Source organism: Pholis gunnellus (genome assembly GCF_910591455.1).
Source record: "Pholis gunnellus genome assembly, chromosome: 6".
Taxonomy (NCBI): Eukaryota; Metazoa; Chordata; class Actinopteri; order Perciformes; family Pholidae; genus Pholis; species Pholis gunnellus.
Genome location: NC_136532.1, coordinates 5252970 through 5397148, shown reverse-complemented (window position 1 = coordinate 5397148; position 144179 = coordinate 5252970). Strand labels below are relative to the sequence as shown.

General features: G+C 43.7%; 7 protein-coding genes across 9 annotated transcripts in view; 2 read left to right on the top strand and 5 right to left on the bottom strand.

Annotated features, from left to right (window-relative positions):
• LOC306697201 (ADP-ribosylation factor-like protein 15) overlaps positions 1-16778 on the bottom strand; it is a 98828-nt gene extending 82050 nt beyond the window's left edge. Inside the window, exon 1 of one of the 2 annotated variants that reach the window (XM_079160973.1) lies at positions 16409-16778. In XM_079160973.1, the coding sequence (XP_079017099.1) occupies positions 16409-16420 (12 nt within the window). In that variant the 5' untranslated portion in view covers positions 16421-16778. Of the gene's footprint in view, positions 1-10083; positions 10153-16408 lie in introns of those variants that run through there. The other variant, XM_079160974.1, reaches the window with a different exon arrangement.
• Positions 16779-23431: 6653 nt separating this feature from the next.
• On the top strand, positions 23432-34648 carry snx18a (sorting nexin 18a; the record flags this gene model as incomplete). The annotated part of the gene is made up of 2 exons (XM_079160947.1): positions 23432-24956; positions 33267-34648. The coding sequence occupies 2 exons, from the start codon at positions 23432-23434 to the stop codon at positions 33518-33520; spliced, it is 1779 nt and encodes a 592-aa protein (XP_079017073.1). The 3' UTR covers positions 33521-34648.
• Positions 34649-48278: 13630 nt separating this feature from the next.
• Positions 48279-75126, bottom strand: cspg4ba (chondroitin sulfate proteoglycan 4ba; the record flags this gene model as incomplete). The annotated part of the gene is made up of 10 exons (XM_079162155.1): positions 48279-51816; positions 52582-52765; positions 53278-53450; positions 56219-56350; positions 57300-57498; positions 62647-62823; positions 63506-63979; positions 64556-68128; positions 70718-70881; positions 75039-75126. 10 exons carry the CDS (start codon positions 75124-75126, stop codon positions 49757-49759), a joined length of 7224 nt encoding a protein of 2407 aa, XP_079018281.1. The 3' UTR covers positions 48279-49756.
• Positions 75127-77329: 2203 nt separating this feature from the next.
• LOC306697146 (uncharacterized protein) lies at positions 77330-81116 on the bottom strand. Its single transcript, XM_079160906.1, has 8 exons — positions 81093-81116; positions 80831-80980; positions 80616-80736; positions 80202-80414; positions 79946-80029; positions 78947-79088; positions 78568-78730; positions 77330-78450 (listed from the first exon to the last, which is right to left on the bottom strand). Coding segments are annotated over exons 1-8 (1110 nt in total). The 5' UTR covers positions 81095-81116; the 3' UTR covers positions 77330-78215.
• Positions 81117-112977: 31861 nt separating this feature from the next.
• Positions 112978-118628, bottom strand: lipg (lipase, endothelial). Its single transcript, XM_079160549.1, has 10 exons — positions 118375-118628; positions 117078-117268; positions 116686-116865; positions 115846-115957; positions 115524-115742; positions 115082-115324; positions 114772-114892; positions 114152-114379; positions 113940-114044; positions 112978-113798 (listed from the first exon to the last, which is right to left on the bottom strand). The coding sequence occupies exons 1-10, from the start codon at positions 118463-118465 to the stop codon at positions 113786-113788; spliced, it is 1503 nt and encodes a 500-aa protein (XP_079016675.1). The 5' UTR covers positions 118466-118628; the 3' UTR covers positions 112978-113785.
• A 3060-nt stretch (positions 118629-121688) lies between these two features.
• LOC306696770 (E3 ubiquitin-protein ligase KCMF1-like) lies at positions 121689-131745 on the top strand. Its single transcript, XM_079160468.1, has 7 exons — positions 121689-121820; positions 123690-123857; positions 125854-125993; positions 126459-126560; positions 128508-128688; positions 129524-129842; positions 129986-131745. Exons 1-7 carry the CDS (start codon positions 121805-121807, stop codon positions 130311-130313), a joined length of 1254 nt encoding a protein of 417 aa, XP_079016594.1. The 5' UTR covers positions 121689-121804; the 3' UTR covers positions 130314-131745.
• A 7346-nt stretch (positions 131746-139091) lies between these two features.
• The window catches only part of slc20a2 (solute carrier family 20 member 2), a 38594-nt gene continuing 33506 nt past the window's right edge, over positions 139092-144179 (bottom strand). For both annotated transcript variants that reach the window (XM_079160914.1, XM_079160915.1), the window contains exons 10-11: positions 143587-143671; positions 139092-139919 (exon numbers count right to left, since the gene is read on the bottom strand). In XM_079160914.1, the coding sequence (XP_079017040.1) occupies positions 139755-139919; positions 143587-143671 (250 nt within the window). In that variant the 3' untranslated portion in view covers positions 139092-139754. The remainder of the gene's footprint in view (positions 139920-143586; positions 143672-144179) is intronic.

Sequence of the window (144179 nt, the reverse complement as noted above, 5' to 3'; positions counted from 1 at the left end):
TCTTAATTATTATTATGACAGTAAAGTGACGACCATTTCCTGAACTTACCAGAATGTCCTATAATATTATATTATTTAGTCATTATGTCAACATTACTGCTGATTATTTATCAGAAATCTTGTCAAAGCACCAATGGTTAAAACTACAATCTCGTTGCAATATCAATATGGAGTTATTTGGTCAAACATATTGAGATGTTTGATTTCCTGCATATTAGCTGGAACCGATTTATTTATTTATTATCCGTCAGTCAACTAATTGATTACATAATTATGATTTCTAATTATGATAACCAAACTCAAGGACTAGACCATATTTAGTATCACATATCACAATATCATTTGTTTAATATTCATCACTGATTCTGCATGACGGTGAAATCGACCAATGCAGGGAGCTGTAGTGCAACATTGTACAATCACCGGCACCAAAAGACACTAAATAAATAACCTAAAGTTAAACCTAACTGCTCCAAAGAACTTGAACAAAACTTGAATTCAACATTAGAATGATTATGACAAATATCATGAAGAGGAACAAGGATAAAAAGACCAATTACTTCTGCGTTTATAGATGTAGTCACAGTATACATCAGAAAACTGAATTCACAATGAGTGGTGGTGAAAAGAAGGAGGCCCTGTGGCTTGGACTGCTTAAAAGGAACAGCTCATGTATTACAATGTGTTGTGGATAAGCATATTACGGGACGAGCTCGGGGCCCTGGGCTGAGTGTGAGGACGGGTCCTCGTCGTGTCGGTGGGGGACAAAGACTATTGTGTAACAGAGAGACGCTTCACGGCGTCTCACATTAAAAGGCTACGGGGCATTGTGAGGGAGGCCCTGAACATACACACAATGTATGAACAGATACACGTCTATGTGCCATAAAGGGGAGTTTTGTATTGAAACTGCACTTGAATAATTGTTTAATATTTATATACTGAAGGGGAAAAGTTTGGTTTATGACGCATTCATTGAAGCGGGGGACGTCTGTTATCCAGTAGTAAAAACTTTTGAAATGAAAAATATTTGCAGATTCTAAATTTTTCGTGGAACATTTGGAAATTATTACTCAAAGCATTTTAGAAGTCTATCTAATGGGGATCTTTAAACTACTGCTTCTCTGAAGCAGAGATACAAAAGGTATTATATTGTTCCTATTTTTAAAAATATAAAAAATATGTATGTACATTCTTCATGTTTTGTATATTTGCACCGTCCAACTACAAACTCATCACAACCCGTGAAAGGTCAATTGTATATATAAGTAGTTCATGTGTTGGACAGAATTTGGGCAAGATTTTAGTAGCCATAGATGGTGGGTCAAAACAAAGCGGATTTATTTATTTTTTAATCTCCATAACTTTGCCACCCTCAACCAAATGAGGCGTATCTATAATTCTACCATCACATGTTTGTTTTGAATGCACTGTAATCGTCCTCCATGTCTCTGCCTCCATGAGTAGCTCCGCTAGTCGCACGTCGATGTGTCCTTGAGCAAGACACTTGACCCCAAAATTGCTCCCGTAGCTGTGCCTACGATGTAGAAATGTGATAGAATCTGAATTGTAAGTCGCTTTGGATAAAAGCATCTGCTAAATGACTGTAATGTAATGTAATGTAGCTGGTACTGTTACGCTTGCTCATCAAAATGGCTGTACCTATTTATGGTAATATAAGGTGATGCTGAAATGGCAGTAAAGATGGAAAGTCCATTGATGCAAAAGTTTTGCTCTTCTTACTTGATTCATAGATCAGGCCTGTTGTGAACTGGGTCCCCAAATAAGAAGTCTGGAGAACACGGTTCTAAAACGCTCACTTTACCCTCCAAACACTTGCTCTCCCTTAAACCTGCTCTGCTTTTGTGTCCAATGAAGACTCCTTCCCATCGTCTGGCTGCTAAGATGCCTCTGAAAAAAATCACTCAGAGTCCAGAAAATTTACTCAACTTGATCGACATAAGACGTGCAATAGAGAGGATGTGATCGTGAAAAAAGTCCCCAGTATACACTGTACACCAAGGCCCCGCTCTGTCAGCCAATACATCTCCAACAGGAAGTCATTCTTTGTTGTTTTCCGCAAACAACCAAGAGTCAAATTACGTCCCAAAATGTCCTTGACGCGACAAAAACAAAACCTGCCAGCCAGGTTTTAGGAAACGGCTCTCGATAGTCGGCCCTCGCTGATCTCGTCGTCCCACCAAGGCCGGTGGTTATTTTGAAGTGTGGGACATTCATGGCCCGGGATAGGGCACCGGCTGCTCCCATCCTGCTTTTCAAAAAAAGGACGGAAGCGGGCCGGAAATGCATGCTGCTCACACGCTTGGAGAAAGACGGCTTTATTTACTGCGCGAGAACTTTTCTATGACATAACAGGCGTCGCCAAAATAACAATAAGTCTTTTGAGATTTATGGGTCCTATGGGCTTAAAAAGAATAACCGTTACTGCGTTGAATTGTGAAGGTCTAATCTGAGCTCAAGGAAGCTTTGTGAGTCACTGCACACAGTTCAGAGAAATTCCAAAGAAATAAGAAAAGGCAACTGTTGCGGGTGAGTATTTTCAGCAGAAGTGTTACTGTACTAGGGTTCCACAACTGTAGCAGAACAACCTCACAAGGAACATTTGAGTAGTTCTAGGTTCTTGTTGCGTTATGATCGGTGAGATGAAGTCTTAACAAGATGAGTGGATTACACCCAACACCCGAGGCATCTATACAGGAGCTAAAAATAACCTCTTCCTGAAAACAGGAGGACTTGTTTTTGTCTAACAATAACCCAGTTTTCTAAAGGTAGGTGTTGGGATTTCCTCTAAAAAGGACAGTTTCTTTCTCATCCCAACATTGAAAATGAAGAGCCTCTAAAGACAAATTTGAGTCACCGCTTAGAAAACTACAAATGTACACCGAGAGCAAGGCACCACTGCAGACTGTGTCTACCTGGAATTATATATAAAGCAAGAGGTTGCTTATTTTGTTCCCATAAATCACAACTTTGTCTTCTCACTAAAGGTTAATCACATTCTCAGTCCTTGCGGCTGCTAAAGAGAGATATGCCGCATTTTTTCCACTGCATGGTACGGCTCTACTCCACCCGGCTCGCTCGTTTTTGGTTTTCCATTCGCACTAGCACGACAAGGAACATCCGGCATTTCGAAATAGCCAAAGCTACCGCCAAAAGCGTCCAAAACGTTTTAATTTACCTGACCCGGATTATTAAAAAAAATGGCAGCCTGCACCGTACGCTGCCCCTCATAATGAACAAGGTGCAGACGTTCCTTCATTTGGTTGCAGATGAAACAATCAGGCGAGTGTCGCGAAGATGATGTCACTGCAGCTTCCATGCGGCGATCAGCTGAGAACCGCCGACTACACTGAGGGTTAAATGCAACAGAGAAAAGGACCTGGTACCAGCGAGTTGAGCCGGGTCAAGGCGATCCTTGCAGTGGAATGGAGGCAATAGTGGAATTGTTTTAGTCTTTGTCACGGGGACATCGACAGGACACCCAGGAAGAACGCCGGGCGTAGTGGCCAAACAGTGGAATGTCAATTTCCGGGTCGGTCACATGATGCCATGGGGCCCAAAAATATTTTCTCTCATAGACCGACATTGGAAAGAAAGACATAGCAGTTCTTTGTTTACTTTGGTGAACCAACTTCCTAGTACACTCGCTTCATCGGGTCCAGAAATTGGCGCCGATAGCCGATCCAGAGTTATGTTCATTCCTCCGTTCATGTGAATAAGAACCAGGCTGGACCGAGGGCTGGGAGGCGGGGCTAAAGGAAACGCTAATGCGTTTGCTCTATGGGCCCCATGATGTGGTAGATCGCCGGAAAATACGGGTACATTTATCTGAATTTTATACTCTGAAATCAAACTTAATTTATTTGCTTGAAGCGCCACTGAGCAGCTTTCCCAGTAATGAACGGGGTGGTGCCTCTGAAGCTGCACCCGGCTCTCTTTATACATCCATGACACACTTCAAGATGAAGTGCCATCTCCGCAATCAATGTGTCAAGCAGCCATCTTGTCCTTTCTCCAGGAAGTGAGAATGGAATGGCTGTCAGACAGTGGAGCAACTTGTCAAGCGTATATCGAAGTTGTGCTTATATGTAAATTAAGTTGAAAAGTGTGACATCTGTTTATACATAAATGTATAACGCGTTCTACAATAATGAGCCACTTGCCGTACATCACCCCGTGCTGAAAACGGTTTTCAAATGATGTCGCACAAACAAAGTGCACAAAACTGGCATCTGCTCTGGAAATGCTACTGAATCATTTAAATAAAAAAGGAGAAATGTAACGCCGCAGCTCAAAGAGCACCACGGTCAATCATTTGTGTGAGCCCAATTCATACACCCGCCGTGGGGTCTTCTTGAACTTTGAAGCCATTTGGTCGACGTCGGTTATCTATTCAAAGCCACGCAGGCATGACCACAGTGGTAACTGAGTTGTGCCGTTATTTAGTTACAAGCTGGGCCGAACCCTTCTTACTCTCAACACAAATGAAATAAGTCCGAATGTGGGATTTAAAAACAAATGCTCTGAGGGTCAGGACAGGTAACAGGAAACATGTATGAACAATGTATCCTTGTTGTGATACTTCTGCATGAAATCAGAACAAAACACACGCAACGCCATCTGCTACTGTGCTGCAGCTGAGAAGAGAAAAAGAATATTATGGCTGTCCCAAATGACACTTTTTGGAGAGTTTCGGTTGCAATCAAAAGCGAATGTTCGGAGCTTCCATGTTATAAAAAAAACACAACAATGAATATGTGAATCCCATAATTGAAATGCAAAGATCTACCCAACGAATAGTCAAAAGCAGCAACGGTTAGCTATACACCACAGTGGTCTCGGCTCAACTCCGAAGGCAACCGTTCAAAAAGAAGAAACCGAGAGGAGGCAAAGATAGCCATCACGACTCTCAACCAATATCATTTCATATGATATGCACACAAACATTTATCAGCCGTCTGCGGTGGCGGCACGGAAAACCCGGGAGACAGCGGATCAACCCTCCTCGCAGCGCTCTGCCTACTCAGGTTTCAGACACAGCCTTCAGCGGGAGACCGGTGAGTCACAGAGACTCTGGTCATCTGCACTGGTTATGACAGACAAAGCAGCTATACATCAGAAACTACATATATTGTACCAATATTGTTCATTTCATTTTTCATATGGTGAACAGAAAGCAGGAGTTACCAAAGTGGTGGCAGCGGTACAAAAAACAATACTTTAAAATACAGACTGTTCTTTATTTTTCTGTACACATAACCTCGTCCATTACACAAGTCGATATATATATAAATAAATAAAACTTTTAGAGATCCCTGATCACGTTTTTTTTGCTGCCGGTACTGATCGCCGATCATTGATGATCTATATTGTTGTTTTATTACAGCAGCTGGTCAACAAGGTTACACACTATTTATTTTTTTTGCCACCGTCCCAAAAATCCATTGGATAAAAAGCATCAAACGTTCTAAATGTCCTCCTTTACTTTGTTATAGTTATCTATCATGTTGTTTTACCTCATAAAAACTCAATTCAAATGATAAGGAAATAAAAGATTCTATTTTCATTGATTAAAACAGATTGTTATGAATAGTTTTGATGATGTATTATTATCTGCTTATAGCTAGTGTAAACATGTCATAATTCATCTCAAATTTTATTTAAGTTTCTCACAAACACTATTTTACAGATTACATGTGAACACATCATGATAGCGTGATAATCGTCAGTAAAACTTTATTTCACACTGTGATGGTTGACGTCAACTGTGTAATTAATCTGGGAATCTGTACGGATCAACAACGGTCCGTTACACCACTAGAATGTACAATCTAATAATATTTGCACAACCTCAGTATTTTTTCTTTCAATTATTTCAGAAATGGAATGTAGGCCAGGTTTCTGAGATAAAACCTGAGAACAAAAACCTACAGCCTTCAGGTCTCACATTCTCCACACTGACAAGTCAATCTAGTTCCTCTTTGTTCCACCAGTCCTGCATGGAGGTGCTGCTGTAGCATCCATGTACTTTCAGGTTTTAGGTCGTGTGTGACCGGGGTTTCTTTCCAAATTAAGCGTGAACCGGCCTCGAGGCCCTCGGCCTGAATGATGTGGGCGTCGGGACCAGCCAGTCATTGGAGGAGCCATTTTCCACTCCATTAATAACATAATGAGGTGACCGAGTGCCCGATACGATCACTTAGTACCCTTAATGGCTAAAGCAGAGACAGGGTGCACAGAGCAGTAGCTATGGTACCCACAGCACATATGCACTCATACTAATGTCCCATAGGCACCTGCTGTTACAGAGAAGTGAACAGAAATATAACTGTAGTCTTGCACTGAAAAAAATATATTCACATGGTCTGATTTATGCTGCATTAAGTGTTAGATATGTACACAAAGGAGATCATCTAGGGCGATATTTGTTTAAAGGGACAGTTCACCGCAAAATCAATCTATGCTATTCATCTATCTAGCTTGACAACTCTCCCAAACTACACCGAAACAATCTAGAGTGATAAACATCGGGGTGAAACTGTACGAGGGGTGGAAGTATCGACTGCTAAAATGAAAGTGACGAAAATGGATGTAAAATGAAAGATGGAGTGATAAAGTATCAAGTGATTTGATTCATTTGGAGCAGTGTTTCATCTTTTTCCCAGTCTAACATTCATCATTCAGAACACAAAATTGCCATTTAATGTTTAAGAAAATGCTTACGAATATATAATGAGGGCGGGAAAATGGTCAATTGATTTGATAAACTTGATTGATATTAAATTGTAAACATTGTTGCTTTATTGCTCTAATAATCACCAATTCATCATTCACAACACCCCAACTGACATTTATTGTTTACAGCATGCAGTTTTTCTTATTTCAGTCGTGGGGTGCGAGCGAGCTCGATCAGCCAGTCAGTGGGCGGGGTTTGTGATTGACATTTTGTGCAAAAATGACAAAAAACTGAGTGCTGTAAACACAGACTGTGTGTAGTGGACATAGTCATCGTGACGTCACGGCCGAGTCGAGTCGCATACATCACTTCCCTTCTCTTCAATACATTTGTTGTTCTTCCTACCGTTGAGGCACCTTTTCTTCAAAACAATAAATGGCAAATTTGTGTTGTGAATGATGAACGTAAGACGTGGAAAGATTATGAAACATGGCTTTGCTTTCATCATATCACAAACTGTTTTAATTCAAGTCGGCTTTAAATTAACCATATCACTTGATTTGAATTTATTTGTATTTATTTTATTCCCCCCCCTTGTAGAACTGTCCCTTTAAACTTAAGTGTGACATATAGTGAAAACCTACAGAGGCAGCAGGGCCTAGTCCTCAGCTCTTACCGGCTGAATGATGAGAGTGAGATTTTAAGGTTACACGCCTGTTTGGTACAGAAAGGTCTCAGCTGACGGGCCGGGTATGGTATTGGATAGGACTGGACAAGCGTCTTGGCACCGTCTTCTGCCAGTCTGATAAGCATTACAGACATCACCATTATACAGACTGATGAAAAGGAGTGTACGATATTGGCAAAAGCTCAACGTGCTGTCGCTTCTGCTATTCTTAGCAGTGCACAGTGTGAGTGGGCGACTCCACAGAGAGCAGCTCGCGGGAACACGGGAGAGTCCAAAGCGTCAAAAGCAGAGAGGCTACATCCAGCCATGAGAAACGTGCTTTACTGTCAATACGGAGACGGTCCGCTTCAACTGCAGAGCGTACTGCCAGTCTGCTGGGAAACGACTGATGGGGTAAACTATCAGGCCAGTGTGTAAGGGACAAGACAAGCTTTACAGAATTAGCGACTGTGGCTAAGTGGATAGCAGGGCTTCAATCAGAGGATCGATGGTTCGATTCCGGCTCCGCTAATCGCATGTCGATGTGTCCTTGAGCAAGACACTTAACCCCAAATATTGCTCCCGTAGCTGTGCCTACGGTGTAGAAATGGGATAGAATCTGAATTGTAAGTTGCTTTGGATAAAAGCGTCTGCTAAATGACAGTAATGTAATGTAATTCTCAGCATCACCCCCACTGTTGAGATGAAATCACCAAATGCTGAAGGTTTTTTTTCTTACTAGGGACTCGGGAGTTGCTGTGTAAATTTGCATTGCAGACATAGAACAGCTCTGGGAATGGATCCCACCATTGCTCTCCCACAGCGCCACACATGTTGGGGTCCGATTTTGCACACAGGACTCAGCAGGAGTCACACCCACTCTTTTGAACTTCCCCGTGGCAGCCTTGTACTCGTATTGATCCCAATCTAAAGCACTCAGCAATCGCACAGTGTATCTTAGTGAGGGGCTGAAAACTCACAAAAAGAGGGTCAAAGGGGATTAGATCTTAATTTCACATGGAGTCAAAGTTTCAAATGAGTGTGAATCACTTTTCGTCTCATGATGTTGTGATGGAAGTCTGTTGTTGTTTTCGGGGACATCTCAATGCTGTGTCCCTGGATGTTATTTACAAAAAAAAATGTATTGGAATTTTCTTTTTCAATCCAGTAGGCTAAGCTAACGTATTTACACTCAAAGTGTAAGTAAATTACCGTACTTAAAATACAAGTTTATAAATGATTCATGTTACCAGGCTATTTAGAGCCACAACTAGCAATTTTGTTTTTATATTACCAGTATATATATATATATATATATATATATATATATATATATATATATATATATTTTTGCCATGCTAGCAGCATGGCTCTAGGCAATAGCAGTATCTGTTGGTTTTATGGACATTCATGGTCCCCAGAAGATGAAGCCTTGTTTTCCAAAGTTAAGAAAGCAATGCCTTACACCTAAAAGAAGGATCCCAGTCACTTCCACACAGCGGGGCGTACAGCTTGTTAATTAAACACTGGTATCAGATCGGGGCTCGGTATCGGCCGTTACTCCAAAGCTCAAAGTATCGGTGTCGGGACTGAAGAAGTCGCATCGGTGCGTCCCCAACTTGAGCCTCTAGCGAGATGGTCCACGGCTGGAATGCAGTGTTACCCTGTTGAGGGGATGTTGACTGTCCTGTTAGTACAACGTGTCCACTAAGCTTGTCAAGCTGCCACTGGAATACAATAGCAGTGGACAATAGTGGTTATTATTATCAGCCTTCAACTATCTTCAACATCTTGAGAATTGTCTTTCCACAATGGCCTCAAACTATCTTGGGCTTTTTCAACATACTCAAGTCAGTTTCCGCTACCTTCAATTGCAGTGAACATAACACTCGATGAGTCGTGGAGGAGATGCAGCATTAAATGTGCATCACGCGCATAAAGAAATAGCTTACTATTAAAACGGTCCTATTTAAAACATAAGCCTCCCTGTTGATGTTCAGTGAGAAAAGCTTCACCAGCTGGTCAGGGAATAACAGGGGACCTGACAATACACAACATGAGTCATCAGCTGTGGTTAATGTACAACTATTTTAAATCATGCTGCAAAAAAAAAAAAAAAAAAAAAAGATCAGAAAGGACACAATTCGCATTAAAGTGAATTTGTTCTTTCTCACAATTATTACAGCACAGTAACACAGACGCTGATCAATGTTGACTGTACATTTAACGTAACTGGCCTAATAAACATGGCTTCGTGTATAACTGCTCTGTACTTTAGACTATCTGAACTACAACCATTGACCAGGCCAGTTGCTAGGAGCTGCATGGGGGGGACAGAAGCTAATCTATCTTTGAGTAAAAGGCTGTTTTCTCTGAGAGGAGACACAAAGGCGGCTGGATCTCCGTAGGTTTCATCTACTTCTGGCAGTACTGACGTCCACCTGTTCCACCTCCGGTATCACGCGACACCCACTCGAATGAAACGGAGCGCGCACTCCATTCAGAGAGCCGCGCGACAGCGGAGCGGCAGCCCCCGTTGCTCGGTCTGCGTGTCTGAATGAATACACGAGTAAAGATTAAACCCACGGGTGAAACTAGCAGAGTTCAATCTAGCGCGCGCGCACACACACGCACGCACACACGCGCACACACACACAAAACCGCCACATCCCGGCCGTTCTCTCACGAACAAGGCAGCAGTGTGTGTCCCGTGTCTTACCGTGTAAAGCCCGATCCTGCACAGCGCGAGGGAGAGCTGCATGTGCTCCGACATTGTGCTCCGTGGCGAGCGTAACCCCCAGCAACAAACAAGCCGAGCCTCTGGAGTGAATGGATGGACGGATGGAGGAGGAGGAGGATCGGGAGGAGCCGAGCACAACATCGTCAGGTCAACAACACGAGTCCAGCCCCCTCTCCGCGTCTCGCTGTCAGCAGCCAATATCCACAAGCCGTCTCTTTTCCTTTTTTAAAAAGCAGAGGTTATGCAAGCTGCGGGTGAGCGTGTTTGAAGGCTGCCTTGTGTTTACTCATCGTAGTCATTCATGGAAAGATAAAAGAAACAACACTATAGCCGCGAGGATCAGCGGACAAACACGAGCTTGAGATTAGTTTGTGGGGATCTTTCTCTCCGCAGAGATTAAGGGCTCAGTGACAACTAGGGATCCAGAAAGAGACTACAAATTGGATTAGTCACTATTACCCACACACACACAAACACACACACTATGCCTGTGCGGTTGCGAGCTTCATGAAGTATTGACACGCGTTGCTTCCTGTGTGTGGAGGGTGGATGAAGGGAACCGACCGCGGGAGATCACGGCGGTCGTTGGGGATCCCGGTGACTGTTGTGGGACGCTTTGTCGGAGGTCCCGTCTGCTCGGGGAGAACTGTGAGTCACGTTCAGACAGCTTGTGATGGGTCAGCTCGGCTGTCTGGTGGTGACCTGTAATGTAATAACGCTCTGTGTGTACTAATTACAGCAGCAACAGGGAGCCTGCAATTCAAATTGATGACATTGTTTGCAAACATCGACAAAACTGCAGAAAACATTGAATGACATTGACTGTGCCTATGAGCAATCTAATTCAGGTTTCTAATCCACCTAATATGACATTGCAAAAATAAGTTTGAAAGCAACATCAACTGCTGAAGAATTACAGATCTATTTTAAATTATAAAGATTCAAAAAACTACCTCAAAACACGTCCTTGTTTTCCCATCTGGTTTTAAAGCCTGAGCACTGGGGCCACTTTATGTCTCATTTCCTGGGTTAAAGATAGGGCCGGTAATCTTGAGAAACTACCAAGAGTTTTTCCCAGTGTTGCCAACTCTTTTCCAAGGAAAGTCGCTAAATCTAGCAAGAAAGTCGCTGAGTTGGCAACACTGACAGCCCGCCCCTCCAGGTCTCCCTTCAAAGCCACGCCCCCAAAATGATCAGCTTGAAGGTAAGAAAACAACATGGCTATTGTTAGCACTCAGCTAGCCCAATGGGGTGACGAGCAATGAGCGCAGGCAGAACACGCAAAGGCAGACAGCTTATTACAGCCACAGCCGCAGATACCGGATTGTTCTCTTTTGTTGGGGGTCAGAGCATTTTACTCATTAATTGATGTCGCGATGTAAAGAGAATTTCTGCAAAAATATCAACATTGTTTTTGAAAAAAAGATTACCAACCCTGCCTTTAAAATCCAGTTGTTGTCACCTTTCTCTCTCTCCCCCTGCCTCTCAAACAAAATAAACTTGACTCAGCGATAAAGCTCTGATTACCAAACTGAGCCATCCCACGACTCTTCAAATACAATCAGAGCAGAATAAGAAACCAAAGACAACAAAGCCCTCCACCTATCCATGTCCCTCATATTTGTTTTTCTACTGAGGGAGAGCAGTGAGGGTGGTTTAAGGCCTGAGAGAAAGTAAAGGGAATGAAATGCAATAAAACAAATATATACACACACACACACACACACACACACACACACACACACACACACACACACACACACACACACACACACACACACACACACACACACACACACACACACACACACACACACACACACGAAAACAGTTCACTAGTGCCTCTTTAGAGCAATGGTCCATCAGTTTATGTGAAAGCCAATAGAAAGGGAACTTAGGAGGCCTGTGCTCGATCATGATCACATCATTAGGAAACAGCCATAAACATTCCCTCATCTCACAGATGCTGCTCCAGTCCTACATCACCAGCACTCTCCTCAGGGGGGAGGGAAGTCACTGCAGCACAAAAAGCTGGCCGACACGCTGCCGGCAGGGTAACACCGGTGGGGGGGGGTTCGGGCTTCGGGAATGCCGTTGAGCTCGCAAAAGCTATTACATAACACACCTGGAGGCTATGCACTTTAAATTAAAAGGGGCAGATTTAAGGAACGGTGTGCAAACATCAATTCAGACAGAGTAAACCTGCTCTCACCGCTGGATTAAGTAAATTATTGGCCAAATATTATCCACCCGCATATTAAAAAAAAAAAAAGTGTCACACATTGTTGAAATGGTGCTCTTATCTGCACACAATAGGGTCGTTTTTTTTGTGTTTGCCTTTGAGGAAAAAGCCTGGCGTGGTGTGCAGAGCGGTCAGACAGGAGTGTGTGTGTGTGTGTGTGTGTGTGTGTGTGTGTGTGTGTGTGGGGGGGGGGGGGGGGGGTCAAAACTGAGCGGAAAAGTAACACTGGCCTTGCGTCCCATAGCAGACTAACAAGCTGTAGTCACATGCTGTAGCCCCCCCTCCCCTCTGTGTTACGGGGGTGAGACGTCAGAGCGGCCCATAGCCCGCTGTGTGCCCTTGGACGGGAGATCTGCTCTGATACATGGCGCCAAAAACACATGCCGGCTTCTGCTAAGACAATTTATTTTCACGGGGAGGTGTGATCTCGGTGCCGACCGGATAAACCCAAAACCACATAGCTGCCCCGGGGTCAGTGCCGTCGTTGCTTCTCATGCCTCTCTCTTAGGAACAGTCGGCCTCTGTTCAGCCATCAAATAAAGACAAAAACAAAGAAACTGTAAGCTGCTAATTTTCTGTGGAACACAAACATCCTGTTAACTCTGTTAAGCTCCTGGCATCCAGAGCTGCAATGCTTTCAACAGAATGATCGCAATCATCAGAGGTCTAAATTAAGGTTCTTCAACGAAACGCATCATTCGCAGGTTATTTACTTCCCTGTTCCTGTTGGGAATGTGTCTTCGTACCTGCAAAGCTGCAGATTTGAGGCTTGGAAGCTGAACTTTACCGATTTTTTTTTTTTAAACGATAAAGAGTACAAACTGTAATTTGATGTTCTGAATACTTCAGCTCCCAAAATGACAAATAATTCTAATATTCATCCACCAAAACAGAGATAAGGGACAGAGCAAACCGGGTCAAAACAACTAAAGAACAGGTGTTTGGTCGTCTTGGCCTGACAACACTATTAATAGTAATGACAGCTGAATAACTGCCGACTCGGTTGATGCCTGTGGTAAATCTCACGTACCAGATGTTTTCCCTTTTCAGAAATAGGGAAGCAGTGCATATAAAGTTCACCATCACTCATCACTACAAAAAAATGGAGCCACCTGATAATGCGCACGTCAAATCTGCTTTTTCTAAAAGGGAAGTCGAACTGCAGTGTCTAGTCTTAGCATAATGTTACCATAAATACAATTAAACATCATCTCCTTAGAAAAGAGAAAGCTTTATCAGCCTACATTCAGTCATGTGTTCACAACAGAAAACCAAACGGGTGACATCATTCTGAAGTATCAGGCCAACAAAGGTCCACTACTACTTGGGGAAATATGTCAAACATTTAGCAACAAAAATGCATCCAAGTCAATCAAAAGAAATTGCTGACTTGAAATCAAGAGACAATGATATTTACTTTCTCTTTAGCTCTTTTCCCCTAAAGTCCCCTCCTGTTTATTCTGAACACAGGCCGGGTGAGTGGAGGTGTGGGCCAGCCTATCAGTGAACGAGACTCTGCTCAGTTATCTGTCACACCCATCATTACCATATGGTTTGAGGTCAATGCCTGCTGGTGGCTGTCACTGAATCTCTGGCATAATATAAATTCCACATAAAAAGAAGAAGAACATCCTGGTTGCCTCCAAACCAGACGTAATAAAAGCTTTCACAGTTTGTTTTTGCCGATCTGTCTTCCTTAAGGCCGGCGCTCCAAAAATGAGCTGGATGTCAGTCCACCCGAGGGTTTAGTCCCTCATGTGTAGCGGAAATAAATAGCTGGTAATCTCTAAATGTTGTGTAAGATTGAAGACATGACCCACAGGGTGCTGAAGAGAGCGCTGCAGGAATGGTGAGGGTATTCTGAACGGTTCTTTTGGTTAGATGTCTGAAATAAGGTCTGTGGTTAACACAAGCTAAAGAGATTTTAGCATTTTGTACTACAGTATAAAATATGGTCACCTCACCGATTGCATTTACACTTCGAAAAAACATAAAAGGGGTGTTTTGCCTTTGTGAAGATTATCTAGCTGAACAAACACCATAACCTTGTGTTTGCCACAGAGCTTATTTACTGCTATTATCCAAAATCCCATTGGTTTTCATGTGGAGGGAACTGGTGCTATGCTAACTTCTGGAGGCTGTCTAGTAGACGCCCGTCGTCATCCCTGCAGCACTCTGTTTGCCTCCAGCTAATGCTGAGCACATTCAATGCAATCGCCTTTAGCATGAATATGAGCATGCGTAACAGTGTAATAAGCATTAATAGCACTAGGCAAAGTAAAGCCTCAGGAGAATAAGGCAGCACGTTTCTTGGGTTTTGTAGAAATCGACAACACAGCCAATCGTTTGGTTTCCTCACACACACACACACACACAACACATTCGACGTGTCCCGTCTGGTGAAGTAAGGATCCAAGTGTTGGCCACGGCGTGCACTTCTAAGGCCGTGTCATAGCAACGGCTAGCACCGAATTCCTCAGTCTGTGCTGCCGTTTCGTGTGGTGCTGTTTAACACCGTGCTGACTGTGCAGAAGTACGGCCCTGTGGTCCACCACAGCCACAATTCAAACCAGTTATCACCCAGCAAAGTGCAATAAATGTTTTCTTATTTTTCTGTTCATCTAAAATACCCTTTGTTGGTCTAACCGGATCTAACCTAAGAATGACAAAACGTGACATAAGCCCGGTATCCCTTATCAAGGGTTTAGTGACACGTTTCAATTGATTCATAGGAAGAGAGGGACATAGTTTTTTGGCCTCTGGGTTTTTGTGCCAGGTCTCCAGTGATGCACAGCAGGAAAGGAGGCCCTGCGCCTGACCTCAGAAGACAGCCAAGCACTCGGTTCCAGCGGTCCAGAGTTACAGCTGTGCTTTCCACAGAAAACTTTGTTTGTCACCGAACATATTTGATCCTCAAAGCGAGTAAAGCTTGAAAATGCAATGTTGACGGCCGTAGCTTATTGTATTTTGCCAAGAGAAAAAGAAGAGAGCGGATAATTTCATGTCACGAGTGTGAACCCTTTGTACCACAATGCCTGTTTGTTTGCTTTTGTTGCCAACAACTTCCTATGAGCATGTAACCGAGATTACAGAATAACTCATGTGAGATGTGAATGAGCCACTTTTGGTGCCCAACGAGATTTGTTACCCTAAGACGAGAAGACGAGCGAGACGCGAGTCCATTTATATTAACTACAACATAGCTGTGCTGGTGGGACTTTGTAATTTAGACTCAAGAAGTGGCTCGGCAGAGTTCAAAGTTCCTTTCAGGTCCCACGTCTTGGGAGGCCCGGTTTATAAACAAGCTGATAACACTGAGTGGGCGAGTTCATTTCACACCGTCCCCCCTTGTCAGACGACAGGACAATCAATGTCTGTGTACTCGTTGCTTTATAAATTCCCAGGGAAAGCCTTCAGTTACAGCTTCCTCTCCATTGTTGCACTTTTTTTTTGTAGCCTCCATCCTACCCCTACAATGTGGGCAAAGCCCCCACCCCCCACAAAATAAAACCATAATCTCCAGGCTGGCACAGTGGTCTGGACTGTAATCATTATTTAGTCACAGGTATTACAAATATGCAGGGGGGGGGGGGGGTACGGACTGGCTGTCTCACTTCCTCTGACCTCTTGACTCACAAGTAGCCAAACCCAACAACCAGCAGCAGCTTTTGTCCTCGTGAGTTTGGTGGAAAGTAGCGGCTTGGTGCCACAACAGCAACGTAAACGTTACGTAATTTAAGCTCAACTGCACTTTCAGTGTGCAGCTAGCTGGTCGGCTAGTTTACGTGTTTCATATGTAAACAGAGCGGAGCTGCGGGTCGACCTGTTAGACCTCGTCTACACAGCACCGACAAGCTACAGGCTAGACCTGAAACATTAGCATAACACAACCACCGGTACCGCTACTACCCCCCCCCCCCTCCACACACACACACACTGTGGAGGGGTCACACACACCACCTGAGTGACGTCACCCCCTTCATTAGGGGAGCCCAACTGGCCATGAAACAAAAACAGCCGGTGTTGGATTGAAATACGCGATACCACACGGGATTTACTTACCAAATAATCCATGTACTATCGCTGACCAGTCACAGCAGCACGAACTGAAGTTGTAGTTAATCCCGTTTTTGTGCTTGAGTGAGTCCAAAATGTATTGGGTTTTGACCACACGTCGCTTTGTATTCCCCGCCTTTCGACAGACAGACAAAACCGAAAAACCCAGCCTTGGGTGGGTTTCAAAGCGAGGATTCTCGCCGTCCTCTTCGCTAAAAAAAACCCCCCAAAAGACACGTTTTCAGCACAAAGGACCGAGTCTGCTTCTGGCGACGAGGGTCCCTTGGTCCGTGTGCCTTTCTCCTCACTAAACAGCCCCCTCGTCAGCCGGTCGACTTCCAGTGTTTCTTTTATCACACAATATCAGTAGAGTGGTTTGGTTGAGGAAACCAGCGAAGCCCCACGCCGCGACGTCACGCACGTCGTTTCGTTTTCGCACGTAGCGTGGTCACGTGACCGAACACATGGTGGCTATTTTCATTCTGAGCAGGAACCGCTGCTAAAAAACATTACACGGTCTCTGTTGGAGTCTACTTTTCTGCATTTTGAGTAGGGATCAGCGGGCTTCTATTTGGATTTCAGTAGCACGTGGTGGGTCTAATATGTTTATTGTGATTACTATTTACATAGTTACGAGGACTTTTTTTTAAGTCCCTTTATCAGTGAAGGATAGATCTACAGGGTAAAACCATAACACATTATACAGGTGAATTAGACAGACTCTGATAAACTGGTAACATCTTCAATATGTTTATATATTTATTTGAATATATACGTTAATTCGCATATGTAACTTGGGCACCTTATACGTGTATAATACATGGCATAGAAATACACTTTATTTGTATAGCACTTACAGCACACATACAATGACATTCAATGTGCTTTACATCAAATTGGACAAACAAATTAAAATGCAGAAAAGCACAGATAATGCAATAAAACAGGGCAGTAATAAAAGATATTGTAATAATCTAACAAAAGAAATAAACTTGAATAAAAGCAAGGCTACTTGAAATAAATATGTAAAAGGTTGTTACCTAAAAGAATTTACAGAAGGTACTAAAAAATATCACCTAATTTCCACCAAAAAAATCACATTTCCAGCATTTGGGATATCTAGTTATCCCACAATGTATTTCACCACCAGGTGGCTCTGTATGCAATCACATTTTTTTTAATTTTCTATTTTGATCGACTCCATCCATGCGCCTGCACATCCATGCGGTTGCAATTTCCCAAGAGTATTGTCAAGCTTGAAGCTGCACAAAAAGCATCAGCCTGTGACATAATACATTACACAATACATAATGAATGAAAGGGGGGGACACAGTACGTACAATCACAGTTCAAAGTCAAAGGCTGGTCCCTCTGGAGGCACGTAGGCCTGAGCACAGACGTTACAGACAGAAGACAGTGGATAGAGGGAGGATGAATACAAAACCTTGTGATGTGTCAGAGCGGCATTTGTGTCACCCTAGATTTGCTTTCTCTATACAAACAGTAAGTGTTGTGCTCTTTTCTTTCTCTTAAAAGAGCCACATAAAAGAACTTACACTAAAAAAAAGAAGAGAAAAAAAGGTATAACCTCATTAACAGTCTGCACCAACCCCTCTTTGGACACACTAGATAGAGCCAAATTACCAGGATACAAATGATCAAGGTGGGAAACAGACGCGCAGCCCAGACACACAAAAAAACACAATTATGTCGTATCAACCTGATTAGAGGGACAGTATGAATCTCAAGTCTGCTAATGTGATGCGAGCTGCATACTGAAGTAATTCCTGTTCCTCGGAGACCGCCGCACTCGTCTTCAATATTTCATGAGCTGAAGTGGAAGGGTAACTGGATGTCCTCTGCACAGGTGTGGAGGATGTGGAGATGCAGATGCGAGAAGACGTTTGCTCTGATGTGCACAATATTCAAGTGTGATTGTGTAATAAAGCAGCGTCGTCTCCTTCAGGGTGTCAAGTCAAATGTGAGAGGAGAGACCTCTGGTGGCCTCTAGTAAAAGGCTATTGTGGTTGAGTAACACAGTGATTTCCACTGAGCGAGGAGTGGTTAAATCTGCTCTCCCTGCGCTATAGTTGCCTCCATAACGTATATGATTATAAGACCATACACTGGCATGTCATGTTAAATAAAATATCATCGCTAACTTCAGATAAAAATGTGACATCAATATGGTTGCATTTTTTAAAGCTTTGAGCACTTTCAGAAACATTAGATTGTCATTTTCAATAATTATTTGAGAGAAACAGATTTTTATTGTTACCATTCATATGTTATTTTCCTCCTCCTCCTCCTCCTCCTCCAAAAGAAAGTTCAGAAAACAACCAGAAGGGGGCAGTATCTACCAGAGTAAAGGACACAACATCATCTTCCTCGGTCATGTTGTCCAGCATACAGCTTTCCCAGAGGAGATGGTCTGTTCATGCAGCACGATGTCAACATATATAAACTATAACTGGTGGTTTAGGTTGTGCATGTCTGTCTCTGAGACAGTAAATACAAAATGACTCATAATATACAAGGGCAAACTCAGTGAATGTAACTCAGATTTGATCAGCCTTTATTAAAAGAAAACAACATTCACGTTATTTTAGTTTCAGTATAGAAATATGCTTTAATCACCTTTAAAAGGAATCCCAGCCAATTCCAGAGTCACCTTCATCACCAGCTTTTGTTAGAGGATGGGAACATATCAGTGGATGGGAACACGTTAGTGGATGCGAACACGTTAGTGGATGCGAACACATCAGTGGATGCAACACATCAGTGGATGCAACATGTCAGTGGATGGGAACACGTTAGTGGATGCGAACATGTTAGTGGATGCGAACACGTCAGTGGATGCAACACATCAGTGGATGCAACATGTCAGTGGATGGGAACATGTCAGTGGATGGGAACATGTCAGTGGATGCAACATGTCAGTGGATGGGAACACGTTAGTGGATGCGAACATGTTAGTGGATGCGAACACGTCAGTGGATGCAACACATCAGTGGATGCAACATGTCAGTGGATGGGAACATGTCAGTGGATGGGAACACGTCAGTGGATGCAACATGTTAGTGGATGCAACATGTTAGTGGATGGGAACATGTCAGTGGATGGGAACACGTCAGTGGATGCGAACACGTCAGTGGATGGGAACACGTCAGTGGATGCGAACACGTCAGTGGATGCGAACACGTCAGTGGATGCGAACACGTCAGTGGATGCAACATGTTAGTGGATGGGAACATGTCAGTGGATGGGAACATGTCAGTGGATGGGAACACGTCAGTGGATGCAACATGTTAGTGGATGCGAACACGTCAGTGGATGCGAACACGTCAGTGGATGCGAACACGTCAGTGGATGCAACATGTTAGTGGATGCGAACACGTCAGTGGATGCAACACGTCAGTGGATGCGAACACGTCAGTGGATGCAACATGTTAGTGGATGGGAACATGTCAGTGGATGCAACACGTCAGTGGATGCAACACGTCAGTGGATGCGAACACGTCCGTGGATGGGAACACGTCAGTGGAAGCGAACACGTCAGTGGATGCAACACGTCAGTGGATGCGAACACGTCAGTGGATGGGAACACGTCAGTGGATGCGAACACGTCAGTGGATGCGAACACGTCCGTGGATGGGAACACGTCAGTGGAAGCGAACACGTCAGTGGATGCGAACACGTCAGTGGATGGGAACACGTCAGTGGATGGGAACACGTCAGTGGATGGGAACATGTTAGTGGATACATTTTGGATTTTATCAGCCTTTATTAAAAGAAAACAACATTCAGTTTATTTTAGTTTCAGTATAAAAATATGCTTTAATCACCTTTAAAGGGAACCCCAGCCAATTCCAGAGTCACCTTCATCACCAGTTTTTGTTCTTTGAAGCTGTGCATTTGGGTGGCATCGCATGTTAGTTGATGGGACGGACCAATATCTTATTTAAAGAGACTGAACCGATACAACCTGAACAGCTGTCAAAAGTTTCTGTTACTTCCTGGTTGCTGGTAACTGTTAAAGATTTGATTATCAAATGGCTACCTCAGTGCATGTCATCAATAAACCATTCCTCCCAATTCTTTTTAATATTTTGTAATATTTAGACTTCTCCTGTCATTGTGTTGTTTTCTGTGTGTTCTTGTATATGTGTCTATGCTGCCTTGCTGCATAATTGATGTCCTCCAGTGTAATAAATATCTCAACAGTATTTGTGTAACAAACTCACATCCAACACACACACAAACACGGATTATCGATGTATTCTTTGCAGCTACACATATTTCTTTGTTGAGTCATTAAGGAGACTGAGAGACATTCTTGTCCCAGACAGAGTAACTGCCGGCCTCAATGGATCAATAGATGTGTATGTATATTTTCAGGTTGATGATTTATATATCATTCATTACTTAACGGTGGACTGAAATAGAGTCATTTAAGTGAGTGCCTTGGTCTAATAGTGCTGGGAGCCAGTCAGAGGGATGTCAGTGTTTTTTTTTTTTTTAGATGACATTCCTTTCAGATGAAGGAAGATGACAAAGCTTGGTGGAAGATCCCGGCTTAACCTGGCATCCAACCGACCGTCTACATCAGTTGCATTCTTATATTTAATTGCTGAACCAGATGGGGCTTCATACTGGCCTCAACTTTATAATATGGTAAAATTCCACAGAGCTTTATGTCAAGTTTTTTTCATTTATTTTTTGCATTCTTCTAGAAGGATATGTTTTCCAGAAGAAGTTAGGATTGGCTGCTCAGTTTGTGAATAACACTATATGACGCCCAGTTAAACAACAGCAGCATAGCTGACTGCCTTTTCATACTTCAGTACACATTTGAGCCACGAAAGTGGGCATGGATCAGTGGTTCCCAACCAGATTGGAGCTACCACTGAGGACACTTGGGGTCATGTCCACTCTATCTTTTGTTGGAATTTTGGTTGTTTTAGCAGCCTAATGGGCAGTTACATAAAAAATCCTGGACATGGTGGGGTTTCATATGCTGATTCCATCAGAATAAATGGAATTAATTATTTTCCTGGACAAAATTTTGTTCCAGAGAAATAGCATTTAGATATTACTGTGTGGGATGAAAATGTTTATAATTTAAAGGAAATTGAATTAAATGAATAATGAAAAATCCATACAGGGGCCTCAGTATTTTTTAAAATCTAAATATTGCTGTGGCCCTGTGTGACCACGTTAGTTTAATTCTAGTAAGTTCAGGGCTGTAGCTGACATTGAGAACACTCACAAGATGTCTTCAATATTTTGGGAAATCTGAAAGGGTTAGCGCGAACATGTTAGTGGATGCGCACATGTTGGTGGATGTGCACATGTTAGTGGATGCGCATATGTTGGTGGATGTGCACATGTTAGTGGATGGGAACATGTTAGTGGATGCGAACATGTTAGTGGATGGGAACATGTTAGTGGATGGGAACATGTTAGTGGATGCGCACATGTTGGTGGATGTGCACATGTTAGTGGATGCGAACATGTTAGTGGATGGGAACATGTTAGTGGATGCGCACATGTTGGTGGATGTGCACATGTTAGTGGATGCGAACATGTTAGTGGATGCGAACATGTTAGTGGATGGGAACATGTTAGTGGATGCGAACACGTTAGTGGATGGAAACATGCTAGTGGATGGGAACATGTATAACTGGCTAGCTCAATGCCAACGTAACCTATGGTTACAGCTGATAAAGCCATACCAACCAACAGCTGAGCGCCCACCCTCCGGTTACCCCCTCTGGTAAATACTGTTAGCTCTGCCAGCACTTTTTCCGTAGTTTGCTAGCGACATTGCCATGTTGAGAGCCGTTGGGAGACAATAGAAATGCTCCCAATCTCAAACAAAGCACCTTTAAGTACAGTTTCGAAGTACCTGAGGTGCATCTTGGAGGCAATAATGTACTTTTTTTACTGTGCTTTATTTATTTGATTGTTGATCGCTTTAGTTACTAGCAGAACTTATAGAAAATATAAATCAATTATCTATTATTATTATTATTATTATTATTATTATTATTATTATAGGTTAAACTATCCATTAGTAGACCTATATAAATACATTAAAAGTAGCTCCGCCTTCACAATCTGCAGCATTAAAGTGATGTACACATTAATGCATCAATAATTATAATCCAATTATATAATACCTATATATTATTTTAAATTGGGCCATTCTGCATGATGAGTACATCTACTTTTGTCACTTTTAGTGTATTTGGATTCTCATGCTGTTGTACTTTCACTTGTAGCAGAGGCATTCTGCACTGTGCTCCACAAGACTCATGACCACAGCATGTTTAAATCCTGGTTACAAGTTGTTAGCATTAGCAGCGTGAAATGTAATGAGCCCCCCCCCCCCCCCCCCCCCCCTCTGTTATCTCCCTGCTCACAGAACAACTCTTATTAAAATGCGGCAAACGCTCCTCGTGTGTGTGTTTGTGGGGGGGGGGGGGGGGGGGGGGGGGAGCACTCAACACGTCTGGAAAACTCGCAGCACTCACCGCCGCTTGATTTGTGTTGTCTGGGTGGATTGCAGCATCTTGTAGCTCCGCCCTCGATTACTCAGCCTGCTCGACGTACGGGTTGCTGCGCAGCGCGTGAGAGCAGAAGCGTCCGACTCGACTCGTAGGGAGAGCAGCGGAGGAGCTCAGATTAGTGTTGTTGTAGCGGAAAATAAAATACCTTCGCTGCAGTTTCACACGCTGAGACCTCTGGATTTAAAAGCCCACCGCGGTTTCCTCTCATGTTTGACCGAGAGGAAGGAGGGGTATAAACAGGGGTTGTGTGCGCGCGCGCGTGTGTGTGTGTGTGTATGTGCGCGTGTGTGTGTGTGTGTGTGTGTGTGTTCTCTCTCACTGCGAGAAGTTTTGAACGCGGAGTTGTGAAGAGTAGTTTTCGGCTGGGCTGACCGAGCTGCCCGCTGTGCTTCCCTCCTGCCCCCGGCCGTAAGCGACCCGCCGCTGTCTTGCTCTTCCTCCAGCAGCGGCCGGAATCATGGCGCTCAGAGCCCGGGCGCTGTATGACTTCAACTCGGAGAACCCCGGGGAGGTGTCGGTGAGGGAGAACGAGGTCCTGACTCTATACAGCGAGCAGGACATCGACGGCTGGTTCGAGGGGTCGAACAGCCGAGGGGAGAGGGGGCTGTTCCCCGCATCCTACGTGGAGGTCCTGCGGAACGACGTCGCCTCAGCGCTCAACAACAACAGCAGCGCCGGCGGCGGCACATCTGGGGAAACTTACCCGGACTCCCGGTACGCGAACGTCCCGCCGGGAGGTTTTGACGGCTCGAACAAGCCTCAGAATAAAGTCGAGAACTTTTCCAAACCACCTGCGCCCAGTTTCGCCACTTTCTCGGCCCCCACGCAGCAGCAGCAGCAGCCCTCTTACCAGCAGCCCAGCCAGGGGAGCGACGATGACTGGGACGATGACTGGGACGACAGCTCGACCGTTGCAGACGAACCGGGGACTGTGGGAGGAAGGTATCGTGACTTTGAGGGCAACGGGCCGTCCACTTACAGGGTGTCAATATCCTCCATGTCGAGAGGTAATGCACAGCAAGCGAAGAGCTCCGCCACGGTCAGCAGGAACCTGAACCGGTTCTCGACCTTCGTGAAGTCCGGAGGGGAGGCGTTCGTGCTCGGGGAGGCTTCGGGCTTCGTGAAGGACGGGGACAAGATCTGCGTGGTGCTGGGCCAGCATGGCCCCGAGTGGCAGGAGAACCCGTACCCGTTCGCGTGCACGATCGACGACCCCACCAAGCAGACCAAGTTCAAGGGCATGAAGAGCTACATCTCCTACAAGCTGACGCCCACGCACACGCAGACCCAGGTGAACCGGAGGTACAAGCACTTCGACTGGCTGTACGCGCGGCTGGTGGAGAAGTTCCCTGTCATCTCGGTGCCGCACATCCCGGAGAAGCAGGCCACGGGCCGCTTCGAGGAGGACTTCATCTCCAAGCGCAGGAAGGGCCTCATGTGGTGGATGAACCACATGACGAGCCACCCGGTGCTGGCGCGGTGCGACGTCTTCCAGCATTTCCTCAGCTGCAACAGCGCGGACGAGAAGGCCTGGAAGCAGGGCAAGAGGAAGGCGGAGAAGGACGAGATGGTCGGGGCCAACTTCTTCCTCACCATCAGCACCCCCGCGGCGCCGCTCGACTTCCAGGAGGTCGAGAGCAAGATCGATGGGTTCAAGAGCTTCACCAAGCGGATGGACGACGGCGCGCTGCAGCTCAGCGCCACCGCCAACGAGTTCGCCCGCAAGCAGATCACCGGCTTCAGGAAGGAGTACCAGAAGGTGGGCCTGTCGTTCAAGGTGCTCGGCCAAGCCTTCGAGATGGACCAGCAGGCGTACTCCGCCGGGCTCAACCAGGCCATCTCGTTCACCGGCGACGCGTACGAGGCCATCGGGGAGTATTTCGCCGAGCAGCCGAGCAAGGACCTCGACCCCATCATGGATTTGTTAGCTCTTTATCAAGGACACCTGGCGAACTACCCTGACATCATCCACGTGCAGAAAGGTACATCGGCAACACCGCCATACACGCGCTACACACCTCTGACTCACCGGTTTATTACTTTGTGTGTAAGGCTGCTTTCACTGACATCAGGACACTTCTATGTTTAGTACAATTCTTTCCTAGAATATAATTAAAGACTAATATTGTTGAAACATTACACTAAAGACAAGGCCATTATAAACCCTTAACATCACAAAGGTGTAAAGGATAAATACAACTCAAATCCAAAACAACACAAGGAACCCCCCCCCCCCCCCCCCCCCAGCGCACACAATGATAACAAAAATAGTACATGTGGGATCATAAATCTGGACTCCAAACCTCACTTTCCACCACAGGTTTGGCTGAGGTTCAGTGTTTTTTTAAGTGTTTGCCGGCCTGGAAAAGATAAACAAAGTGGCTTTTGAGTCCGTCTGTTTTTACTTGTTGTCAACAGCAAAGGAAGCTGTCAGGTTACAGGTGAAGCTTGCGGCACTTTGCAAAACAAATAGACCGCGTTTGCATGCTGCTGCTGCTGCCTCGGTTTGTTTCAGCAATGTGTTTGATTTTCCATTACAGGGTGTCACATACACGGCATCAGTGCCCCGGAGACGCAGAGTGTCACACTCATTTGCAGCCAAATCCCTCATATAAGTCCTCGTGTTTTGTTGTCAATATTGGACTAATGTAGGACGTCCTCCTGCATGACCCTCACCACGGCGATTGTGCTCACCGTGTGCGGCAAAATGTTGATGTTGAGTTGTGTTTGTGTTCGGAGGGAAGCTCTCGTACCACGCGTGGGAAATCTTCTGATGGGAAAAGAGAACGGGGATAATGTTTAGGGTCGATCTGCCCCACTTTGTGAACAGTTACATGGGGCTTAGTGCTCCCGTTTGGTAGATGAAATCTCTTTACAATCACATGAAACCTACATCTTTACCATCACTGCCAACTGGAAATTGAGAAGCCTTTCTGAATCTGTGCCACGTGGGACACCGTACAGGAGACAGGGCTCAATATGCACAGAGGATGATGTGATCTAATCCTTCTCATTCCATGCTTTATGTTCAGATTATGCTCTGACTTGTATTTAAAACAAACTGGGCGATTATTCAATATGATCACATCTGGAGGAAATCATATGTTGTGATACACATTTAAGGCATCTAAAATTGATAATAACAAGCACACACTAACTCCTAATTTCTCAGAAAATCTAATGTGTAATATTTATTTTGGGTGAGGGGGTATCGTTTGAAAATTGATTTGGATTTTGTTTTTACATCTCACTTTACATTATAGTAAACATATCGTCTTAATCAGAGTACTCTGTGTTTGTGTCAGTGTATCGCTGAAAATACTGGCTTTACCATGTGATTATTTTCATACAGACTATTTGTTTATTAAATACCGTCATAGATATGCAATGACCCGTATATTACCAGGTATACATGCATCCTCGCCTGTCGACATCTCAGTTTATCACTTTGGCTTTTACAAACACTGGGACCATTCAGTCCACACCATGACACGGGACCGACTGTGTTTAGGCTGCAGTTGGGACACAAATACTTCCCCAGTCAGCTCAAATCAAGTTTGCCACGTCAGCCCCCCCCCCCCCCCCCCCCTCCACACACACACACACACATAGCCCAAATAAGGCGAACACGCAAACAGTCCGGTGTGACAACCCCAGCCCCGTTGCCACAGATAAGAAGGTCTGAAGGAGCCACGTGGAGACGTTTAGTCTTGTTTTCTTTCGTGGACTGAGGATGTTTAGTTCCTCCGGTCCGGTTTCTGTTCCTTTTTTTGTGTGCATCCCTTTTCCCCCTTAATCATTAAGCGAGTGTAGACTGAATTCTTTATTAATTAATTTCTATTAAGGAAAAGTAAAGAGATAAAAAACAGATAAAAACCACAATCAGAATCTTTGTGTAACCTGCTATCTGCCATTAACAGTTAAAGTGCACATTCAATATTATTTTTTGAAGTTCCCTCGTTCTGGACAGCTGAGTGGCTGCTTGCTACTCAAACTGCCTACATGTTTCCAGGGAGCGTTGGAGAAGGTACTTGACATTCACTCTCCAGTCTCACCTGGAATCACCCGGCACTTGACAACTGTTAACACAGCATGCAAAATGACTGTAATTAGTAAGAGTAGGTGTGTTTTTTTAATTTTTTTATAATCACTGCATTTCTCTTTGGTATCATTGTGTGAAGACAATACTTCTGTCTGGCCCCTTGTCTGCTCTCCTTTCTATCTCTCGTATATTTAATAAAACACTTCCTGTCCCGCCCGTCGCTCGCACTCGAGTACGTCTTTCCTGTTGAACCGTGTGGAGGAAATGTGCACGAGTGCTAATATTCTTCTGTTATGAGGTGAGCCTCGTGATATGTTTCTCCCGGTTTGACACCTGAAGGGAGGCTAGGCCACAACCTCTGTCGTAGACCAGAGACAGAAGTGGTCGCACGGAAACTCGTTGGGGCCACGTGGGTCAGCCGGGACTCACCGGTGCCGTATTCTGGAGCGATAATCAAGATTTGAGGTCAGTGGGAAAGTCCAATGGCGACCGTAGCGGCTTTAAAAGTGGCCTCCTCCCTATTAAAGAGGTTATCTCTTGTGGTCATATCACTGTTGCTCTCTTTAGGAAGAAGCCTGTCAAAGCATGGCTCGTCAGCCTTATCAACAACCCAATTCCATTTTTAGCCCCCTGATGTCTGTCTCGTTAGGGCCGCAGACGAAGGTTTTATTTGTCCCATTGGAAATGACCAGTGAAACGGGAGCCGGACATCACCGCATCGATCGCCACCTCCTCGGGGGCCACCATTAGCCATTAGCGCGGGGCCCATGATATCGACATCATATCTGGTGTTGCTTTTTTAGAAACTTATCGAGCTTCACGTCTTTTATGTTTGTATATTTTTTTTGTATTGTTGTCCTAATGCGATGCTGAAGCTGTCAGATCGGGACAGGGTTTTGTTGTTTCTGCTCAGTTCAGGCTCTTGAGAAAGAGGAAGGGAGGACGGGGGGGTTTCGTAAAAGCTCGCTGTTTACAATCCAAAGATAGAGTTCACTTTGACCGATTACTCGAGGAGCTGTACTTTTTCTTTTAAACACGTTAGTCTTATTTAGGGTCATTGAAGCTCAGTAGGGGGCCCTGAAGATTTTAAGCATTCGAATGGATACATTGAAAAAAGGTCCTCATGTAGAGGGGAAATATATTTTGGTCTCTATTTGTCGAACAAATATTGAAATGCAACCAGTTCTTGTTCAAACATTTACTCAGAGCGATAATATTGATGTTGCCTGCAGTGTTTCTTAATAGAAAGAAAAAAACATGTTGTTGACTTTAGACAAGGGCATGTTATCAGTTTAGCTGAAATAATAGAGCGCACCCACTCGCAAACAATGGTTTAGTTCAGTAGATAAAAACGCTCTGATATCAAGTCTTCGTTGTCCTGATTCAGTAAAGTATTTTCAAGGAGGAGCACGCATCGGTGAACCTGTAAAACGTCACCGTTTCGTCTGATCTCATCACAGTTCGATCAGATAAAACAATGGCCGGAGATTCACAAAAGACGTGGTGATATCCTGCTGAGTCGGCCGCCTCAGCCCGCCTCTCCTCCTGTGCAAACGCTGCAGTCTGATGTGTTGTCACAGGCCATTTAAATGTCCTACGGGGTGGGGGGGGGGGGGTTTACCTCCGGCTGTTCAGATCAGAAGCGTCGCGGTAGCTTGGTGTTGTGTAACCGGGGATTACGTAAGAGCTGAAGCCGCTGGAGTCCAGGAGGGCCGGCTGCCACCTCCGTACACCCGGGGAGGATTTCATCTCATGTGTTTTCTTTTTCATAGAGTGACACTGCAGTATTGTTACAGTCCTCATCAATCACCATGGGTGATGCTGGGATCTGTGGTATCTCCAATATATATTAACACAGAAGCATTATGTATATGTATACTGGCGGTGTCCAGGGTTGTTCTGCTCAGTCTCTCGCGGCAGTAACCTGGGACCGCAAAGATGGCCGAAGCAGAAGCTGTGCAGGAAGACGTCAAGACGCAACACAACATTGCAGCTGTTGTGATGAAATGTGGTTTTCGCACTTCTTACTATAAAGTCCCTTCACTTCAGAACATCATACAGACAAGAGTGTTAGTTCACAAACTCTGAATTTTTTAAAATTATAATGAAAACCTGACTAAACAGTTCATTAATGTGTAACTTTACTTAAAGTGTAACATGGACACCCGCAGCCAACTGACGTCACAAGCCTCTACATCAATTACCACAGCGCCATGAAAGAATTTAAAACACAACTTTTTAAGAAAAGCCATGACATTCAAATCTGAAAATCTAATTTAAGACATTTAAATGATTTGCCGTAACCGTTTAAAAGAGACTGCAGGAGTAACAGTCGGTCTTGTAGCCTACCGTGCTCTGTCGAGCACAAATCAACTAAATGGAAATGTAGCGTTGTTACATCACGTGTCGCAACACAAATACTACATAAAGTAAAAATGTATGAAAGCTAATGCTGCTAACGTTTCACATTGTGACGGGGAGTAGAGACCCAGCTCTGCCGCCGACCACCAGTGTAACGTTAGCAAGAAAGCATGGTGGAGTTAACGTTAGCTAGCTAACTAGTCAGCAGCTAAATGAGAAAGATAAAACAACTCAGTGCTTTATCCACACACTCTTGTCATTAACAGTGATTCACCAGATGTTGTAATGAGCTCAGAGCTTCATTTCAAAACCACAGAAAGGAGAGAACAGGTTTGTGCTGTGATTGTAACGCTACACAGTGGTAACTGAAAAGGTTAAATTAATAGATGCTGTGGAGAGACACGAGGAGGAGGGTCTGATAAGAGCGCGTTAAAATATTTTTATTTCATAAATCAGATTAGTCCTAAACGGTCGACTCTATCTCAAAATTGGCCTTGAACAGATTAGGGCTGATTATTAACAGTAGACAGTTTTTTTGAGCCATTTTCAACCATGAAATGTCAATATTAACACCAGCATTGAAGTGCTTCATCGAAGTATAGTCATATCATTTAGTTTAAGGCTCAGGGCTTAAGGGTTGAAGGCTGTGTGGTTACTCTTTAATTAAGCGATTATTCAGGAAATTGTTCGATAATGAAAAAGTCATGTATAGGCCCGTTTGCAGCCCTGCTCCACAGACTCAGTGTCTTATTGGCGGTTCTGTCTTCGCAGCAGGCCCACAGAGATGACTCGCAGCAGCTGTGAAAATGATGTGGCTGTCTGTCTGCAACGGTTTGCTGACACCATGTTCTCTGACTGAACTCTTGACTTTTTCATAAAGTCTCCATGGTAACAACCATTCCTCCTTAGTCCATTAGCGAGCTTTTAAAAGGCAGGAAGCCAGAGACCTGTAAGGTAAACACCTTTGGGATTGGCATGTAAGTCTTTGGACAGCTGTGTTAGTTCCTCTCTCTCTCTTTCTCTTTCTTTCTCTTTCTCTCTCTCTCTCCCCTGTGTCTCTGCTCCCCATCTTTATCTTTGCCTCTCTTTCTGTCATGTCCAATCTGCTGTGCATTAAAGGAATTTCCAAGATTTGGGTTAAACTGCTGCTGAGGGAGCTACAGCCAGAAGGCAAACTGGGCAGACTTTGTGGGGGATGGGGCGAAAGCTGTGTCTTTTGGGGGGGTTTAACATATTTGTTTACTCTTTGTGCTGTAATATACTTACTTACTCCCTACACACACACACACACAGTGAGAGAAAGAAGGCCGTTGTGCATTTCGGTGAACTTTTAAAGGTCGACAGAAGCCAAAAGAGTGCAGGGTCAGTGAGTCCTCTGTGGTCTCAGATTTCAGGAAACAAGCGGGCTGAATCAGACTTTCAACGAAGCGCCTGTGACTAAGCTCACATAATGACGAGAAAATCCCTTGATAGGTCAATACAGGAAGTTCTGCTGAATGCTTTGAGGGCACAATTCGCACCTTCACCCGCCGCCCTGAAGCCCAGAGCGCTCGGAGACGACATTTACTCAGTGCCAAATGTTGTCAGTGGCGTTTTGAACAATTACAACAATGTCAGTGTTACCAATCTGTAACATCACACCTGCATACGGTAAATCGGAGTTAGTTCCTGTCTGTCAAAGTATCGGGTAAACCAATGTTTCTGCCACATTGACAAGGGGACAAGGACAGAACAAGTTTTGCGCAAAAGAACATCTCGGGGCGACAGCTCTCAAATGTCGAAAATCACAACTTTACTAATGCGACTTCTGGCTTTACCACCTGCTTCTGCTTAGAATATCACACTCCGGCTGCAAAGTCAACTAACCAAAAAAGGGGGCCACACGCCTTTCAAATTTAATTTTGTTGGCCTACAAATCAAGTTCAAGATCGGGAAAATCATTTTTGACAAACACAAATTCCAGGAACAACACTTGGGAACTGTAAACATACGTCGGCATTCTTGTCACAGCCCTGAGGATCGTTTCTTTCTTTGACTCCAGCCGTGACATGTAAACATTGCTAAGTAATTAGATCAGACAGAAGGTCACAACCGGTCCGTTTCTCTTGCCTTTCAGCTGAAAACTCATTACTCGTGACATGTCTTCCTTCACTCGGACAGAGACTTTCAGCAGTTTGAGTCATCCGTCATCCGCTCCTGGTGTTTTAAACCCTGCCTTCTGCTCCCGTCGAAGCTTCTGTCTGCAAATTAGTCGGCTAATGTTTAGTTTTGGCACCATTATGGCCAAAAGGCTTGTAAAAAGGTTTGTAAACCATCACGACTTCATCTTCTCATGCCACAATGTGACCACAGTGACGACAGCAAGTAGCTCTTCTTCTTGGTCGAGGTGAAACTCTCAGTATGAGTAGTGATGTACTGGATTTACTTGTCTTGCAAGTTATACTTTCTCACGATAACCTCGTCACGGTACATTTAAAATTAGCAAATAACTGCTGAATTTATCAGTAACCACGAAATGACTGTGATGGGAAATATCAAGTAGTAGACATTTAAAGAGTGTACATTTGTTAGCCGTGTTCAGATTAAGTCATTTAAGTTAGACACAAAAAGACAAAAGCCTTAATTTCTACAAATAACAAGTGTCACCTGTAGGTTTTGTCAGCCTTAGCTAATGTAGCTAGTTAAAGCTAAGCTAAGCTTAAAGAGGCATATATTACACGTACTGTCTCTAAAACTATACTTCCTAAATATAATTGCTCACAACAAGGTGAATTATCTTTAGAAACCGGGTCAATATATTTGAAAAAAAGGACATTGCGGTTGAGTTTTTCTAAAGTATTTTAAGGCGCTTTGAGCACCGCAAGCCGAGTGCCATCTAGTCCCATTATATTGCAGAGAAGGCCTTTATCTCCAAAACTAGGCAACTCACACCAAAACAATCTAGATTGATAAATAGCGCTACAGGTAAGGGGAAAAAATATGTAGTTTTCATTTTGGGGTGAACTGTCCCTTTAAGCTCCATAGAAACATCGTCTCTGACTGACTTTGTAATGTTTCCATCTGACTTGTTTTAAACCGTGTATGCTCTTGGTCGCTACGTCCATGGTATCGTGGTAAACAACTGAGGCAAGAGCTGCATGTTACAGGCAGAGTCATATAGAAGACATATAAATAAAGAAACAACATTGTTATTGTATAGCAGTATAAAACATGTAAGATCAGACTCTTATTTTATTCCTAGCCATCTATGAATTGCTTTACTGTGACATCAGTATTGGAGAAGAGCTAAATCTTAAGAATTCGACTTGCTCACATTTAGTTGGCAGTTGCCCTTATTCATATTACGGGCTCGAAATTGCCAACAATCATCGGTAGATGGTATCAAACTGCCAGCAAAATCCCCTTAAATGGTTATTTAGAAAAGGCCTATGAAGTGACATAATGCAATAGATATTTTTAAGAGTCGGGCCCCCTCACATTCCCTCACTACAGACTCAGACGTGGCTCCGGTTCTCAGGGAGTTTGGAACAAACTGTTCATCAAACTATTTTCAGCCGCCTCCCTGAAGTTATACATTCACTGTCAAGCTGTGCTCTTGCATCTTAATCGCAAATTATCTTGAGATGATTAATTTACTTTCCTGTTAAAACAAAGTCAGGCGGCCTGGTTGATGAGTTAATAAATGTTTCTTTTTAAATGTAGCCTACTTGTGGGCTGATTTCCCACACTGGTAGAAATAGTATCTATGTGATTGAACATTGATAAATAAATGGCGTGGGTGTTTCCCGTTAACGGAACATGCACTCTCATGAAGCACTCACGACAACAAAATAAATCCTGATTATAGTTTTTGCCTCTCTTGTCCCCCCCCCCCCCCAAAAAAAAACAGGAGCCCTGACGAAGGTGAAAGAGAGCCAGAAGCACGTGGAGGAGGGAAAGATGGACCGGGCGCAGGCGGACGGCATCGACGAGCGCTGCAACATCATCTCCTGCGCCACGCTGGCCGAGATCCAGCACTTCCACCAGATCCGCGTGCGCGACTTCAAGGCACAGATGCAGCACTACTTGCAGCAGCAGATCGCCTTCTTCCAGAAAATCACCGGCAAGCTCGAGGAGGCCCTGCAGAAATATGACGACGCGTAACAGGGAGCGCTTCTTTCGCCCTCCTTAGACCTCGGCGATCGATAGATGGCCGTGCACCCGCCTCTCTGGCGGCCAGTGGAGCTTTTTGGCAAACAACCGCCAGTACCGCATACTGGTGAACGCCGTTCAAACCAGCCCCAGGGAGAGACATTCAAGGGGATGACGCTCTGGTAATATTGACATTTCAACCCAAATCCAGGTTGTTCGTTGGCCACATCATTTTGGGTGGGAGGGGACTGGATGTTCTTGTTTCAGAGAAGACGTGTCATTTAATGAAGTAAGGCCAAACTTGTAACACAAACAACAGATGTAATGAGAATCAATGGTGATGATGGTGCCCCGCTTGGTCTGGCGGGTTTGGGGCATTAAATCCAGTCAACATTAAGAGCCTTGTATCTGCGTTTTTAAAACACTGTTTTGGTTGTTTTTTTTTAAAACCAACTGCCACTCCAGCACTGGCGCTTGCTCCAGTGGGCTAACACGCTGCCTTCTGGAAAAACACTCGAGCCCTTCCAGGTATCTCTCTCCGTGGACCAACAGGGACAAAATGTTTACAGTCGCCCCCGCGGAGCCGCCACCGTCACCACTGTCTCGCTGTGCCTTCTGATTACGTCACTCCGGTCGTTTGTTTTTTACTAGTTACTAAAAAGCTTTATATACTGTAAATGTAGAAATATATTCTATTTGTTTTTACAAAGCTACACATTTTGCAGGCTTAGAAGAAATAAAAAGACCACTGTGCTTTGTACGAGGTCTGTGTCTTTCACCCCCCCCCCAACCCCCCCAAGTGATTTTTAACACTCAAAGTGTGACTAAATCAGGATCAAGAGAGGATTACCTGCTTTGACAATAGGAGCCCGTCGCCTTACATGGTGCACAGCCAGCGCCGGTGCTTATTAAAGGGACGGGTACGATGGACACTCGCGGTGCCGGATACCAATTTGTGTCGACACAACGTGTTTTTTTTTCCAGGCTTAGGTTTTTGGGGTAGTGTTTCAGAGGCAGGCTGTTATAACAATGCAGTCTTTTTAATAGCACACTTCTAGACAGCACTGCTGTTTTTTTTTTTTAACCTTCATGATGTTGGTTGCATCAGGAAAAGATTAATATAGAAGCAGAGAAAATAAATTCCTCCTTCACAGAAAGCCGTTGGCTTGGTCCTGTGTGTTTTGTGATGTACTTAAAAATATGTGATACCTCATGAGCCCGAATCCAGCCAATAACTGGGGGAAATGATGATAAAACTACCTGCTGACAGGTTTGTTTGCCTTTTACCGGTCCTTCAAGGTGCCTCAGACACTCACACTACAGAATTTATGAACTGAGCGGCTCCGCAGGTTTCCTTGGCAGCGTCCCTGGAGGACCGGGGTGTGCCGTGTCAGTGTTTCATGCTAAGCTCACGCTCTGTCGGCAGATCTGCTGACAGCGCGTGAGCCCGGCCAGCCATCTGGGACATCTGGCCGCTGTTAGAAGTGCCGGAGCGTATGACAGCGAACACGTAGTCAACAGGAAAAGGTCAAAAAAATAGCTGGGTGAGTTTCTTTTTTCATTAGCCGTCATCTCCAGCACCTCTAACCGAGATAATGAAGATGCAGACCAGTGCTTATTGGAGATAACTCGCTCTCCTCGTGCAGAAAGCATCTCACTGTGCACGTCAACAGTTCTGCTCTGTCCTCCAAACCAGAATACATAAAAACAATACAGTAATACTGATAGAAAACTGCATATTCTCCTTCCAAGGTATTTAATTGATGGCAAATTGGAAAACGTAATAATGAAATAGAGTATACTTACTAGTAGTTACTAGTTTACTTACAGCAGTACTGTAATGAAATGCCGTTCTCCAAAGCATTGCAGCTTGTTTATGTGTAGTTAATGAAGCCATTTCCACAGGAAGAGCGGATGCCTTTTAATTCCAACAAGACTAAGAGCTACGTAAACTAAAGCTGGAAACCCCCGTGTCGGTGCCAAAGGGAAAGTCGTGGGATCACCAAAAGTCATGAATAACCATGAATAACGGGACAAAATTCAGGACGATTTAGAGATGTTTCACTGGGGTGGTGGATGGATGGAAAGTCATTAGGATTCATCTTCTTGGCTTCAGGAATATCAGTTGTCACGACATTTCACACAAAAAAAATGTCAACATGCTGGTAATCTCCAACAAAGTCAGAAGTTTCACACTCTGGGCATCACGAACGCCTGATCAAAATCCCATGGCAACTCATCTAATAGATGGCGAGATAAGATATTTCTGGATTTAAGCGGCGGACCGACTGTAGACGCCATCTGTAGAGCTACACTGCTAGCATAGATAACGATATCCTGTCATGTGGGAACTAGATCCGTTTGGAAACTCTCACCATCTTCATCTCCTCTATTTTTTTCAATTGTAATCTTTGGTTTTTCCACTGTCTTCATAAACTCAACAAGATGCACACAGCCTCAGGCCTTCGGTCGATACTGCCAACGCCGGGGGAAATGGGTGCTCCTGTTTTCACATTCTTCCTCTTTCCCGCCACAAGCTTTGGTTGTTTTGAATTATCAATGTTAGGCACACATAGCTCAGAAAAAGAACATTTTGTAATTAGCAATATTAGACCTACTTATGATAAGAACAATATCGCCAAAGTGGTACCTTTTAAAGTCGTGCAAAAACATGCAGAGTGCTTTGAGTGAGGTCATCGTCACCACAGTGACTCAAAGAGAAACAGAGGCAGTTACTCACCACAGTCTAGCATGCAGGAAACGACAGCTCTCGATTCAGACTTGGATTGTCCTTGAAACAAAACAGTATCATCAGTGGACCACATCCCACAGACGTCGAGTATGTGAAACCGTTTGGCCACAAGAGCAGCGTCGGACGTTCCTTCCACACGATGAACAGAGCATGACACAAGTGTAATGGCCGAGGGGTGAAAATGTAAAAGACACAAGAGATTGAGTGTGATTTTCTGGAGGATTTATTCTGGGAGAGTTTGTTATCGAGGCATTTCAGCTCCAATGACAAACATCACATGTCCAAAACAAAAGGTGCGCTTAGTGGAGTGCAGATCTCCACCAGGTGGGTCTGCATCGACCACTGCTGTATCATGTGACTGATTAAATAATAACTCCCGGATTGTCTAACCCCGTAGACACTAATGGGCTGTAAGGTGTCGTAAAACACTTAAAAACAAACCGCGATGTATGCGGACAATCAGCTCAATGTCATAGTATAATACATTTCATACATTCTCGCCAAAAACTAAATTAAACTCATCAAAGCTGTCTGCCCACCCAGCAGCGGCTGAGTGGCGGCGATGTACTCAACAGTGCATGTACTGGCAGTTCCGTTAGCGGTTAGCGGTTAGCCAAATACACCGATCGAACTGAGCTACAGAGCGATGGCCGAGAAGTACGCAGCAGTGTGTGCACTGGCAGTGACATTAACTGTTAATGAAATACACTAGCGGCTCCTGGGTGCGGTTAAGAGTAGTGAGTGAGGATGCAGCAGGCAGTCAATGGCAGAGTAAAACAGGCAATAAAGTCTGTTTTGAGAAGGAGTGAGTCACCGCGACCACGAGAGGTCCTTGAGCATGCAGCCATGACTAGACACCCAACATATTATGCAGTTTGCTGCAGCAGAATGCAAGATTAGCCGTGGACAGACACAGAGGTGCACAGTCACTAAGTGTACAAACACGCATGAACTTTGTGGCGGAGATAATAAAGTGGCCATCACTGCTTGGCTCTCATTATTTTGGACTTGCAGTGGCTCTTTGGAATTCACTGAATGTAACCCAAGAAGCACACTGTACCTTTGTTGTCAGTAAGGTGATGACCCAAAAATGAGAACGTCTGGCTGAACCCCGCCTCCCAGCTGCTCTCACACAAGTCAAAAGGTAATAATGCGACTGCATGTTTTCACCTCGATCATAGCTGAGTAGCAGTTTTCAATCCGTTTTTTCCACTTCTTCTAAGACGTGTTTACACATTACACCATCTAGAAATGGGTTTGTTTTCCCTTCGTTTCAATAGTTGGCACCGAGAGGCAGTTGAGAGCACAGGGCTTTCCCCCTCTAATGACCCGACACTGACGCCACATCCAACCACATTGCTTTCATAAGGACTGATTCAGCGTCTCGAGATTCTCGTCTAGATTACACCCAAATCCTGTTGCACTCTCCCTGTGCAACACTCACCTCCGATTCCTCAGCGAAACCAAGAAACTGGGACTAAAACCTCTTGAACTGGGAGCTGATGCTCATTTCTGTTTGTAAAAGTGAAGCTGCTCCTTCAAATCCCTCATCTCTGCTGAGATCCTACCACAACAGCACGCATCGTTTCACATCCGCTTACTAATACACCCTCAGCTCACCACCTCGGTGCTTAGAGCGCATAATTCCCATGACATAATTTCACACTTACAAAGTTTGACCCCAACTTCCTCTCATTGCTTCAGCTGATTAAAGCCTTCCAAATGTCACATCATAATGCCAGGAAATGCCCTGAGGCAAACCACAAAGATTTCACTCCTCATATTTCTTCATGTAATATGCTGCAAAAGGAAGTGCAAAAACCAAACACAGGATTTCTGTTGAAATGAAATGGTTTGTTCTAGGTTGCAGTAACTTATTTCAAGCCAAGGAGTGACAAAAAAAACAGGACATGTTGGTTTTTTTGCACGGTGTGTTGAAACAGCTGCTCCCTATGCACCGGTAGGAAAGGACTCATTAGTTGTTCAAATGTAGATTTATAGTTGTACATTTCAGTGGTAGGCTGCCTATTTGTACTTTAGCCTGTTCAAATTACACACTGAGGATTTTGGCTCATTAACATATGATTTCATGACAGCACTCAGGTTGCAAAGTAATCTACCAGCAACGTACATTGCACATATTTGATTGGCCACTGGCAGCTGTGGCTCGCCAGATATCATTGTGTTGAGCTACATAACATTTTTTGGCCCCGGGCGACCCTTCGTTTTTGCCGGGAAACCCGTGTGTTGAGGCCTTTGCTGGCCTCATTGAATTCAAAAAGAGGGCTGCATTTTTTTTTTCACGCAGGCCCAAAGTCGTTTGAGCGCTACCTTAAAGCAACAGTTTACCATTTTTGGGAAACACGCTTATTTGCTTTCTTGCCAAGAAAGAAAGAGCAGTTGATGAGACATTGTGGGCCCTCCTACCCCCCCCCCCCCCCCCTTCTCTCCACATGTAAGACAGAAGCAAACATCAAGTGCTCTTTCTGTCTCGTCTTTTTAATTTTTTTGCAGAGTTCATGCTTTTGGAATGTGTGGCGTTCGCCTGCACTCAGCATATTCCTGCCGGAGGTGGATTCTGGCTGGATCTGTTTTCAATTACAGCCGGGTCTGTACTGGCCTTTGATCAGAGTCTGGGCCGACTGAGGCAGAGGTGAGAGACCCTGTCCCGACACAGCTGACAGACCCAGGACCAGAGGGGATACTGAGCACTGAGGCTCTGGGCCAAACATATTCTCAGTCTCTGGAGAGGAAACACAGAACCACTCCCACCATGCCAGTTTCACGTTACAGTCCCAGTGGTACAATCCCTTCATGGAAAACAGAGTGTATGCATGCATGTGTGTGTGTGTGTGTGTGTGTGTGTTAAGTCCTCCTGGCCACCTCCTGAGACTTGTTTGAAGCTGGTCCCCTGTGACTTTGTCATACAAGTTTTACTTTTTCTTAATCTTCTTAACGTTAGTGGTGTGGAGCTGATAACCTGTCAGAATTACCGCCTCATGGTTGTTTGCCTCCATCCATGTCTGTTCAAAATGTCATCACTTCATCATTCTATCCTATTAGATATTTGTGTGTCATGTCATTGTCATAATTAGCAAATCAATTCTGGAGTTTTCAATCTAACCAGTGTAGCATTAAAGTATTGTGGGATTAACAAGCTAGCTAGCTAACTAGCAGACAGTTGGCTAGTTATCTAGCTTGCTAATTCCGTCACGCTTTAATGCTACACTGCCTACTAAATAAATAACCTAACAGCGGGCTGGTGCCCAACACGGCAGCTCTGGGTGTAATGATCCCTCCGCCTAACTGCCCGCCGCTTTAAAGAAGGAGAAGCTAGCAAGCTAACTAGCCAGCAATCCGAGCTGCGTCCGCTCTCTTTATGGCCCTACTGATGGGTACCAGTTAGTTGTCATTATAGCAACTAACAGCTTTTGCTCTATTCAAAGGACCACTGAAAACAGTTCAATGTCAGTTCTACTCCTATTTATTTAACTAAAACATATTGCCTCCAGCTGTGGCTGTTGCCAGCTATGGCGGTGTAGAAAAAACATATAGAACAAACAATTCACATTTGAAATTTCAACCTATTATTATTTTCTGTCACATGAGACCTGTGTGCATAGCTCTTAACTGTTAAACCTAGCTGTCTAACTGGAAGGTTTGGTCTGTGTTGTCATCGGCAGACGGCTGATGATTTGATCGTGGCTGTTTTTTTTAAACAAAGAACTGAAAGCACCTGATTGTTGTAAAAAGCATGCGTGGAAGGTACAGTGTGTGCGGTGTGTGTGTAACTCCTGAAAAGGTTACATTGCTCACCACTTAACTACACTTTACACTCTGTGAATATCAGTCAGGGGGTTTAGTCCAAAAATATTCTGTTGATTTTGATTGCTGCAATGTTCTTGTTCATGATTTGCTTGTCTTGTTGTAATATTTCTTTAATTTTTCTGTGTGAAACAACAGAAAACCTGCTGAAAACCTGCTTTTAACTGAGTCAAGTCCAGATGATATTTCTCAACTTCATTTTGAGGTTTACATCTGTTGAAAATGAACCTCCTCCTGTAAAATCTACAAGCACATCTGGTGTGTACCTAGAAAAGAGCTGAATCCTCTTTTCTATTTTCTCTGTTTCCATATGATATGATGGATCTGATTTTGCTATTACACAGTGGCCTTACATGCACTTCTTGGTTTTGCAGGAAGCGTGATACGACAAACGTTGGCCTGGTTAGCAGCTCACATGAGATCATCCACTGACCTCAGCACAGCAGCACCCTGCCCACTCACGGGGGCGAGGCCCTCAGTACGGGAAAAGGCTCAGACATGCTACACCCTGCTAATAAAACATTATTTTTAGGCTAAAATCACATTTGCACTTAAATTGTGTACTGGGCTTTATCTAACTCAGAATTAATACAGCACTGTTTTTGTTGGTGGCTATGGTTTGAAATAGCTGAAGAAGCACAGCAAAAGATGTTGCCTTTAGGTTTGTATGGTACCGGCATGATGACATCAACATCCTGCCACAGCCACACCCATTTTCAGTGCTACTGGAAACTGCAGAATAAAAGTGTTTTAAAACGCTCCACTAATCTCTTTTTTATTGCCCGCCAAAAATAGTTTTCATTGAAGACTATACGTCTGCTGCAGCTTGTCCCAATTCGTATATCCATTCCTTAATTACTTCCTTGTAAAAGTAGCAGCTATTAAAAATGTTTTCTTTCAGACAAAAATAGATTTCCAATGAATTAGCTGTTGCTATTCGTAGTCCTCAGAGGGTTAATATTAATGTTGTTGGTGACCTCCCTGACGCTTTTGCTATCGCTATAAATATCCAAATCTAATGGCCAGGTTGCTGTGGCGTTTTTGTTGGTATGTTCATGCTCCCCAGAGGATGGATCCATTCCATTTTGGACACTCCATGCTTTCCTCTTACACCCCTGAACATTCAAATTCGCAGGCATTTGTTGGAGGCATGCATGGTCTCGAGGGGATATACCTGTTTGAACCAGATTTCTTTTTTTATTGTGGGATGTAATGAACAGGACACCACCAGCAGGGCTACAAACATCTATAGTCTTAGATGGAGCTCATTACTTTAGAGACATGCATTTGTATGTTTTCTCATTTTCAATCAATGGCTGTGCATCATGGGAATTGTCGTATTTCTTTCGTTAGAGGAGGACATGCTGTGAGTCCTATACCTGGCAGTGTGTTCAGGAATGTGGGAGCACACTGCATTCTTTAGCCCCGGTTTTGTTTTTATAGCCCTCACACAGGAAGCTCACTCCGGTGGGGCCTCATTCATGTAGCCTGAAAAACGCTGACTGCCCTCCCACCCCCCCACCTCTCTGGCTGCTCTCCAAGATAGACACACACAACACCGACACATTTTGTTTTTTGTCTTTGTGGGCCAATGTGCATTCTCCCCTCTCCCTCCCCCTTCCCCAACAGAGTTTCATTTATAGCTCTAATTACAATAAACAAGCAAGAACAACTAGGGAAGAGCCCCCCCCCCCCCCCCCCCCCCCGCTCACACAGTTATTTTCTCACTCAGGAATAGAACCACTCGAATTTCTGTCAATCACATATACCAGCCAAAATGAACTGTACATTAGAGTTTTAAGGTTACTTGTCAAGGCCATGATATGAAATGCGAGGATCCCTGGAAACATCTGTGTTTCCAATCTGCATTATGCTAAAGTGATATTATAATTGTGAGATATTTAACTGTATTCTAAAAACAGAATGACTAGTTAAGTTGTCTGGAGTGGGAAGACCTCCTCAAGGCTACGCAACACTCACGCAAAAACTTTCATTAATGTTTCTTTCCAAAGACTGACCACGACCTCCGTCCACCTCGAATACTTGTTTGAATTTTAGTTTTTCAATTTGGTCGTTTTAAAAGTAACCAAAAAGCTCTTTTCAATGTGTTTATGTCACAACAACATAAATACTTTTCTACAGAATGCCTTTGTGTTCTTGGAGTATGCACATTATAACCTTAAAAATAACCTCTTAATGAAAATCAGACCAGAGAAATGATTTCAAAGGATTCCCTTCATTTTTCTCTCTGTGCTACTTACTTGTCCTCATGTGCATGGATAGATGAAAGGGCCTACAGGGCCGACATGTCTGTGCCAATAACACAGACCCACACATTGACTCTCTCGTACAACACGTAGTCTAGCACACTCACTCTCTCTTCTCAACACACAGACACACACAGCGTTTGACCATCTAACCGCCCTCTTTGTCCACTGCCACCCACAAACCGCAGTCCAGTAGTCATCAAACACACCAGCTGACATGGACGCTGGTGGTCTGACCTCTCTTACAGCGACGACACACGCCTCCTACTCTTACAGGTTCATTGTTCACAGGCTCCATGCAGGGCCACAACATGTGGATGAATCTATTGACCGCCTATGACAGGGAGTTGCCAAATCCATGGTCAGCGGGACATGTGGGAGTCGACTACACATGCGTTCGTGTATGTATGTTGTTGTTCTGTGAGAATGAGTGTGCCTGATGCTGTTAGATATTAGATTACACTGATGCACCTTTATGTTCCAGATGTCATTTATTCTGAAAAGCAACATTTTGAAGGCCTTGTTTGCAGCAGAAAAACACAATTTGGATAATGTTGTTAAATATATTTCAACACATTTTAACAATGTTCCAACCTTGTTACCTATTAGAATGGATTTGCATTCATATAGCACCTTTCTACTCTTCCAAAATACACACACACACACTCATATACTAATGGCACAGCCTCTCGGAGCAATTTGGGAGAACATTTTAGAGTGTTGGGTAATCTTAAGAGACCAAAAATAGGGTTTGTATTCAATTGTATTCAGTTCCAAATGGAAGTACAGAGACACAGTGTATGCTAGAAATTGTCATCATACACCATTTACCAAAAGCTGTCCTAAAACCTGCAGATGAGAGAAATCTATCCAGCAGAAAACCTTACACTAATTAAGGACCACTACCACACTTACATTTGCTGAATAAACATCATAGTTTTCCAGGCCTTATATTACTTTCAATTTGAGCATGATCTGTTTCTCTTGCAGATCAGCCATGTGCCAAGTAGCTGACAAAGAAACAGAGAAAAGCCCGTCTATGAATCAAGCAGCTAATCCTTTCCCCAGCAGATGCACAAGGACCCAGTTTAGCAGCAGATAAAACAGCGGCTGATACCGATGCCACTTGGGTAAAGAGCTCTGGGAAAAAAAAAAGAAAAAAAGAAAAAAGCTAGATTGCAGAGTGGCTTTCTGTTTTACTTTATCATTAGCGCCACATCGCTTTCCCCTAAAAGTCAACCGCCTCGGCTTTCAACGCCAGCGCGCTACATTCTGAAACCCTTTGCAGTATTTTACGTGCCTTGATTAGCTTTTACGAATAAACTAAATTACACTTTGTGGACGATACATTAGTGGTACTTCAAATGCACAAGAGTTGTTACTCTTGCAATGGTTTAGAAGATGAGAGAGAGTCTTTTTTTGAAGTCTTTGTAAAATACAACTGGCGGGTCGAAGTGATCTACTTAACCATCTGGGTTTGTCTCGGTGGAGCCTTATTAAACTAAATGAGCCAAGACTGCTTTGTCTCTCCTAGTCTTGTCTAGCAGGTTGCTATTGTTCTGTAACCCTCTGCCCCACAATTACCAACCCCTAAATTACAATGATCACTCTGAGATCTAATATCTGAGGGCAAGAACTCATCTCGACTAATTATCTCTCGGTTCTCGGATTCTCTCACACAACCGCATTAGGAATTTACATTCCTTGTACTTCAACTGTGTCAAAAGCTCAGCGCTAAAGCTGTGAGTGCGTAATATTGCAGACAGCTAGCGTAATGCTAATTTAAGACGTGACTAAGTGTCCAGCATGTGACCGCTTCCTGCCAGACATCCACATTTGGTAACTCCCATGATGTCAGCGTTTTTCTCGACACCAGTTTCTTCTTTCTGAGACTATAATTTGACATTTTCATGGAAGTACAAATTACTCATGCTTGCACTGTATGGGCCGAGTGCCAACTCAGTCACAATTTTGGATGAATATTATTTACAGTTTTCTTATTTATCAATGTACACGATGCAAACAATATCTTTTTTTTAATGAGCTGTAATATTACAGCTCATTAGAAATGAGATGGATTGAATTCTGTACAGACATGCATGGTTCCCAGAGGATAAAACCTGATGACTTTGGTGACCCTGATATATTTTAACGAGATGCTATTAGCATTTCAGGAGCCAACAATACTTGTTGTACCTGGACGGAATTACAAATGTGGCGATAAACAGCCGGGTAGCATGACAGAGACGAGCACCCAGGTGTCCGTTAAACAATGCTATGTGCACCCGACCCTGTCATACATTAGCTACTGTGTGTTTATGTAGCCTACTGTAGGTTGTATATAGCTAACTAGCTAACAATTTTGGCTAGCTAACAATTAAATAAATTGGGTAGCATATTTACCTTGGCTGTGTATAATTAGCCGAATAGCTGCCGTCTAACTATTCTCACCTGGGTGAAAATAAACATTCCGTTCATGGCGTTTATTTGATCTAGCGGCACTTGGTTTGGTACCTGCAAAAGTAAAGACATCCCTGACAGCCTCAGCTGCACTTTGTGGTCTGTGCTAATCAGAGGATGTTGGCACGCTAACATGGTAAACTAAGGTGGTGAACCGTTTAACGGTATGGCATCGTGAGCATGTTAGCATACTGATGTTAGCATTTATGCTACAGCCTCACAGAGCCGTGGGCATGGTTGCAAACTCTGGTTGTTTTCCAAATGAATGGGTCAACAAATTAAAAGAGAAACTGTGAATGTAAAGCCTGTTAATGTTTTACTCTACTCTACTCCAAACTGTCCAAATCAAAAGAAAAGGTTGGGCTGTTTGAGGTGAAACAGTGGTATTAAAATCATGACATTTTCAACGATAGGCCCCTTGGCTTCACTTTCTTGCGCACTGGGTAGCCTAGCACACAGTAGCAGTAAACACGAGGTCTCGTTGTGAATTCAAACAGAAACATTTGCTTTGGTTTAGGAAACAAAACCACTTAATTAGGTTTAGGACCATGGTTGGGCTTAAAATAAGTATGTAAACTAAATAAAATGTAAACAACGTGACATAAGTATGGAAAAAACTTCACAAACAACTCAACTACACTTTGGTACACGGACACCGGTCTCCTGGTTGAAAGTCCCGTGTTTGTTTGACCCACCATATGTAGTTTTTTTCGGTCTTCATACTCATTTTCACTGATGGGTTTACATAGTTACCTGAAAGCCCGGTGTGTCTCATACAGACGCTAAATGCCTTGTGCATCCGTATCAGACGCCGAGCAGCGTGACAAAGCGTTGTTATTTGACGCTTTGTGAAAACGGGCTGGGTTAGTCTCAACGCCTCTTAAATGTAGAACTCTAAAGTCACCGTGTAATATTATAGTGAAAACGTGGCCATTAAATGATGCATTTGCATCTAAACTGGTTCGCTTGTCGCTCAGTGCCGTGCCCACCTCTTTTTCTTTTACGGCCTGTTGTGCTCCACCAGACAAAAGACTGTGAATGTGACACGACTAAAACAAACCTTGCATCTCTGCAAATGATTTGAGGCGGTAAATAGAGAGTGAGCTGGCTTGTTGTAGTCTCTGGATAATCTTTCAGATCATCGGCATTCCTAAACACAAACCGGCCCAACTCACCATGTGTAACAGTCGTGCATGACTTCACCTCTACGCTTGTGACGATGAAAGAACCCAAACAAAGTTGGTTTTTGCCACAAAATGAAAAACAATGCTGGTTTGACAGTTTGGGATTGAGGTTGGAGCTCAGTTTTGGATTCAGACTGGGGAAGTACAGGGGAGTACAAAGACCGTCTGTCTGTCTTTGTATTTGTGTTTGTGTGTTTAGGAAGCGAGTGGGTGATCTTCTAAATCCTGCCTCACAGAATCCCTCTCCCTCGTGTCTGCTCCGTAACACCTCCTTCACATACGCCGACTGTAGTTCAAGTGTGTGACACAACATCAACGCAGTTTTTTATATCTCAAATGTTCTGATAAATTGGGATTGTGCGGTGGAAGAACTACTCTATATTTGACTTAAGTAAAAGTAGTAATACCATAGCGTAGAAATAATCATAATAATTTAAAGTCCTGAATTTCAAATTTTGAATAAAAATACAAAAGAATTAGCATCCAAATATACGTAATGTATCAAAGTTGAAAGTACTCATTATGTAAAATAAATTATACTATTGATTTATAATCGTTGATGCATGAATTTGTACATTACTTTAGTGTAGCAGCTGGTAAAAGTGTGGCATATGTTTTACTATATCCTTCAATAAAGTCTTATCTGAAGCAACAATAATACATCATAATTCATTTATTGATTATGTTATGTAGACGAAGTATAAAGTAAAGCTGGCGGGCTACAACTGGAGTAAAATTCTTTGCACAGAACCGTGTAAAAGTATTCACCTCCCTTGGCGTTCTTTTCTATTTAGTTGCATTACAACCAGGAATTAAAATGGATTTTCATTTGGATTTCATGCAATGGTTCTACACAAAATAGTTACAATTGGTGAAGTGAAAAAGGCCAGAAAAAAAAAGACATTGCTTGAAGACAAAAATAAGAAAAGACTTTTGGAGTTTGCCAAAAGGAGACTATTTTTATTCTGGCCCCTCTTCCATAAAGCCTAAAGCCTGTGGAGAGTACAGTTTAAATTGGTGCTTTGGACAGATACTCGCGTCTCCTCCAGCTCCTCCAGGGTTATCTTTGTCTCTCTTGTCGGCAGTATTTGGTCCTCTTTTGGCAGCTTGGTTTCCATTTTGTTATATGGATGTTATAATGGATTTAATGGTGCTCCTTTAGATCATGCGACACTTCTGAAGGTAATCGGTAGCACCAGATCTTGCACGCACCACTTTTCAGTTTTTTATTGTTTAGCAAGCCAATCAAATCATCTATTTTAATTTCAGGTTGTAATGCAACAAAGTAGGAAAAACACCAAGACCAACACCACAAAATGAGACGTAACATCTTGTTTGTAGCTGGTGGAGACGGGATTGGTAAAGAAGTTCGACCATTGTATGCTGAGAAATGCACTTTTTTTATATTTAGCTGGTTCCCGTTAATCTCTTTCTGCACAAAGTGTGTCAGACTGCACGCTCATCAACAACTTGCCGACGTTTGTCCCGAGTTGTGCTGCAATTTCCCCTTAAATAAGTGACAATATTGTGGTTAACGGCAGCATCCCAGTGAAGTTCCTCCTGGTGAACTCTGTGGCCCCCGACATCATTGTGCCAAGTTTGCACCTCACATGTGATGCCGTGGCTCACGGCTCCCATGAGCTCATTTACTGTCCACAAGACCGTTTAGCACACCGGCGCCAATTGTGTGCGAATCCCGAGCTCGGTGTGTTTGCCATTGGGAAAAACTAAATTGGCGCGATACCATCAATCACGGGGGTCTGACTCACAGCAGCGAAGCTTCAGCTGCAGAAAAAGAGATGCTTGTGCTTTCCCCAAATCACATTACACGTTTTAACTTCGGGTTATCCACTCGGGTTCTTAGCGGACATTTGGAGAACGCACAACACCTCAGCGCCGATCACGTCCTGTTGATTTGAGTGTTTATTGTTGTGAGGAAACCACGATTACAGTAATTGCAGGAGACTAGGAGAAGTGATGATGATAATTAATCTTTTTCTAATTGGTCCTCTGGCGCAGAGCATCCTTTGTTGCAGTGAGTGAAGTACTATTAAGAGGAGGGCAGCAGGCTGAGAGTACAGTTTAAATTACAGTGATGGGGAAAACTGCCAGAAACTCATCGAAGCAAAAAAACATAAGGGGCAATAATGAATCCCAGACACACACACACACACACACACACACACACACACACGGTTTGATAGCAGAAAGTGATTCCTTGCAAACGTTTTAAAGTGGTTTATTAAAAATACGGTATAAATAAATATGACTCTTCTGTTACATAGTAGGTTACATCATTAAGATGAGACACTTGAATACACTTTTTCTTCAGTACAAAATGATTCCGTAACATTATTACAGTGGTTTTGTGTGAGCGCATTTTCTCGTCTCCCATAACTTGCCAGAGCGGTAGCTTTCATTTACAGTAGATGCATCATTACAGTGTCAGACCACCAAGGCCTACAGTAGGAACAAGTCATGTAAAATACTTCTTAAAAGGTATGTGGACCAATCAGATCTGTTTGACTGTAAGGGGAACCTGTGATACTGGAATTTGAATCACTGAGGGGAAGCTGGGTAGAATACGGAGTCGATTTGGGTCATTTTTTTTAGATCAGTGCCTTGATTGTTTTTTGTACGATCTTCTTGAAAATATATAAATAATGTGCATAGTAAAATAATAAAAAAAAAACATAAGAAAAAACAGTGCTATTATTTTAATCGGTGTGACTTGATCAGGCCTATAAATAACAGTTTTTATAGTAGTACAAAACCAGCCTTCTCAGAGTCCTGTTTAGATATACAGCCATGCTGGGATAATATTCAATGCCGCTATGTTAAAACAAAAACCTCACTTATTGACGATACATGCAACCCTCGTTTAAAGGTAACATGGAGTAACTGACCGTTAACAAAATACCTGAGTTACAAAAAGTGAATGTACTATAATATATATAATACAGAACAACAGTATAAAATCTGCACAATCAATGGAAATGCTCAGACCGTACATCGTGTTAGTCTTAGTAATTCACAGTTTCAAGCTGTTGTTAGCATCAACCTCCCCTCCGACAGTCTTAACCCATAATGGAAGGGACTTCGACGTGCATGAGGACCAGATAACAAGTGTGAGTGACGAAACGTACGTTAGGCACCAAACATAGGTGAAGGTTTACCACAACGACGAGGGAACTAAATCTGTCCCACCAAACGCAATACACAGCAGTGGCTGTACACCAGTGTTTGTGCAGATGCTGAATAACGTACTGTGGTGGTTTTCTGCTTTGACCATCCTTAAAGCTGCATCAGTCAATTATTAACAAACAAGTAGCAGAAGAACATAAGAGCAAGCTAACGCGGCCCTGACAGACAGTATCACAGCCTTTATGAACCTTTAAGCAAACGATTGCCTCGTTATTGATCCAGCAGACACAGAGCCACGTTACCACCCCCCCATTGGACCTGTGTTTCTGGCCATCTGGTTTAGCCCTCTCCAACTCTTGACAAGAAATGTCTTTAATGTGCTAAATGAGACAAAACAAATCTCCATAAAGCTTCAGAACTGGGTGATAATAAGTCCGTCACGTCAGGTCAAACATTACACATGACAGTGTAATTTGCTTCAGTATTAATTCTAAATATTGATTAATGCAGCTTTAAGCTGGTTCGTTGCAGCCTCATTTAAGTACAACCACATTATACTTAGGTAGTTATCAGAACCTGTAACAGCATTCTCCAACACATAATGGTTTGTGGAAGATCATACCCAGTACTGGTTCGTCTGCAGAGTGGGGGTGGCGGTCCTAATCATTTGGGAAGATGACACAGGGGAACCGTTCCTCCAAGTACTCATGAGCATGTTTGAATCAATGGTGTCGTAAGGTGAGGCCTGATTCTGTATGAGTAACCGATCGAGAACAGGGCTGCCTGGGCAGCTGGGGTTCAACGGAGTGACAGTCACGGTGGGAACGGTCGTGCTCCTCTGGGGCTGACCTAGGTAGGACGGACCGCTTGCGAGACCAGCGGAGGGTGACTCGTGTGGTGCAGCGGTGCTCTGCTTCCTTTGTCTGTGGTGTCGAAGAAAGACAACCAGGACTACGAAGATGACTATGAGCAGCAGCAGGGCGAGCAGCGGTAAGATGACCAGGAGCGGACTGGAGGTTTTTTGAGGGTAGGACTCTACACGTACGGGTGTGTTCCGAAAGGGAAAGTCCTCTGTTCCACGCGTTGGTTTGCCAAGAGTGGTGCTGAATATGCTAGTTCTGTTGAAGTTCCCCCAGCGGTTGCGTGTCATGAACTTTTGATTGTTTTTGCTCGGTTGCTGGGTGGAGAGGAAAGCTGTGGACAGGACTGGCGAAGCACTTCCGTTTCTGGAAGTCTGGATCGGTGTCTGAGGAACGGATGGTGTGGTTGGGACAGGGCTCGTCGTGGTCGGAAAAAGCGCTGGATCATATGGCACGACTGTAAAGTGGAACTCTCCTTTAGCAGGTTGGATGTTCTGAGCTTTCAGTAGGAACACCAGCGAGTCGTTTAGCTCTTGAACTCCGGTCATGTTGGCATTCAGCTCCAAGGCTACCTTCTCCTGCATCAGATCCTGAAAGGTGAAGGTCTCGAGTGGTACAGCTTTCCTTGACATTTTAGGTTTTGTCCGAACCACCTTCCCATACATTGGATGGGAGATCACCTCAAACACAGGGTCACTATCACTGATATTGGCCAGTTCAGAGGCATTAAGGAAGCTTGTGTTGAGTGTGAAGGCAATCCCATTGGGAATCCTCAAACCTTTCCCAACCTGGATCAAAGGTCTGACGGTTATGTTAAACATTTGGCCGCTCACATTTGCCTCTGAAGTGAAGGCAGTGAACTCAAAGCTGTCCTCTGCAGAGGTAAAGGAGATCATGTGGTAGGACAACCTTCCAGCCCGTAGATCCTCCTGTTTGAACTGTGTAGCCTCTTGGTTGTCCTTCAAAAGTTTGCCAAAGTTGGGAGGCCTTGTAATCTGGTAGCGAATGGTGATGTTTTTCCCGTTGGTCTGAGCTGCAAGGTTGTCTTGGGTCAGTGATACCGACGTCTTGCCTTGCTCCAGTGTCAATCCAGTGTAGTTGACCAGAGAAATGGTGATTTCGGTCACTTCTAGGTTGAAGAGTTTATATATCGGTTTATGATGGCCATCCGTGACACTGAAGTAGAACACCCCCGAGACAGAGCTTCCATCATGGATGAAATAGACGGTACGGTTATTGATCTGGGCCTGGGTGAAGGCCACTATCGACTCATCCAAACTTCCTTCCAGAGCTAGGTAACCATTGTTTGGCTTGCTAATCACAGAGAACTTGATATCCTCAGGAGGATTGTCTAAGTCTTCAACTTTGAGATTCTCAGGCCCGAGGGCTACTATATCCCCTTGTACCACCCTCAGACTGGGTGCTTTGGTTTTTAGCAAAGGCGACTGATCATTCACAGGCGTGATTGTGACGTTGAATTGCTCCTCAACGACATCGATGTCGTCCTCAGGGCGTTGCGCAGTTTTGCCTTTAGGATTCAGCCATGCGCTGAATGAAAAAGAATCGCGAGTTGTCTCAGAGTTGTCGTGCTTGTAGGTGATACCGTACTTGTTCACGATGAACTGGGAGAAGTTGGGTTTCTCCTTGGTGAGGTTTCTCTCACCGACCACTATGACACCGTGCTGAGGCAGAGATGTCACCTGGAACCAGACCTCATGGGAGCTCCGCTGAGATGTCGGCAGCTTGGACATCAGGTTGGTGGCATCCAGCTTGGATTCGTCAATGACGACACTCTTCCCTTCCGTCACCTCAGCACCTAGCATCAAGCAAACATTTCTTTAACCACCAAGGACGACATTGTTAAACATTTTAAAGTAATAACTAGAGACCATCTTGTGATGGGATCGCAACAGCTGAGACGCCAAATACGCCAGGGTTCGTAAGGTGGGGCGACCAATGACGCCTTCCGTACTTCTTACCCTCCTACTTCCGGCGCACTTGCTCTGACCCCACCCATCTTCAACCACGCCCTGGAATTTGATCTCAACTACACACCTTTGAAGTTTTGAGACTGCATCTTGCACGGCTGTGATGCTATTGTGGTCACACTATCGGCAAAGTACTTAAAAACACTTCTGTGGTAGTTCCTGCTACAGTAGGTGTCACCACATTTTGCCATGATGACACACACACACTCACACAAAGACTCACAAGATGAAAACAACACCAGCGTCGCTGTAGCGCCTGGTAAAAACATAAACAAGTGTAGGTTTTTAGCCATGCTAGTGACTTGGCTCAATGTAAATCTGTTGGTTGCCGTTTTGGTCCAGACTGAAATATCTGATATTGGACGGATTGCCGGATGAAGCATACCAACTTTGGCGATTCTCATGACTTTACCTCTCGCGCCACCATGAGGTTGACATTTATAGTTTTGAGTGAAATGTCTCAACAATCGGATGAATGAAAATTGGTAAACATCTTGTTGTATCGCTCAGCATGAATTTAATAACTCTGATTAAAAAAATATATATATATTTATTAATTTCTATGCAACCAAGTGCTTTACTCTCGTTCATACCTGTGTTTGCAAGCAGGACTGTGTTGTGTTCAGGTCCAGTATTCTCATAGGAAATGTCAATTCTGAAGATCTGGCTGTCCAGAGAAGTAGGCGGTGACGCCACAGAGAAGGTCACGGAGTCCATTGCTTCCCAGCCCACGGACTCGATGGGGGTTTGAATGTACACAACCTCTTTCCTGTCCACCTAAAAAAACAACAACAGGGAACCTCAGGGCGAACCGCCATCCAAAGATAAATTCACATCAACAAATTTGCACAACATGCAGATCAGCCACCCCCGAAAGTGAACTGATGGTTTAATCAAGTGCACAAACAGCTCAGTGGCCTAAATAATTCTTCACCACTGTGAAAGGCATTACCACGGCGTGTGTAAGATTTCATCATTAATTCAAATCTGCTTTGCTCAGCAGTAAATAAAGTGCACGGAGCAGCACAGCTTTAAATGTGTCATTTCATAATCCATCAGAAATAATTGATTACATAAAAGCTTTGCATGTTCCATTCAGCGAAAGAAGCGCAAAGGCAATTTCCTGAATGAGGATGCAGAATATCTATTATTAATACCGGGGAAATCTGGCAACCTTCCACATGAATGGAGTAATGCTTATTCTTAACCTGGTCCACATCCATTGTTTTTGAATAATCTTATGTAACCTGAGGGGAAAGTGTTGCTCTGACCTCTGGTTCTTCACTCACCATGTCTTGTGTGAAAGTGGAGATGTCCACCGTCAAATTATCCGGCTGCCTCGTCACCAGGCGCCCCAGCTTAGGATGCCGAATCACACTGAACGTAATGACGCGGGCCGAGGTGTTGCTGAAGTCATTGGTCACCGCTTGTAAACCCTCGTTTGTGATTGGAGTGGAAGAGCCTGGAGGAAAAGAGTGAAATTCAATCACGGTGAGTTACTGGATAATAGATCATGTTGTTCTTTATTGTCTGGTGTTCAGCTGAGCCGTCACCACACCGTTAAATCTCTCGTGCGGCTGCATCCGATGTTGAAAGTTTTCCCCACTCCGGAGGCGTTGCACATCTATTTAACACCAAATGATGCAAAACAAGCGCTGCGATGGGCCGACGAGAGTCCTTTGATGTGTCAAATTAAAGCTGCGCGGCAGACTTCACAGGCTTTTCTTTTTACAGCACCGTCTGACTGCAGTGTTACATAAAAATCCAAACAAGAACTTAAAAGTGGATCAGCTCGTTGCAGGCGCGGAATGCTTCCGCTCGGGGGAAATGTAAAGAGAGAGATCTCTCATGTGCAGCATGACGGGGACCGAATCTTTCTTTCCTTCTCAAGATGAATGACGCAGACTTCCATAGCTCAAGATTGTGAGGATCCTAAAAAAAGACTGCTGATAAGATGATGGAAGGCAATGATAGAAGAGAGGAAGAGGGGTCAAAGCACAGTGTAACTCATTCATCGCATGTCGTGAGCATTCATGGGAAAGTTCCCTCTTAGAGGAAGAGGGAGAGACGGGTTTTCTTGTCTCTTTACAATGAAAACCTACCTCGCTCTAGCTTTTGCACAACATGGGTTTTTTGCTATATTGTGAGATATTCGTGCAGCTTTTCGTGTAAAATGTAGAAATGCTCTCAGGAATTTAAACAAAATACTTAAAACAATCAATGTATGTTTCAAAAACTCCTGTGAGCTGTTTAGTCGATGCCTGAGAGATGAGAGACCACACACCATAAATATTCACTCTCTGATCCTAAGAAGAAGATTTCAAAATCCTACTTTTCGGAGTTGCTTTTAGTTAATAATGTGAGCTGAGAGAAATGAGCTGAACGAGGACCCTGCCATCAGGACCCTACAGGACCCCACCTTACAGGGACAGTTGTGGGCGACTGTGGCTCAGTGGTAGAGCAGAATCCTCCTATAATCAGAGGATCGGCGGTTTGATCCCCGATACAAGTATCCATTTACCATTTACAGTTCACCCAAAAATCAGAACTCCATAGGTTTCCTCTTACCTGTAGTGGTATTTATTAGTCCAGACTGTTTTAGTGCGAGTGGAGTACTTTTGGAGATATCATGAAGGAACTATGGTTGAAAGTAAATAGTTCCTAAATGAAACTGCTCACAACAAGGTCTGTGGATTATCTCGAGTAACCGCGTCATGACGAAAGAGACGACGCGGTTAAGTTTTGCCAAATGGATTTGTTTTTTTTTGCGCTTTGAGCACCGCAAGCCGACTGCCATGTAGTCCCATCGTGCTGGGAGAGAAGTGACGCCAAAACTATCTGGACTGATAAATACTGCTACAGCTAAGAGGGAAAATATGTAGTTTTGATTTTGGGGTGAACCGTTCCTTTAATGGTGAAGGCTGTTAGAGCTCTATGGGGCCTGAAAGGAAGACTCACACACGCTCAAAAACAATACCGCCCACTTTATTTTCCTACAAAACGTCATCATGTCCGCCCTCGCAGCCTCGTTGTGTAAACTCTCGCTCGTGTGCCCGCGGTGTTAGTTTGTGAACATTAATCCTGCTGAGCAAAAACGTGTAAGTATCGTAAACGTTTCTTTGCCTTATTTCCTGCAAGAATCCAAAATCAAATGGGAAAGATCCCATCGGCTTTATGTCGAGTGAACCGGTGTGATGCTAACTTCTTTACGTCAGCCCTGCAGCGCTCTATATTCCCACCATGGCCACGTTAACAGTAACAACACATCGCATTAAAAAAAAGCTTTGTGTGTTCAAAAAGAGCTTGAAATAATTCTCAGTAAATGTCCTCTCAAGAAGTCAGCAGGCCTATCAGCAGGCAACACCACAGCGACTTCCTGTCAGAACGCTTTCAGGTAATGAGGCACACGCAGCCATTCAGAGGGGAGGCTTTGTACAGTTTCACCCACACGTTTGAGGGCTTTACTGGAAAGAAGAAAAACATTAATCTCACCTCCACAGCGTGAAAGGGTTTCACGTCACCCCATCAAAACCCTTCATTGTCAGTTAAAGCCCCCCCCCCTCGCCTGGCACAAAGCACAGGGCGGCCTCAGACAGACAGTGGCACAGCTTTTCAAGTACCCTCTCACCCTGCGAGCCAGTTGGCAGTTTGCTGCCCTCACAGTGTCCTCTCCTTCTAGCTCAACACACCAGACCGATGGAAAAGCTCAGAAAAGCGTTCGCAGACACAGGCGACGTGCCGTACATCGAGATATTTCGCAGTGTCAGCTGATTCACTGCTGTTTGGGTGAAGTAATGACTTGGCTGTTGGAAAGGTGCTGAATTATTCAACCGAAGGAATTCTGAGCAGAGACTGCAGTCGGGCGGGTTAAACCTTACACGGCGTGTCACAAACACTTCAACTGAGCCCCAACAATAGAGACTAGAAAAGAGGAAATCAATACTTTGCTTTTGGATATTATTAGTACAAAATGTGTTGCTTCAGTTCATTTCCAGGAAGAGGGTGTGTAGTTTCATCACGACACAGAAGCATACAAAAAGAGAAATTACGCTTCAGCAATCTCATATTGAAGAGAGGACGGGGGGAAAAAAAGCTTAAAAAAGATGGTGATGATGATGATGATGATGATGATGATGAGCACAGGTAGGGAGTGTGGTTTGAAAACAGGAAGAGTAAAACTATCGAGGGACACACCAGCACATTGTTGGCTCTACTCAGAGGGAGAATTACCTGGAAACACCTTGAGCGGGCGGTTTGTCTCTAAACTGAGAACTAAGGCTCTGGCAGTGATGCTGAAGATCTGCCTGGGAGTGAAGTTCACGCCATCGTTGGCTTGGAAGTTGAATCCTCCAGACATGGCACCTGGAAATGCAATAAAAACAAAAAATCAAAAGAATCAAAAGCTGTCTAAAGCTGAGGCAAATGTGTTGGATTCAGTCTGCTGCAGAGGATAAAAGTTAGTTTTGTGAGCACGTATTTTCACTTTGTTCGTGGCAAATAAGCTGCCTCTGGTTTCTGCAAAATATACATAACAGGGAATATAGGGTCAATCAAAGTGAAGTGTCTCTACTAGTGCTCGAGTGTGTGTAATGTGTGTGACAAAGAAGGACACTCTTCAACATATGGTGGGGCGAGTCCTTTTACACACTATCACTGCGGTACAGGCTAAGAAACAAGTAGATAGGAATCAGAACAGTGAGCAGACAGCTGATCCCAGACTGACATCGTCTAACGCTGACATCAGAGTTGTAGTATTATCACCTCCAACCAGTCAGTCTGTGTGTGTCGTGGTTGCGAGTCATTTAACGGGCAATAAGGAGAGTTTCACAGTGCTGCTGCGGGATGACTAGGATTTCAGTTGACTCAAGAAGAGAGCAACTCAAACTGTCAACAGCATCCTCTAGTGGACGGCAAAGGAACAACAACAACAAGAGGACAGGGATCTACGGAAAACAAACATGGCATTGAATCCCAAGCATGACGGAGGATAAAAAGATGCTCATCACTCTTGTAGCAGTTCATTACAGGTTATATTTAGGAGAGTATTATTGATGAAATCAATGTCACAACATTAAAAAATCATCTTTTTCCAATAATGCATGGAACAGTCCAGCTGCTGCTTAAAGGGACAGTTCACACAAATACATAGGTTTCCTCTCACCTGTAGTGCTATTTATCAATCTGGATTGTTTTGGAGTGAGTTGCCTAGTTTTGAAGCTATCGCACATAAAGACTACTGTCCTCTCCATCAGACTACTCTTCTGGCTTCTCCAGTGTTGGGACGTGATTGTGCTTCAGGAGTTGATCTTACCTCTGTGGACAAACAGCAGCTGCCCCTGGTCTATGTGCTCCTGGGTGAAGTTGAGCACCGCCTTCATGGGGGCGCTCTTCAGGGCCAGGTGTCCGTTGCTGGGCGGGGTCACCATGAAGCGCACCCCCGCTGGGGGGGTGTCCAGGTCCTGCGCTCTCAGATCCTCCGGCCTGATCTCCGTCATGGAGGACACCCACACCTGGACACAAGGTGGACCCGACGGGTTCCATCTGTTATCTCTCCGTGACGACATGGACACATCCAGAGACATGAGGGGGGCATGTTTGACATGGCTCATGATGGAGGGGGGGGGGGGGCTAACAGGATTTGACAGCCAAATGCCAGTTTGACATTTATTTAGAGAGATGGAATGAAATGCTGTCAGATTCTGTTATAGAACGAGGCAAAACGACCTGGTGTGTTAAAGTTCTCCATTTCTTCTATTCTACATTTGGGGATGCCAGTCTTGGAAGAAATCACCCCTAATTCAAAAGTATCAAATAAGATTGTCCGTAGGACAGAACAGGGTCATGCCTGATGTACTTTCTGCTCAGATAGAATACAACTGAAAAGGAAGCGAGACACAAGCATGAGTCCCTGTCACTCATCGTCATCACGACCAACGGACCAGGATGCTGTGGGGTCCAGCTCAGAGGCTATTCCACATCTCTCTCTCTATTTCAAATGTCTCTCTCTCTCTCTCTCTCTCTCTCTCTCTCTCTATATATATATTTCACATCTCTCTCTCTGTCTCTCCCTCTCTCCCTTCATTATCCACTCTGCACTTCCTCTGCCAACCAAGCAGCACTGCTGTGAAAATCATGCCCAAACTGAGGCGCCTAAAGGCGTCGAGACGATAACAAACCCGTGGAACAACGTCACTCAGGTCCACGTTCGCGTAGGACATCTCAGGACTAAATATATCCAGGCGGGCTTGCAGTGAGTGTCGGCGCTCCCATGTAGATTCAAAAGCCTCGAGCTAACGCGAAGGAACAGAGGAACTCATTGACGCGCGGAGCACCGAGGCTGCTGGACCGTGCAGACACTTGGCAACAAAAGGATGAGCCTCTCCACTCCGGAGCAAACTCTTGCATAACGCGCCGTCCCTCATGCAGGTTGTGATTCCACAGCTTCTAAAATGTGATTAGTTGAAGAGGCTTTTATCACAGGAGACATTCTGACTCGGCCTAATAGGACGAGCACAGGTGTTACTAATAATATGAATGTCTATGTTCTACCACTGCTGTTCTACTATTACTTCTGTTATTACAGTGTCCCATGGCACCGAGCCAGCATTAGCTTACAATTGGAGTTTCTAGCCACCTGGTGCAAATATTCACTCTGCTAAATGCTCCATTGTGTTCACCAGATAGTCGCTAACTCTGTCGGCGGGAAATGAACAGTGAGCGAGCTAAGCTACCAGCTACTCTGCATTAAATGAAGCTTCACTACACTGAAGATACAGAGACATGCAGCAAGCTAAGCTACATTAAATGAAGCTTCACTACACTGAAGATACAGAGACATGCAGCAAGCTAAGCTACATTAAATGAAGCTTCACTACACTGAAGATACAGAGACATGCAGCAAGCTAAGCTACATTAAATGAAGCTTCACTACACTGAAGATACAGAGACATGCAGCAAGCTAAGCTACATTAAATGAAGCTTCACTACACTGAAGATACAGAGACATGCAGCAAGCTAAGCTACAGCAACGTGGTAAAAGTAGTTTAACTACATCAAAGAACTAACCAACTTCATTCCAAGTCAATGCTATTAATAGGAAAATGAATATTATATATATATATATATATTTTACATAAATGATATAATTCAGATTTTATGATATAATTAGAGATGACCAAATCACGTTTATACAGCTGATGCAGATGAGCCATATCAGTCGATACGCAGTTATACCGATAGCAGACGCATACAAGACTCCAGACTGACTTTTATTCACCAAAATAATTACAACCGTCCCGAAGTCAGTCTGCAAACCGTCAAAAAAATCGAAACCATATCCCTGTACATTGTTATCGTCACCTATCCATGTCATTTGCAAAGAAAGTATACAATTCCAATTAATAACATTTCTATTTAAATAATTGCTTTGATTAAAAAGTGAATCTTGGCATTAGTAGTTTTAATGATGTGTTATAATGATGATGCTTAGAGCTTGTGTTATGAAGTTAAACAGGTAACACAAAAAAAACATTTTACGAGACCACATTTGAACACATCATGATCGCGTTATAATTTGCCTTAGAATGAGCTTGACTGCCTCATAATGTAACTCAATGCAACCTCAGAAGAAGTAAAGAGAATGATCATTATGTTTGACACTATGAGGGACAACTTTCACAAAAATGTTGATTATAGCAAACTTAAGTTTCCTGTTGGAGCAGGTTTTATTAGCGAGCCGTGTTGAAGAGCAATGCAGCCACAAGATTTGCAGTTTTCTTTGGTGTGATCACAGTTACATCTCGGTGTTCACAGTTAACATTATTGGAACTTCCCCACCGCTGCTCTATGACAGTTGGTTAATGAGAGAAAGCTCATGAAATAATGATCACAGCAATGCAGAAGTGAGCAAAAAAATGGCCCTAAAAGGCCGTGAATTAGAGGTTTGGGTGTAACTGGCAGTGAGCTGGCCTCTCACTCAGCTGGAGGTGTTACTTACTGGAACAGAAGCACAAGGGTACTTTTTCAATTAGCACCTGCAAACCCCACATCCACCCACCACATGGGGACACATCGGTCCCACAGCATAACGTCCTCCTACGTGAGAAGACTTGCCACATGTGTGTGTGAGTGTGTGTGTGTGTGTGTGTGTGTGTGTGTTCATCTAGCAGGAAATGACTCCGATAATCCCCCCTGTTTAACAGGAAGTCACAGCGGGATCAGTCTGTGGAACAGCATCAGCGTGACTCAGCGAATTCAAAGAAGAGACACGTGAGATCCCCTGAGGGGGTCGAGATCAATCGGGACGCTTTAGTGATGGAGAGGACGGTCGAGTTGAAACAAACTTCACCACACTCACATCTTTGATCCGCTGTGATTGAAGTCTCGACTGCCAAACCTCAGCTGTTTTGATGTTTGTGGAGGTGCTTTAATAGACTTGTGGTTTTCACCTACAGTAGTAGTTTGGAAGGTCAGAGACAGACATGGAAGCAAAGCAATGTACTGCTATGCTGCTATGGGGGGGGCACAGGTAAAAAGTATTTTAGACACCTAAAAGAGAGGCCCGCCCCCCAAAAAATGATCTATTTCAGTTTTAATGTCGGCCATATTTATATTCTCACCGTTTTATCTTACAACCAGACAGCCCTTTCCAATCAGGAACTGAAGCAGTTTAATCAGTCTTTGCTCTCACCAAAGCCACCAGACTCCACACAATCATTTTACCTGGCAGAACACAGGATTGGTTAGTTAGTTTGTATTATTGGGTGACTTAAGTCAGTTCGGATTCACCAAAGTCTCACAGTAACACAAACTGAGGAACTGATCGAGCCAGTAGGCCTGCGGCTCCTCCTCCAGGTCAAAGGACTATTTGTTTTTTATGGAGTCTGGTGTCCTCGGCGAGAGCATAGATAACCGTTTCAGTTCCCCCGTCAGAAAGGGTTCTCTGACAGCAAGGTAAAGCAGTGGAAATATTCTGAATATAGAGTACACTCAAACTGATAAGTGATTATTTGTCGGTGGGCCTTCTTGAGGTGACTCACACACGTGTTGCTGCCGCCCCTGTCCACAGCAGCACATCGCTTTGCTCCTGTGCTAGTACTCCTGTAGTAATACACTGACTATGGAGAAGTAGCTCATTCAACTCCACTTCAAAACATCCAAACTATCCCTTTAAGCTCCCTTCCTGTTGTCAGGAGGTCACATAAAATAAAGACTAAATTTGACTTTAGGCGAGACTCTGCTCTCAGCTTTATGTGACAACACAATAGCTTTTACCCCCACAACTACAAAACCTAAACGTTTGTACTGGGTTATATTTACATTACTCAAGTTATTTGTTGGTTTTTCATTGGATCGTGTTTCTTTTGTCCTTTTGTTTCATCTTTGACTAAATAGTTTGTGTTTTTGAGAATCTATCCATTTCACAAGAGATCATATTTCATCTTGGGGTTGTATTCAGCGTTTGCCAATCTTACATAACACGCAGAGACAATCCATGTGGCATAAATGATGAATACAAATCTGACGAGTCCTTTTAAAATATAAACATCAAAGCCGTTACCAAACTAGCTCTCCAATAAACATATTTTGGAATGAATAAATGACTGTGACTGTAAGGGGAGCTGTTAATCTCTCAAAACGGGTTCATGAAGAAGTGCAGTGGCAGAGAGCCACCTTGTGGACAAAATCCAGACCTTTCACCAAACATCTAGTGAAATAACGACTGTATGAATGAATCATGGTTTCTAGTGACAATCGGCAGAAATCATAAGAAGTTACCCTTTTAAAAATATCCACAGTTCCAAATTAAAAAACAACTTTAATTCATCCGGCTTCCTGATGAACTTCAGCGGGTTTCTCTGAGTCCCAGAGGAATTCCAGGCATTTGGGGCAAAGCCGCACAGACAATAGAGACCTATACTTCAGCCTCTCTCTCCAGCTGGACCGCTCCCAACTCCCGCTACTCAAGCTGAAGTAGCTGCTCAGCACATGGACACACGCAGGACAACCTGATTTCTTTAGGACCAACGTATTTTAAGAAGTGCTTTTCACCAAGGAGTATTAAATAAGCAGCGGGGTTTCTTTGGATGAAGGTAGAGACGACTGGAGGAAACTGGGCCGCACCGAGGCCGACGTGGTCACAGTGTTCACTATTTCCAGCCCGTGCCATCATGCCACTCAACACTCACGTGAAATGGTGTAAATACGAGCGACATATTTTCAGCAGCGGGACCTTCTGTCTGTGTTATGCCTGTGGGTTATTTTCCATTTGATCTAAACTCTTTTGCATTCATTAGAAGCCTTGGAATTTATTTCCAGTCAACCCGAACTACAGCAGCTGCCTCTTCACTTCACTGGCGGCCGACCCAGTAAAAAAGTAGTGCTTTATTTTAATAGCAGGATAATTAGTTTGAAAGCTTAACACTTTAGCACCACAACAGGCTTTCCTACAAATCCCAAGCACCATCAAATGTCTGTTCTGTGCTGCCAGCTTCTCTGGACTCTCCTCTGCATAGCAAACATAGTTTCTCTAATCCAGCCAGCCAGCCATGGCAACTTGCACCACTGCCCACATGAAAACTGTCTGACAGTAAGTTATGGTGCCAGACGTGCTAGTAAAAAAAAAGAAGTTTAAATATAGAGCAGCAGTGCCGACTCACCCTGAGGACCCTGTTGGCTGTAATAACAGGAGGCTCGTCGTTGACAGCTGAAACCTGGATGTACACCGTCTGGGCCGCGCTCTGCTTCCTCAGGCCCGTGTCGTTGGCCTCCACGGTGAAGCAGTCGGCTGAGGTTTCGCTGCCGTCGTGGACGTAGTAAATTAATTCGTGCTCCACCTGATTAAACAAACCACAGAGGTAATTGGGGGAGAAACTGAGATTAAAGTTGTGAGGGTTATTAACTCCAAAATGTACAAAACACTGTGTAGGTTTATGACCCTCATCGCGCGACATGGCACGCATACAGGGACAAAAACACATCAGTGCTTTGTACAATATTAGAAATCAATTAGCAGCACAAACGTGACAAAAAAAATCAAAGCAAGACCCAGAGATTCCAGCCAAGTTTGAGATGAAAAGGGGGTTAATGCTATTTTTCCCTTCGTTTAATGTTGTGATTTAATGAATTCATTTTGCTACTTTTAGGTTACAAAACATTTTAAAAAATGCCTGCAGATTAGAATCAAATTTGAAAAAACTCATTGTGTAAATTGGCAGTGGACATGACAAGAAAATGCAGCGGTTACTTACCAATAACAATAAAAAAGCAGTCTAATCAAATTATTGTTAATATGGCTATGACATAATTTAATTAGGAATGCATTTAGGTTACAAAATGCCTTCACTCTTTGGTCAAATGCCTGTAAAATAGCAATGATTATAGCAAAAAACAGACATAAACCTCAAGTGTTAGTTATATCACCACCACACTACATCTAATTATTAATCCAGCAATCAACTGCTGCTCTATTGCTATTTTTCTGTAGCAACCATAGGAGCGTCCGTCAGGATATCTCACCTGCCTCCTGGTGAAAGAGGTTAAGGCCACACCGGGATGTCGCGAGTGCTCAACGTGACCGTGCCGCGGGGGCTCGGTCAGACTATACAGGAAGTTGATTCCTGAAAAGTGCCGGTTGGCGACTTTGAGCACGTCCTGGGTCAGCGCCTTGGACGCGCCCTCGTTCAGGGTGAAATTGGAGACCTGCAGCGGAATGAGGCGTGGGATGATGTCGACAGACATCCTGATGCCGGTGACGTCCGTGACCCCGTTGGTGGCGTCCAGGACGAATGTGTCACTCACTCTGTCGGGCTCCGCCTGCACGTACTGGATGTTCCCGCCGTTGACGTCCTCTTGGGTAAACGTCTTGACAGGGGACTGCTGGGTTCCTATGTAGCTTCCCTCCGCCTCGACGAAACGCCGGAGAAAGCCATGAGACGGGACCACCTTGACCGTGAATGTAATCTCTGATGGCAGGTTGTCCTCATGAGTGACCTGCAGCGATCAGAAAAAACATATTCACTGGTTAAATGTGAAATGCTCCACGCGCCACTACCGCTTAGTCTTCATTCTGGCCTTGATGTAATGTGGCATCTGTGTAAAACAAAGACTGGTCAGCATTCGGTTTCTGCCATTTCAGAGGCCTTAAAAAGCAGAGCAGTAGAAACTGGTCTTTCACTGGAACATCAGGGTGATATTGTCCTTTTATTATAGTTTAGATTATCTGACACCATGACTACACCACAACATGCAGGTTGTTTGAAGATAGATTTTAAGAATCAGATTTTGAAAGCTCTCAACATAAAATGTTTCAAATAAAACATTGTGCTCACATTCCACCAGTATACACATCATTGTTATTAATAACAACATTACAATTCTTAACATTATTAGCCTCTGTAAAGGTGAGGATAGTGACAACTGGTTAAATATTAAAGGAAAACAATATTAAAAAATTGAAATATTAATTTAAAATGGTATTGGCCTTCAAGATGGCCATCATATAATTGGAACCAAAATATAAATGGATGATTAACTACTCTCAGTCTGTCTCTCTTCTGAAACACTCACCTCTAGTTTAGTTCCGCTGATCTTCACTGGTTTTCCCTCCTCCACCAGCAGGATGTTGTGATGCAGCACAATGGGTGGCCTCTGATGACTTTCCAGGTAAACCTTCACGTTGATCCTCACTGCCAGCTGAAGACCTTTAGCGTTCACTGTTAGGTTGAAGGAGTCTGCGAGGTGTTTGCTGTCATTGTGCCGGTAGGCGATCAGCCCGGCCCTAAAGTCAGACTGCGAGAACGACTCCACCTTTGTTTCATTGCGATACATTGCCCCGTACCTGGGAGACCCATCTAAATTGAAGACGACCTCCTGGTCGTCTCTGATGTCCAAATTTGATACGACGCTGAAGTTCCTTGTGGAAAATGTTACGGACCGGCCCTTCTGAACCAGCAGGCCGGTGTTGTTGCCGGCCCTCAAGAAAGGCTCATGCGCACTGATGTCTAAAAGGCTCGATACGAAATGCTTTCCGTCCGAGACGAAGAGCACAAACCTGCCCGTGCTCACACCCTTGTGAATGAACAACACTCGCTTTTCCTCCAAATCCTTCTGTCGGAACTGAAACAGCCGATGAGTGGTGTCATTAACCAGCACTAGGTCTCCCATCGGGATTCCACGCCGAGTGTAAATCAACTGTCCGTCATCAAAATCTGAGTCTGCATCATGATAACGCAAATCCTCTACAGTGAGTATCTTCTGTCCATCCCTTACTACATGGAACACTTTATCAATAACACGGACAGGCTTCTGGTCATTGACTAGCTGAATAGATATGTTGAAAACTCCTTCTTTGGAGCCGATATCATCTACTGTGATCGAGGATTTGAACCCTTGGCTGGTGGAGGCTATAAAAGTGAACTCGTCTTGCGTTGTTTCACTGTCATCGTGGATGTACATTATCCGTTCCCCTAATATATCCTGGTTACTAAAGGTTAAGATGTTGTCGTAGCTAGCATTGGAATTTGACTGGCTAATACGGGCCAGCTTCCCATGTTTGGGGCTGCTTATTACCGTGTAGTACATATCCTTTGTGCTCAAAGTCTCTGCAAACAGGTCGTCTTTCGTGATAAATTTACTTTCTCCCTCTTGTAGTGAGAGTCCGTCATTTCTCATGAACACGCTGTTGACATCAGCTTTAATGGAAAACCGAAAGTCATAGTACTGTGACTGAGCGTGTTTGGAAACCAGCTGAAATTTGAACCTGTCACTTGTATCTTCATAAGGCCTGTCGACGAGCTCGTAATGCACTTTTAGATCGGTTACATCTTTTTGGCTAAAGGTTGAGTTCTTCCCCAAGACTGTGGCGTCGAGCAGGAGCTTCCCTTTCTTTGGTGTGGTGAGAACCCGGTAATGAATGTTTTCCTCTGAGAGGGTCACGCCTTCAGCTGTGGCAAAAAGATGCTCAGAGTCCAGTGTCACTTTTCTAATTTTATCCATGTCAATCATAACATTCCTCACCAGGTGGTACTTTACCCACTTCACAGTGATTGGAAAGAGTATTTCAGTGGTTGCCGTTGCAGCCACATTAACTTTGCTCTTAAAGTAATCAGTGGCATTGGATGTCTGGATCTCTTGATAGGTGCTTACATACCTCAGGCGCTCTTTTTCGAGAAGTCTTTGGGAAAACGAGTCAGTAGGCCTCCATTCACCGCTGGAGTGAAGTCTTTGGAGTTCTCCATACTGAGGGGGTTCAATGATATCAAACCGGATGTCTACAACTTGTTTCACAGCATTGGTTTGCACAGCCAGCTGCTTTGAACCAAGTATAGCCGCCTCTCCTTGAATGATCTCAAGGCCTGTGTTGTTGGCAATCTTATACTCCAGCGCTACAGCCATGACCCTTAGGACTACAGTGTTGCTGACCTTTTCCCCATCGCTAACTCTAAGAACTATCCTTGAGTTTCGAACCCCTGCGTGAACATAGAACACCTTCATTTCCTCCAAGTCTAAATATGAGAATGAGGTCACTGCTTTGCCAGGGTTGTTTTCAATTTCCAGATATCCTGCATCAGCATTCAGGTTCCCAAGCACAAAGAAGACAAGGTCGGTATAGCTGCTGTCAATGTCTGTGGCTTTCAGGACATCAGTGGTGAGGCGTTTCTTTGAGTTCTCCAACAAGACAAAGAGATTTCCTTCAGGGAGACTCAATTCAGGTGCATCATTGGTGGGTGTCAAGGTAATATTGTAGCGGTACAATTTGCTGCTCTTCAGATAATCAGGAACTTGCTTTCTACTGTTAGAATACATTGAGAACATGAAGAAGTCATCTGGTTCCTCTGAGCCTCCATGGATATACATCACTCGTCCGTGCCAAAGGTCCAACATGCTGAAGGTGTTCTCCTCTTGGTCCTGATCGACATCAAGCCTTATCTGACCACGAATTGGTTGCTCCCGGATTCTGAAGATGATCTGGGACTGTCGAATGCCAAGCTTCTTGAAGTCTAAGAGTACCTTGATGTGTTTGGCATCGAGAGATGCTCGACCGCCTTCCTGAACCACAAGGTTTTTGAGCTGCACAAAATTCGAGCCGTACTTTTTGTCCAAGCCCCTTGCGAGGGTGGACGTGTGAAGTGACGGTGTTGGTGTCACCAAGCGAAAGAACGGTACCGGAGCACTTGTTGGACTCACAGTGGTCGAGGGTTCTGGTTCTTTCTCTGGCTCACAACCAACCGAGATATCCTTAGTGACTACCGCGTTGGAGAGACCGGTTTTCACTCCATTGACTTCAATATTCTTCAAACATCCTTTAAAGGAACCTCCTCTAACACGCTTTCCAGACACAGAGACCAGCCCCACCTTTCTGACTTCGGATCTAGTGCCATCATCGATACCTCCAACAAAAAGATTACCTTTAAGCTGAAGCCCCTTTGAACCAGAGCTAATGCTGCTTTTCACTATCTCTCCATCAACAGTAAGCTCAAGGCTTTTTGAACTGAAATGCAACTTGACAGAATGCCATTTCCTGTCATTGATGAATGTGAGGGCTCGAAGCTCGGTTTTGGTTCCACCTTTCCCAACAATGGCCACTGGCAAACCTTCCTGAATCTCAACAGCAACAAAGTCCCCCTCTCTGGCGGAATTGTAAAGGATAATTCCCTCTTTGGCTGAAGTGTGCACAACACACTCGAATATCGCTTCCTGCTGGGTGTTCCAGGTTGGAACAGAAATGTAGGCCTTGGAGCTGAAGAAGCTGATAGGGTCCTCCTCGGTGGCAAAGAATTGGGGACTGCAGCCTAAAGACACCTCATGGACATTCTTGAATCCGGTATATGGCCTCAGTGATGACAACAAGTCGTGTTCGTTGAAGACCACCTCGTCCATGCAGCCTCGGAAGCCGATCAGGTCTCTGGGGAGGTAAAGTCTGCCCAGGCCTCCTGCGCCTCCAACATAGAGCCCATCCAAAATGTGGAGCTCATGATGGGAGCCTGGCAACTTTATATCTGTGTGAGAGTTCTTGTCGACAGTCAGAGTGACGTTGTGCAGCACATGGCGGACCTCCACAGAGTGCCAGGCCAGGTCATTGAGCTGGGTGCCTCTCTCTGACTGTAACACCACCTCCCCCGATCCAAGGTCCAGTTTCAGCTGAGGGAAGAAACAAAACAACAGGATTACAAATTATGCTATATTGCATGAATAAAAAGGTAAATGTACATGCTGATTTTAGAAGTAATTCCATTTAAAATCAGGCTCATCAGTTATGAATAGATATTTTTTGTTATGTCCCACATTCAGAATGATTGCTGTTAGGTTGGCGACGTGCCTCTTGGAATGGTAGTGTTGGTCAGATAGTCCACCACTCGAAATACCTCAAGAACTATTGGATGATATGCCATGACATTTTGGTACAGACATTCACGGTCCCTAGACGATGAAGCCTCCTGATTTGATCCCCTAACTTTTCCTATTGCACCACCACACATTTGTTAGTGGTATTTTTGTTTCTTTAGTAACATTTCATAACTGTTGCACGGATCGCAGTTCAATTTGGTACTAAAATATCAGTTGTGCGCAGAAGAGGAATCCTGATGGCCTCTGTGATGCCTCAACTGTTCTTAATATTACCGTTAAACTAATGTTGAATAAAATGTCTCGATAACTACTGGAGGGATTACATTTTGTAGACGTTCATGACCGCCTCAGGATAAATTGTAATTACTTTGGCAATCCTCTAATATTTCATCTAGCTCCATTATCGGGTCACGCCAAACTACTATGGTGAACATCGTAAACACTACACCCACGAAACATCAGCATGTTAGCAACCTCCCTGTAAACATGGCTGACATTAGCATTTAGCAAACAGCAGAGTACAGCCTCACAGTGCCTTTAGCATAGCTGTAGACTCTTGTTTAAAAATGCATGTACAGGTTTCAACTGTTTGGTATGATTATAAAGAGTGTTAAAAAATTAAATTTTAATAAATAGTTATCCATCATTACAAATTAAATGATCTTAGAATATGTTCATTGTATCAGATTAAATAACAGTTTGTATAACCGTAAGATATTATGGCTTAAAAGACTTAAATGACTAACTGCAGACACCGTGACACCTGGAAAGGGAAACGCAGTAATTAGACTGCTTGTATTATGATGTCACCTGTTGTTATAACAGTGAGCTTTGTCTGCGATTTAAAGCAGGAAGAGAACGATCATCTCCTTGCCTACAGCTATGTCCGCAGAGCATCATGTCACCATCTCAAACTAACGCTGCATTTAGGTGACGTGCTTGTCGGGGCTTGCTCCTGAGTCCCTGCTATTCATGCGTGGGCTTCCAGGGAGCGACGCTCACGTCTGACTCACATGGAATGAGACCCCGAGCCCGAGGATAACTTGTGCGAGTGAATAAAGCATCGTTTGGTGACCTGTGCCAGTTTAAGGAACGGGGGACGAGCAGCTCACTCCTCATGCTCACTGAAAAATGCAATGCAGTTGTGATTCATTCCCGGTAGCACCAACAGAAGCATTAGCCACAAGGATTTCTCAAGGAGATTTGATGCACAAAAAGATATAATGCATATCTCAGGACTTCCTGTGTTTCTTATGAAAGTGTCTGCATATTAAATAAAAAGCTTCCCACAGTACGTCTGTCCATTCTGTGTGCTGATCTGGCCTGGCAGAGCTGCTCACAGGATGCTTTACAAGCAGTTTTGAGGTGACAAATGTATTTCACCGTTAAATCCTCCCAGCACGACTCGGGACCCACAACAATCCTAAATCCTGTAGCTGTGCCCATAGTAAGGATAGTATGTCATTAAATTAGAAGCAAATTGCCAGAGGTGTGCAATGCATGTTATTTTTTAAAGGCATATGAATATTGTGGCAATATTAGTACTTTTTTTAAAATTTGAATAAAAGGTGCTAAATTTGAAATTCAGAGAATTTTCATCGAAGCAAAAAAACTACAGTGCTTTTTTATATTACAGTATATATCATTATATAAAGATATAGGCTATAATATATGTCCATTAAATCAGAGCTGAAATGATTAATACATTTGTCAAATTAATATTTTCTTACAAACATGTCTTCTCATATATGAAGAGTTGCTGCTTTACTTTGTTCTATATTATTCTAAATTGAACATTGGACAGTTGGTCAGACGTCACAAGACATTTAAAAAATGTTAACATAATAATGACAATTACTCAATATATATAATAATCTTAAGTCTCAGCCCTTTATTACATTATATTATTGAGTGTTTATAGTTGCAAAAAAAACATACAAGCGCATACAAGCAGTACGGATAGATGAAGAAGATTATGAAATTGTTGGGAGAGGCGGTACGAGGCAGAGCAAATCACCTGGCGAACATGTACAGTATCACCACACAATGATCACTCCATTACTCAAACACAAAGATCTGCTGCTTTCATAATCCCTTTAGTTTCCTCTGTGACAAGTGACTGGTATGGAGTTAACACTCAGCTGACACCAGGCAGGCTTGTCCGCTTGTGTTACTGTGTCGAGAGAGTGACACCGTCAACGGCCATGGAGCCACGCTTAAGGCTGTTATAGTGTGTGTGTGTGTGTGTGTGTCTGTCACGTCTTTCCATAAGCGTGCATGTGATCAAGCACGAAAGATGATCCGTGTGTATTGCATGCGTGTGTGCGGTCATGTGTGCCTGAACGTATATGCTCATGCGCTGGGGGCCACGGATGTACCCACCTGCAGGCGACCGGCGTGGAGCTCCAGCAGGAAGTAGTCGGTCTGGCCGGCGGCCAGGAACAGCAGGCCGCCGGGGCTGGAGGTTCGGAAGCGAATGCGCAGCGCGTTACGGTCGGACGACTCGGTCGCCTTGAGCTGCACGAAGCCGTCGCCATAGAAGGAAGCTGGAGAAAGAGACATCAGAGAGAAGGGGGGGGTAGATTTAAAACATAAAGACAAAGGGAGGACAAAGATGGAGAACGTGTGTGTTCAAACCGTGGTGCTCACTGTCTCATGCAGCCTGATGAATAAATGGTGAACACTAGGAAACAGTAAGTACAGTAGCACAACACACAGCCAGTCAAGTCAAGCATTGTGGTCTTAATATAGCCAACATGTGACATTTAGATGTAAAAGTCAGGCTATTCATCATCCTGCTTGTTCTTTAGAAGTAAAGTGTGTATGTGTGCACGAGAAGCACACACACACACACACACACACACACACACACACACACACACACACACACACACACACACACACACACACACACACATAAATACAGCACACTGCACAATAAATTATACCTCGCCCCGATTTAAAAGAATGCTTGTAAGATTCTCTGCTGGGCTTCGCCCTTCCTTCCTGGTGGGCCTGCTGTGTTTGCGGACTGATAATTTACACGCATCACAAGTACGACAAGAGTGCAATTATGAAGTTTACGTGCAGAGTAATAACCTCCTCTGTAGGAGGACACGCAACGTGGCGACAGAATTGCAGGATTTGTTTGTGTCTGCTCGAGAAAGTTGCTCGCGGACTGTCCGGATCGGTGGGGATGACATTGCTTTTGACTTTAATGCCACAACAGAGGCGGAGGATGCGCACGGGGAGCTCGGAGGGGAAGTGGGACGTGTTCGGGCCTGCCCTGCCCTGACAGGAACCTTCAGACTGAACATGAAAGGCCCTGACGTCCCCACAGCAGCTCGTGTTCCAGAAACAACTGTGGCGGACGGACCCAGCTGTTTCTCCTAACCTCACCTCCCAGCCATCTCGTGTCGCCCTGTAATCTGGCCCAGCGCGCTCTGAAGTACACTCTGAAGCGCTCTCTGAAGCGTAGCTCTGAAGCGTAGCTCTGACGCGGAGCTCTGAAGCGTAGCTCTGAAGCGGAGCTATGAAGCGCTCTCATCCCGGCCCCTCGTGCCCGAGCACCAGCAGCTCGCTACTTAACGAGCTCCGCGGCTCCCACGCATATTAAAAGAAAAGGTTAACGGACGTCTTGGCCTCTCGCGAAAGGAACGTGGCTGTTCCACGCTTGATATATCTGTAGCTCGTGACCCGGGGGCGAGAACAGCGCACCGCTAATGGAACAGAGTGACTCACCGGGGAGGCTCGATACAGTTGATGTGAGCTAATGCATTGTTGTTACTCCTAAAAGGGTTAATGCACTAATTGGCTCGGGCGAATCCAATCTGTACGGACTGTGCAGCATGGATCAACTCAATTAAACCAGTAAAGCATGTAAATCAGCCCTTCAGCCACGTCGACATGCAGTCAGCAGGAGCTGATTGAGACAAAAGACTATAAATCAAGCTCAGCGTGTCAAACGTGACACGTTGTTTATAACATGCACTTAGACTTTGAAATATATATTTTTATGTGCAAAATAAAAAAACATGTATATTGTATATACCGATTAGCAGAAGAGAGTGGTTTGTTCTCTAATGCCTTCTCAACATAATTGGCTGATTTGACCCATTTACGGAATCAATTTTTGTATCTTTCAGACGAACAATTCCTCCAGACTGATATATCGCCCAGTTTCAACATACCACATCTCAACTGGGCCTTTGAAGATCTTCTCAGATGAATTATGAATGACATCATTTTACAAATTGCAAATGTATACAGTTAAGGTTTGGTTAGGTTTATCATAACAGAGGAATCTTTTGTAGGATGCAACTACTTTCATTATCAATTACGCTGACAATTGTTTCTTGATTCGACTATGAATGCCAGACAATTGTGAAAAATCGCAATTTCCTGAATCTTGTTTTGACCGACCAACAGTCCAAAACCTAAAACCATTCAGTTCACCATCAGACAAGACAAACACGCAGCGCATTACCACGACTGAGAAGCTGGAACCAGTGGATATTCTGCTTGAACAGTGACTTGAAACAATAAATCAACTGTCCAAATTATTCATTTTCTTTCAACTGACTAACCCTGGCAGCCCTCGAATCTTATTTATGATTAAAATAAGAAAAAGAAAAATACCTCATCAAGCCCACAGCTGCAAATCAAACTGATCTTGTCTTTTGATTAAGACTCATTGAGTTATTAATCACAATAAATACATGTCTAGTCAAACAAGAGACTACATGTTCTCCAGCTAACCTCACACGGCTGCGTATTTGTGCTCACCCAGAGAGCAGCACTGCTTTGCACCAATTCACACAGAGAAGTGAATAATCAAGTAAAGGGCAGACACAAGCTTATATTTAAAAACATATATCCTCCAGGTGCTTGTTTTTTTTAAATTGAATTTTTTGAAACTAAAGACAAATAAATAGGGTAGTCATTCCTGCTGTTTGTTTAAATGAAATGAACTTTAATTAACAGTAGTCAGGTGTTAAACACTGGCCCACAGAAACAGCATCCAGCGTGACTCGTCCTTCCTCTGACCCAGAGTCAGACTGACTGTCCTTTCTCACACATCATGTTCATTCATCTGACTGGCTCTGCTCAGCGGGGAAGGGAGCATTTCCGACAAAAAAAAAAGAAGAAAAAACTGGCCAAGAGGAATGCAATGACATTTGTTCCCTTAGATTCGCAGGGATGGACATGGATGCTCAATTGTATTTCGCCGGTTGTCGCGGTGACGTTAAAGCCATATGATTGAGCGTCATGTTTGGTTAGAAGAAAAACAACACAAATAGGTCTTCCCCACAGTTTACTGGATTCTTGAAAAGCTGGGAAAAGATGGAGAGACAATCTCAGCTTTCTGTTGTTTTCGACATACTTGGCTACTCGCGTGCTGAAACATGGACATGTTTAGGGTGAGGAAGGGGGGGGGGTGTAAATGAAAGAGCAGTGTGCACTGCCAGAAAACAATACCCACACATAAGCAGAATAGGTGTGTGGAGGTTGTTCTGTAATCTGCATGTTTCTGGGGGGGACATTTCACAAAGAACAAAGCCAGTGACCTTTCAGCAAACACCCGCTTCCATGTAATTTGAGGGCTGAGAGCAGCGCTCAGCACTGTGGGCTCAGGTCTACACAACACAACAACGGACCGACTGAAGAGCCTCTTTGGGTGTTTTGGTGGACTTTTCATGCCACTCTGGAATGCTGATGCATTGAGGTGAAACAAATGTCTATACTGTAGTTATTGTTTTTCAATAAAGGATATGGTGAGACTGAGTCATGGTGAAATAATTCCTGATTATCCCCGGGGAGGGAAGGCAGAGCCTGGATGAATGCTGAATTTAGATGACAGATGCATGGGATCAAATCAACCAGAGAGGCTAATGAATGCCCACATGGATGCAAATAACATACATCTGAAGCTGTGACTCATGAACAGCCCCCCCCCCCACACACACACACACACACACAGTTCTCTCGACGCCTGTCCATTTCTTTGATTTCAATTTGAGTGTGCTGTTGTCACACAGTCAGATTGCATCACAGTCCCATTTGCGCTGCTCCCTGTGATAAGGTAAGAAGAGGCAGTGCACGTACTGCGCGTGCACCGCGCACGCACATATTATCCCAAGTCATTTATCTGAGATAAACACTGATGTTAATGGCCTCATTAATTTGAGAAAATCATGCAGAATCAAGCTGCATAACAAAAAAAATCTAAACATGACCATCTGTCGTTGCTGTATGAATGAACCCACCAGCCTGACCTCATTCACGGTCTGATCGATGCTGTCGAGGTTAACATTTTTAAGACCCGTGAACCTCTACAGCAACTCAACAGGAAACATGTAACAATCGTCGGTAAGGTGATACAGCGAGCCTGCTTTTTGGAGGCGCTGCTCGTGATGATACAGAAATAGTCTGCTTGAAGCCTGCACATGAAGGAAATCACTGTCAGCCATTCATGATCATGTGTACTGACCACTGAAGTGGTGGTTATAACAAGTCGCCTTCAGGGTGAACGTAATTCCTCCGTAAACTACAAAACACCTGGAGGAAACTCGTCAACATTATCCACTATAATGATATGGTTTTGAGAGTAACACATCGACATTGAAAGCACCATCAAATTAGTTTATCCCTCGTTTGTTTTCATTGAAAAAAAAGAAAATTAAAAAGGTGTAAAAGTTGTTACCTCCCGACGCCAGCTCGAGCAGGAGCGACCACCAGAGCAGACCGCGGAGCCACAACTTCTTCTGGGTGTTTTGAACAACAGGGTCCATCTTTGTTCTCCCGGTGGGAACGCGAATGTTACCGGACATGTGCGGTTACATTTTAACAGACATGTTTGTCACTTCTTCACGCTTCGGCACCGACAAACACAACAGTTGAGTCGTGCAGCTCTGCGGCTGAAGCGGACTGGACTGAGGCACCGACGGAGGTCCTCGATAAACTCCGCCTCGTGCGTGTGTGTGTGTGCGCGTGTGTTTGTGTGTGTTCTTCTCAAAGAAAAAAAAAGAAAAAGCATGTTAATCTTAGTTTTCAAAATAAAAGCCAGAAAAATGAGGGAAATATGAGATTTTAAGTAACCGTATTTGTATTGTACATTGGATGTATAATCGTGAAATAAATAAAGTTGAAAGAGCTATTTGTTGATCACATTACAGGTACATTTTAATTAGCATTTTCTATTTAACTCTCCAGGTTTCAGGTTAATTCTAGGACAAATAAATTAGGATTATTAAAGGTGTTTGGTTACCTCCTACTTTCGAGTGTTTTCTTTTTGAAACCCTCAAGAATTTTTTTCTGCCTTTTAATTTGAGCCAATTTTCCTATTAGCGGTATTATTATAATTTAATATCTGCAATATCTAAGGGCCATTTACGGTTTGACAACCCCTTAAAGATATTTTAATTTTTCAATGAAATCCATAATGTTATTCTTTTTTTTGTCCAAAAGATCTATTCATATGTTTAACATCATGGAGACATGAGTGTGACCTCATTCAGCGGCTGGTGACAGGTTCAAAGTTAGATACGAGTCACTTTGTGTTAGAAAAGCTGATATAGTGTTGTACTCTGAGTCCTAAAAGAAGAACCAAACGTGTGTTGCTCTGAAACCTCTCTAACAGCTAAACATGTAGTTTTCATGTGTATAGAGAAGCATCAAAAAGAGAACTTTTGTGTGGGCACATATGTAATAAAGGTGATACAGTGGAATTAATAAAGCTGAGGAGGGTCTTGCTTTTATATAAGATTCTTCCCAGGTGGTGACCTCCAGATCAAAAAAAGTGAAGCTAATTAGTTATGTCTGTGTATTATATCTGTTTATATTGGGAGCCTACCTCTGGTTGACGGGTGGCAGTGTGGATTAGTGTGGCAGGTCATTGGTATATGGGGCACAGGTGCAACAGACAGCTAATGATGCATGGGTGACGGGGAGGTCACGCGGTTTTTACAGCACGCAAGACACACCAGAGGGAGACCAGGAAGATAAGTTATATCATATCGTATCATCATCTGTAAACGGAAATTCTAATCCCAAAAGCGAAAGAGCCTGGAATCTCTTTATTGAAGCGAATAAAGAACACGATCTTCTCCCGCACCCAGCCGAGTGGCTAGTTGCTTGAATTAGTCACTATAGTCACCTAAAAATGTCTTACTCAGGTTTTAGTTGTACTTAGTGACACTCTCTTGTGTCACTTTTGGTTCCAAAAACCAAGATGGCGCGGGCCAAAATGCCTAACTCGAGGCTTCAAAACAGCATTCCACAAACCAATGTGTGACGTCACATAAACCTTGTCCACTTCTTATGATATGATTCTGCCTCAATCCCTGACTCAGTCATTTTCATACAGTCCAGTTCATACAATAGACACCAATCAATATGTATGAACATTTTATAGTATAGCCCACATTTAGCTCAGTATAGTCTGGGCACCACTGACACATTCTAACCCCCAAAGCAACATCATGAATATTGTAATTTCCAGTTTATGCCCAGTCTCTGCAGCAGAATGTAGCCATGGAAAAATCTTTCATTTATGTTTTAAATGTGTATGTATGTTATGTAGATAAATGTGTATGTATGTATGTTGTGTAGATAACTGTGTATTGAAATGCTCATATGTTCAGACTGCATGTATTTGAATGTAATCATGATGTGCATGTTCTCTTACATGATATTGCCTGCTTCAGTGGAGTTGTGTACATCTCAACAATGTGTATTTATGATTTATTATTACCTTACTGACGATATATGTTAAAAGTATGGTATGTATGGAACACACTTCAGATACAACATTTGAAGTACAAGCATATTGTAAAAACAATGTACAATTGTGCAACCAACAACATACATGATTTCTGTGATTGTTTATATTGGGACTTACTGCAAGTGCTGCTGCTTGGCAACAAATACAAGAATAATATCCCTCTGTAGTCAATTCATAAAGACGAAACAATAATCGGTTCCTTCATGTGGGTTTAATGTGTCTGAGATGAGGAAATACTTATTCAAGAAAATATATTACAATTTCATTTCATAAAAACACGCAGGTTAATTGATCAAAATGTTGCAGTGTTATTACGACATGTCGTGACATGTACAACCAATAACCACAACTGCTTCTGTTGTTAATGTTACTCTACTATATCCAATTCTGCTGTTATTATTATTAGTCGTAATTTTTCCATCATTATTGTGCTTGCTGCTCTCATTACATGAATAATTGATGTCATAAGCATTGAATGTGTTGTAACTCTGTTGTGTTGTTCATTCTGTACACATGACGTCTGTCACACGTGTGTCCATCCTGAGAGAGGATCCTCTTCTGTTGCTCTCCATAAGGTCTCTTCCTCTCTTCTCCCACTTAAAGGGGTTTTGGGGGAGTTTCTCCTGTTCCGATGTGAGCGTCAAAGGACAGATTGTGTACAGATTGTAAAGCTCTCTGATTTGGGGCTACAGAAAATAAATTGAATTGTCGTAACTGTACTCCTATATCAGTATTATGTATTAGTGTGCGTCAATGTGGTTTTCATAATACTGTTATAGATTGATTTCACTTTACTGTGAACTGACTAACATCTCTACAAGACAATATTGGAATGACGTCATCCAGACTGCAGTCCACGAGGAATGTCCTTTTTCAAGAATGTAGATCAAAAATCAATCAGATGGAACTCTCGGATTTACAAAATGAGAATCTGTTCAAAAACATAAATCATGATCATGTAATCACAATCGAGTAGAGCTCAAGGCTTAATATGATTCATGTTGAGGCATTAGAGCAGGCGATGTAAACAAAGAGTATGGCACAATCAGTAAATACTAGCGATGGATGGATGGATGTTGGATGGACCCGATTGGGTCGTCAGCAGACCCCCAGCAGTTTCCTGTGCTCCTGTTTGATGCAGCTGTAGATGGGATGGTAGAAGCGGCGATCCGGCACCATGAGGTCGGTGACGATCTCGGTGTGGTCCACCCTGGGGAGCAGGTAGAGCGACACCTTCACGGACAGCGAGGTGAGGAGGTCGCAGAACTTGGCGGAGGAAGCGACGGGCACGATGATGTCGTCGGTCCCGTGGAGCAAAGCGAACGGAGGCACTCTGGCAAAACCAGAGAGGATCGTGGGTGTTTAAAAAAAAAAAAAAAAAGAATAACAGATACAACAGGTTTCATAAAGATGATTTTATTTTTGGTCCTTTTTTTGTGTTTGGTCTCACCTGTCCAGCTTGTCCCGGCTCAACTCCTTCAGCAGGTGTGTCGGTGAGTAGTACGGGAAGTTGTCCACTCCATTCATGGCTTTATGCATGGTGGAGACGTACTCCACTGCTCGCTTCTGCTCGTGCTCGTAGTGGTCCATGACGTTGTACACGCCGCTCAGACCTGTCAGAAATATGTCACATTACCATTAATACATCCTGGCAGTGAATCCAAGGAAAACAGAAGATTGAAAGATGATCAAAAGACTTTTGTGTTTGAAGACCTCAGGCCATAGAATACATTCATGCGATGAAAGCATCTTTGTGGCACGCATAAATGTATTCCAGTTGAGTTAACATAAGCTTAACACACGGTCACAACTGAAACAGTGACGCTCACCGATGACTCCTCTTATGGCCAGCGTGACGTCCCTCTGCTTGCTTGCCTCTAAGAAAAGCTCCTCTCTTGCATCGATGAGAAACAGCGTGGTCAGTGCGCACAGATGAGCACCCGCCGAATGGCCAATTAATACTATGTTGTCCTATAAAAAGGCAGAAAGAAAACAAGACATGTGTAATGACATATTATCTACAGTGAACACTGAGTGACTGAGGATCAGCGCTCCCAAAACATCATTATTTTGTTGGTTAATTAGAAGCTGATTAGACTGGTTGGGTCAGTGCTGCTCAAACTGAAATATAAATATGGTTGAGAATGTATTGAACTTAAAGGGTTAGGGTTGGGTTGCTGGTGTTGATATTGTCATTTCTTCTCAAAATGGCAAAACCATCGCCATCTACTGTTTAATATTCAGCCCGAGTCTTTCAGGGCCAGTCCTGAGATAGAGCCGACCATTGGGGAGAAATCTACGTAATGAAATAAAAGAATGTTGACAAAACAAAACTGTGACCTGAGTGTGTGGAAGAAACATCAAGTTGTTTAATGTGACTCATTTAGCTGCTGACTTAATTAGTGTCTTGTCTCATTTGTGGTCAAACAAACAGTAAATTCATATAATTCGGTGCCTCGTGCAATATCACTATTTTCCAAGCTACCGTAGCTGTCATATTTGGCTTTTGACACAATGAAGTGGGCGTGGTTTCATCTCTCAGCCCCTCAGACCTGGGGGGTGAAGTGACACTTTAAAATTTGCCATGAAATTGATTTGTGGTTTTCATTGTACTCCGTGTCTGGACAACCTTTTGTTTCCTGCATGAAAAGTGATTTTGATAATTGTAAAGGATTCAGGAGAATGTAAGCTACCTGCAGGTTTTCATATGAATTCATGAAACCTCTAAAGATTCTCCTTGATTTGATTGATAATAAATGGTCAATGTTACCCTCATAATCTGGCGTCTTTCTTCAGTTTTCTAAGCAATACATGAACATAATTCTTACTTTATCAAAGTTGAACTTCTGTCCACTCTCCTGGGCCCAAACCAAGCAGTCGGCAATATCTTGGACCATGCCTAAAACGTTCGCCTGGATCAGCAATCAGATGGAACCAGCAGTCAGTCCAGATACCACAGTGACATTTATTATCTGCAATTCGTACCTATACTTCACAAAGTTATGAGAAAACCGTTCACATCCCAGTCATTCATGCATATGTGCTGTAACGATCCAATAAGACTACGGAGTGTTGCTCTCCTACCTGTGGATAGACGAAGTAGTCGGGACAAATGACAGTTGCGCTCAGTTCTTCGGCCATCTGCCTCGCCAGCAGACAGTAAATGGATCGATCTCCGGAGCCCCACGCGCCTCCGTAGATGAACACCACCAGCGGAGCGGGCACGCCTTTGGACCTGTCCACGTTGGGAGGGTGGTACAAGTCCAGCTTGTTGCTTCGGCGGCCAAACGTGATGCCCTTTGTGTCCAGGCAGACAAAAACGGTGAACTTTGACACAATCTTTAGGGTGTTGCACAACACATTTCCAGGGACCACATCGAGTCAAGCGGCGACGGCCGAGACAAACATAAAAGTGCGATTATTTCATTTGAGATATTTACTAAAACGTCTGGGCCCTACAGCAGAAAGACACTTCTTCGTCACTCGTCGTTAACACACCTTCTCGTAGTGCTTGCGGTTTTCCTCATTCTTGTACCACGACCTCCACTGAAAGTAAAGTCTCCCGTACTGCAGGTATTTGAGAGTCTCCAGCACAGCTCTGGTCAAACAGTATATTCGTCTGTAGAAGAGGCCAAAGATGGAGGTGGATTAATAACTGACTCTTCTTAACGAGTGAGACGACAGGAAGAGATCTGGAGTATTTTACAAGTTACCGTGGTTTCAGAGCTTCTATGTACTTCTTATATCCGGGCTTGTTGGGCCAGCCGTAAAGCCACTGGGCCGCTAGAGAGATGGAGTACGGGAGGCCCACCAACAGGACCCCCACCGACACAGGCAGCGACATGTGATGTTTCAACCCTGACCTTCAAAAGAAAAAGATATACATATATATATATATATATATATATTAGTATATTACTCTTTCAAAAGTTATATCACCCAATGCTCTTCAGAATGTGTTTGAGAGGCTCTTACATGTTGTGGTTGAGTCCGTCTGTCTTGCCTACAACAAAGGAGAGAGAAACCTTGAAACATGTGTTACGTTGCTATCAGACAGGTTGAGTGTAACTCCGGGCTTCATTAATGCTGAGTAAATAATTGACTAATGTCTTATAGTTCACAAATTAGCTATTAATACATGCAAATGTGGGGCTGGTAGGTTATCATCCTCCAGATACTTTACTTTTTATTTGACCAGGTAAAAGTTCTAATTGACCTCTGACCTTGTGGGAAAATACTGCAGAGCATCTGGACCAAAATCATGTTATTAATAACGTATTAACATTTACAATAAAAAATGTGATGGATTGTTAAAAAAAAACATTTCTTATTTATGTTTTGACATTTGTAATAACAGATGAAGTAGTTTTGCTGTTGGCCTATTAGACAGTGTGACACACGTGACCTTGTTATTAGGTACTTATTAACTAATTAGAGACACTTGTTACCTTTAATTCATATTTTAATATATTAATGACTTACCAGCCAGACATTTTTTAATTAATGGCTTGTGACGTATCTCTAGAGCATTAGTAAATGGTAAAAATATAAATAATTTATAAAACCTTAATGATGGGTGACTTAGAAAGTGGTACCCAGCTTTCTCTAAGTGTGTACCGTTAACATGGCGCCCTCTAGTGGCTGTCTATACTTAACACTGTCGCTTATTAGAAGCTTCATCTGTTAAAGAATAACACAAAGAAGCACATAACCCTTTAATAATGGCCACTAACGTTACTTTATAAATTGATATTAGCTAGCTAGCTATGAGCTACAGTGAGGCTACAGTGGTATATATGGAAACATCATTTTGCGTTCCTCTGCTTTCCACAATTTCTTCGTAAAGCTAAGTTAAACGTGACCTCTTTCTATCTGAACACCGTGTGAACGGAAGGACTGTTCCGGTGGAGTGAGCTACGCTAGAAGTAAAGTTTACTTTACGTTATATAAGATGTTTTTGTAGCTTAACTTATTGTTTGCTTCGGAAAACAAAGGAAAGGTCAGGAAAAAAAAACGGAAGCCAACGTAAACATAGCAAAATATAATCATATGTAGTGCTGAATGCCTATGTCCCGGGTTAATGTGGTCCGGTATTAAACCCTTAGATTCGGATGAACCGATGCCGCGGATAACCTCGTTACCTGTCCTCCAGAAGCCGGCGTCGGCCCAAACGTACAAAGAACAAAAGTATCCGGCTAAGCGAGAGGGAGATCTTCCTTAACTTCCGGTGCTGCTCCGAAGTATCGTATACCAGGTGACCGACCGTACAGTAGATAAAATACAAATAATATAGAAGCCATGACCACTACATTAAAACTTCATTTATTAGAGCATCTCTGCGTGTACCCAAATAAACAAATCAACTAAGCGACATGCATCTGTGAAGTTACTTCAGGAAAAGACGGATTTCTATCTTGTTGTACTCAACAGCTCCGCTCTGATACCCCGGAAATACATCCACGAGAATGACCCCTTTATGCAGATAGCAGAAAGCCAGACAATGGAAACTATAGTTTGACCCCCCCAAAAAAAATCGTAACTCAAGGTCAATCTACTAATTTATATTGAAGATTTTTAACTAGATCTCGCAGTCGTCATGGATATAGCTCAGTTGCTACCTGCAGGGGTCGCGTAATGACAGCTGATGGAGGCATAATGACATCAACCGCTGAGGAAGACCATGTGATGTGGCTGAAAGCTTTAAAAAAAAATTCTAAAAAAATCAGTAAATAGACCTCAATTTAAGATTACTATTATTTTTAACCTGGTGAATTTAAAGCGGCTAAATTGCACTTATGTTAAATTTCAGTTAATAAGGTCCCATATGGTTTTATCACACATCTTATCACACGCCAAGCTGTAAGATATAGGCGTGTGGGAATCACAAGCATTGTCACTGTTTAACTGTCTAATTGGAATCCTCCATAACAGATTCAATAAATGTAAAATGATATTACTGTAAAGGACCAATGTGTCATAAGATAAGATAAGAGAATCCTTTATTAGTCCCGCAGTGGGGACATTTACAGGATTACAGCAGCATAGTGGATATTGCAAACAGAGACATAGTACAAAACAAGCATTTTAAATAAGTAAATAAATAAGTAATACAACAGTAAAGAATATTAAATAAGTAAAAAAGTAAAAAATCAACGATATTATATTGACATTCTTTTGATTAAACAAAATTGCGAGTGAATTTAAAATGCCCGAGTCTAATTATATGCTGGCATGTAGTAGCTACTTATTAATTGTGTGAATCACCTTGAAGCCTAGTCTCTGTTTTTTTCCACTCATAACCTGAACTGAACCTGAACTGTTAATTATCTTGTGATTTTCCACATAGCTCTCAGGCCTACAGCTGAGGTCACTGTTTGGTTTGCTCATTTCTACACATTAGTTCAGTCCAACATCTGACTGATGTCCGAGAGTCCAAAAGGTTTTACATAATGACACTGGGTTTAATCTGTGTGGATATAAACGTTGCTGGTTTCCTATTTGAAAGAATTTAATAAATGCATCTCACTGTTTATTTCCATATTAAATAGTGTTAACTAGCGTTACCCGAAAAACACATACACGGACCAATTTTCTCGTTTTTAATAATTAATTTCTACAGTTCCCTAACTGTTACCCAATTTCTTGTGATTTATTCAATGGCGTTTTTTATAATGGTCTCCAATAAAAATACAACTGCTGAACCTTTACTGGAAGTGTGTTGCTCCACTACTAAGTTATCAGTTTAGGGAAAAAAATGGAGAAGACTTTCAGAATCCTCAATCTAGTTCAAAAGACTGAAAAACCTCACAAACATGACTGTTCATGTTAAAGACGGCCGTAGAGAGGCTGGTAATATTGTAATTCAACTGATCCGCACAAACCAGTGCTGCATGCTGCCATTAAATAATCACATGTTATTGGTGAGTAAACAGATGTTTTTTGTTATTGATTCAAATTTGAAAAAAGGTCATCAGTAATGCAATTAGTAACATGTAGCTGTTCCTGCTGAGAGACAATGCATCAGTGTGCCTTTAGAAAGCAGCACTGCCTGCATACGTCCAGCAGAGGGAGGAAGAATTCTGCCACTTGCTCCTTGAACTCATTTCTGCAAGTGACATGCAATAATTTATCCAGATGGTACACATCCTCTACCCTATTGAAGGAGAATACACACGAGACAAACATTAAGATGTAAAAATGACACATTTGTATTCACACTGGACTGCACCTCAATGTGTTAGAAATGGATTGATCGACCAATCGTTCTGCAAGTTTGAGCCCTTTAACTTCCGTACATCACAGTTATGTCATATTAATGGGCCTTGCAAGCTCACCATCATACTGTGATGGCGTGAGTGAAGGAAATTGGAAAACCGCTCATACGTTCCTGTCTGGATTTATTATCCATAAACAATGTAATTCAATGTTGATTTGTCCAATTATCACCACTCGGTGCTCCATCAACGCCCACCTTGCACTGAAGGACTCTCTGTAGGTTCACAGAGGGTAGAGTGCGGCACTGGACAGAGGTTTCGTTGGCCGCGTGCGAGGAAAACCTTCGGATCCGACACCGCAGACTCGAGGAAAGCAGTGCAGCGTACGAGTGCTAAACTGGCCCCGAGGGGTTATTGTTATGTTTGGCCCCACCGAGCGGAGAACTCCGGCTCCTGAGTGGGTGTGTGGTTTGCTCCTCCATCTGCCACGATGTGGGGAGGCCCAGGTGCTTGCTTTTTCTTTTTCTTTTTCCGGAGGCCGCAGTGGAAACGGAGTCGTTGAGCGAGCGCTAAGTCAGGCATTCAAGCCGTCGGTATGAGCCGAGTCAGCCCGTTTTGGAACGCTGTGGTGAGTATTCACAGCATTTTCCCTCCCCGTGCCCCTTTAAGAATTGTATTATCCTCAAGGGAATCACTGTACGCGTAGTGGTATTAAGATAATAATTGACGCGCACGAGACCGTGTTCTGTGTAGGCGTAGAGGAGCTTTTCATCCTGGAAAAAACTGCGTTCTTTGTGGAAAAAAGTTTTTAAAGGTCATTTTATTAATAAGAAAACATATCTGCCCTTAGGTCTGCGTTTAAGAAGAGTTTACAGATGCTGAAAATCAGTCACAGCCATCTTTTCTTTTCTTTTTTGTTTTGCTCTCTGAGCCGCTCAGATCAAATCAGAGCACGGTGATTCCTCGGAATGCACCAGTCACTCCGCATGTCCTTTAATATGTAGATATCTGCTGCAGGCCATCACATGTGGCAGCAAACTACTGACATACTGACACGACCCGGAGCCAGATGCTGAGTCCTCACCAGCTGCAGCCATGCTTCTCTGAGCTCATGGAAAAGATACAAACTTGGCATTTCACGGCTCCGTTTGTGTTTGTGGTTTGAATTATTCGGGTTTTATTTTCTTACTAATTGACTTGCAATTTAAATAAAGGAACAGACACAGAACAACAAACGTCGAAATATTCCCAGGGGCACAATGGAAACCCAGCAGGAAACAGGCAGACGGCCTTTCCGTGACACAGTTCTCTGAGATGATCGCTATCGCATCCTGATTGTACAGCTTGAGCTGCAGAACCAGGAATGCTGAATCACACAATGTGATGAACACAATGGACTACCTCGGAGGCTTTCATGTTCGTGGTGCATTATCAGTGCCGCTTCAGAACACAGGCCAGGAGATCAAGGGACAACTTGCGGTACGAAACCTGAGGTACAGTTCGAACTGTATCTTTTCAACACAAGGTGAGGTCTTTGAAAAGAGAAAGTGGAATTTCAAGAAATACAGGATAATAATTGTCTTCTGTAGAATTAGTACAAGGTGTGAGCAGCTTCTCACCGGTGTAACTGACAGGTTACCAGCATCCGAAGGCAAATCCAGCTAGAGAGGCCGGTGATACTGGTTGTCCCTTTGAAATCAGACCGGTCAGCCTCTTTTGCACATTTAGCCCGCCGGGATAATTGTGCTTTTGTAGTCTGTTGCTATTCAAAAGGAGGAATTATAAACCCCCTAGATATTCCGTTTCCTGTTCAGTCATTTCCTGATATCATGTTTTGTGACTATGTGAGAAAATACTCGTCTTAATGAGAGACATTATTAACTTCTTCACACTGCTGTTTTTTTTTTTGCAGATTTGTTTTACAAGCCCGAGGTAGCAGTTTATCCGGTCTCATCTGAACCATATTCACATTGTTTGTATAATCTCTTTTAGGACTTGCGTATCCTCGTCTGCCTCCAGTGAGTCACTGTGGGTGTTTCACGTCAGAAGTCTCCTACCTTGTGTACATTGTCCTTCACCTGTGAAAAACTAAATGAGAAAGCAGAGGGAGTGCCGATAGGATTGCCAAGAGGTGAGTCATATGGAAACTACGCTGCAAAAAATATAGCTTTTCTTTCTTCAAACATCTTAGGAGGATAGGAGGATTTTTGTTGTGTGCGTTCAGCGTCGTTTCAGATCATGAGAACATGGGGCTTGTTTGTTCAACTTTGGGATTATGGTTGGAAACTCTAAAAGGTAGGAGGGGCAACATATCGAATGCTTGCATTTCTCTGTTTGCATCTTAAATGTGCACACACTGGCCTGTTTACTTCCCCCCACCGTGACCCAGTCTTCCTTAGTCCCCTAACTGATGCGTGGCGCTGAGCCAGAACCCAAACATGCGTCTTCTGTGTGTGCCCCCCCAACTCAGCCGGAGTCACGGAAGAGTTCTGCTCTCGCTGGGGCTCGGGACCTCAGGACACACAGAGCCATCTTTTCAAACTCCGCAAACACGCCAAGCCCAGAGAGACCTCCCTTTGACGGCAGTGGGGGAAACCATGGAAACTGGCACCGACCACAAGGCCTAGTTTCTAGGTATCCCTGTGCCCGGAATCGCACCCCGAGTCCTGCAGACGCCGGAGGAGCAGCGGAGACAGAGGTGTTGGCGCTCTGAGGGCGATGCGTTTTTGTATTTTTAACAGGGGGGCCCTCTGATTGATCGGAGAGAAACAGAGCGGCCATTCTTGTCAGACGTGCCGTATGAATGCTAACAAGCCCGAGAGGATGCACTCTTGAGCATCCTCACGGGAAAAAAATAAGTGGAGTGGTTTGGCGAGATATGGTAGTCGACAGGGAAACCGACTTAGCAAATATATGATGAGAAGGTGTGCGTGCGCGTGGACAGGTTGAGGGGGTTCAGAGGTGCACTTTCGTCTTTATATAGTCCAAAGCTCTCTGCAAGAGCGACGGGTCGAGTTACAGTGCTTCATGTCTCTTTACAGCACTGACTGAGTCAGGAGAAGGTAAAAGCTGCCCTCAAAAAATATTAAAAACCTGACACGAAGGATCACTTTATAGAGCAGTGAGGGTAAAAAACTTCACAGCTACGCACCGCGCTCTGTCATCACTACAACATCACGTCCCTGCACATGAGTGTACATGTTGACATTTGTGTCCTAAAACATAAATGAGGAGAGAGGACGGCGTATTGTTTAGACCATGAGGGAGGAAAAAAGCACCTGCTGTCAGTGTGATGGTTTACAAGCTTTTCTTCTTACTTCACTTCACGGGAGGGGGGGGGCTCCGGCTACTTTTAAATCAAAAAGGTGAACGTACTGTAACTGCGTATAAATAGACTGACACTGACAGTGCAGCCGTGTGTGTTACGTGTCCGAGGCTGTGCTCTCAAAGTGCCACGTGTCCCCCCCCCCCCCCCCCCCCGTGGCTGCACTACATTGTGTCCCACACATTGAGACCTCTGTACCTGTCTCTTCTAGGAATTCCTGTTTACAAGGATTATGTAAAATGTATCAACAGCAAAGCTTTTGTGTCACAGCCAAATTCAATACCAGTCAAGTCAATGTTGAACCTTCTCCAAGCTCACTGTGCATCAACTGTTTTACATTTTTTTAATTTAAACATCATTTGGGGATATGTAGCACTACATTTGTACATACTACTGAATTAGTATTAAGGGTGGGAATCACCAAAGACCCAGCAATAAGATTGTATCACGATACTTAAAGGCAGGGTTGGTAATCTTTAGAAACTAGCAAGAGTACGCTAGATTTTTTTAATTATCCAACCCCAAAAACCCAGCCCAGTGTTGCTAACTCTTTTCCACTAAAAGTAGCTAGCAGCAGTAGCTCCAGAAGTTGCTAAATCTAGCAAGAAAAACTGACAGCCTGTCCCTTCAGGCCTCCCTCAAAAGCGACTCCCCCACAATCATGATTATGAACGTTAACAACCAACATGGCTATTGTTAGCACTCACAGCTGTTAAGCTAGCAGCTAGCGGAAGACTCCGGTGACAAGCAATGAGTGCACAAGCATAATACGGGCAGGTAGGTAGACAGGTTGACCAGGACTGTACGAAGCCCATCCCTTATACAGCCACAGATGCTGGATTTCTTTTCTTTTGTCATAGCATTTAATTCATTGATTGCTGGCTGGATGTAATGAAAATCTGAAAGATATCAACAATGTCTTTTAAGACTATTACCAACCCTGCCTTTAAGTCATGATACGATCTTATTGCGATTTTAAACATGTTGCGATATGGTGAGTATTGCGATACTTTTTTAGAGAAAAAAGGGGTTCATAGGGACACAAATAGCCCATTTGTGTCCATGGGCCCCTCGTGGTGGGTTAATCCGCTCATACTTATCGCAAGCAGGCTCTGAGTTGGAGGTTGATAACCTCCTGAGGCCTTTCTCCGTGGATTATACAACATGACAATTATTTACTCTGTTTGTCTATCTGCATGTGCCCACGAGAGGTTGTTGGCCTTCCAGTGCGTCTCTTTTAGGTTAGTTCCGGCTCCTTGTGACCTTGAATCCAAGGAGAATCATAACAGTAATATGGGGTAGAGGTAGCCCAGGTATGTTTTAATTCAGAACCCTTGTGTTTGCTTTTCATTTCATTTGCGTGCAGCGTCCACAGCTCGGATTTAAGACATTCTTTCCACAGCCTGTACTTGTATCAAATACTGTGAAACTGGCATGCATAAATGTTCTTTTTACAGATTGAGGTATGGTATTTTATAGATTTTTTTTACACACTAAAGTCTGTGTTTAATTCCAGCATAAACACCGGTGTTCCTTTCAGCCAAACTATTCCAGGCTTGGCCCTCAAACTGCCTCGTACAGATTTATTTCAAACCGGACTTTTCCGTTTGTCCAGCGACTGGATTCCTCGCAAAACCCCATGGGAACCAAATCTTCAGCGAAGTGTACAGCGGGTGTAATGACTCCGCTGCTGGTGTCTTTGATCTGCATCGGCATGGAGCGCTCGCTGTGAAGGCTAGCAACGAGAGACACTTCAGAGCTCTGCCTCAGGCACGCTGACATTTAGGTGCATGAAAATTACCCGGATGCAGAGAGAGGAGCCTCACTTTGTTTCGGCATTTCATTTGCAAATGTTTCACACTGCTGAAAAGACTAGTTAGTCGGACACGATTGATTTCCCCATAAAAAACTAAAAACTAAGTAAGTAAGAAATGAACCGTCAATGATGTCTTAACGTGCATTTTTCATGGTTGGATAATTTGCCTACCAGAACTGGAAAAAGCCATTTGAACACCTGCTTTCAGCACACCTTAACATGGAAGCATACAGTATGAGATACAATGTCAGGAGTTCAATGCAGTTCACAGCCTTCAATATATAGTCTGTTTTCCCCTTGGAAGCCTTTATCACACATCGCATCTTGTCACTTACACTAAAGAACTAAAAAGCAAAAACCCAACAGAAGGCATTTAAAAGTAAAGAAAATATACCACGAAGGTCGTCAAGCAGCCATTTTGTTTTCACCAGTTTCACCCTAACTCTACATCTAACAGCTCAGCAAAAGTTTGACTTTTGTTTTTTAAAGGTCCACTTACTATTTTTCTCATGACATTTCAGTTCTGTCTAAACAGCAGGAATAAGGAAAAGGGAAAAGGAGGGAGAAGAGGTAGGTTTGTAAATGCGGAGAGGGATGTAGATTCCAACTTTGGATGGATTCTTCGATGAAATGCTTGAAATTTATGTTTTTAAGCAAAACAAGACAGGTACTGTATAATGTTCACCATCTTAAGAGTGTTTGGAAAGTAACAAAACACAAAGTACTGTGACAATTACTTATGCAAGTACTTGGCCATAAACTTAAGTATTGGACAATTATGGCATTGTCATGTAAGGTATAAGTGATCATACAGTGCCGGAGTTCTACAGTAAAATGCTTTTGCGACCCTACACACTGACTGCCACTCGCGTTAAATAGCAGTCCACTTGCGTGTTTTGGTACGGTTGGTTTTCACACCTGATGCAAACCATACCTGGGTACGCATGAACCGCACTCGAGACCAACTCGTCGCATGGATTGGACACGGATCGACGAACAGTGCCCCGGGTCCACAGCGATCACACAAATATAACAAACTGTTGGGATCAAGTGCATTCGGGTCCGGGCCTGGGTCAGGGGTTCATCAAAGTCAGTATGATTCATCCTGTGGGATGATTGATTCCTGTCTGAGGCCAGGTGGTCAGTCAGTGAGAGGCCAAAGTCAGCTGGTAAACAGCCAAATCCAAAAGCAAGCCAAGGTCATTAAAAACCAAACAGACAGTCAAACAGAACAAGAACAGAATCATGATCGGTATATCAGCACAATAAACAATCTGGCCAAGGATTAGTGTTTGTGGGCTGTGTATAAACTGAGTGGGGATGATGAGAGAAGGTGTTGCTTGATGTGTGAATGAGGAGGAGGGGCTTGAGTAGGTGTGGACATCAGGGGACTGGTAGACTCAGGGAGGGACAGAGAGACAAATAAATGACACTATTCTACAGGCATAAATGATATTATCATCTACACGAGGATCATGCGGTCAGTTGCGTGTGCCTCTGTGTCCGTCCACGGCTAATCTCGCATTCTGCTGCAGCAAACTTCATAATATTTTGAGTGGAAGGTTATGGCTGCATGTTTAAGGACCTCTCCAGGTTACGGTGACTCACACTTTCTTAAAACACCTTTTATTAAATGTTTTTTATACTTCCATTGACTTTCTGTTGATTCCTCACTCACTACTCTTGCAAAGACAACATTTTAACTGTCCCAGTTTATTTGTGCAAAGAATGGGGCCGACTCTATCCTTGTATTTAGAGATTAACCAACTACCCAATCTTGCATAACAACATTGCAAAACAAAGATAACTATTTAATCCGCCAAGTAAACTCATTGGGACATTTTCTCATGGCTTTGGAATTTCATCCAGAGAAAGAAACACATTTACATAAGGCCACACATTGAGAGTATAATTGTTACTTTTTTATAATCTCACACCTGACGCTGTACACTGTGTCCTTCCTCAAGAGCTTAAAATATTTGAAAGTCGTAAACATGAGGATTCTTTAAAACTGTTATGGACAACTTTGCAACTGACTCACTGTACTGTTCAGGGAGTTATGAGAATGTTATGAGCATACAGACATCATTTGAAAAGTATTTTGAAAATGTGTACAGCAGGGACGTGCGGTCAGGGGAGGCAGAGCCTCACCTGTCATCATGAAAATAAAAAACAAGTAATGATAAAATAAAATAAATAATATTTCTCGACTGATCTGTGCTATAAATGTCATTTCTGTATGATTTCAATCATTTTAAGCATTTTTATAATCGCTGAATTTGCGCATGTCCTGTTCAAACAGAGAGGAGACAGGCGAGGTGAGGCAGCGACGAGCTGTGCCTCACCTCAGATTGCGCAATCGCTCACAAACTGGGTTGAGCGTGTGCTTTTTGCTTAGAATAGGTCATGTATTTCATGCATGTGTAGAACATATTCAGTCTTGCTGATCTGACATTAAACCGCAGTGAAGAAGCACAGAGGGGAGGCAAACAGTACCTCTGCCTCACTGAAGGGGGCGAGCGAGAGCCCACGGGTCGGGTTCATGCGTGTAGTTCTGTTACTCTTCTTCTACACTTCTCTTCTTCTTCTTATATTTTGCTTTGACCGCAAACATTGAAGATTAAATATCGAAGCTTTAACAATTCTCAAAAAACAGGGAAATATGACCAAATCAACAGCAATTCAACGTCGGACAGGTAAAGTAACCTTTTATGTGTTTGTTGTTCTCTTTATAAATCCCTGGTTGTTACAGATTATCGCGGGATCTCGCAATTTTCGCGGGTGGCGCCCGCGAGCGCTCCGCTTCTGAAACACAGATTGGTGGGGCAGGTCGCAGAGCACACGCTCCTGGTGCAATCAAATGTACCTTACCTATGTGTGTGTAAAGAATGCTGATATGAAATATGAAAAACAACCAGTAGTCAATGTGCAAGTTGCCAATTGAATGTTGATTGAAGCTACTCTATATTGGGTTCATATATTTGTAAATCTGACTCTGAAAGAGTCAGTGCCTCACCAGCCACGAACCTCACCGCACGTCACTGGTCTATGGGTCAGCCACATAATGCAAAATATGTCACGGTCTGTCGAACAGACAACAGGGGATGGACCCAAATGCAGACTCACTGGGAACAGACGGATTATCAATAATGATTTAATAAAGAAAGTGTCCAAAATAAAAATTGCAGGTGAGTCCAAAAAGGAGTAACTGAAAATCCCCAAAACACAAATGGGCAAAATAAAAAAAACGAAGCAGGATCAGGGAAAATGACACACAGGAAACGTAACAGACGGACCAACAACCAACAGACAAAAGACAGGATTGTAAATACACAATAAACTAATTAGACAACAAGACACAGTTGGGCAGACACGAGGGCAGGAAAACTGATAGGTGGAAGAAACACAAGGGAGCAAAGCAAGGTTGACGAGACCAATCAAACACAGGTGATCCCAAGAAAAAAGGATGGAATGGAAGACCACAAAGACAGGAAGTTGAACAAACACAAGAGGCTGGGAACTTCAAAATAAAACAGGAAACAAACTAAACCAAAACCCAGGATCATGACAAAATATGTATCAAATACAATCAAATATGGCCCTATACAACAAACTGACCCCTCACTGGCCTGCTCATTTTAAGTTGCTCTGGAAGTGTGTCAACTTGAGGCTTAAAAAGTAAATGTAAAATGAGATCTACTGTATGACTCCATTAATAGCATTGATGAGTCAATATCCTCATGCTCGCTGATGTGTGTGCCTTAATATCACCAATGGTGTTTCCTTAAAAGTGTCTTGAGAGTATTAGTACAGACAAATTGCTCTCAGGCATCAACAACAAGGACTTAGCTGTGGTTAATTTCGTTAAATCAGTCAAGCCTTCCCACCCTAATAATTGAAAGACTAAACTTTCCATTTTTGCAGAACTAGAAATGGTCCTATTAGAAACACAGTGAATGCATATTTTAAGACTGAAACCCATGTCGGATGAGAGATGGAAACTGAGAGCAGACGCACTGCGGGGTGTCACTGGTGTTAAATGTCAGCTAGTCGAGGAAAAAAAAAGAAAACCACATACCAAGAGAGAAGTCTGCTCGTGGGGAGGCAAAGGGTTGGACAGACTCATGGCTTATTTTGATGTCGAGGAAAAATGAAAGAACTGAAACAAAGAAAGTTTCCATTTCTGTGGATAGAGGTATTCAGTGAGATTTCACATTCCTCCAGTAAAATGCCACCTGTTCACACATGACAGTAGAGGTGATACGGAGTGACAGACATGAGCTGTTAATATTTACACAACATTGCGGAGAAAAATGACACCTGCTATGTCTCACTTTCTCCATCTTCAGCAGCTCCATCAGCTCTCTCTCTCCCCGGGCCTTTATTGTGAACTTTCCAGACCTTGGCTGTCTCCCAAATCCAACTGTTGTCACACAATACAATGCACAGTGGGGAATTTAAAAAGCTCCTGCACACCCATGCGAAAACTACACAGGTGATTTTAAATGATTCTGTCTGTTTTGATTTATATCTTTTCCAAATTACGTACAGCTCTGGACTTGCAAGGATGATGGTGGGTGAACAAAGCGCTGGACCTGCACTGACACTTTCTATGTCAGACCAAGGCAGTGATCTTTATCTAACCATAAGCAAGTGCAGCGGTGGCTAAACATAACCATGAAAAATTATTTGTAAACATTTTAGGGATACTGACATGCCGCGACCACTGCTGTATTGTGTGCGTAACACACCGCAAACTGTTATCCGGCCACTGTGGGCGCAGAGTAGCAGATTTGGGGTCTGCAATTGCATTCAGCTGTGTTACCACTAGCAGGCCCTACTGGCTGGAGGCTGGTTAAGAGTACTGACTCAGGATTCAGCAGGTAGTCAATGGCAGTTTAAAACAGGCAATAAAAGGTGTTTTGAAAAAGTGTGAGTCATAGCAACTACGAGAGGTCCTTGAGCATGAAGCCGCAACTGGCCACCCAAAAATATCATGCCGTTTGCTGCAGCAGAATGTGAGATTACTCGACTGTAACAAAATATAGCTCATCGAAGCCTTTGTTAGTCTTTCCACTATTCTAACATCTCCAAAGCTGATTTGAGCTTCCGGTGCTGGCCGGCGTGGTCGTGACGTCAAACGTGACACAACAGAAAAAAACAGAAAGGCTAGACGTCTTCTGCTGGTCCACTGACGATGTTTCTGAAAAACTGGATATACGCACTCATTTTGATGGAAAAGGGGTATTAGCTGCACCGTTTTAAAAGAGTACATGTTTGCAGAGATTGCAGAGATCTTATCAGCCATAAAAAACACCTGTGCCCTTTGTGGTGGTGGTAAGTAGGCAGTGTCACTTTAAAGTCACACCTTGGCTGATGGACGACAGCCCATTCATGTATGATGTCATCTCTTGTTAGGACACCTCATCGGTTGTGTTCCCGCCTCAGCCCATCACCTGATCTTGCTCCTCCCTACACACCTGTCACCCGTTCCCTCATCAAGCTCTAGTGTATATATCAGTCACATTCTCTCTCCTCTTTGCTAAATTGCTCAGCTGGCATTGCATTGTTTCACCCATTCCTACCTAAATGAGTTCATGACCTGCAACATTATGCAAACCCTAAAAACAGAGTCTGATATGCAAAATGTGTATTAGTTCAAGAACAAAATAACTGAGGTTGCCTGAGGAGCACGGGCGAAAAATATCAAAAACCAGCTGCATTGGGTGGTGCACCATTAAGCAGAACGTTTTCTAGCACATAGCAGCAAATATGGCATCACATTTTCTCAATTTGAAGGCCATCTTAGAGGCATTGCATTACATTTTCTCCACTGGAAGGGCACCACAACTCCCCCCCCCCCCCCCCCTCGCCACTAGAAAGGCACCCTAGAGGGCATTTCATCATGTTTTCTCCACTGGACACCTTAGAGGGTGCTACATCACATTTGACACCTGAAGGGCACCCTAGAAGGTGTTTTATCATGTTTTACCGACCATAGAGGCATCCAAGAGGTAATTACATCATGTTTGCTCCACTGGATGGGAACCCAAGACGGCACTTCATCACGTTTTCTCAACTGGTAGGGCACCCTAAAGAGTTCAACGCGAACGATACGATACTATAAATACCTGAAGATAATGCTCGATTTTTAGTGACGATGCTAGTTGCTATTGTCCTACAATGCAATGCACACTGCAAAAAAGTAATTTTAGAAGACGGTGTAATAACTCAAGACACATGAAAACCATAGCCTATTTTTTATTATTGTTTATTTGTTATACTTGCTGTTAAAATAATGTTCACTTCCGGGTATGACACGGTTGTTGTTATAGCATGTCAAGAAGAGAAACAAAAGTTAAAAAGAGACTTAATAGTAAAACTGAAATAGGGCGTAATTACATGTAAGCTGCATGTGACCTTTAGTGTGTTGAGTGATAAATCATATAGTTTAACATAACATATCTAGCACCTTTATTCATAAATGGCCTCAGGCCAAGCTTAAATTTTGACTGGATCTCTGCCTTTGCAATAGTATTTTAATTATATGTTGACTGCACATGTAATATGGTTTCCCTTCGCCTGTAAGTCCGTCTTTAGCAGTTTCTAGCAGTTGTTGTTTTTTACGTTTGCTACAGGAATAAGAGAAATCCACCACAACACAACACCATGTGTCTAAATGTGACGTAAGTGTTTTTGACAGTGTTAAAATGTTGTCTGTCCCTCCAGACTGTCAGCATTGTCTGCAACCACTCGATGACCATGGTGACACTGTTGTTTGTGAATGTGGTGGCAGGCAGAGTCTACGTGTTGGAGACTGAAGACAATGAGAACAGAACAATCAGGTTTTCATGGCCGCAATTTCAGCAAGTTTAACAATGAGGTCAACTCCGAAATGATCTTTCCTGAACCAAAAGTTCAGTCAAAATTGACATACTTTACAGGATATGGAATTACACTAAGATGTGAGTACACTGAGATCATCAATGACCTTAATAAAGTCCTCAGCGTCCGACAGCTCAAGAACTCTCCCACACATACACATAATATACCCACTGCACAAAGAGATGTTATTTGGCAATTGGTAACCGCAAAGGGGATGATGAACACTGCAACAACTGAAGGCAGGAGTACGAGCCAAGAAGTGCTCAAAGATAAAAAATAAAGAAAATGCACAGGAAAATTCAATAACAACAAATAAGTCACAATGTCAACTGTTATTCCGTTTTTTAAAACATGTTGGATTCTATTATATATAAAAGTAAAAAAATACTTTGAGGTTCAGGTACGTAAGAGAGACAAGTTTCGCTGTACACTCGTGTGGACAAACACAAAAGACCTGTTACAGGAGACTCCCTGACACCCAATTGGTGAGAAGTGGCGTGATGTGTATGAGGTGACTGGGATGTGAGAATTGGTGTTTCCAAAAAAAGCACAGGAGAGAAGACCAAGCAAGTGTGTGTGTGTGTGTGTGTTTGCAGTTGCGTGAGGTTGGGTGTTGTCAGAGGGGCTTAGCGTGGTCAATTACGTGTCAGACAGACAGAGTGGTGTGATATCAAGTCTATCTTTCGGATGGCTGAACACACTCACACACACACACACGCACTGTGATAACCCCGGTCTGCTGGGAACTCTTGTCCGCGGCCAAACTTTTTGTCACAGAGGACAAAGGTGATAAGCATGCCCAAATGTTCTCAGAACAATCTGATCTGATGAGCACATTCCTTTCCGCTGCTCATATCGCCTTCATTATGTAATCGAGGATAAAGGCCATGTCTTTTTTGCACAGTGGAAAGATGATTTAGGAGGAATTAGGGAAGAGAGATGGGCAACAACATGCGACAGAGGTATCCAGACGGACTTAAACCAAGGACATTGTGGTCTACAGTCAGCATCTTAAACCCCTAGACCACCAGTCAGAAGCATAAATATAGACGGTGCAACTAGCGTGTATACGCCATCGTTTTTGTTTTCTTTAAAGTGCCATTTAATCATTTTTTTGTAGCAAAATATTTCTTTCTTTTTTTTTTTACCAGTTTTGAACTATGGTTCACTGTCTAGGGTACTGCTATTGTGCCACACAAGCTTTAAACTTTGCTCCTGATCATTGTTAGATCTGTAAGTGTTATAAGGTCTATAAAAAGTGCTGTTACCATAGTGACCTACCTATGGGTTAGAATTACATTACAAATTTACAAATTTGGTTGAAAGGAAAACTGTTGAAGGCAACCACGTTTGAGGTGTCCCGTCAAACTGTATGTTTTCAACAGATAACTGGTCGGCCAATCAGAAATAAGCATGTAATTTAATGCCGCAACAATATTATGCTCAGAGCAAGAGCTCCAGAAGTCAGGTGAGTCAGGTGAGTCAGTATAGACACCAAGTCGGGAATAGGTCGGGTTGGATGGTTGGGTCCAACCTAAAAAGAACTGTAGATCGCTGTTCGTGTCCCACGTGGAACCAAAAGTCAACAGTTGACTTATTTATGTTGACTTACGTATGTAACTTCATTTACACAACCAACATACTTCTTTTAACCAAAACCTTGATATTTTCCTAAACCTAACCAAGTACTCTTGTTGCCTAAACATAATCAAGTAGTTTTGCTTGATTTGACCAGCTACTACTGAATAACCATGTGTTTAAAACTGCCACCATGCATTGGAAACGCTGCTCTGCTTCTGCAACCCTGATCCGGACCAAAGGAGCAACAACCCGTTGAGAGACGGACACCAGTCTCGAACGCAAGACTCGTGGTCCCAAAGTCGTGTGTTTGTTTGACCATCATCCAACTCACCTTCGGCTCGCCGTAAGTAGTCTTTTTCACCGTCACTTACTCTGACTGTTGCATAGTGACGTGGATGACTTTAATTCAGGTGTGCACCAATAAAAATGGACTTTCCTTTGGCCATGTTTCCATGGTGCCGACACATAAATTAAACATAATGCGCTGTTAACAGGTCGTGGTCATTTTCACTTATTTCTGTGAGACCAAGTTGGTCCAATCCAACAGCATTCAGGGTGTCATTCCATCAGACAGACACAAGACAGGTTGTGTTTACCATGTAATTATTGTGGAACGCCCCTCCTGCTCATTATAGCATTGAGGCAAACCCCCAGTCGCTCAATGTGCAAGTATTAGTCTGAATTATGCATGTTTTTACTGTTGACCTGGTTGCACATAACTGTGTATGAAGCAACAGGCAGGAATTCCACATCTCTTATAGTTCCTCTGAGCCCTCTAATTACGTTGAAATGGGCCGATATATATTGCACTCAAATTTGCTCTCTCGGTAAGAGCAGGTCGGAATGTTTTGAAAGGTTTACTTGTTGTTTGTCTATATAAACATGGGTTAGGAATAATACATGAAAATTCTGTGTCTTTTATTTGAACCAGCTGAAGAATATTTTGACTTCCTAATAATAACTGTGGATTCAATATATATGTTTAATGTCCCTGAAATATCCAAGGTATTAAGTTTTATGTTGAAAAGTCCAAGCAACTGACGCGGCAGGGAATTAAAGTGTCCGAAGGTCGACAGCTACGGTGGCCCGAGAGGAATACGTTGCAACTTTGAATGGAAAAGCAATAAACCTTAGATGGTGTAAAACTTTGTTGTAATTAGCTAATACAACAAGTAATGACTGAAATACTTTGCCCTGTGTGGAGGTTGTCAGCAAAAAGGTTTTCTGTCCTTGACCTGGAGAGTTTTTCCCAATGTTCAGATTATCCCAAAAAAATAACTTTCAGGAGAGTCGGTGCTGTTTAACATCAATTTTCCACGAATGTAATGAATCAATAAATGAGGGTATCAAACAATAATTAGAGGACAACGATAAAAGAAAATAACTGACACATCTTTTTTAATTAAAGTACAGGCGAAACAAAAATGGCCCCTCTTGCTCCAAACCCCAAAAAGGACACATCAGCCCGTTTGCTTTGACTTCACGTAGGCTAAATACACAAAATTGCGAATGATCTGATGAAGTTATGAGGCAACAGAATAAACATTTGTCTCAGGTAAAAAAAATACTCAGATCCAACCACCCATCTCAGAAGCTCAGTTCTGACATTTAACAGCAATGGATGAGATCATGACTGCGGACAAGTAAACCAATCTTTTCTCTGTGAGTGTTGGCAATATCCAAAGTGCTCTGAGAACTCCGAGCCAAAGGTGTCATTTCAGATTCAGTTCATGAGAATCCTGCCTTCCTGCAGTGAAGTCACAGGGGGATTTTAGAGGCGTGTTTTAAAGACGCAGTCCCCTTTAAAGTTGTTGCATGTACTGTAAAATATTGATGGGAAAAGATTTTGTAGAGGAAATATTCTTTTTGGGGTCTCCAGATTTCCTATCTGATATGCCAATTAATATCAAGGCTTAGGGTTTCCCATAATATATCATCTTTAAAGATGTTCACCCTAATTTCATTCAAAAGAATCCGTGGTGTCTAGCCATGCAGATAGTCTTGGTTTTATTTACCAATTGTAAAGTCCACCACAGAACATGCTGACAACTGTTTTTATTGGGACAATTTAACAGTATTAATAATGACAAGACAGTTATTATTAATACTTGTATCTTATTTCTTGAAAAATACATTGCTGTTGAATTTCTTAATGCCTTTTTTTTTCAACTTTAGGTTCATGTCTTTCTCCATTATTTAATAAAGGCATAAAATGCCAATATTAAAAAAAAAAACGAAAAAAAAGCTGCATTAACTAATCTTTTTTATGTCAACAGTAGATCAAATGACCGTGACAATGATTCAACAAAAAAAATACGATCCAAGTTGTGGACTCCTATGAACACTAATGCTGCTCTGTGTCTACATGTACAAACAGGCTATTGTTCCAACCAACACGTTCGCATATAGTTTAAAAAGTTCATCACAGCTTGAAAGCGGTGGCAATCAAGGGATTAAAACGTAAAAATATAGTCGTAACCAATGAGACCTGAAGTCATTTCTCACATGATACAGTCAAGTTGGGACTTCTTCTCGGGAAGAAATCCCGAGCACGTCCATAAATTTGGAATCAAAGTGGGTTGGCCGGAGATACAACTCGTCACAGCCACTTTCCCACCAAGCGCTCAACTTGGATTCGACACAAAGTCCCTTTGTTTGGCCAAGTGCCATACATTCAATGGCTAACATTCAAAGCGAGCGCGGGGTCACGGTCCAGGGATTAGGGTCAGTTTAGAGGTTTGATGGAGGAAAGTGAGGAAGGGGTCAGGGTGAAGGTTAGAATTGGCATGGCTCAACTACACAGAGGAGCAATGTGTACATGATTACAAATGAATTTAGTCTGAATGCTGATTCCATGGTCCCTGGTGGTGTTTTCCAAGAGATTACTTCCCTTGCCATTGCTGATTACGCCGACACACCAGCTGTCACATTTGAATGCCTGAACGGACTGGCCGATAAGGACGCCTTTTTGTTCAACTTTGCAAACGTGATGCATCAAACTGCTTTACATTTAAAAAAAATGTAAAATACATGTAGATTGCGATGTTTTTTTCTTTTAAAAATACCAGGCTGGATCTTTCGTTTTTTGATGAAAGCCTTTCAGGGATTTTTCTGATAAATAATGGAATGAATGTGTGACTGTTCCTGCTGGATTTATAGTGAAGTAGTGATACAGCTAGCGACTGGCAGGATCAGGAATGCACAGATCGATGCCTGCACCGTGCTGCAATGTCAATGCTTTCAAAGGCAAGCCCTTGCAGTGAATGCAGTTTTTTTTTTTTCAGCCACGCCAGCACACGCAACACACAAACCTCAATGTCACTGAACTGCAGTAACCCTCTTTTAAGGTGAGGCCATACCTCTCGGCCAATCGCAATAGGGCTAGAATCAGGCACCCTTCCCTGAGCCAATCAACACGTTTGTGTTTTTTTCTCCCCCGCTCTATTTTTCTCTCTCTCTCTCTCTCTCTCTCTCTCTCTCAGTTTCCCAGCGCCTTTTCATCCTTTCAGAAATACTATTTCATGAGTAACAACCAGCCCCCAGATGCGGAAGTGGTTAGCGTATGTCAGTTCGTTTTTTTCTCTCCTAAAGCTCTTGTCCTTGTATCTCTTGAGCTAGTCTGCCATGCCATTGTGTGCCACACATTCATTCACAAAATACACAACACCGACGGGCAAATCCCTCAACCTCCGAGGCTGATTGCGTTTATTATGTCTGCGTTTGCGCCGTACAGGAGGAGTGTGTCCTGTTCACGGTCAACTTTAATCCTTCCCTCTATGGAAGAGTTGCAGTCGGGGTTAAGAGCCGCGTGTGAGCCAGAGTGTATGTAGGTATGTGTGCAGACGTCCCACTGAGAGTGTGTAATTCGAGGTGGGAACACTGTCATCTGCCTTCGGGGCAAGGTTGCATAATATATGTCAAGCCAAGACACGGCTGTTTCTGTGTCTGACTCAACACGGATTCCCACGGAATACCATGACATACAGTACAACTCGGGTTGTGCGTTTCCCATACATCAGGGCTGGGTGGGGAGCTCTTGATAACAAGTCATTGTTTTATCTGGAGGGAGAAAAATAACACAAACTCGCCTTTGGAGGATTGGTTTTAATCTGAGACGGAGGCAAAAAAAAGAAATGTGATGGGAAAGATGACAATACAGGTCAAGTTCAGTTTGCACACAGCTATTGCCCCGAAGCGCTTTACAGTCAGCACAACACACAACATCCTCCACACTTAAAGTGACACCATGAGCAAATAAGGAAGCTACATGTAGCTACAAACTGACGGCCGACACTTCAAAGTTGAGCTGGTCTCAACTTTTTTCCAGCACTCCAATGAGGCGGTGAAGCATCAACCGATCATCATTTTTTGTTTCACCCTTTTCCGCACCGTCTTAAAAAAAAAAGAGCCAGTTCACAGTACTATAGAGAGTTGTAGGGAGGACGTATTTTTGTAGGCAAACCCCAGAATATAGCATCGCACCAGTCGCCTCTGGTAAAAAAATAATAGGATTTTCTTCATTGGATGTTGGATTATTGCAGAAATTATGTTTCTAAGTGTATGATACTTACGCGTTTTGTTTAGCAAGATAATCTTCACAAATTCTTGAAGCGTGAATGCAATCAGCAGCAGTAAAAAGCAGCTAACGTTAACACTATAAACAAACTTCACCGCGGTCGAGTGATCGTGAGTATAAACACAACGAGGCTGTGACGAGACGGCGTGATGACATTTTGTAGTCTCATTTAGTTGTTTTTAGTTGTTTAGTGTTTTATTAAATGATGCAAAACATATCTTACTGCATAACCTACAGTACAGGATTTTTGACTAGAAAGTGATTGTTTCCAGGCATTGGCTGCACAAGCCCAATATAACATTAAAGTTCCTCCATGTTCTGCTGTTTCTAATTGAGACTAACGGAAATACCACTTCAAACGATACAGAGACACATCTGCTTCTCTGTTTATTGTCTTGTCTTCGTTTAGTGCTTTTTTTATATATCCTGAAAATTGAATGCAGATGTAGATTTGGATAAAAAGGACAATCGTTGTCCTTTCTGATGTCTTCTCCTTTTTGTTTGATTTCCAACTCAATTAAATATGAGTGTCGTAAGATGGCGTTCTTTTCTTTGGCTGTCATTGATTATTTTTATTAACAAAATTGCTTTTTAAACTCAAACAGACAAGTATACTGTCGCCAAGAACAGAAAAAGGCATTCGATATCTTCCTTTGTGAGAAAAAAGGACATTTGTGAAGTCAGTCAGTCACAGATGTTTAGAACAGAAATAATTTCATTTGGTATTAATTGGTTTATTGACAGCAATGCATACGTTTATGGGTCTGTCATTTCTATCTATGATATCACTTACATCCTTGAAAAAGCAGCTCTATCAATACCCCAAATACATGTTTGTCCATTATTCATTGACTTTTGGTGATCGCAAAGCCTTCCACTGATTGGTGAGAATTTTACAGGAAGACATTGTTTTGCAAGAATGCACAAAAATTAAAAGAAAAGGGGACCAAGGATCCAGAGGTGAATTATGTTCAATCTTCTATGGTTGGTTTGGAATTCAGATCAGGGTTATTGACGACATGATGGAAATATTGCAAAGTTTTATTAAATGATGCAATGAATATATTATTATTATTTATTATAATATCTTTAATCCCAATATGTCACTTCGGGCCAGGCTTTTTGAAATAAGGTGTAGGGGCCACGGATAGCCTGCAGTCCAAATACACCTATTCTATTATAGGCGTGTTGCAAACTTAGCAGAAGATGGTTTTTGGGTCCGTGTCTGACTTTTTGTTGCCAAACCGCATCCAAACGACCCTTTTCAGGTCCGAGCATTTATTAAACTTCAGTACTACAATGACTGTCTGCTGCCCTAGCCCAACTCAATAATGGTCCAATCTCACAATAACATTCCAAGTTCTCCTGTTTTTAATTAAGACTAAAGGAAATAGCACACATCTGCTTCTCTCTTCTTTGTCTTCTCTTTGTTTGGTGCCCGACACTCCAGTAGAAGCTTGAGCAACGTTTAATTCTGGTGCTTTCAGTCCTGTCTCCTAAAATACAACAAAATTGGGTTGTGAGTTACGTTTTGAGGGCTTAACATTTTCTCGTACATAACTATCGCAAATAAGTTTCAAATGAGTCCGTGGAGGTGTGAATCAAGAACTTTTGCTGCGTTCTTTCACTTTTTCTATAATTAGTATGAATTATAATTCGTTGTTTTTTCCAGAAAACTTTAAAAAAGCGTCACCAAATGATTATTTAAGGATTTAGGCCTATGATGAGTGGATGCCCTCTCTGCACTTACAAAATGTCTCTTCCATAAGAACAAACATGTGTCTTTGGAGAACTTGGTGTTGGTATTAAAAGATTAACAGTAAATCCTCATTTCACATCGATGTAGCCCTGATGGAAAGTGAAGTTCCCTTTGAGGTGGGATCTGTCTGCTGCTGCAGTGAGTTTGATCTACTGTGCAAGTGACTTACAATCTTCTTGAATCAAACCATGTGACTGTAAAGCCAAATACCTTCGTAGACACCACATGGATTTGGCTCAGCAGCAGTGTCCAACCTAAATCACATAAACGACCAATGTCCCTTTGCAGGCTATTACTTAAACGTCAACGTGTTCATGTTCACAAAACCTGCCAAGAACCACATGCAGATTAGCATCCATCACAAACAATAGTACGTGTTTTTGGTTCCTGCTTTCAACATAAAGCTTCTTATTGCATTACGCAGGCAGAAATAGGTGCTCTAATCATGAGAGCAAGAGGCTGCTCAAGTATAAACCAGCTATTTAAAGTGACTGGTCTTCAATCAACTATGTTTGCAGAGAACTCCCAGTATCAGTAGTTTTGAATGTGAAAAACCAACAGATAGAAGGCTAATAGTGCTTACATATGTGTCCAGACCCAGTCAGGCCATATCAGCTCTACACAGACTCACTGAAACATTTGACATTAAATTCTTTTTTCCATAGTGGAGAACATTGAAAATCCCCCCAAAACAATCAAAAACACCAACAAACTTAATTTAAAAACAATCATTTGTAATCTTGCCTTAAGCACAACAGCATCCCAACTATTTGGTGACCTGCTTTCTCATGCCCAGACTGTGTTTGTGAAGGTAAAGCTGGTTTCAATCAGTAGAGAAATTAAGCCAAATCAACGTGCCTGCTCTAAAAATTCACCCTGGACGCAGACTCAAACGTATCCTTTTGTAACATGTGAGAATTACATAAATCCTATTCACAGCAGATTATAGGTTTTTTTTCCTCCCCGCTTTCTTTCAGCCAAACGGGCATTTCGATGCATTCCTCACTTCTCGCCCGGCTCGTTCCCATGAGAAAGTCTCAGCCGATGCTTCTGACACCATAAAACAGCCACAGAAGAAATGCCATGAACAGCACCAGAGTGTGTGTGTGTGTGTTGAAAAAGAGAGAATGTGTTTCTGGGAATGTGACTGTGTTTCAATCCAATACAGTGATGTCCTCTGTGATACTGTGGGAGCTTTTTTGGAAGTGTAATGCTGAGCAAGAAGAAGCAGCAACCATGACAGTGCTTTAGTGCATATGTGCTTTTGTGCTTTTGTGCTTTTGTACTTTTGTACTTTTGTGAGGACCAATTAAAGAACATTTTTGGAAAGTGAGAACATTTTAGCGGGTGCTCATGAGGGCTGTTTGAAGGCTAAAGCTTGATTTTTAGGTACATTTTTAGATTTGGATGACTTTCAAGGCATTGGTAGTTCAATGCTGTTTGCTTACTGGTTGTTTCGTAAGCTGTTAGCGGTTAGTTAAACACACCATCCATAAAAATAAAAGTGAGTTGGAGAGCAGCAGCCGAGAGCTACGCAGCAGTGTCTGTACTGGTAGTTTCATAAGCTGTTAGTGGTTAGCCAAACACAAGAGCAGCAGCCGAGAGGTACGCAGGAGTATGTGTAATGGTAGCAGCGTTAGCTGTTAGCGGAAAGCAAAACACACCGTTCAAACATGAAAAGTGAGCCAGAGAACAGTGGCCAAGAAGTACACAGCAGTGTGTAAATGGACTGTACTTGTATAGCGCTTTCCTAGTCTTTCCAACCACTCAAAGCACTTTTACAATCTCCCATTCACACCCATGATGCCAGGCTAACCATGCAGGCTAACACCTGCCCATCAGGATCTACCTAACATTCACACACATACACACCCATAGTGCCGGGGATCAAACTGCCGATCCTCTGATTGAAGGACCCTGCTCTCCACTCAGCCACCAGGGTGACTCTGTACCGGTAGTCCCGTTAACTGGTCAGATCAGCCGTGGACACTCACTGGCTCGCTCACTCACTCACTCACGGATGCACTCACAGACACAGGCACGCAAGAACACATGTGACTGATTGCATGATCCTCCTGGCAGTGATACTAATGAATCGAGTGAAAGAGTTGAAAGAAGTTCAAATTCTGCCTACTTTCTAACCTCCACACCGCCGGCCATTTGCTGCGTGAAAATGGTGTTATCATCGATGTGATGGCATCGCAATATTTTGCTGGTTATTGATTCATTCACAAATTGTAGTAATGTTTGTTGCCATTACCTGATATAAAAAAAAATAGCAACAGCCATTAAGCATGTTTAATGTAATTCAGGTTCAAATAATATAACAGACACATACACACTTTATCCACCACTTGTGAGCGACATAAAATGTACAGGCACACAGGGAACTCCGGGTTGCAGAAACAGTGGCGTCAGAGAACACGTTTCCATGCACCATATTTATCTTTTTATCTGGGTTGGACGTGTTATGACTCTATTTGACACCATGCAGAACTTTTGTTCACAGTTTTGTTTCCTGAGCTACTGAGTAACCTGATTGGAAGAAGGAAGTCTATTGCACCTGCTCGTGTTTGATCTTTGCCACCGCGAGGAAGTCTGGCAGCAGAGTGACAGTTTGTCGTCAAGGCCGGAAATAGATTTGTCGAATCAATCACAACAACCAGATGAAACATGTCTGTGCACAAACGAGTTAAACATGTTAATTAATGAGCTTTAGAGGTACTAGTAGGCATATTTCTGAACTTTGGAGAGAGTGAGTGCTTATGTTAAGCTATAGCTTATTATTAACGCTGAGCCCAAGCAAGAGATGTGGCTCTCGTCGAATTTACGGGAATAAACTAAATATGTCCCAAAATTTAGAACGATTACTTTAAAAAGTGAAGAACTATTTACGAGACAATATCCCATGAAGTGAAAAAGAGACCTGTCTCAGGTTTTTGGATTCCCCGCAAATGAGAATTGCTGATTTACAGTATTTTCTGTTTCAGTACCAAATGATTTCTCCTCAGTGTACCACATTCTACTACGAGCGGACATCGTCTAAGTTCCTGTTTGTAGTTGACATTTGACATTTGTAAGCAAAAAGTCGTGGCAAATATGTGACATTCCGCCACAGACAATAATTCCCTTTTTAATTGGGAAAATCCCACGAGAGAAAGTGCTGAGAACTGATGCTTACAGCTGACTGGGGTCAACTGGGTTTACCTTATGGCCAGCTCTTCATCCATTGGCTCACCAGTCTCTCCAGTTGTGCTGCTGTTGGCAGTGATCGTGATGGTTGGATATGGTATCTGCCTGTCGGGGGTTGAAGAGAGGACAGCGGGCAGCGGGAAGTGGGCTGCTCAGCCAGGCAGAGATCCAGCAGTGTAGGAGCCAACAACCCGCGGCCTAACCCTGTCCCGTTTTGCCCTTTCTGTTCGATAGAATACATTCATTTTACGCCCAAGAAATTCAGCTTGTTATCAAACAAGACAACTGTTCAATACATGCAAAATCACCTGCCATAAAAGAGCTTTATAGCGATAACCTTGACTCTTGAATCCTGAACGTACTCCCCAACAGTATTGTTGCAAAGAATCATTCCAGTTGTTCTTGATTACAATTTTCATTGTCCATTGTACCAAAATGGTAAAAATGAGTACCAAAGAAGGGAAACATTTTGAAGTTGAGTCAGAGTTGAGTTCTTTCCATGCATATGACAGGACTTCACGCACAAGCAAAATTGTATACATTTTCAATACAAATGTATCTTTAATTAAAACCTAAAAATTCTAATAATGATAATTATTGTTAATCAAACTATCATTTGATTGTTATCAGTTGTTTGTTTCTGATGACCTCTTCCATCTTACCAAAGGGTAACCTCTGATTATGAACTTGACCTCAGGAGCTTTCCCTTGGAAGTCATAAAAGATGATTTGACGACTCAAACAACAGCTGAGACCCTGAGGCAATCTCCCAGCCAGTCACAACATCAGACAGCACAGCACTGTTCCCACACACTTTGGACAGTCCGGGTTGACACAAAGGAAACAAATGTGACACCCTAACAGTGGTGTCAAGTTCTGACGTGTGCACCAATGGGAGCTGAGGGAACTTGTGGAAAATTGCCCGGCCTCACATAAATACACAGGAACCAGGTGACAGGTGTAATTTTAGCCCCCTGTAAACAAACATGGCATGTGATGTCTGATTGGATATTCATTTTGACGGGCGATTTTATGATTGGTTGATGTGACTGTGCACCTTCCCCACTAGAAACAGCACAGTTCTCTCGCATGTGAACACTGTTCTGTCCTTTCCTTTTGACGTCAGATATCTCCCAAATATATAGTCTTGTGCATTGTAAAAGGGCACAACAATAAATAAGACAGGGAGATATTTGGAAACTATGTAGAACAGGTAGCTGCAGACATAAAGCTTTGCACAGCTTGTCAACATCTTGAAGCTACTTTCACATTTAAATGCAGATGGTTGTTAGCCAGCTGGTTTTAGTGGTAGGTCAGTCCAACACTTTGGTCCAAATTTAAAATATCAAAGCAACTATTGGACACAATTTGGTACGGACGTCAATGATCCCTAGAGAATGAATCCTGCTGACTTTGGTGATCCCCGGTTTTTCCTCTTGCACATTTGTGGTTTTGAGTGAAATATTTCAACAGCTATGGGATTGATCACCATGAAATTTGGTACAAACATTCATGTCCCCTTCAGGATGAGTTGTACGAGATTTGTTGATTCCCTGACTTTTCATCAGGTGCCATCATAAGGTTAAAATTTCACTACGTCCAATACTTTGGTTAATGATCAGATACCTGCAAAACTACATTCCCATCAGCCTCAGCTGTACGTTGTGCTCAGTACTTGTTAGCAAATGTTTGCATACTAACACGCTAAACTACAGGGTGAACACGGTACAACATCATACCTGTTTATCATTAGCAATGAACAAACTCTCACCCAGGAGACCGCTGTTTGTGTCCAGTGCAAAATTAAGAGAAAATGTTGACATTCTGTCTCGTCAGTCGCTAGTCACGTGACTCGTTTGTCACTCGCTACTCATGTAAGTTGTTAGTCAGTCAAGTTAACGTCAACCACGCTCTTTTCCAAATCTAACTAAGTGGTTTTGTTGCCTGAACCTAAACTTCCTGTGAAGACCGAAGCGTTCCCTGAGACAATACGAAACTGATGCTAGAGAGGTACGTAGAGCGAAATAAGTATGTTTAAATATTGTGTTGCAGTCGTTTGTGTGCAGAAAAAGCAATAGAGGTAGTTGTTGAGAGTTAAAAAACACTTCTCACTTACGCCAAGACCTTAAGTACAGTCCAACAAAACCACTAGCATGGCTGCAGGGTTTAAATCTTGATTTTTCTGGTGTGAACAATACAATCAAAGTGGGAGACTAAAATCAGCTTTTCATCTCCTGATTCATCACAAGTAGATGTATCCAAGACACAGACTCATCCTGACTCATCGCCTTCTTTACTACCACAAACGAAAACAAACCTCAAGCTTTGTCTGGTTTAAAACAAAGAATGTTTAATGGCTGACTTATCTGATGTAACCCTCCACAGCTCACACCTTTTACTATCACAACACATCTTCAGCAAAAACACTGATTCTCAGATCAAATATCCAATGGATTATTTGTTCAAATAATCATATGTGAGACCATAATCCCTGAAAACACAGACCAGGTTCACATCCATCCTCCTCACATCTCAAATTCCTGGAAGATTTGGAGGACGTCTTACTTGGAAACATAAACTTTCAACTTTCGCCAGACTCTGACTGGCATGCCACAATCACTCAAGTGGCATCACATGAGTACCGTACAGGTCAACAGGCGGCTCTACTGGAATCTTTTTTATGCTGTGACCGCTGTGACGTCATGAAACGTTTGAGAAGCATCCTTTGAGCGGTTCGTCTCTCTGACTTGTGTTGTGTGTGTGTGTGTGTGTTGACGGCTTGGACCATGTGAGGTGGCCTGGCCCGCCTCCCCCTTCCGCTCTTTGCTGTTGATCCCCAGGGCAGTGGCTGGTGGGGAGCTCAAGCCAACATCCCAACATGTGGCAATGTGTGCACCACCGCCCTTTAATTAATCTGCGAGGCACGTGGCACCCGGGGTAAGCAGCAACACAAAGCTGCTCGTGGCGTGCTGCGCCAAACGAACTGGAAGGAATGATAAAGAAGCTGCGTGGGGGACCTTGAAACACAAACATTTTGATTTGCAACCTCGTTCATGCTCACTGTCCTTTGTCACAGGACATGCACAAATGAATTTACTGTTGGACTGAAAAAGTTTATTTTAAATCTCTTTTGATCATGCCATTGCACTTCTGAGGTTTAGTGGTAACAAGTCACAAAACCCGATTGTTTTTTGTCTGCCAGGTTTCAGTTCACATTTTGTTGTCGGAGTTCCCCTGACTTCCGGCATTTCTCGGAATCAGAATCATGAAGCAAAAACTGTACTTTCCAAATAAGTTATATTCGGGTTATTTTACATACTATTAACAATCAGAACAGTCATAGTAGCCAAAATAGAGCAGTAGACCTTTAAGAGCCATATATTAGAGATACATAGACGCAAAGTGAAATTATTTAAATACATGCATGTATTATTTTAACTGTATTACCAATACAGACAAACCTCGATTAGCATCAGTAACTTCAACAATTTAGATATAATTGTTGTCAATGAATTAAAATACCTGTCAATCAAATCTGTAGCAGATTGCATTCCTATGTTTTGAATTTTGATTGTGTTTTCATTCATCTTTGGATCTTGGATTATTCCTTTAAATATTTAAATTATATAAGCTTAAAAAATGCACTACTTTTCTACTCTACACTCTCTACGGAGAAGTTCCAGTTCGAGATTTAAAAGAATCTTTACTTGCCAACAAGGCGGTGATTCAAAAAAGTTGTGGTTTCATATAAGTGGGTGGCAGATGGCATCAAGGGGGTTAAGATGCTCAATGACTTTGAAACTGAAGTGAGTCACCAAACCAACACTGGGTGGGGTGCACGGCAGCTCCAGCAAGAGACAGACTTGTGGGGTTACTGTAGACTGTCTGTGTTGGAGGAAATGGCTCGCTGCTGCAATGAGATTGATAAAAGAGTGCAGATGATATTTACTTAGAAGAAATGTGAGGGACAAAAAGCTGAAGGCATGAGTCATTTTAGCCTCCAGCAAATACTATAACTGTCATTCATAGGCAACCACCTGCTGTTTGATAATTCTTAAGACATTCCACCTCTTACTAATCTTGCAGGTATTTCATTGTTACATGAAGGGGCAGAGGATGGTGCGACAGGAAAGTTGAGTTTCTGTGATTCAGTTTTTCAGGTATGAAGTTACTACCGCACCGCTTCCTGTACCAACCGAACGCTAAGTCAGTGATGTTTGGTGGCATTCCTGATGTATCACTACTCACCCTTCAACCAGTGTAACACAGAAATGTTTTACTTTGAGTTGAAAGATAGATTACTATTGAATGATGCAAAATTATAGAGCAAAGATATAAAAAATGTAAGTGGTAAGCCGAGAAGTGTTGCAACTTGGGTGTATTTCATCCAGAAGATTTCCAGTTAAGAGGGAACAGAAAATAAATTTGTCAAATGAGAGCTGACAACGCCTTAGGAAGCAAAATTAGATTTCCAAGTTGACACGATTCACGTAAAAATAGAAAACCAATTGATGTTGGACATAAGTTACAATGCCATTTTTTTATTTTTATTGTCCTCATTGGTTCGTCAAGTAGTTAGTTTACGGAGATGTGATTATTTAAGGCCAGAACATGTTCCTCAGATCAAGTGATCTTTAGGACGCTAATATTTTAAGCACACTTACATGTTTTAAGGTTGTTCTCAAAAGGAGTTGGATCAACCAGTAAGGCTCGTTTGATGCTCAGGCATTAGTTTGACAAAAGTGCGAGCGCTGCTTGTATGCAAATCACGAATGGTGGTAGTGTCAGGTTTCTCAAATAGTCACTTGCATACTGCAGAGAAATTAAGTCCTACGGGTACATTAAGAGAAATGTCAAAATGGACAAAAAAGGAAGCCAACGAACAGTTTACACCTTCTGAGAAGCACAAGTCTAGACCTGCCAGACCAAACCGCCCCAAGGAGGAGAGCCGAGATGGAAGCTAAGCCAGCTACTCCACTACCAAGCCTACTGCTGGTTGTCTGATGCCCATTAGCCAAACAATAAGATGGACGTAAGCAGCGAGAGATCTGGGACTGTTGAGCCCACATGTTCACAGAGAACTGGCTCTGTCCTTCATCCGGGATCAAGCGGAATTTGACGGGCGAACAGCAGGACAGAGAGCAGGACTTCGGTTGAACGAAGAGGTTTACATCATGATGCTTGGTGCTCAAACACAGTCAAAGTTGATTGACAATACTTTCCTCATGTTGAATTTTTATGTGAAGATGTCTACCATATTATCTGCCCAGAATTGTTTGTTGCCGTTTACATTCCTTATGATGGGAGGAAAGAAAAAAGAAAAACCTCACACCACAGGAATCTACCGTTTGTTTTGCTAGTCATTCATTTGTTGTGTTGAAAACAGGCGGCAACTGAATTTCGTTGCGCTGCATAATAATAAATGATCATTGAAGCCTTAGTGAGGCAGATCACAAACAAAATTCTAAGTCCAAGAAGACGGTTACAATGACGAGCAAAGACGACGGTTTTCTACAAATAAACAGGTGAATTTATTTTTTCCAAAAACATATTTACATTATGTACATAAACACACCCCCAAAAAAAGCCACATACAGTAACGTTAACACTAGGCACAAAAACCTCAGAAAAGGTCGCGTGCAATGAGATCAGGCGTCTCTGGCAGTTATACAGTGTATCAGTAATCTCTCAGCAGAAAGGCACACTTCTTGGTCACAACAGACAAACACCCACACAACATACAGTAAACACACACACACACACACACACACACACACACACACACACACACACACACACACACACACACGCACGCACGCACGCACACAAACAAACATAAAAATACTGCATCTAGGAGAAATGCATTCAACATATGCTTCATTATGGGATGTGCTCAGATAAATAACGTTGGTCTTGCAGTGCTTCCATTTTCCTCATAAATAAAAAATATTTTAAAATTTACAGTACAGCGACTACAATTGTTGGCAGACGTCAACTGGCACAGATCTGTATTCTACATCACTAGTCGCACAAGGAACGTTCTGAAACTCCTCGGGCCATCGTAACACATTTCAGGACAGCCCCCCGCTTCACAGCCTGCACGTTATTTTTCCCGGCCGGACGAGTCCTCGTCTAAAGAAACCACCAGAAACCTTCCAGGTGCGGTTAAGAGTCCAGTCGAGCCCCCTATCACCGTGCGCTGCTCAATCTTCCTCCTACGAAAAAAAAAAGTGCTGAAATGACGAGAAGGCGGCGCCTCTCCCTGATCCACATTGGGTCCCCCATGGTGATGGTGCATCGGATGTTGGAAGTGCAGAGTTGTTAAATGGCCAGCCTGTCAATCAAAACACAGGTTTCATTTACTTTGACTAATCGCACACACGCGCCGTTCTACACCTTCTCCTTTAAGTTACAGTATCAAACACAATCCAAGAGTATTGTGACAAGACATCCAGCATTGTATCGGGTTTCGTACCGTTTTCTTGGCTTCACTTCCCAGCCATCACGACATTTCACGAAAGTTATGGAGTCCCCTGGTGAGATTTCAATTGTTGCAGGATCTTGGGCACAGAACGTAAACCTGTCAAAAAGAAATCTCCGTTAACGTTTGTCAAGAAAAAGAAACTCACGGGCAGTAGTGGTGGTGTCTAGACAGCTGCTGCCGCCCACCCCCTCCACTTTACTTACTTCTTCTGAGTTTCTCCAGCTTTCACGCGAATCCGCCGGACTGCCAGCACAGGTTTGGGAGGCTTTGCGTTCCAGGCCCAGAAATTCTTCTTGATGTTCTTCCACACAGAGTTCCAGGTTTCGGAATCTCCTTCCCAGCTCAGACGGATCTTCAGCAGGTCGCCGATATCCTGCTCAGTGAACACCAAGAAGGTGTTGGTCAGGTTCAGACCGATGGTCTCATCATGGCTGCGCAAAACAAAAAAGGTGGAGGAGAAAAATCGGGTTTAGAAACACAAGTTCTAGCAGCTGTGCGCTAAAGCAAACCATTAAAATTCTGCATCGAGGGTCTAACGCAGACAGAAGCTTAACAATCCGGGATGCCAGTCTGACTACTGAATTATTGCCGTGTCATGCGTCTACTGACAAGGTTGTGACAAAGACTTCTAAGGGAACCGACTGGAGTTCCTCCCCTAGTCAGAGCTTTATGTACATCACATTACTGGCACTTTGAAAAGGTCAGTCCAAACTAGATTCCAGTTCCAAATTTATATCACAGCAGTCTGTGTGCTTCTAAATATCTCGGGCAGTGCAGCTGCCAGGTTGCCGGTGCACTGGTGGTTGTCACGCTAAGTACTTACACGTCAACAAATATGTTTGCCGTGTCATTATGGGCTCCGTACAACTTGACGTGGAAGGTGGGATCTGCGTTGTCTGCCTGTTTTCTGTTGAACACGTGCATCTTCATCTGGTAGTGGTAGCCTGAAAAGAAAAAACAGTTAATGTTTAATGGGATTGTGTACAGTAGTAATAGTTTACAATGGCGACTGGACTCTTAAAACATGTGGAGGTTAAAGATAAGAAACGCTGTGATTGAGTGATCGTAGAGTTGTTTTACTCGAGGAAGTAAAACATCCTTATTGGCGACAGATAAAACTAACCAAGACTCACCTCCGAAGGGTGTGTCGGCACGCGTCTTCAGGTACATTTTAGTGTTGCGCCTCTTGCGCATCTTCCGGGTGTTGTAACCGATGTTATTGCAGCGGTTCTTGCGGCAGCTGAGGCAGATGCCCTTCTTGAAACGGTCTGGGCCGGTGCACTGGTAGGCGAAGCTCATGTGGTCCTTTGTCATCAAGGAGTCCACGAACAGGTGCACGGCGCGCTCATGCTCGCACTTCATCACCTCCATGAAATCTGGAGAGAGAAGGGAGGAGGAAGGCAGGTTAGACGGGATGCAGTTAAAAGATAACCTTCCTAAATTTATAAAATGGATTAATAGTGACAATAGAAATGGGATAAACCTAATAAACTAAGCAACGTAGTGATAAACATCCTGGTTTCTGCAGATGACAGCTGGGGTCTACAAACAAAGAGCAGTTTCTCATGCACTTACTTCCAGCCACTGCCAGCACGTCTCCCAGTGCACAGCCGGGCTGCACGTCACCACCGTTGGGGTAGATGTCAATGTCCCCGATTGGCTGCTGGATCCCAATGCTCACACCCAAAGCCTCTCGCGTGTACGTGTGCAAAACGTCCACAAAGTCAGCGTCGTCCGGGGAGAGGCGCTTCTGTTCCTCTGCACCCTCGAACATCGGTCCTGCTGGGTCCAGACCTACCGTGAAGAAAAGGTGGGACAGAAGGTCAGGACAATGAGGCGGCACAAATCTTTTTTAAGAGTGTTTTTCCTGCAGATTCATGTCGCGCTTAAAACGTACCGGTGATTCGGCCGATGGTCCCTCGCACTAACATGCCAGCGTAGCCTGCTACGTGGGCGCCTAGACTGTAGCCGATCAGGTGCACTTTCTCCAGAGGCAGCTGCTGCTCGTCCTGTTGGGAGGGAACCAAAAAAAAAACCAAGTTAATAAAGTCGCAACTCTCATCAGCAGCTGCCTCCATGAAGGCTAAACCCACACTGAACAAACCCTGGATTTCCGCCAGTGATGAGCAGTCGTGCCTGCAGCTGAGCCAAGCTCAAGTTAACCCGGACAGAATCTACAGACAGTCGCTTTCATGCAACAGCGCCTCCACCATCTGTCTCAGTTGTAAACGTGGACAAAGAGCATTTCACAAAGACGAACTAAGTGGCAGGGTGCCTGAATCTCTCCTCAATTGCGGCCCAATTATGCGATGGTCCTGCTGAATAGAAAAATGATGGTCTTTGCCTCAGACGCATCAAAGAGACCCTGATCCTTGTTGGAAAATAAATATCCTAAGCCGTGAAGACAACATACCAGAATGAAAAGGAGCTACTGCCTCAGGGCCTGACATTAGGATGACATATGTAGCATAACATTTCACCTCCTCAAAACACGTTTTGGCAGTTCTGTCATGTTTACAAAATGGGCTGTGTGATCCCTTGAAGCACTCTAACGAGAGAAGGGGGGCAGCTTTCAGGTATTTGGCTGCTCTTCTGTCACGCAGCATCGTAGACTTCTCTGCCTCAGATGAGGCACTACACCTTAAGCCATTTATAATAATAAACACGCCAAAATATGAGATCCGATTAGGTTTCTGGCCTGCATCCTCAGCAGACCACTCAAAAGTAACGTACGCACCTGAAGCCAGTTGATCATGCCGGCGATGTCGAGGCCGACATCGTGGGTGTGGTTGACCGCGTCGGGGTACAGCTGCTGAGCCAGCGCTATCCAGTCGACGACCACCACGTTAGCCTCGCTCTCGCGCTGCATCAACGCGGAGACCAGCTTGTGCATCCAGCTTTCGAACATCCCGCTCATCTAAGGGAGGGGGAAAAAAAAGAGAGAGGACAACGGGAGTCAGTCAGTCAGCTTTAACCTGGTGAACTCTCGGATGCTCCGCGCTCGAGTTGGCTCACATTCACGTGATAAATTCCAACAATCAAAAACGCGCTGTGGTTGGACTAGAGTGCCATCCATGAGCCCGGATAGAGAGATAACAGCAACTAAAAAGAATTTGTGCTCACACGTACCGTCCAGCCGTGGATGATGAAAATTGTCTTGGCTGTGGCGTTGAAGCCACACGCCTCCAGACACTCCTTCTTGCCGGCCTGCAGGTAGCAGCCCTCCTGGTCCAGATCTAAACTCTTCCTCATGTTGTACTTGACCCCACCATGGAGAGGCTTGCCGTCTGTTGACAGTTCCTCCAATCCAGCGTCTGCACCTGAAGGGGAAAAAAAACAAAACAATTACACTGTATGTCAAGGTTGCGTCGAGGAGATGCTCAAATTTACTCCATTTCCCTCCTGCTCCTATGATGCAATATATTAAAAGAAAAAAACAACATGGGGAAATAAAAGAAGATTTCAACAGCAGACCAAAAAACATTCAGCCAATCATGCTTGATGTGGGATCGACACAGCCAATCAACTTGCTTTTGCAGCGAACATGCGTTACAATAACGCAGGTTGGCTGCAAGTAGACCGAACCGGAGACGCAGGCGCAGAGTAGAATCTCACCTCCGCCCTTCTCTTCCTTTATTTCAGAGACTCTCAAACACACACAGCTGCTGCCAGCTCGTGTCATTATATCCGAATTTAACACTCAGGCCCGAGGCTAAAACGGCTCAACTGAGGCGTTTGACTAACACAAAACGGGAGGATGCTGACAGTTTATCCACATCACAAATTATTAAACAAATGTCGGTAATAAAGCCCAAGTATTGGCCTCATCGTGTTTGATGAAGGAGTGGGGTGGATGGATTTAAACCAGTGTGGATTAACCCCGCCGCACCGAGCAGACACGTCAGATGTTCATTTAAATGAACTCCACACACTTTTGGTAGCGGGCCACACAGAGAGGAAAAAAAAGAAAAAACTAGTTCAGCTGGCGTTGTACCCGTTGGTGAAGCGGTCTGCGGTAAAACGCGGATTCAGCTGGACGGTCAAAGAGACAAGGTGTGTGTGTGCGCGCGCGCGTGTACTCCGCATTTTGCGTCAAGACTCCCGCTGCTCCCAAAAAAGGACACGTCGCAGTCCTGTCGCAGAGCTCCATCCCGGTTCTTCCGGTGCGCTCAGCCCGCCACACTTGTTCTCTTGCATGATTTCGCCTAATAATGTAGATTAATCGAGCGGGGGACGTTGGTACAAATGTGAGGGAAAGTGAGCTTTGGGCGACTTAATACATCGTCCCATTCATGGCTTCCCCACTAGCGCGTGCCATGTCTACTTTCTACACCTGGTGTTTAGATTTTGACACTTCCGTTTGTGAGGCTGGCAAAGAATTAAAAATGATGAATGAATGAACAATGGACGCAGAGCCGCGTCTTACCTTTAAGAACGGTGTTTTCCCCGGCAGCTGGCGAGAGGAGCGTGGCGGCACACTGTAGGAGAATCCACAGCGTAAGGGCTGCGGGGCTCATTTCTCAGTCACAGACAGAGTGTGGCGGAAATAAAAGCACACTGGGTATAAAATGCCTTTCTGTGGTGCCGGTTGGTAGCGCGGTAGGTAGGTGGGTTTAGTTCCAGTTAGGGTATTTAAAAAAAAGAACGCGAAGGAGCCCGGTGGTTGTGCGTCTCTGGTGGTGCGCGTCCGTGAGATGTATAAACTTGCACCAAGTGTCTCATTAGAGTTTTAAATAGTTTCCCCCTTCTCGGTCATCTGATCATCGGCTGATCTATCGCGGATCTTATTGGTCAAGCCCCCGTTTGTTTACGTTGAAGGGCGTGGCAAAGCTTGAATGAAGTCGTAGTAGGCTCACGTTGCGCGTGCTCCTAGAGCCCTTGTGAGTGCGGGGCGTGACGCAAGCAGCAGTAAAAACGGATCCAGTTGCTCGGTGTTCGGTATGGCCGTATGAAGGTCATGGCTCATACCTTTAGATTGCCCTGTACCGGATCCACGCGGCGCATGGGAGTGGTCGTTAAACAGTTAATGAGGTCTCACTCTAGGTCTTCTTTTTATTTAATATTATCAACAACAACAATGTGTTACGTGGGAAACCCTACGGATATATGGGAATATTTAAAAGGCTCCGACCCGTGTGTGTGTGTGTGTGTGTGTGTGTGTGGTGGTGGGGGGACAGAGAGGCTTCCTCCCCCTCCTCCTCCACCCTCCGCCTGGCGCGCTGCCAGCCCATCAGCTTAGCTCCACCGACCGGTTTCAATTGATGAGGCGAAGAATGGGCGCACTGACGCAGAGGGTCTGCGCTACAATAACGCCACTGTTTTGTGTACATACATCAGCGCCCGCTCCGCTTCCTGAAAATCATGTCACCTGCCACCGCTGCCCCCCCCTCACCCTCACCCTCACCCTCACCCTCCCGGTACCTGCCATCCAAACAAAGCAGTGCTGCCGGGTACAATGTGCAGTAGGTCAGTGGGTTTGACGGCTCGGTGAGACATAAACACGCCGAACTGTTTCCTCGCGCACTTTATCATGGTAACTAAAGAGTTTCTATCTGACTATCTATCGATCTGTCTGTCTGTCTCTCTATATATCTATCTTCTCCAGATTGCTGTTCCACTATGTTTCTTGTCATATGCATTATTATGAACAAATTCATAATTTAATTAAATCACCTATGCAGCACAAGAAGGAACAAGATGCAAGTACAGCAACATTGACACAGGAACGTCATACCACTTGACATGTGTGGTGTACACAGGGTGCAGATGGTGGTACATCCTGTACACCTTGTCATATTGATATTGTCTGCCCAAATGCGTCATCGGTGTATTGACGTGTGTCCCTACAATGGTAAATCCAGTTTCTCACCAGCATCACAGCGACTTGGACCGACTGGACTAGAAATTAACAAAAGTTGTCATAAAGCCAGCATCAAAGGGAGGAGCATGAGAGTGTGGCGTGATACAGCAGCAGTGTCCAAAATAACTTCTCCTATTTTTACCCATGTATATTAATAGACATACTGTATGTTTTTTTGTTTTTATTCTCAAACAGAGCAGAAGGGTGATCTATAGAGGGCACTGGAGTTCAAGTGAAGAGATGATGCAACGCAGCGTCATGCGTTAAAACAAAAAGAAAGGAATGCATCCTGCTCGCTCGCTATCCTACAAAATATTCACTTCATGGATTTCAGTGATCTCTGGAGGGCGGTACTCATTGCTGGATCCCAGGATGGGGTGTGCACTCCGGTATTTGACATTGTACTGTTCCCGTCCTCGAGCACACACAGGACTTTAGATTCCAATGAACTTATCATTTAAATAACATTCAGTCCTGCCTCCCACTGGTAATATATACAGCAACATGTTGTTCTACAAGGGTTCATTTATGACAAAACAGCTTGATCACACCATCCTTTTATTCCAGTTCATTATTTTGACGTCAGAGTGACAACAAGTCTGTAGTTCTTCAGAAAGAAAAGAGCAGAACTCAATGACTTGCCAGAATTAGTCTGTTGGACTGAAACAGTAATATTTACTCCAACGTTAATGTTGCTTCTCGTGCGGGGTTATTGTTATTCTTTCCATCCGCACACGTCAGCCAGCCGCCCGGTCACAGAGCCAGTTTGATTCTGCTCTGTGCTGACCTGTCCGGATTTTTAGCCCCACGACGTCAAGACCCAACAATGAGACACTGTGAAATACTGTAATACACCTGCAGGCTGCTCTGTGGGGAGAGCAGAGAGAGTAAACATCTTTGTCTCACTCACCCCTGAAGTTATTCCCGAAAACTTCATGTGTAGGCCTATGTGCTGTGAAGTCAGAGCAAAGTTTAACTCTGTAATTCTTGGTTTGTGCTTAGTGCAGAATCTTCTAAAATCCTGTAAAACTGTTTGAAGCAACTGTACTTGTGTGTAACCCTGTCATCATGTTTCTCCCTGCTGTCCCCTTTTAATTAAATAATGACCAATGACCTGTATGTAGTTGAGTGAGACTACATGAAAGCATTCATTTTGATAAATTCAGCGTAGATCAAGGCTTGCAGGGATCGGTTATAATTATTTGTTAAACGTTATTTTAATGTCGAGAACAATCAAGGGGTTTTGCATAAAGGGTTTTTAAGGTTAACAGGTGGTGGAAATTGAACACATGATATGTAGGTCTGACTATTATTTATATAGCCTACTCAGAGTGTGACATGACATTCAGGTTGGCTATATTTGTCTTATAAAGACCTATGAGCTATGTTTTTAAAGCCAATCTTAAGTCAATATATATATATATATATATATATATATATATATATATATATATATATATATATTTATTCATTCATTTTATTTCAATACTGCTTCCCAGTCAGCCCTGTGTACAGATATTAAAGCAAATAGGCTAATAATGCCTCTTTTAGAGAAAGGGTTATCAATATATTTACAGAAATGGAGCGCCATCAGTTGGCAGTGAAACGCATCTAAGTACCTGCTCACAGTGATGGACAAGGAACTTTTGACTAATACAACTATTAATAGCGGATACTTCTTTAAAAACTTTGTTTCGAAGGGACTCCTGTCAAGGTCCCTGAGGAGTCACCTATAAGCCTCTTTTCCATAGACACGTCTCAGACACCCAGCAGCCAAGACGACCACAGCATCAAACCTGAGACAACAGCGCCACCGTGTGGACGTGGGAGCAGCGCACCGGACAGTGACACAGCAGGGAGGCGGAGGGGGCCAGACCGGATCCTTCATGAGGGAAGAGGGACAGCCAACCAACCCCGGCTTCTCTTCTCTTCACTCATATTATTCTGTATTGCAAGCCAGGGAGCCCGAAGAGGGGGCTGCGCTAGTGTCCGTAGGATGTCCCGTCATGAAGGTAAGAACAGACGTCGGCACGGTGGTGCGAGCGAGTCGGTGTTTGTGATTGAAAAGCGTTGACAGATCACCGCTAGCTAACGTGAGCTAGGCTAGAATGTCTTGTTTTGAAGCCCATCCTAGCTAACGTTCGCTAGTGGTAGCAGCAAGGTTGCAGTGTAATTTCGTGGGGGCGCATTATGGCGGACACAACAAAATGTGTGTCAAAACAAGCGGACCTTGCGGTTGACATTTATGTTTTAAGGAAATGTAACGTTACAACAGTCGGCGTTAGGGGACCAAAACAACGCTGACATATAAGCGGAAGAAGCTAGTTGCCGTTAGCTAAGTGTGCTAGCTAGCCTACAAGCTAGCTGGTGATGTAGGTTAACGTTAACGAGCTGGGGAGCAAGGGGGAGTGCCGAGGATAGGAAACGCATGAGAGCAGCGAATCCCAGGTGGTGGTGCTGGCGAAAGGGATTGTCTTTCGTTCATGTTAGCTTGTTCTAGCCTCCTTCCTACTCAAAGTTGGCCTTTTTAGATTCCAGTTTCGCAAGCTAACATTTAGCAAACCGACACTTAACCTCGTCCTTGTGGCCAACCTTGTTGGCTTGAAGTTCGTTGTTGGTGTCAAGTAAACGTGAGCCAACGTTGTCAACAACGCCAGATGGGTTGAGCTCACCATCCGGTAGAAAGTTGAGTTAGTTAGCTCGGTGAAGTCTACCACAGCTGTCTTGCTTGTGAGCTAACAGTTAAGCTAACGGTAGCTGGTTTATTCGTTAAATAGTTAACATGTAGCCAGCAGCGAAGGTTAGTCAGGCCCAAGCGGCCTTTAGTTTCCATGCCCGTGTTGTCAACTTTGCTGTCAGCAGTCATCAAGATATTACATGTCTGAGATGAAACGCGGTCATTGTCGTTACTGTCATTAAGGGTTTTGCAGCCGCTGCACTGAGCTTTAACTGCACGCTCGCAGTGAATGGAGACGTGAGGGAGTTCCGACAGCCTGGTGTCATACAATACACCGGGACTGCACGACTGTCTGTCCGAGTCAATCAAGAACGCAGAGGGTCCCGTTTACCCCACGTGACACGCAAAGTTACACCTTTTAGATAAAGTGTTGGAATGTGTTGGAAGGACTGTTTTATGAATGAGCTGGGTGTTGTAAGAGTATTTTTATTAAGAGGTGAATGGGACAGACATTAGTCAATTAGTCTGTTAGTCACTCCTGAGTAAGAGGATTGCCACAGTTGGTTCATACATGATGCCATGCAGTAAATACACACCGTGGGACGCTTTCACTGTTCAATTGTAGCTAGACTGTGTTTCTGCTCCATGGTTATCTTTTAGGTTGCCGATGCTGAAGATACTTCCTGTGAATACAGTTTTGAACGTAGCCTTCTTATTGTGTTACAATCAAACACCTCGCCCACGTCTTGTCACCACCATGACAATAAAAACAAGACTGTAACACTTATAGTAGAATGTGATGTAACCCAGTACACTACCACAGCACCACAATACGAGTTCTGCTTCTGTCACGGCCCGAAATTAACACTTAACATTACTGTATATGGAAGTAGTATTTATTGTAGATACTATCTTATTGGATCATATTATATTTAGCAGGTGTTCATGTTCTGTCTACCACATTCATGCTGCCCTTTTTCTGAAGCTTGTATTCATTGTCAACCATTCATAAGAAATACATTTCCTGCTTAAGTTTTGATCCGACTTGGTTCAGGAAATCCCAGTTAAAACCTCTAATGTAAGGCCTAATAAGAACAGAGAATACATAGTAAATAGTTTATATGATCTACATGTGTTAGACAAAGTAAAATCCATCATCTAACCTCTCTTTTCTCTTGTCTTATCCCCCCCCCCCCCCCCTCAGGCGTGAGCTGCGATGCATGTTTAAAAGGCAACTTCAGAGGACGGCGATACAAATGTTTAATCTGCTACGACTACGACCTGTGCGCATCGTGCTACGAGAGCGGTGCGACCACAACCAGACACACCACAGAGCATCCCATGCAGTGTATATTAACCCGAGTTGACTTTGGTGAGTGGAGTTGATGTTCACATACGCTACCTATGCAGGCTGTGAAAGTGTGAATTTTAGCCTCATGAGCTGTCTGTCATTCAGTATTATTATTGTTGTGATTCTTGCCGTTTGGTAGCACTTTACTGCGATAGACAGATGTTGATAGTGCACTGGCAATCGGGCAAGAAAATACAGATGTTGAACACAACGTATTCACCTTGTGTCGCATCTCTACAGTTCAAAGATGAACCCTGAATCAGACGCACCGTGTCTATAAACTGATTCTCAAAGTGGTTCATCAGCTCAATGTCGGAGTGCTTCTGAGTCAGACGTTATCGTAAGCCGAGTATCAACAACGAGCTATCAAAAATAAGTGTGTGCGTGTGTGTGTGTGTGATGGTTTATAGACCAGTTGCAAGACTGCCGTGGCAGAGTATGCAAAAAATAAAGGGAAGGAATAGCTTAAGCCAGGGATTTCAAAGTTTGTACAGTGACTCACAAATACAAATTTCTTGGCGTGTAATCACTGGGATGAGCTTCTGATACAGGCAGTTTTTTTAAACCACCCTTCAGCGGCTTTATTAATAAGTTGAACTGTTACAGTGCACGTTATCTTTTGCTGCCGCTGGCTTTCGTTTTGAGCTGAGCAGGCTGCTCCAGAATGGATGTGACCCAAACAGCTTGAGGAGTTATTGGGCCGCTGATCTGGTCCATCTCTACGTGTATAAAAGCGATTGTTGTGGCAGCAACGGGGATAGAGACAGTCCAATCCAGACGTGAGGTACATTTAGTTAACCATTAATAATTGGTGAACTTGATCGTACACTAGATGTGATATCATTGAATGGACCGTTTCTTTTGCTGTTGGACGACTTCCACTGTTGGTTCATACATTGGCGCCGTGAATTCTGTTGATGTTCAGCGTTTCACACGTTGGAAATTCTGTTATACAATCTGTTGAGGAAAGAAATACAATATACTGTTGTTGAAAACACAGCAGAAGGTGCAAGCTCCTAAAGAGTTTGTGGTTGGTTCAGTTGTTCACCAATGGTTGATCTCGATAACGGTTTAATGATATAAAAATCATTTTTGTTGGTGTTTTGATGGGGAAACTTAAAAAAACAAAAGCCATCATGTTAGTCACACGTTTTAAATGGACAGTTGTATTATTAGCTATAATTAGGCGAAGCTGCTTTCTTTACAGCTGCACTACTCAGTGTTTTCATATTGACTGCATGTAATGTGGAAGGGTTACCTCGAATTGATGAAACCACAGAGACTTATTACCAAGCCCACTACCAAGCCCGTTAACGTTACACTTGTGGTATCAGCCTCAACGCTGTTTGCAGCAGATAGACCCTCAGTAACTGATCTGCCCGACTCCAAATGGCAGTCAGACACGGTTAGCGGCTAGCTGGTGAACAACATGGAGCGTTCATCGACAAAAGAACCAGATATTTCCCTCAGAACTTGGTGGAGATCATAAAAAGGAGCTAGCAGGGAAGTGAAAATGGTCTTTCATCTACCGAGTGGACACGAACCGTTCTTCAGATGAATGCTGGTGGTGCTCTGTGTATTGGATGTGTGAATAGGCAGCTGTTTACTCACGCATTCACCATAACGACTTTATCAGGCGAGTATGTCAGGGTTGTGTTAACAGCGCCGTCAAACTGCCTCCAGGTTGATTGTATGCGAGTAGGCTGAGAAATGTTCTATTAACCGTTGTGGCCGGGCTGAAATGGTTCGGTTAACTAGCAGGTTCCTGTCCTCGTCTTATTGAACCCACTTATTCATCCATCTTGTCCAAATCGGCTTTAACGGGACTTTGTGTGTGTTTACGTCCCGGTTAAAATACGGCTTCTTAATCTGAAACTTTCTGTTACTGTCAAACGTCCTCCATCTGTGCTCCTCTGTGGGAGAAATGGCGCAATCACAGCACCTGAAACAGACCTTTCAGCTAAATCACTGACACTGAATGACCGCCCCCCCCCCCCCCCCCCCCCCCCGTCCCCAGACCTGTACTACGGTGGAGAAGCGTTCTCAGTGGAGCAGCCCCAGGCCTTCACGTGTCCCTACTGTGGCAGGATGGGCTACACAGAGATTTCCCTGCAGGAGCACGTGGCTGCAGAGCACACAGAGACCTCCACAGAAGTGGTAAGTTGGTGCTGTCGCTTCATGACCTCAAATATTGATTTAGGTTGTCAAGTTATGGAAGCCTTTCAGGTATGAAAGTTAATGATTTTCCTTTTGGATTAAAAAAAAAAAAAAAAAAAGGATGTTTGGCAAATACTTCACCTGCTGGTTTTGACTAAGTCAATACCGGAAGTTAGCTCGGCAACTTTTGATTTTAAACCTTTCAAATACAATAACGTAACACAATCGTGTGATGCTTTCCTCAGTGTCGCTGCTACAACAGAAGCACCAGCAAATGAATTCACCAACATGTCAAACATTTCAAAAAGATCCTGATATTGCATCTTCTCATAATTAGATATTGCATTGGTACAGTATTTATTTGCTGATCTCAGTGTTTGTTGAAGAGGACCCAGCACCAGCTGGCGATTGTTGAATGTGCGGTGAAGTGTGCCGATATTAACGTGTGCTCTCTCTCTCTTCTAGATCTGCCCCATATGTGCAGCGCTGCCAGGCGGCGACCCCAATCACGTGACCGATGACTTCGCTGCTCATCTCACACTTGAACACAGAGCACCCAGAGACTTGATATCCTTTTTTTTTTAAACAGACATGAACGTAACCGGGCTGCTGTATCGATTAGCCACAGATTAGCGCACAAGGGAGGCGTCTGTTCACTGGAACTGACATTTGATTTCATGGCTGCTGTTGTCGTTTAAACTATACTATTTGTCATGCCGTTGTGACCGGGTTGGTTCGATGCGAAGAGGATAAATGTCAAAGTTTAGGCCAAGTGCTCTCGTCTTCATGTTTTCCTTCAAACTCGCCATGATAGGTAGTGTTACGTTACGATGGTTTGTGAGGCAGTACTGATCCAATCTGGATCCATGTTTACCGTGGTACTGGCCTGATTTAAGTGGATTGGATATCTGGAATCAGCCAAGAAAATTGCAATTGGTGCAATGTTTTTTTTTTTATCACCTGTTCTACTTGCACAACGGTGAGGTGACTGCAAAAGGCAGTGACGGTTGTGCAAGTTGTAATGTGGTCTTGTGTTGTTGAATTACTATGGCACAGTGGCGGGCCGTGTGTTTTATACCTGGACCTTCAGTGCTGTCCTACTACAGTTGAACCACCTCCTAAAAACCTCATTATGACGCCACAGCTACGGTTATTATTTGTTTCTAGGGGCGTAACAATCCACGTATTCCTATTAAACCGTTCGGTACGAGGCTCAAAAGGCGGAAGCTTAAATTGTAGGAAATATAATGTTCTTTCGTTGGAGCCACTGCGCTCAACCTGGCAACCCACCCAATGTAACAGACAACGTGCACCACGGAAGAACAACATTGTACTCTGGTGACGCTTGTGTGTTCTGGGAGACACACTATGCTAAACTAGCTTAGCAGGAAAACAACAACAGCAGCACACACGCTGAAAACTCTCCCCGCAGCGTTTAGGCAGCTGTTCCCTACTGATTCAAACAACAGGGCTAAAGCCACACAATCCTCACTTCTCCAGACCATAATTCCTGCTTTGTAAACTACACTAAAGAGCACGAGCCATTCAAATATTATTCACATCAGAGGGAACAATATTAACCATATCATAAAAACGACACAATAGACAAATGAACACAGCAGTAACACTACTGCAGATGTAAAACAAAGCAGTTCACTTAAAGACAAAGTCCATCCTCCTTTGTTTGTTAACAAAGAGTTTTTTACCGCGGTTGGACAGAACATCGGTGCGGGTCAGTTCCAGCCAGAGGTCCTCCTGCGAACGTGTTCGTTGAGTTGTGGAGCCACTCGGGTCTCTCCAAAAGTTTTCAAAAGCACCGTAGCTTGTAAGTGTCCTGCCGTGTTATGCTGTTGTGTTGCTGCCTTGGTCGCAAATATAACTCATTCCCAGCCATAAAATGTGCAAGCAGAGAAGGCTTAGCTGGCCCTGACGGCCCACTACTGATATGGCATCTTATTGTAGCTTTGAGGCTCTGCTGTAGTGTTTTAGCCAATCATGTCATATTTCAGAAATGTGTACACATCCCCTTCAGTCCTTTTTTGAAATTAAAAAGATGTCTGAGTTTGCTTACACTGTACCAGTAGTTGATGGTATTCATCAAAATGCACGTCGGGTTGAAATGGCAGCATCTGTGTTTGTTTGCCTGACGGGAACCAGCTGAAACGCTCCATGTGAGAGGCTGCTGCTGCTGCTGCGGTCTATTTATGGAGCGCTTTGAATGAGTTCTGTTGAGGAAACCAAAGATGAAGCTGAGCTTCACAAAATAGGGCCACAGATAGACACAGAACTAATCTTCGACTTATCATTTTAAGTCACTTTACATGCACAATGCCTAGTATTTGCTGATTCCAGCTTCTTAAATGTGAGAATATTTTTAATAAATGTCTTGGTTTTGGTCAGATCATCAGCTCGGGCTCTGGGAGCTAACGATGGGGCATTTTCACAACATTTTTGTAGATTTAAAAGTGTGATTAAAAAAAAAAAAACGGTGTGTTCCTTAACGAGCAACTTCACGACGAGTCCAGTGGGGTGCGGCACGTGAGGAGGATGTTTCACCCCGGGCGTGGGCTGGGGGGTCCACGCGCCCGCAGGTCCAACATGCACTTCACCAGCAGCACCACAGGGGGGCTCTCCACCAGCCAGAGCTCCTCACAGAGCTCCAACTACAGCAGAGAGGCCATGGACCCCATAGCAGGTCCGTCACACACACACACACACACACACACACACACACACACACACACACACACACACACACACACACACACACACACACACACACACACACACACACACACACACACACACACAGGTGGAGAAGTCGTAGTGACTCAGTACACCCATATCGTACAGCCTCCTGCTGAGGAACCTGATGCAGGTCAGACGGTACAGTCAGTATTCTCTCTGCTACAACAGCAGGAGGTCCGACACGCGCAACACGAGCGCTCAGTACTAAATCAATAAGTCCTAATATGAAAAGCTTCTCACACATACAGATGCAGTCCCTGCAGCAGGCCTAGTCGTGAAGCCAGTCTGGATAATACAGTAACGTGTGGGCTGAGTTGTTGCCGTGGCAATACCTTGTTTATCCCCTATTTGAATTCTGGTTCAATGCTTGGCATTCGCCGTGTCAGCTCCAGCTGTGCCGTAATGAGGGTCCCCGTTCAGTCCTCCTCCCTAATGAGCCCACTACACCTGCTGGGCCGCCGACCCAGACCGGTCGGTTTTCGGCCTAATAGTCTCACCGCCGAGGGCCTTACGGTGCTGAACATGTCGGGTCTTTTGAGTCGTGCTGCTGCACCGTCTGACTGTGGATCAGAGGCTACACAGCGGGCTGGTCTCTGACTGTGTACCTCACAGATGTTAGTTTTTAGAGATAAACAATTTGACCAATCTTACATATTTACTTCTTACAGTAAATTGACAAACGCTAATTCTTAAAAACGTTGTATTATTTGTAAGTACAGGACTGAAGTGAGTTTGTTGTAATCTTCGTTTCTGACACTAAGCCCTCGTCTTCGTTCCCCCAGAGCTTCTGTCCCAGTTGTCGGGGGTGCGGCGTTCGGCGGGCGGACAGCTCAGCTCGGGCCCGTCGGCCTCCCAGCTCCAACAGCTTCAGATGCAGCTCCAGCTGGAGCGCCAGCAGGCCCAGGCGGCGCGGCAGCAGCTGGAGACGGCCCGGAACGCCACCCGGGGCGGCGGCCGAGCCAACGCAATCCTCAACTCCAATTCAGCCGGCCCCAACTCCAACTCCAGCGCCAACCACAACACCAACCCCAGTCCCAACCCGGGTCCGTCTGAATCCAACACGCAGCAAAGTGCACATAGCTCCCAGTTTCTACTCAGCAGGTAGGGACTCCTCTTTCCGCATCTACTCTAAATGTCTTTACTTGAATGTCCCTCGGATGATTGACCTTCACTCTGCAGAGCACTTCTATGTCACACACCCCTCTCTGCTTCGTCTCAACGCTGTTCAATCTCTCCCCCCTCAGGCTGAGCGAACCGCGGCTGTCGGAGGCGGAGCGGCAGGCGTGCGAGGCCCAGTGGGCCGACAGGAGCCTGTTCGTGACGGAGCTGCTGCTGTCCACGCTGCTGCCCGACGAGGACGCCTCGGCCTCCTCGTCGGAGGACGAGGACGACTGTCACGGCCCGTTGCGGAACTTCGCCGACTTCGAGGCCATGGGCTGCGTCGAGGTCATGACCTTGGATGTGGCGCTGGAGAACCTCAACCTCAAGGAGCTGACCCCGGCCACCAGGACGACGAAAACCATGACTAAAGCGGCGCCTGCGAAGAAAGAGCCCCCCGCGCCGCCCCTTTGATGTCATGGCCCCTCCCTCCCCTCAAACCACCATTGATCGTGGCCGACTTGCTGAGTCGGCCCAACTGCCAATGGGATGACAAAAAAGACTGCAGTTCTTTTTGGCTTTGTTTTATTATTATTATTATTATTTTCTTTTCTCAGTGATTGTCATTTCAGCTCTGTTGCGCCCCACTCGACCCCCCCCCCCCATGTCTATTACGTTGTGTACGTTGAATAAAAGTAGTGAGACGAGAGAATGTGAAAGCAAGCGTGGTGGGTGTGTGAGAGAAAGGAGGGAAAAAAAACTATATAAATATATTATAGAAAAAAAAATCTATATGAAAGTTGATAATCAATTCCACATAACCCGCGTTTCCTCTAGCAGAGCGTAGTTAGCCGTTTTTAAAGAGACGAACACGTTACACACACACACACACACACACACCCAGGGAGAGGAGGCAGACAGGAAGCTCTCCGGTAAAACCCGCTGCTGTGTATTTATAGTCGTTCATTAAAGAAGTGCTTGGATGCTTTACCACAACTTAAGCATGAGCTTAAATCACCACGTGCCCATTTTTAACTGCACAGTCACTCGGAGGGGGGAGGTCTTTCTCTTTTTGTTGTTCGGACGCCTGAGTAACTGTAAATGAACGGTGCTGAGTGCCATACCGCTGGCAATGCTGCACCACACACACACACACACACACACACACAGACTGATGGCCGCGTTTGGTTACATTCATGTCCAGTCTCAACCCCCCCCTCCCCCTTGTGTGACATCACCTGTTTTGGGTCATGTGACCTTGCTTTATATCGACTGTGGGCACTTTGGTTTTGAAATGCATATCCGTGTCTATCATTGTACACTACAGATGCTCTACATGAAGGCGTTTTGCGCAACTCTGTAACAAACGGAGACGCAGCAGTGACCGCTTTCAGGCCTTTTTCTAACGTGGAAGAAACACAACCTGGTCTTCACAGCTGTTCTTTTTTTTTGTTTTCCCCCTCTCCCCCTCCCTCTCTCTCTCTTTAAAGGAAGACCAGACACTACCTTCTCAAGCTTCCCGTGATCTGAAATTAATCTTCTCTCCATTACTCATGAATGCAAAGATGACTCTTCATGTGACTTGAAGGAGAGACTCCTGTATTGCTCTTTCCATTAATTTCGCTCAGTCAAAAAAAAAAAAAAGAGAAAACCGATGTTTGTATGCCTCCACTGCTACCTGAAGAAATGCAAAATGTATGTTTTTTGGCTCGGCGAACGGGCCAAACCACAGGGTAACCCTTTCAGTCTGGAGGACAATAAAATGTTTTGGATGGAAATGAACTAACCCAATCCTGCTCTCTGGTTTGTTTTTTGTACTTTTAGTTTTTTTTTTTTCTCAGTTGCTAAGTTTTTTGGTGAGCATGTACAGCATATTGTAAAAAATAAACACCTATCTTACAGGTCACGTTCTATCTCAATCAGTCTTGTATGCTCTTGATGCATGTTTGTCGTTCACATCAGATTAAGTGAGACTTGTTGTTTTTTATCTTTGGGTAAACACATCAGGTCTTTAACACAATGAGAAAAGAAGTGCGGAGCGTGATTCTTCCATTTTAAAAGAGTCAAACGTCTCTCGTAGAGAACATGAACTACGACCACATTGGTCTCATGTGTTCCTCCACAGACCGGGTTCAGACCGGGTTAGTCCAGTTGGATTTGAAGCCGTTGGTGAAACGCTCCACTCGTACTTCTACAGGTGGAGATCAGGACGCTGCTAGAACGTGCTTATACATCGAGGACATAAATATACAAACCTTTGCCGATCTCGTATGAGCAGAACGTACACTGTGCACCACTTTAAGTTGTATTAAGCCATTTAGTGGACCCGCTAGTCATCTGTCCAAGATATATATAGACTTCTTTATTTCAATGGAGTGTAGATTGATGTTGTTACTGATCTCATGAATCTGGGATATCGATCGTCCCCTTCTGGGACGGCCTCATTGAGAGAACGATGCAAACATGTCTTTATGTGCTTTATGGATCCGTGTAATCCCGTTAGTAGACAGACAGTAAATGCAGAGTCTGTGCAGGAGGGAACCAACACGGGATTCGACTTAATGGAGGAAAGAGAAGAGATCCCTGCAGCCCAAAATGTCTCCTAACCTGAGCCCCTATTCTTATTGAGTGATGAATTATCATATTTGAACTAGAAAGCAGCGGATTGGCTTTTGAATTTTGCATACCCAATAAAAGAAGAAGGGGAATTAGTCAAAGCCAGACCTGAAACTCTTCTGAACTCCATATCTTTTTATTTTTTTTATCTTTTAGCCTCCCTGAGTCATAGAAACGGATAATATGAGGAAGTCCATAGGCCTATTAGAATTATTCATATTTCATTACCTTTGGGAACACTATACTATTTATATCAAATAAAAGAATCTTAGGCCTGTTTTCCGCTGGTCTCCCAATATTACACACACTGGCATAGGTGACCTGCAGCTTTATTATTATGGGTTATTCTGAGATGGACAGCCTGTTTGTTTAGTGTAGATGGTGTGTGTGTGTGTGTGTGTGTGTGTGTGTGTGTGTGTGTGTGAGAACAAAGCCATCGGCTATGATCTTTTTATTTACTCACTTGTTTATAGACGTGCACATTTATGTGCCGTCTGTGATTTATTGGGTGTGATTATTGCATATTTTGTGGCTGTTTTCGTTTCAATAACAACTACTAATCCTTGAAGTCTAATTTCTGTCTCCATCTCACATTAGACAATAATAACAAAGTCAAGTTAGTGAAGACAGCTTCGTGATTTCAAATATACTTTACATTACACAAATACAAATAACATGTCCACATAAACAACAGTCTTCTTTATAGTAAGCCCTATGCCAAGAAACGGTGGCACACTATGACTTTTAGATTTATTTAAACATTACTTTAAAAAAGCATTGAATAAATATGAAATTAATGGAAATAATTAATTAATAATAATAAAACTAATTTGTGTCTTTATATCTTTATATAAAAAATGTATGCACATTAGTCTGTAAAGAAGTGTTTGATTGTCTAAAGACTCATTTTGTTTTTATTTATGTACTAAAATTGTGTTTATTTGTTCGTTGCCTCAGGGCGACATTGTGCCACTTATGTCCAGGTAATATCCTGCTAGTGTGGAGATTATCACTATGACCTTTAATTAATATCTACTGATCATTACAGAAATGGACTCAGGAACATATTATGGGAAGGAGGAACAGGATCAGACAGTTAGGGTCGTTTGAGAGACAATCAGGTCAAGAGTCAGTCAGCAGAGTAACGTGTGTGTGTGTGTGTGTGTGTGTGTGTGTGTAGCTCTGTAGTTTGTTTGCATGCGTGTCAGTGGATGAAGAAGGGTAAATGTCACACTTGAATGTGTGCTTTCTGCTCTCTTATAGGAGAATTATTGTCTGTTGAACGGCTCCGAGGATGAAGAGGAAGATGAAGAAGTGGCAGATGTTCCATGCCTATCCTGGGGGAGAACGTCAGGGTCTTTCCAGATGAGACACACACACACACACACACACACACACACACACACACACACACACACACACATTACTCTGCTCACTGACCTAATTGTCTCTAAAATGACCCTAACTGCCGGATCCTGTATGTTACGCTAATAACGTGTTCCTGTGTCCATTTCTGTAATTATGAGTAGATGGTCAAGTAAAAACAATGACTATGGTCATAATTATTACACATTTATACACATTTTATGACTACATACCACAAATCACCCCCCCCTTCCCCCTCGAAAGAGTGTGCAGGAACTTCTCACGGCTGTTGTCCATTAATTCCAACACAAGAACCACAACTAAAGAAGTGAAGACGGACAGACGGGCTCTACCTCTCACAGAGCATGAGCAATGTTTCTGGAAACACTGCCGCGGGGTTAAGGTTTCCATTTCTCGTTGGTTAAAGATTCAACCGACATGACATGGAGGCCATTATCCCGTTGAGCTTATAAATGGTGTCACTTGCTGTGTGCCAGCGCCAAACCGGCATTTTTCAGCGTTACTGCAGAGACTTCTTAAATTAAACCCCAGCACGGGACACAGTGCTGGGAACTCAGAAGGGAAGTCTGTGCCAAGTCGCTGAATTATTATCGGGAGCTCTAACACCCTAAATCACAGCAGCCTGAAAAGACCTGGCACATTCATTCAGTCTTTAAGGAGGCCGGTTGCTGTAGGAAACCAAATGCATGCAAAGTGTGTGTGTGTGCGTGTGTGTGTGTGCGTGTGTGTGTGTGTGTGTGTGTGTGTGTGTGTGTGGGAGGGGGGAGGAGACAAAAAAAAAGAATACGGAGGCTAGCAATTAAATATGGTCAAGAGAACTTTACCAAATAAAACACATTGTTGGATCATAAGTAAATCATAATGTTTTGGATCAACAAGGTATTTTTTTCCCATATCCGTCCTCAAAAAGTGCAACCACAGCACTTCAAGTACGTATTTCACTACTTTAATATCTAAACAGAGTCGCTGTCTTAAAGGGCCAGCGTGTAGCATTTGGCAGCATCTAGAGCTGAAGCTGCAGACTGCAACCAACTGAAACTTCTGTGTGCAAGCTAATGTGAGCAACAATTGTTTTCAGGCGATTTATACACGAAAGAAAACACACTTATTAATATTATATCCCATTTCGGCCAATAGATCCCCCTCAATGCTACACACTGTCCCTTTAATAAATCTGCAGTGTCGCCTTTAAAATACAAGTTTGAAAAAAGCTCGTCTTGGACAATAGTTCCTGGCAAATTGTTCAAATCATGGTCATCCCGTGTATATGATAAGACAATATATATATATATATATATATATATATATATATGTTGATAGAAAGCTAGATTATATCATCTTGCTGCACGTGCACAGTGTGCGTGTTTTAAAAGATTAATAAAGCAACAAAAAGGACAGTAAAAATAACTTCCCATGCAGTAAGCATCATTTCCAAAAAGAAGACACACAACTCAGTGGGATTCAGGTATTCTTTGTAATTTTAATTCCCATCATTTAGTTTAAATGCAGACATTTTTTTTTTTTACTCACTAAAATCTTAAATAAAACATTACAGTACGATATATGCAAATCAGAAGAGTTTTAAAATTTTGTAGAAGCAGGCTACAGGTTCTTTTGATATTTGTATTCATTCGTTTATATATATATATATTTTTTAAAACGTTTTGAAGGACCGGACAGTTAAGATAGCAGTAAACAGTAAAAAGACAACACAGAGCTTGTAAAGCCTGCAGGCCAGCCAAGGAGCACTTTCTATCACGGATACAGACCAGAACACTAGAGACAGCACAGCCACATCCAGATGAGGGTCTGAACTGATGCGCCTCCACCGTGAGGTGGGTGCTGGTTCCCACACGAACAGGAGAGGGCGCTATTACACCACCGGGGAGCAGCTACACGACCTTCACAAGAAACTTGCTTGTGTTGCACAATTCAGGGAGAAAGAAATGGCCCCTTCTGTTTCTCTGCGATGAGGTCACAAAAAAACGTTATACGCAATAGAAGCGCAGCGACCCCCCCTTTAAACGGCGTCGGTCTGATCCCGATAAGCTGACACGGACGGGTCAAAAACGGGGAGGGGAAAAAGCGTCGGACCGCGCCATCTAGCGGCTGCGTTCATAGTCGTACCGAACCAATTGTTTTGAACAATTATCGCAACTATGACCTGCACAACCAATGGAATTATTGACTTTGACGTAACTATGTTATAAGATAATTAGACTCATTTAAAGGCCCTGAAAACTTTTTTTAATTAATTAATTAGCTTCTTACAATGACCGATGGTATCCACCATTGTAATACATCATTTTCCGTCAAAGTCGGAAAAGATTTCGGTTGAAAGATATATCGTTTTTTTGCGGCCTCCAGACTGGTTTGAAGTGGGCGTGGCTCTGTTGGGAAAAAGGTGATGTTTTTCGTGCACCAATCAGAGACATTTGATTCAGTCGTTGGGTTGTTTGTCAAACCAGATTAGCTGACTTTCCAGCGTTTAACACCTACCGATCGAATCATCATTATTTAATGCTATAAAGAAACACGTAATATTTTTTAAAAAAGTTTTCAGGAGCTTTAACGTACGAATAGCAACGCTACTTACATTCTCTTTCATGTAGCATTAGTTACTTTCATTCAAATTTGACACGTGACAGTTTGAGCCGTTACAATCGGATGTTTGGGAGACCATTTTTAGCCTTTTAGCCTATCAAGACTGAGAATGCGTGGAAATACACACACAAAAAATAAATGACAGAGTGAGTTACAAATGGAGGGAGGGGGGGGGGGGCTGCAAGAGCACGGTGATGCAGCACTAACCAGATTTCTGAAGCATGCTGGCAATATTGTTTGAGTCTTTCATCAGCTGAAGTATGGAAGATAAAAAAGGTTTCTACTACTGTCCTAGACAGCAACATATTCTGCGCATGAGCAAAAGGGTCAAAGTTAAAGATGCCATGTTATTAGGTCGTAGCAGTACGTACTAAAACACGGCTATTATTTTCAACATGAATAAATGTTATTTTGTTAGCATTCAATGAGTTTTTAAATTGTACACATTTGAACCCACCAGCTTCGTGCAGCCCCCTTCCCCCCCGTGTAACACACACACGTGTGAAGAGTGAAAACGGTATGAGCTTCAAGAGTGGTTTCCTGCCTAAACAAGCAAAGAAATGTCCTCACAGTCCAGTTATCAGTTACCAAGTTGAAGATTTAAGAGTCTCTTCTACAGAGGCTTCGCCTTCACAATTTGCGACCAAAAGCGGTAGGGAAACAAAATTACAAAGTGTTCTTCCATCTAAAAATTCCAAAAAATAAAAAATGGGAATTTCAAAATCCGACCTATTGGCAACCGACACGTCGATCTACGTGTCGGACGAACGCGCCGGGCTTGGAGGAAGCGTGGCACGTGGCACGTGGCACTAGCGACACGGAGAGATGCTCCAGTGATGAGAGCGTCTCTCCATCCAGTCCCTGTTCTCCAGTTTCCCCCCCGACCCCCCACGATATTGTGCACCACAGTGTTCCGGAAGCTCACCCGGGTTAAAACTCAGATATGGTAGAAAAATATAGTCTTGATGAGATTTCTCTTGTCATTCTGAACGGCACCCACACATGTAGTGTCAATGCGTCGTAGTAGCAGTGTAAAGTGACAGGGATCAGGATTAGAACCACTACAACAGACAAGAGTCATCGCACTCTCTCGCTCTAGACACTTCGAGTTACTTATGTTTTTACTTGCATTTAAAAAAGAAATTAATTGTTAATAGTTCCATCTTTCATTGGCATCATTAGGCAACGGTTTTTATTCATTCCAGATACTCTACAATATGGTAACCATGTAAACACCACAGTACTTTATTTGACCGTATCTGCACAAAGTAAAACATAATGTTACAAGGCAAGTGGCTACTTAAGCATAGATTTGTTCATGAGATAGAGAGAAAAAAAAGAAGATGAAGTTGGAAACACGCCACAGGAAACATTTAAAGAAATAAAGAGACCTTGCAACACCTGGCATAGAGTTTGTTCAAATAGAAAAAGAAAAAAGCTTTAGACTTTGTTCTTCTACAGGTCAGGGGACCTTGTTAAAAAGCTGGTGATGATCAGTACTAACCCCCCCGATACCCGCTTCATTCAAAAATATTGATCCTCAGACAAAAAGTCTTGTGATATTTCTGATTTCTTGAGCCCACGATATCTCCCTCACCTTTAGCACTTGGACTGAAACGCACGTGATCAGCAGACTAAAAACGCTTCTACACGCGGCCCGTTTTGAGGAGCTATGCGTGTGTGGGCCGGGGGTTTGAATCCCCTTCCTGTCCACCTCTGCATTAACTGGCTGAGTTCTATACACACACACATGATACGAAGCGTTTGATGACGACGTCTGACGTGACGAGGCCGACCAGGGGTTCGATATAACGCCGAAGGCTCGGTGGCTACAGAGGCTTCGTAGACCCGGCAGACCTGACGAGACCAGAATGTGGACGGTCGTCGTTGGCTGGCAGCCTTCGATATGAGAAACATGACTCCAGTAGCTTATTTTTTATCTTTTAAATGTGAAAACAAAAAGGCAAACGGCTGAAGATATGTGAACATTGTACGGGACCTTGTCGGGTGCGTCTTTTGTCTCTGCGGCGCCTAAACCTCGTTCTGCTTAAAATCTATTTTGAATATCGCCCTCTGAACATTTTCTCAAGAAGGAAACGTTGAGCTGAAGAACTTTCCAACAATACTGTTGAATTTACTGTTGCCGTAAAATCAGAAGGAAGGAAATATCTCCATTTTCCCTGCTGAGAATGGGTTCGTTGAAATACCTTTTTTTTTATTAATACACTTCTGCACAACTGGCAGTGTGTGTGTGTGTGTGTGTGTGTGTGTGTGTGTGTGTGTGTGTGTGTGTACTCTGGGATGAAACACACTGTATACTATGACATCATGAAGAGCCCCTTCCTTCCTGACTACGTTAAAAACAAACCGTGACCCCCTTCCCCAAAACTCTTTAGGACAGTATTTACAGTACAAATTACAGTATATTACATCATTAAAAAATATGAGATCCGTCTCTAAAAACATACAGGAGCTCTTGACAAAGAAAAAAAAAAAATCAACTCTTTTAGCAAATCAGGTTTCTGTGGTATCATGTGGAAAAAAAAAGAAAAGGTAGCAGAGTGACAGTCCCACCAGCCCTCTCTCTGAGGCGTCCTTTCCATTTGGCCCTAGTTGTAGCTGGCTAGTGTGTTCAAAGGGAGATGATGGATGGGTCGGTTTACCACACGCACATCTTTTCTTCTTCTTCTTTTTTTTTTTTTTTACTTTACTTTAAAGCAAGCCGCAATACAACAAATCACACTCAATCCAATACAACAATATGTACAGGGTTTGTTTTTTTCTGGCATTTTGGAACAATAATAATGAGCACTTGACCGACTATGCTACCTGGCATTGCTGGTAGAATGATTATAGTTTTACTGCAGTGTAGGTGCGCAGTCTTTTTTTGTTTTTTAAACTCATGATTTTGTGTTTGTTTTTCTCGTTTTTTTTTAAAATGATGAGACAGAAAAGAGTTACGGAAAATCTCCCCATTATTGGCACAGCCGATTGAACGGTCGGGTGAAAACACGTCGGCTGCACGCTTTCTTACGCGCCCGAAAGAAGAGAATAAATACGAACCGACCCGAGTGAGGCAAAAAGAGATCTCTGGACTACGGAGCCAGGCAGCACAGGAACCAACCCTCCTCACATCCACAGTACAACCCAGTCTGTCTGCTCTGCTCCCTCACCCTTTCCCTCGCTTCGTTTCCCACCGTTTGTACTACCCCCGACACTCGAGCTAGGATTTTTTTTGAACCCGAGTATCCCTCTCTCTCTCTCTGACTCTCTCTTCCTCCTCCGTCCTCCCTCCCAGCCGAGCGTCCCTCAGACGAAGGGCAGGATGCCGTAGACGAACACAGCCATGACGGCGGCGCTGAACAGGCCGGCTACGGGCACCGTGACGAACCACGCCAGGAAGATGTTCCTGAAGAGGCGCCAGTCCACTGCTTTCTTGGAGCGGATCCAGCCCACGGCCACGACCGAGCCCACCTAGAGGTGCCGAGGAGGGGGGGGAGAAAACAATCAGCAGCAGCACGGATCACAACGTTTTAAGAAGGCAAAGTCAAAGACATTGAAGAGCTGCAGGTCGTTCAGGCTTTTCTTACGCTGATCATTTCAGATGTCAGCTTGTGTGTTTTCCGTGTTCTGTATGTTTAGCCGTTATTTGTCCATCTAGCTCTCCATTATGTCTGTGGCCTCTGGCTTTGCCATTGAGGGTATTTCATATTAAAGGGACAGTCAAAACGTATTGTTCCTCTTGCCTTCAGTGCTAGTTATCAGTCTAGATACCTTTGGTGTGAGTTGTGTAGTTTTGGAGCTATTGTCCTTCTCTCTAATACTATGGAACTATATATGGCACCTGTGGTGCTCACAGCGCCAAAAAAAAAACCTAACTAACTCTCCACAAATCATGACCCGGTTACTCAAGATGATTCAAATGTCTCTACGGACAATGTGTCCAACACTCTGCAACTAACACCAAAACATGATATCATATGTTACAATAACAATTTCAGATTTGTTTGCTACACCAATCAATAGAAACAATATGTTATAAGAGGATCACATGATTCATGTGTAAAATCCTTTAAGATAAATATAAGGTTAGTTTAGTAGAATGTTCAGGTAGTTTAACTTTAGCTGGATATTTCTACCACACTTCATCCTGACAGCTGTACCTCAGCAGACCAAAGTGATCCACAGGGAAGTGAACAAAAGGTGACCAGAACAGAAAAGCCTGTGATCGGCCTTCAGCTCTTCGCGACCAGTTTGGGTCTAAAATGTCTATGTTAGTCAGAGCAAGCCGATTTAAAAAGTCACAGCGACCTGAGTTTAATCTGTGTGGACGTCTGAAAGCGTCATTGCTGCTGTCAGACGTCCACACATGAACTCTTCTCTCACCTTTATTCAAGTCATCGAATCAGAACAGTGGCATTCATGTTGGAGGAGACACGTGGACACGTTTCAGTGCGTGGGCGGGGCCACGTGCAGTGACTGTGAGGCTGCAGGTAGGGCGGGGGTTAAACTGGGCCTGCTCTTATACGGCCAAAGAAACACGAGACGCCTTCTGTCCCGCCGGAGACTAAATGTGGAAGGCCAGCAGAGTCCAGTGGTGTTTGTGGTCCAGGGGGTCAGTCTCACTCAAAAGGGTCAGACTAGACCACACTGAAATACCTCCAGGGAAGGAAAGGTCGCAGAAAGTTACTCTACTTTGTCTCCTTCATCTTAGATATTTAGCTTTATTCTGAAAGTGGCCTTTCAAAAAAGCCTGTGTGAAGTGATACCTAAACTCTGTGGTCACCATGTTTATCATATTTCAGGCATGCAGCAGCGTGACCTCGAGGCTGCTGACCGCCTGTAGAGCTTCTGAAACGACGCGTCACTGCACGTGCTCCCACCCGGGGGCCGGGCATCCATTCAGTCTCATCTGCACATCAGTGAAGAAGCCAAATGAAGTGAAAGAGAGCGCTCACTCCGACCTGAGACAAAAAACTAAACGGATGCCCGTCACTGCTCGTTCGCTCTCACTTTCTCTCTGGGAGATGTTTACAGGTGTTGTTGGCTACTTTCTTACTTAAAAGTTACTGCAAGGAACTCGTTTCTGTGTTGATTTTAGCGGCCCCTGAAAGTGGTCGTGTTTCAGAGCACCGGAGTCCCTTAAGAACACCTGTAATTCTACTGCAGCAAGGGTCTGCCAGTCTGCTCCGTGCAGTCCTGGTTCGAAGGATGCAGTGAAGCCGGATCTGGGTTCTGTCTGTGGCGGGCTGGTCTCTGCGGGAGGCCCCGCTGCAGTCTGAGCTGAAGGGCTTTCTGGTGAACCTGCACGGTTTCATATGATTTCGCGCGGAATCCGAGCCGGAGGCAACGGCGACAACCGTAGAGAATAACTATAAAGAAATAGCCAAGCTACTTAAGTGGGTCATATAGAGACATCAGTATAAAATGAAGATAATTACCAGTTTAAAGTTCCTCACAGTAACCTCAATTGAAACTGATATCGTTAAAGTGCTGACTTCGTCCAACAACGCCTGGGCATCTCCCCCGACACAACCACAAAATCAAATCACCACCACAATAAGATATACCTCTAACCATCAGTAGATTTAGCATTTTGGCATGGCAGTTGATTATGGAAGGTTTTAGGGAAGGGATGTGGAGAGTGGGAGGTGGAAATAAGATATGGATGATGATGTTGACGTTTAGATAAATTGATCAGCAGTAATTTAATACCAGTTTTGAGTCTTGTGCAGTTTCCCTTCAGCAGACATTTTGGAAATATTGACCTAAACCATAAACACGATCGTTTCTCAAGTCTGGTGTTGCCTTCATGTTTTCATAGATGCAGCGTTTTCATCACTTAGTAGGATCGTGTCCCCCCCCCCCCCCCCCCCCCCCCATCACAGGCTACCAATTTGAAGGAAATACAGTTTAGGGATTTCTGGCGGAGTTCCACGAGAATATCAGCTCTACTCTTATCTTATGTCTGTCTGTTGAATATATAGTGAGTTAGCTTAGCTTAGCATAAAGACGAGGAAACAGCTCGCCTGGCTCAGTCCAACGAATCTGCCAACCAGCTAGTACCTCCTTTTACAGGAGGTTACGTTGCCGCGGTATTTCTTGGCTGGGAGCAGTAACTTCCTCCATTCTCCACTGGTTGCCTGGCAACTGCTCAGAGCCAATAAAAAGCCCAGCATAGAGCGGCGCGTTAAAACGGTAAAGATATTTTAACCTACAGAGAAATGTGATGAATGAATGTGAATGACTAGATGACGATACATTCTCAACGCTTCCCAAAAGTACGGTAGTAGTAGTAGTAGTAGTAGTAGTAGTAGTACAGCTCTACTATAACTGATATACTGCTCAATATCTAATTTATTTTCGCTGCCGGGGGGGAAACTGCAGGAGAAGTCAAATCAGCAACTTTCGGGAGTTGAGTGATTGGCGTTGGCGATTGTGAGCTACGGGTGAAGCGGTGAAGTGGCTTCACCACCAATGACACCAATACCTTGCAGTGGGTGGAGCTTATTGGGATGCCCACATTTGACGCAACAAGCACTGATAACGCACTCATTACTTCAATGCAAAATCCGCTGTGAAGACAGATGAGTGGAGAGACACAGAGAGAGGTGGAGAGGAGAGGGAGAGAGGTAAATAAAAGAGTGGAAAACAAGTACGGCAGGGGAGGTTTGGGGGGGTCGGGTTGGGGGGGGGGGGGGGGGCGTCCTGTAGCCAAGCACAGGAGGTGAGGACCCAACACACCAAACCATGCCAGTGCTGAGAGGGAAATAAAATCATGGAAGAGAGCTGGTGGAAATGAAACAGAGGATGAGACACCATGTTGATGGGGGTGGGTCAAGACCCGGAGGGGGTCCGCCACGTCTTCCGGTCTGGATCCGAGTTTTCCTGGAAAGAAACAGGGGAGAGGGGCTGCACACTGCTGCGGCGGGTTGGGGAACAGCACCAACTGTTTGTCTTTTAACTTATCCAGTGAAGAGAATCGCAATAGTTTTTTTTTTTTTTTTTTTTTTTTTTAAATCGGTGTAGCCAGGCGAAGGAGACCCGGTGCCCCCGGGAGGCAGTGTGAGCTCCCTATCCCCTGGAAAAGTGCCTGTGGGAGGGGGTGAGAGGCCAGTTAGAGGGGGCCACTCGCTCATACCTTGCAGTGCGTGGTACTGACAGGGATTCCGATATTGGAAGCAAACACCACTGTGAGTGCAGATGCCAGTTCAATAGTGAATCCACTGTGGAGTGAGGGAGGGGAGAGGAGAGGGGGGGGGGGGACAAAGAGACATCCTTCATTTTAATGTCTGGGGTGTGCTGCTGATGGCACGGCCCACATTCATAGTAATACAGTTAGAGAACAGCTCTTTAAAAGTCGGCTCAACACACACAAAACATATGGTAATCGCACACATATCGCTCTCTGAAACACACACACACACACACACACACACACACACACACACACACACACACACACACACACACACACACACACTAAAGACAGCATTTGGATGTGGTTGCACAGACAGCATTGTGGGAGTTTCTGCCTCGTGCCGACTAGGAGAACCTTCGTCTGAAGACGTGTCCCCTGACCAGAACATTATTCACACGTTGACACCAGACCAGTGGGTGGACAGGCAGAGAAAATCATTCTACCAAAATGTCTCCCATCTCCCAAAAAAACATTTAGGCATTCCCTTGAGATGAAAAACTACGGATTATAAAATCATAAGTAAGAGAGAGAAA

Bases quoted from the DNA above. Each gene is read 5' to 3' on its own strand.
- LOC306696770 (XM_079160468.1), top strand. The intron at 123,858-125,853 runs GTGAGTGGAGTT...CCCCGTCCCCAG, and splicing joins ATTAACCCGAGTTGACTTTG to ACCTGTACTACGGTGGAGAA. The intron at 126,561-128,507 runs ATATCCTTTTTT...GAGCAACTTCAC, and splicing joins ACAGAGCACCCAGAGACTTG to GACGAGTCCAGTGGGGTGCG.
- lipg (XM_079160549.1), bottom strand. From the start codon at position 118,465: ATGAGCCCCGCAGCCCTTACGCTGTGGATTCTCCTACAGTGTGCCGCC. The intron at 115,958-116,685 runs GTGCGTACGTTA...CCCTCCCAACAG, and splicing joins GCATGATCAACTGGCTTCAG to GACGAGCAGCAGCTGCCTCT. The intron at 114,045-114,151 runs GTAAGTAAAGTG...TCTTTTTGACAG, and splicing joins GCTGGAGAAACTCAGAAGAA to GTTTACGTTCTGTGCCCAAG.
- LOC306697146 (XM_079160906.1), bottom strand. The intron at 80,737-80,830 runs GTAACTTGTAAA...CCTCTTCTACAG, and splicing joins ATAGAAGCTCTGAAACCACG to ACGAATATACTGTTTGACCA. The intron at 78,451-78,567 runs GTGAGACCAAAC...TGGTTTTGCCAG, and splicing joins AGCCGGGACAAGCTGGACAG to AGTGCCTCCGTTCGCTTTGC.